The following is a 139,972-nucleotide window of genomic DNA, read 5'->3' on the forward strand; positions in this document are numbered from 1 at the left end:
TTCATACATACGAGAGTGTTTCATATGTAATGTTATACGTACGAATGTTGTTTCATATTTAATGTAATGCATACATTGAGTGTTTCTTATGAAATTTCATACATACGAGACGTGTTTCTTATGTAATGCCATACATACAAGGAGTGTTTCGTATGTAATGTCATACATACGAGGATTGTTTCTTATGTAATTTTATACATACGAAAAGTGTTTCTTACGTTATGTCACACATACGAAGAGTGTTTCGTATGTCATGTCATACATACGAGGAGTGTTTCATATGTGATGTCATCCATACGAGGGTTGTTTCATATGTAATGTCATACATACGAGGAGTGTTTCATGTGTAATGTCATACATATGAGGGTTGTTTCATATGTAATGTTTTACATACAGGGGGTGTTTCATATGAAATGTTATATATACGAGGGTTGTTTCATATGTAATTTAATGCATACGAATGATGTTTCATATGCAATGTAATGCATACAAATGGTGATTCATATGTAATGTAATGCATACGAATGATGTTTGATATGTAATGTAATGCATGCGAATGGTGTTTCATAAGTAATGTAATGCATACGAATGGTGTTTCATATGTAATGTAATACATACGAATGATGTTTGATATTTAATGTAATGCATGCGAATGGTGTTTTATATGTCATGTCATACATACGATGAGTGTTTCAGATGTCATGTCATACATACGATGAGTGTTTTATATGCCATGTCATACATACGATGAGTGTTTCATATGTCATGTCATACATACCAGGAGTGTTCCATATGTCATGTCATACATACAATGAGTGTTTCATATGTAATGTCATAAATACGATGAGTGTTTCATATGTCATGTCATACATACGATGAGTGTTTCATATTTAATGTCATACATACGATGAGTGTTTCATATTTAATGTTATACATACGATGAGTGTTTCATATGCCATGTCATACATACGAGAAGTGTTTCATATGCCATGTCATACATACGAGGGTTTTTTCAGATGTCATGTCATACATACGAGATGTGTTTCATTTTAGTGTCATACATACGAGGAGTGTTTGATATGTCATGTCATGCATACGAGGAGTGTTTCATATGTCATGTCATACATACGAGGGGTGTTTCATATGTCATATCATACATACGAGAAGTGTTTCATATGTAATGTCATAAATACGAGGAGTGTTTTATATGTCATGTCATACATACGATGAGTGTTTCATATGTCATGTCATACATACGAGGAGTGTTCAGATGTCATTTCATAAATACGAGATGTGTTTCATTTGTAATGTTTTACATACGAGGGGTGTTTCATATGAAATGTTATACATACGAATGATGTTTCATATGCAATGTAATGCATACGAATGGTGTTTTATATGTAATGTCATACATTCGAGGAGTGATTCATATTTAATGTTATACATACGAATGGTGTTTCATATGTAATATAATGCATACGAATGGTGTTTTATATGTAATATAATGCATACGAGGGATGTTTCATATGTAATGTTATACATGCGAGGGGTGATCCATATGTAACATTATACATACGAGCGGTATTTCATATCAATTTTTAGATAAGAGGGATGATTCATGTGTTATGTTCTCAGAACCAGCATATCCGGAGAATTCACAAAATTACCATACGTTTCAGTTCATGTGTTTTAGCGTTTCCCTTATTAATAGTATTGAATAATTTTAGTTTTAATATGTAATTTTAAACCTTATTTTCAAACTCAGAATTAGGTATAACAAATACACACTGGGAATCACCAAATCAGGCTCCTTTTTGTATGTAATACGTTCTTTTAGATAAATTCATTTCAAATGCAAATACATAACATGTCAAAAAGGTATTAGTTCTTAAACAGGGAAGCATTTGGTTCGCATCATTCATTTAAAAATTCATCGAAGACAAGTTTTTTGTAGATTTAGGTGTTAAAATGCAAAATACATAAATGGGTCGATTGTTCAGGACTTAATGTTAACCGCATGATAAACGACTCTTGACTTTTAAACGTGACATATTCCATGAAATGCTCACATAATAAAAAATAAACAATACAGCTGAAGGAGTTTTCTTGCTAGATATCACAAGTATGTCCATTAAACCTTCAGAGCAGTAACGATTTGAAAGTTTCCAAGAACAGACACTTGACATTTCAAAATAAGCGGTAAGACAAGTTCCGGCGCTTTTTAGTATTGAAAATAATGAAAAATCATGTCAATATCTATTTTAAGGACATTAAATGAAGTATGACATTTCTTGTGTTTTAGTTCATAATGGAATGCAAGAAACAGGATATTGATAATGGGAACACCAGCAGCGACGCCACTGATTCCACATTATCGTAATGATTTCATATTGTTTGCTGTTGTACCATCTGCTCCTTGATATTGATAACAATAACACTGTATATGTAAATTATAATAATACACGTTCTGCGTTCACATACACATAACAATTGGCCATTCTTTGACGATGTTAAACCCATATTATTATTCCTTTCATTATGCTTCATTTAACATAATTGAAGCCACATTACATTAATATGAAAAGAAATTGCACTCTGCCCCTTTGAAGCTAAGGAGCACAAACGTCTTGTATGGGCATCGCTTTGTAAACAAGCGTATTAGAGAAAATGTACATGAAAAAATATATTCATTCCCTGTTAGAAATGGCCAGTTTTTTAGCAAACCTTATACTTAAAAACGCCGCATGTTTATAAGAAATACCTCTCTGTATTACAGTTACATTAATTTGCCATTTAATTGGGAAAATCTTCTTATCATCATCTAACGTTTTGACATTAGTTTGGCAAGTTCGTATAATAATCAGGGTGGCATTCAATATGCAACTTAAGTAAATTCTTTGGTCATACATTATTGACTTCATTCATTCTTTTGGTAAGTTAATAATAACAAGTAATCCGATCCGACATCGTTCTTAGATCCAATTAAGAACTATAATGAATACCAGCCCAGTTCCGCTTTTCCGCTAGTATATTTCCGTATTAAATATTTCACAACTGTGATTGTCCTGCTCGTTTCATTGCAATATATGTAAACCCATGTTTGTAAGGTTCTTGCAGGTCATTTTTGCAGAAGTATCAATTATTAGTTATGCTTGCAGTCAGAATTTTTATTAATAAAATTCACATATACATGAGAGGTTGTTACTAATATGGGACTAATGCTTCGATTTTCATGAGACTGTTTGTAAAAATTACATCAAATACAATAGGTTCATACAATTACATTTGAAACAACACTCGTACCTGCTATTTCATTCTTTATAAACGTTTTTGTTATGAACGTCCAGGTCGGACGATGTAATTGTAGTGCTCTAGAACTGATCACGTAACGATAAGCTATTATATCTAATAACATGTCATTTAGACATAATATCATGCCAGTAAGACATAATAGCATAAGCTGTCACAACAAAAGACAGTTGTGGTTCCATATGGTCGCGTTAGTTTTTTGTTATGTAAGTCTTGACAACTAGTTTAAACCCCCATTAAATTTACATTTTACTGACCGTTCCCAGGAGGTACCTAATAATCCTTGATAAACACCCCTAGCTTTAAATATTATACATGTAGTGTAGGATTTGTTGAGTTTTGTAGAGTTGTTCCATGTTTCTGGTTTGTGATTGTTTTTTTATTGTGTTCTATGAAATTGGCGTTGACCCTGTGCCATTAAACGGGATTTATGTTTGAAGTTTCGACTACTGGACTTGTTCATATAAATATTGACCTAAATCACCAAGAAATACAATTTCAGCACATTAGGTTGACAGTCGAATGTTTTCTATATGATTCTATACTTTGAACAGAAAGTCCGTTTTTCCTGAAGAAGATTCAACTCCTATAAATTTTCTCTTAATATCGGTTACACATAATTATCTAGAAAGCACTTCCGAAATAATGTTATCCGGAGTCTATCAGCTACAGATATATCGCGGAACATGAAAACACACTCAAGATGACGCCATGTTTGTCATTAATTAGTTTAAAAGCAATCACCTTTTCATAACATTGCATGTAAACTTGTGCTTTTGTTGAGATTCTTTGCCCAGATAACAATTTAAGGAGTATGGAGTGTATCTATATGTAACCGTTTTAAATAGCTAAATTAACCATGTAAACAATGAAAATGATGCTTATCAAATTTGATAGATTGACAGCGTTATGTTTTATATCGCCAGTGCTGTTAAGCATGTTCTGCTGCTTCATGAACTGTCAGTATCTTCTAACTGATTTCTAATGTCATCGTCAAAGTATGTCTGATATACCCCCTGAAATCCGACCGCACTTCATACATTGACCGGCCAATTACGCTAAAAATATCGTTTAAGGAACTATTAACTATTATGTCAATAACAATAGAAACCCATAAATACTTGTTATTTTATTATATTGACAGGGAGAAGAAAGGAAGTCTTCAGGTACGTTACAAATCACTTTTAAATATATCTATGATGATAATATATTGCATTTCTTGTTTTCCCGATTTCAAAAAGGTCTAATATGACGTCAAAGGAACATCACGAGTTGCTGTATATGGTTTTGTAATGGCTGATTCATGGTTGTGTTGATATGTATGGGAGTATTGTACTCACTGGCACCGGATTTTCAAACTCAATTATTTAAAAAAAAAATCAAATCAAATCTTATAATTCCAAACTAAAAATTATAATACCCAAAATGTGAAAAAATCGGTATTATAATATAGGGAGTGTAATGTTGTATGTTAAAATACTTCTTATCAAATAAGTGTGTATACGAATATATATACTCGTACATACATAGTATGTTTTGAGTTATTGCTTTACTGAGGACATACCTAATTAATTATATGTTAAGCGCCACGTTCTCTTAGAAAAGCAAACAAAAACGAATTGAAATGCAATCTACACACTCCATGGTATATAAAGTTGTTTAATTATATGATAAATAATATTGTTCTTAGCATAAAGCATCAACAAGTTCTTAACATATTTCTTTTTTTTACCCGAAAAATGAATAAATCTTCATGTTTGGTTACAATTATGTAATACAAAGTTTATTTAATAATCTATTAGTTGAGTTAAAATAAAATGACATGAAGAAATATATTTATGATTAAGAATGTGCGGAGTAAGTGTTGCGAAGAGCCATCGCGATCCCGAACCTCGCCATTTTAAAATGTCCAAGAAAAAAAGCGATATTTGTTTGCTAAAAAGTCACATTTTTTCATTATTACAATACTTAGATAGTTAAATCTCTAAATGTCAAATCTCGCATCACTTTTTATCGAATTTCAAATGGGGACACAATATTGTCCTAAACACAGTTCTTCAGAATTGAAAGAAATCCTATGTCGCGTTTTTTTTTGTTTTTTGTTATTTATTAAGACGAGTTGGGGGAAGCTATTATCCGAATAGTATTCGTAGTTTGACGAGATGACAGACCAGAAACGCATGTAGTTGTATAAATCTGGCAAATGATTCAGAATTGTGTTGCTGTTTGCTTAACACTTTGTAGAGCTAGATCGGTGGACTGATCTTGAGAAAACATCACATTAAACTCCTTCATCATGATGATGAAACCCACCAGATCAAGACATGTACCTTCATTACTAAGTATCACTGCGTGGTATTGCTGGTAAATGAGTAAGGCAGAAAAATGTTATCAGATTACCGGTAACGAATGAAAACAAACAAACAGAATCACGCGAACTACTAGTAGACATGATTGAAAAATGTCGTAAAGATAAAACATAGACAAACTAATCAAGCTTCTTCGACAAAATATAGCATACATTCAGTAAGGATATACCACGTGATAAATTGCGTCATAAATGCTACATCGGAAGGCAATATTTTGCTTCGAGTGAAGATTTTAAACAAAGATAACTTTTAACTGATATCAGTATGTTGTTGGTATATAACGATGTCATCTGCGCTAAGTTTGTCCATATGGCCTGAAAAGCACTTTGTCGTGCCTTCAAACCAACTTAATTAAATAAAATGTGTAGGCAAAACAAATATCAAATGTATTCGCCAGGACTTGCAACAGAGTCGCTTGAAATATGTATTTTTAATGCGTGAAAGAAGGGATTGCATGCCCATATTAAGACTGAACGTTTTGTACGTTGACGGTATTTAAACCGAACTAGGGTAATTTGAAGATATCTTGTGCACACCACTGAATCACGAAAGACTTGGAAACCCCCAGCGAGATGACTAGTGTCCAAATGGTTTGAATGTTACACATATAATAGAGAATGGTTTACGTTTATTTCTTGTGATATACATCCTGAGTCAGTGCAGCTTTTAAGTAAGCCAGTTTGCTTGTGGTTTGCAAATAAACGCTCTTATAGACTATAAACATATCAAACTTTAATAAAATCTAATAGTTTGATAAAATTAATACTTAACACACTAATATTACATAATGAAACAGACATAACTCTTCAAACTACTTTCTTTTCACTATTAAGAATTTCCTGTTTTTTCTCCTAACTCAGATAAGTAGATCCAATTATTTAACCATGCTAGAAATTCTTATCTTGCCTACGGGCGAAGATAAAATGCCCGTATGGAACTCCTTTTAATGGTCACCACATTGTAATTACCCCCTTGTTGAAGACTGTCGTCTGTAGCATCTTGGAAACCTTGTCTTGTGGCAATATTTAGGACGCTAATTAATTATTTCTCGCTTCAAATGTCACCATAAAACTGTTTGCACGCACCTTTCAAGAAATAATGCTTCACTCTCCTTAGAACTATTTGAAGACCGATTTGACTATTAACATGATCTGAATCACTGCGCGCATATCCATGACAACACGAATTATCGCATATCCATACGCAAATATTTTCACTAAGCGACAAAGAGTTCCAGCAAAAAATTCATTTTTACTTAATTTTGTTCAACTGAGGTGGGAGAAAAAGCATCTACAATAGCCGCTCGTGTAAGATAGGTTCATCCCGACCCTCGCCCAGGGTGTTTTGCGGACACTCGGTTAACCTCGTTTCCGCAAAACACCCTACGCTCGGGTCGGAATGAACCTGTCTTACACTCTCGGCCATGGAAGATACTTATAATCTATACGTTAAGTAATTGGTCTGCAGTATCCCTCTATTTTTATATCGTCAGCTAATTGGTCAGCACTTTAGCACGGCCCGAAGTTGGTCTCAACGCAAGGAAGGATAACATAGCAGGACCGTATATCACCACAAACGATAATGTCCAGAAACAATGTTATTACTAATTTACACTCATTGTGTTGACCCTAAAAAGATGATCTGTTTTACATTGTTTGGAAAATCGTTCGAGGGGAAAAACTACAACTTTTAAACAATCAGGGATCTAAAAAGGTCGCTTCCAATCCTTTTTATGTTGTTTGTCAAAGACCAATTGGATTTCTAGTTTAAGTGTGTAATGACCAATGAAAATCTTTCAGTTCATTAGGAGGTCAGCGTGATTTCAAACGGCCTGATCAGCGCACATATTAACTTGTAAACAATGAAGAATAACGCAAAAATAACATATAAACTTATAAATTAATTTCAAGTATTCAATGTCCGGATACCAACATCACCTGTAGAGAAGAGAAGAGAACAGTACCAGACAACTATCATCAATAGCTCGCCTTACCAAGGTCTAAAATTAAGTCTTCATTGAGTCTACTGGTAAAAGTATATTTGCACAAACTAGGTGGAAAACACATTGAAAATATAATATAAAAATGAAAACAATATATGTTGTGTAATATTCTTCTAGATGGCAAAACGAAATGAATAAACAAATACGAACAGTCTTCTATATATTAGGCAGACGTGTCAGCAAAAAACGTCAGCCAAAATGGTCTTAAAGATAACTTTTGAACAATCGTCGAGACAACCATTCACGGACTACAACGCTCACCAAAAAGTAAAGGAAGTAAAGGTTCCACCTAATGATTGCTTAAGAGTAAGATAAAGGAACTATATTACAGTATCTTGGGACAACAAAATGATTAAGTTAAATATTTCGAATCCAAGTTGGTATTGGAAAACTGTTCAAATGTTTGTAAAAGAGAATGAAAGCAGTGACAGTAGTATACCTACGTTTCCCAACCCTAATAATTCGTATTCGTGAACGATTATTTTGTTTATATCTCTAATGCGGACGACCATAAAGTTAATTGGCCGATGTTAAATAAAAAGACACAGAGAGAACCAGGAAATATATTCGTCACCGAAACCAAAGTCAAAGACGTTATTGATAACCTCTATGCTTGCAAAGCTTGTGGTCCACATGAAATAAGTCACACATTGTTAAAAGCTACTACATCTTCAGTATGCACTCCTCTTTGCATTCTCTTCAACATATCTCTGATTAAATGCACTTAACAACAAATGCAATTACAATGTATCAAATAAAACAGAGCAGCCAATTACTAAATGATACAGAAATATGGGGATACGGCAACAAAGATGTTAGACAGAGTCCGACTTATTTTAAATGTACATTTTTAAAATTCAGTCTTATAATAATGCATAACATTCAATAATTTTTTTTTTCGTCGTCTCGTTATATTTAGTGATTTTTATTAAAAAATGTATTCTTTTATAAATACTGCAAGAAAAGAGACTATGTGTGGTATAAAATGGGGTTGTACTTAAAACTTTTAGAGATTAAACATATACACATGCGTAGAAAAGATATAAACTTGCGCATGGTGCTATCAAGGGTGTCCGGTAAGCGCAGTTGTTAGCGCATTTGCTTTTCACCTAGGCGACCGGAGTTCGATTCCGGGCCGTTTGGTTTGTCGACAACCCAAGTTGGTTTCCTACGGGTACTCCGGTTTCCCCGACAACACAAGACAACGCTCTCACTTAAAATTGTGCCCACATTTATGTTGTAGCAGCTTGTTGTAAAATAAATCAGTTTAATCTAATGCTATCCAACTTTGTGACTGAATGCACTAATGTATTATTGATAAAATTATTGATAAAACAGAAAAGTAATTAACTTATCTGAAAGCAAGCTTTAATTGATTGAGTGGGTTAGAGCAATTGTTTATGTCTAAATGTGCACGGCACAGCAATTTTTACTAATTTTCGTATTTTTTAAGAGCTCTATAACCACATATAAGTGCAGCATAATTTTATAGGCATCCACAAATGTATTATCTTAAAAACAAATAATACGATTAATAAAACGAACTCTTTGGATCTATGTTAAATTGCTGATGTTATTATCACATGATGTAAGCGACTGCACTGCACAAAAAGGCAATCAATGTGCTTTTATGTGAACGCCTGAGATGAAACATATGATTTACACATTTTACTGTAAGCTGGGGAATTATATTTCTTATAAGTAATTTAAAACTTATTTCCGTAACAAAATATTCGGAAAAGATTTTCAAGATAATGAGGAGTATGCCGATCTGTTGGTCTGATTGACGCTGAATCGGAAGGCAATGTTCGGTCAATCTAATAAAGAATGTTATAGTTCACAAGACAGATGGAAGGTTGGGAAATAATGATAAATGGTTTTATTATACCTAGAAAGTAGAAAGCGTTAATTCAACTATCAATGTTCTTGTTCTATTGTGGATGTTTTTTATCCATATCTTTTACCTCTATGATGGCTTTGATTCGTCATAATAAAGTTCGTATGTATATCATGTTAAATATCTTTGACACCTACGTGTTATATATCATATTATGTTTCGGCATTTTTTATTATTTTTTTTATTCGTAGGTGTCGCGGTACTCGGGGAACAAGGGTTCACACCCAGGCGTGCTAAATAAAAGTCACGCAAAGAATAAGTTTATGGAAGAAAACAAAACACGTCTGTACTGTTCAGATTTTAATTAACGAGTGCCTGGGTACAAAAACACACTAAATGACATATAAATGAAGGGAACCTGAATAAAATCCACCCAAATAATAAGTTTTTCGAAGGAAACAAAACACGCCTGTACTGTTCAGATTTCAATTAACGAGTGCCTGGTTACAAATACACACTATATGACATAATACAAACATAAAATGGAATATAAATGAAGTTAACCTGAATAAAATCCACCCAAATAATAAGTGTTTCGAAGTTCATTTATTATTTATCAAGTAGACATCTTGACTTTATAAATAATAAGGCTCCAAACATTCAATCTGTCAACTTTGAAATGATGTGAACAGTTTTCAATATGTGGATTTAATAGTTATCAACAGTATGACAATTGACTATCGAAGAAGCTTTAACAAAATTACTTGTTATTTTATAACTTGATGCTTACAATGTTTAAATCAACATATGTGAATTGTTTTAATGTTTTATTTTCATTCTGTTAATGATATAGAACTATACTTAAGTGAAAATAACGATGCAGATTTAACATTAGACCAACTTTTAATTTATTTGTTATTGTTTGCAGATGATGCTGTAATATTTTCTGATACTGCTGAAGGTCTTCAAAGATCTTTCAATAATTCACAATCAGTTTGTGAAAAGTGGAAACTTAAGGGTAATGTTAAGAAAACAAAAATAATTATTTATAAAAACGGAGGTAATAACAATGAAAATGTAAATCTTTACTACAGTAATGAATTGATAGAAAAGGTTCAATCTTTTAACTATCTTGGTATTGTTTTGTCAAGCGGAGGATCATTTATGAACGCTGTGTACGCAGACATTAGCAGATAAAGGACTTAAGGCTATGGGAAATTTGTTTGGGATAACTAGGGGAAAGAAAATTCCTGTTAAAATGATGTTGGGTTTATTCGACTCATTTGTGTCATCAATTTTGTGATATTCTTTTGAAGTATGGGGCTTTTGTAGAGCTGAAATTATAGAAAGGGTTCATAGAAAATTTCTGAAAAGACTTCTTGGTGTAAAAATAAGCACTAATAACTATGCAATATATGGTGAACTAGGACGGTACCCTCTGTATGTTACTAGACAGGTACGAATCGTAAAATATTTCCTTAAACTGTATCAATTTTAAAGACACAATTGCATTTTATACAATACATTGCAAAGCCTTCGATACGATTCGGAAAATAACGAAAATTCAAACAATTGGTGTTCAAATGTACGCATTATATTACAAAATGCAGGATTCAATGAAGTATGGTTATATCCGGAATCGATTTATATTGATTATTTTATTCCAATTTTTAGAAGAAGAGTAATCGACTCATTTATTGGGAATTGGAAAATGATAAAGACTCATTAAGTTCACTAGTGTTATACAGAGAACTAAAATGTACTATTCATATGTCATCGTATATAGATAAATTGTATAGCTACAGACTTAAGAATATTATTGCTAGGTTAAGATTATCCTCTCATATGTTAAATGTTGAAAGAGGCAGGTATGTTAGTATTGAAAGAAATCAATGTAAATGTGTTTTATGTGTTCATAGTGATATTGAAGACGAATATCACTTTGTTTTGATTTGTCCGCAATATAATGATTTTAGGAAAAAATACATACCTAAATTTTACTATGCAAGTCCAAGCATGTTTGAATTTATTCAATTATTAAACTCGGAAAATGCCGCATGTCTACGAAAACTAGCTTTGTATTGCAAACATGCTTTTAAGCTACGATATAATGCTTTGAATAAAAATGCCTAACTTTATTGATTTTAGCATGTTGAAATCATTGATAATTTATATATGTATATATGTATAATGCACTCTCGCATTTATCAACTATTGCCATGCCATGTGTTCTGTTATTGTAATAACGATAAACTGTATATGTTCAAGTTAACAATAAATGTTCTGTTATGTTCTGTTCTATAACCTAAATTAAAGGTGTTATTAAGCCCATTAATCACTTGTATGACCATGTGACACTGTTTCCCATTAATGAATCTACGACCTTCATTCCATTCTTTAATTGCATAAAACAATTAAATGCTTAAAGCATTTTATTTTTACATATATACCACTTTATATTAGAATCTTCTGATTTTTTTTAATCTGAGAAAAGAAACATTAATAAAAGCTTATGTTACACTGAGTTATGTTTTTATCAACACATTTTAAAAGCATTTAGTACTTAGTGATAAAAACCATTAATTTTCCTCCGGAGATTTTTGATAACTTGCATAATGTTAATTATTCACTGATGAAAAATGTTTCATCTTGGCTTGTCATAATTATTATTTTATTTTATTCTATTTGTAATTTGACTGCATTTAAACTCAATGTATAATACATTTCGAACAACTTTGAACTCAATGTATACTTTTGTATTTCTTTAACTTTGTCTGCTAAATATAGATATTTTGAAATATTATGAATGTTATTTGAAGTTCAACTTATTTAAGTGTCTGTTTTATTGATAACAAAACATGTTTTAAAAAATGTTTATAGTTCTTTGTATTTTGGACAAACTAAAAGGAAAAGATATCAAGTTTCAATTAATTGTGGGAGCAGTGCCATGCACATCATCATGATATATATTGTGCGAGGATTTCCTCATGGAGAATGAATGAATGAATGAATGAATGAATGAATGAATGAAAGTCTTTATTTACAGAGGGTAACCCAATTAGTGTAAACTAATCTTCCTTGGGGCCCTCTAAAGCAATATTTACATACATACAAATACATAATTATATAGCAATATAACAATCAGCATAACAAATTCAAAGTTAGCATTATTCATAAACATGATCAACATGATAACAATGTTACACAACAACATAATACATACATATGGCGGCAGAGGTTTAACTTACAGACTTACATATGGCCATATTTACAATTTTAGCTTTATGACTGTTGATTCGAATTTATCCACTTAGTATAATTTACTGTAAAACTTTTAATACTTTCGCTCTGTCTTATTTCATTTGGAATGTTATTCCATACTTTTACCCCAGAGTACGACATACTCCCTTTAAAAAGTTCTATATTTGGTTTGGGTATTAAAAAATCCGATTTATTTGAAGAACGTAAATGATTTGGACGCCTGACATTGTAATTGAACATATTTTGAATATATGACGGGACTGCATTTTGCGATACCCTGTACATAAATTTGGCTTTATGAAGTGAAATCCTCTGTTCAATATTAAGAGAATTAATTATATTCAAAGCCTCGCTTAAAGTGGTATATTGTTCACCTAGAATGATACGACATGCTCTTCGTTGTAATCGCACTAAAACCTGGATATTTGATTGTTTTGTACTACCCCAAATGATACTACAATAGTCAAGATGTGGTTGGACATAGGCTTTGTAAAACATTATTCTATAATTAACAGGAATAAATACTTTAATTCTTGATAATAGCCACAAATTACTAGATATTTTCTTCCTAAGAAATTTTATATGCGTATCCCATTTAAGGTTTTCATTTATATATATGCCAAGAATTTTATCACCTGTTGTGATTTCCAGATTTAAGTCTTTATATTTCAAATTTAGAGGTTGATTAACTAATTTTGTCCGCTTCTGGGGTGTCGTTATCAATATTACTTTGGTTTTTGAAGCATTTAATACCATACCATTGTTTAGACACCATGTACTGACGTTATTCAAAGCAGCTTGTAAATTCATTTCAACTTCAAATTTAGATTTATTTGTGTCATATATTGTAGTATCATCTGCATACATATCAACGTTTGAAACATTATCCTGTACATACATAGGCAAGTCATTTATGAATAAAATAAATAAAAGAGGCCCTAGAATAGACCCTTGCGGGACCCCGCATGTCGTAATTTGCTTATCAGAGAGAACACCGTTTAAGTTCACCGCTTGAGTTCTATTTGTAAGATAAGACTTGAACCATTTAATAGTATTATCTCCACATTTGTAAATTTGTAATTTTTTTAATAGTATTTCGTGGGAACATAAATCGAATGCTTTAGAAAAATCTAACATAACAACGCCTACAAATTCTCCATCATTTAAAGCTGTTAACCATTTATCTATCATACATACTAATGCGGTTTCGCAGCTATGTTTTTTTCTAAATCCACTTTGGGATTTACATAATAATTTATAATGATTAAGGTAATTAACAAATGAATCATGCACATGTTTTTCAATCAATTTTGAAAGAGTAGGTAAAATTGATATTGGCCTATAGTTATTTACATCATTTGATGAACCTTTTTTAAATAAAGGATTAACTTTGGCGCATTTCCATTCATCTGGGAAAACACCTTGTTTTATACTACAATTTATAACATACGTAAGACTATTTGATATAACATCGGCTGATAATTTTAAAAGTGTTGGCCCTATTTGGTCAAGTCCTGTAGCTTTGGATACATCTAAATTATTTAACATTTTACGCGTTTGGGATTCCGTAATCAGAGGAATGTGAAAATATATATGATCAGGAACTTTTGTTTTTACAAAATCATTTACTTTATTAAAATTTGAAGTTGGAATAGGTTCTTTTAAGTTAGCTGCTACGTTTACAAAAAATTTATTAAAAGTATTTGCAATATCTTGGTTATCAGTAATATCTATTCCATCTTTATGAATGTTTTTTATTAAATTACAGTTGTTTGTCTTTTTTGTAGACGCACCATGTTCTTTAAATATTTTCCAAACTGTTTTAGGGTCTGATTTTCCTTCCTCAATTTTTCTTTTATAAGATTCTTTTTTAGAATTATCTATCAATGTACAAACTTTATTTCTTGAAACTCTGTAGTTATCCATATCATTTTTAGCCTTAAATTTATCACGTTTTTTAATTTCATCTAAAATATCAGGTGTAAACCAATCTGGTTGTTTTATGTGTTTAACTCTGTGAATTCTAATTGGGACGTGATTATCTACAACACTTGAAAAATTAGATACCCAAGTGTGAAGTACTTCATTAGTATCAGTGTTGTTTAGATTACCCCAGGGGATTCTGATAAGATCTGATAAAAATGACTCCTCTGAAAATGACCTAAATGATCTGTATTTTATAAAATTATGTGAATTGATTTTTTCTTTATAATTTAACTTTCTTGTACATAGGATCGGATAATGATCGCTAATTCCTATTTTGGGCACGCTTACATTACATATATTTTGATCACAATTAGTATAAATGTGGTCTATTAAAGTTTTTGAAGTTGAACATTCACGCGTCGGCTGCTTAATTAACTGTTTTAATCCTAGCGATAAAATATAGCTAGACCATTCATCACTTATTTTGGAAATTAATAAATCTCGATTTATATCGCCTAAAATTATTATTTCTTTTTCTTCAAGTTGAACATTTTCTATATGAGTGTCAAATATTTCTTTCCATGCAACTTTAGATTCTGGATGCCTGTAAAGTGAACCAATTAAAAACGATTTACATTTTGTTGGCATAATTTCTAACCAAATTATTTCTATATCATCTCCTTCTAAATCTAATCGTCGTATGCAATTTACGTTTTGTTTTACATATACTGCCAAACCTCCACCGCCATTGAATAAACGGTCGCGACGAAAAGGTACTTGATATCCATCTATATGAAATGTTTCAGTTTTATGGTTTTCATTGAATTTCGTTTCACTTATACCCATTATATCTATTTTGTTTTTCTTAGATGTTAGCATTAATTGTAATTCATCAAATTTAGAAGACAGTCCAGCTACGTTTAAATGACCGATGGTTAAACCTTTTTTATTATTTAATCCTAAATTAGTTAAATTTATGTGTTCCGAAATATTTAAGATAGTAGCGTTAGAGTTTTGAACGTCATTGTCATCGTTTATATTATATATACATGTATTCATATTATCTTTTAAACAGCTTTTACTCTGGGAAAATAAGTCACAGTTACAGTTAGTTCCATTGCATGTGTCACAAATGTTTTGCAGAGTTGCGAAATAATTTGCACTTTCTATGCCACAGGAAACGGCTTCTTTGCCGAATTCCTAATTCCAACATTTGTCAGATTTATGGCCAATCAGACCGCAATACCAGCACGTTATTGGTTGTTTGTGTCTACATTCGTGAGTCTGGTGGTTGCTTTCAAAACAATTTAAACATCGATCATCGTCCATTCTTGTACTGCCAGTTCGCCTAACATTTCGATTACCACGGTAGTTATTTGCCGCACGTGGTGGATATACACATTTCGTAAAGTCATAAACTATGTGAATGACTTCATTGATTGTTCCCAGAATCCGTTTGATCCCCGAATTTGACGGATGAATATGGTCAGTGAAATTATAGAAACGCATAATGAGTTGTCCGTTTCTATCGTAAAACGACCTAAAATTATCCACATATTCGATTCCATGATGTAATGTTAACCGTTCGATGATCATGTTGACAGCTGTAACGTCAACATCCCCTCGCGGTGCCAACTTTGAAAGAATAACTTTGATATTTGGATTTCGAGATTTAATCATGGCTATCAGTTGATCATACTGTTCTTCTAGAAGATCGTGATCCGCATTTCCAGAAATATCGTTTCCTCCGATGTAAATGAGAATGCATTCAAAGTTCATAATATCGAATAATTCAATATCTCTAAGTAATGTTTTCACAGTGGCTCCTGAAACAGAATGTTTGTGTACGTAGGAATGTAAACCCTTCATATTTATTCTGTTGAGAATTGAATCACCCATTAAAAGAATCTTTTTATTTGGTGATTGAGAGTGGTCTCGTGTCGGACTTCTGAATTGGTCGTGTCGTCTTGTAGGTGCGGTTTCATCACACACAGGCGGCAGGTCATGGTAACATGTTCCAGGGTCGGAGCTTGGTCTATTAATCACCACTTCAATTTTGCGTGCCTGATTGTGATTAGTGGCCATTTTTAAAGACGGTTTTTCCGCCGTTTGTATTTTCTGTGTCAATTTAACAGTTTTGCTTCCATTATTCTTTCGCTGAGTTGTGTTTTGCTGTTGGTTATTTTCCAAGCAGGTTTCGTTCCCTGTCAAGATCTGACTATAAGTTTTTGTTTTTTTTCCAAGTTCGGAGTTTTCACCTTCTGTCGTATCCGATATATTGTGAGCACATCCAATTTGAGGCATAGTAGCAGATTTCTCGATCAAAGAGTCTATTTTCAAGTTGCATTGTTCCACTTGACCCTGTAGGTTTAAACTCACTTGCTGCAACAAATGAATTTGACTTTTTATTTCCTTCAACAGCGTTGAGATAAGTGAGATATATGGCTAAGCGACTAAGCAGCTAAATGAACAAACATGCATTTTTGATATTCATTTCCATGTAAATATTTAATGAATTATTGTATTATGATGTGTTTCAAGTATGTATATTTTGTATGTATTATATATTTGTTATGTATTTTCTCTGAACTGTTTGTTATATTTCTATTCTTAATATATTCTTGATTTTTAAATTGATTTTCAAAATAAATTGTTTATTGTTGTAGTTATTATCTTAAAAATGTTAGAAATTACGGGGTTGGAAAGTCTTTGTTTATTAGGGGTTGAAAAGTCTTTGTTTTAGGTGGGGGGCAGTTTTAGCACTTTTAGGGGTTCAAATGACAAAGGGTTTGAAAGTCTTTGATTTCACAAATGACAAAGGGGTTGAAAAGTCTTGGGGTTGAAAAGTCTGACAGCCATATTTAGTGTGTTGTTTGTGGAGTTTTGTGTTGTTGTTTTCCTTGTTTCTGGTTTGTGATTGTTTGTTTTTGTGTTCTATGTGGCGTTGACCCTGTGCCATTCAACGGGGTTTATGATTAAACGTTTGACTGCTCTACTTGTTTCGGTAGGTTTTCATATAAATATTAAGTTGGCCTAATTATTTATTGAGGTCAATATTTATACGAAAATCGATACTAACCAATGAAATCATTTAAATGTGCAAACAAGCCTTAAGATAACATGTGGACAGTAGTGTAGAAATGGGGGGGGGGAAGCCACTTGGGGCCGAAAGCCACTTGGGGCCAAAAGCCACCTGGGGCCAAAAGCCACCTGGGGGCTAAAAGCCACCCGGGGCTAAAAGCCACCTGGGGGAAAGAGCCACTTAAACCATGGTATACATGTGACGTAGTCGAGCTAACCCTTACTGGAGTCCTTAACCTCGACCTTAACCCTAGAGGTGGGGTGTATATTGTCATACATTACGAGCGCTATACCAGGGTAGGCAACTGCATACTTCGATTTCGCTTAAAGCGCGATAGAGTCGCTTATCTTAGATCATATAGCTTATGAACTCGGTTAAATGTATTAGCGCAGTATAAACTTAAATATGTTTATAACTAAGTGTACTTAACCCATGAGTGTATGTTAACTGCTATTTCCAAAAAACGTTCTCACAGACAACTATTGAGAGGTCAGGAAGCGAGGCATGGCTTTCTATTGCCTGTCTCCTCATTGCCTCCTCATTGCCTCCTCATTGCCTCCTCATTGCCTCCTCATTGCATCCTCATTGCCTCCTCATCCCTCCTCATACCTCCTCATTGCCTCCTCATACCTCCTCCTTATCCCTCCTCATTGCCTCCTCATACCTCCTCATTGCCTCCTCATCCCTCCTCATTGCCTCCTCATCCATCCTCATTGCCTCCTCATTGTTTCATCATAACAATGAGATGGACTTTTGAGGGATAGAAAACGTCCGCAAAAATGGAACGAAATGTGCAAGAAAATAGCATATTTCAATGTCCCAAATGCGCCTACGTATTCTTCTTTTGGAGAAATCTTTTGCATCGTTTAAGAATATGGCATACTAGTGCGTATTATTCTAATAAATGTGTATGCTGCGATAAAACGTTTCAAGATAGGAGAACATTTTTCGATCATTTGAAACTTAGACTGGAAACTAAAATTTCGTGACACAATACTGGCGGATGTCGAGAGGTAAAGACGTGTATTTAAAAATGGATTTGTTCGATAAAAATAACAAGACGGCGAACAGGAAGTTTAAAAAGGGTGTTCGCAAAACAAATCAGATGCCTTATCCTAAAATGGTAATAAGAATGGTTTTACCAGCTGAGCAGACGACGGCTATCGCCAAGAGTATGATAGAACGTCAGTCAAAGCCTACCCGGACATTGATAGATCTGGAGTTACAGCGAATGGCGGAAGCCAGTAAAAGACGAAATCGCAAAAGTCCCGGGGCCAAGTCGGAAAGCCTTCGTAAGAAGAACAACAAGCGATCTAGAAAAGAGGCGTCCTCTAAGGAAGGAAAGCCCAGGCAGAACTCCAACAAGCTCGAGTCCATCACGACCAATGGAGAAATATTAAGCTGAATGCTGTCCCGACTCCTCCTCAGTATCGTTCGAGACGTTGAGGACAATGCACCAGTGCGATATTTGTTTCAAGTATTTTGGAAGGCAAGATAACATGTTACGACACAAAAAGTCTGCTCATTCCGACGTGGACTCTGGAGAAGACGCGATGTCGGATACTAGTGTTCAAGAGGATATTTTTGGACCTGTCCCCGAAACCGTTTCCGATAGCAGCGACGACGAAGACGATGACGTACCTGTTACCTCTGAGGACTCTGTCGATATTGATCCCTGGCATGACATTGTTGAGGAAGCGTTTGATAAGTGTCAGTCACAATACCAGGCTGATGTAAATGGACTTATGGAGGAGGATGCAAATATGAGTGAGCGTGAAACTAAGGAACATGTCTTTGTAGACATGAAAAACACTTTTCGAAAAGCTATGATGAATGTTTTTGGTAGCAAACTAGGCTGGTTCACCGTTATGAAAAAAGATCCGGTGTATAAAGCTGTGAAAAATACAGCGAATAAGCTCGTAGCGGAAGAAAACTATGAACCGGAGGAAGCTTTAAAGTACGCCATTCTGAAGCGGAGATTCCTCTTTGATAAAGTCTTGGATACTTACGATATTCCTCAGTTAGAAAACGACGAAGACATGGAACAAGAGTAAAAGTCCAGAGTGACTTTGATACGACTTATGTTATGCTGCCCTTTGAACATTTGTGAGTACTTTCTCTCGCAAAAGCGCCAAGAGGACTATAGTTATATATTTATACTCGATTAAAGTTGTGACTTAAATCTGAGACGACTATGTGTTCTATTACAAAATGTGGATGCTGCGTAAACGTTTTGATCATGTTGCATATATTTGGTTTACGTTGCATATATCGCATTATAACAAATGCACATGAAATAACATGTACATTTTGCTGCCAATGATATAACATGTAATGTTAGCAGCTATTATTATAATACTTATACTTGCGCGGTATGATTCGACTTATAATATCGAGAATAGAGCTATATTTTCTAAGTCTGACCTGTGCAGAGTTGCTTTCATGCTAAGAAACTGACGTTTATAGACAAATGAATATGATGAGTAAGTATCCAAGACTTTATCAAAGAGGAATCTCCGCTTCAGAATGGCGTACTTTAAAGCTTCCTCCGGTTCATAGTTTTCTTCCGCTACGAGCTTATTCGCTGTATTTTTCACAGCTTTATACACCGGATCTTTTTTCATAACGGTGAACCAGCCTAGTTTGCTACCAAAAACATTCATCATAGCTTTTCGAAAAGTGTTTTTCATGTCTACAAAGACATGTTCCTTAGCTTCACGCTCACTCATATTTGCATCCTCCTCCATAAGTCCATTTACATCAGCCTGGTATTGTGACTGACACTTATCAAACGCTTCCTCACCAATGTCTTGCCAGGGATCAATATCGACAGAGTCCTCAGAGGTAACAGATACGTCATCGTCTTCGTCGTCGCTGCTATCGGAAACGGTTTCGGGGACAGGTCCAAAAATATCCTCTTGAACACTAGTATCCGACATCGCGTCTTCTCCAGAGTCCACGTCGGAATGAGCAGACTTTTTGTGTCGTAACATATTATCTTGCCTTCCAAAATACTTGAAACAAATATCGCACTGGTGCATTGTCCTCAACGTCTCGAACGATACTGAGGAGGAGTCGGGACAGCATTCAGCTTAATATTTCTCCAATGGTCGTGATGGACTCGAGCTTGTTGGAGTTCTGCCTGGGCTTTCCTTCCTTAGAGGACGCCTCTTTTCTAGATCGCTTGTTGTTCTTCTTACAAAGGCTTTCCGACTTGGTTCCGGGACTTTTGCGATTTCGTTTTTTACTGGCTTCCGCCATTCGCTGTAACTCCAGATCTATCAATGTCCGAGTAGGCTTTGACTGACGTTCTATCATACTCTTGGCGATAGCCGTCGTCTGCTCAGCTGGTAAAACCATTCTTATTACCATTTTAGAATAAGGCATCTGATTTGTTTTGCGAACACCCTTTTTAAACTTCCTGTTCGCCGTCTTGTTATTTTTATCGAACAAATCCATTTTTAAATACACGTCTTTACCTCTCGACTTCCGCCAGTATTGTGTCACGAAATTTTAGTTTCCAGTCTAAGTTTCAAATGATCAAAAAATGTTCTCCTATCTTGAAACGTTTTATCGCAGCATACACATTTATTAGAATAATACGCACTAGTATGCCATATTCTTAAATGATGCAAAAGATTTCTCCAAAAGAAGAACACGTAGGCGCATTTGGGACATTGAAATATGCTATGTTCTTGCACATTTCGTTCCATTTTTGCGGACGTATGCTATCCCTCAAAAGTCCATCTCATTGTTATGATGAAACAATGAGGAGGCAATGAGGATGGATGAGGAGGCAATGAGAAGGCAATGAGGAGGGGTGAGGAGGGATGAGGAGGCAATGAGGAGGGATAAGGAGGAGGTATGAGGAGGCAATGAGGAGGTATGAGGAGGCAATGAGGAGGCAATGAGGAGGGATGAGGAGGCAATGAGGAGGTATGAGGAGGCAATGAGGAGGTACGAGGAGGCAATGAGGAGACAGGCAATAGAATCCATGCCTCGCTTCCTGACCTCTCAATAGTTGTATGTGAGAACGTTTTTGGAAATAACAGTTTACATACACTCATGGGTTAAGTACACTTAGTTATAAACATATTTAAGTTTATACTGCGCTAATACATTTAACCGAGTTCATAAGCTATATGATCTAAGATAAGCGACTCTATCGCGCTTTAAGCGAAATCGAAGTATGCAGTTGCCTACCCTGGTATAGCGCTCGTAATTTATGACAATATACACCCCACCTCTAGGGTTAAGGTCGAGGTTAAGGACTCCAGTAAGGGTTAGCTCGACTACGTCACACGTATACTAAGTGGCTCTTTCCCCTAGGTGGCTTTTAGCTCCGGGTGGCTTTTAGCCCCCAGGTGGCTTTTGGCCCCAGGTGGCTTTTGGCCCCAAGTGGCTTTTGGCCCCAAGTGGCTTTCGGCCCCAGGTGGCTTTACCCCCCATTTCTACACTACTGTGGACAACTTATTCAAGTGTTATTCATTCGGCTGATGTTCACGATATTGGAATTTCGCTAATCTATTTTTTATGGTACAGTTAATTCTAAACCACAATCTTGAATCAGCAGATTTTACAGATCATCATTAGGTTATTTGGTCTCTATGGATTTGTTTCAGAAAGCGAAGTTTAATGCAGCATGCAAGTAATGAGCAGGTAATGAAACAGATCATGGCTGATCTTTGTTTCTGAGCCTATTTCACACTGTGATTTCATTCGCCAGTTTTGCAATGATGATTTTGCGTGACTTTGACGTCATTAATTATAATGTGCCAATCCTGTAACGGCTCGTTTTGCAGGAATATAAAGCTATGTAGGGATAGTGATCAGGTTAGACTTAAGTTAGGTCGGATGTTTTTCCTTCCAAAGTATACACAGGATCACGAGGACTCACTCCGGTATTCTTTAAATTGAGTGGATATTGACCACAAAGCAGTGAAAATGAATGTAAATGGATGAATGTAACACAAAATGAATTCCACGATAGAGCAAAATGAAACTGAAGCATTGGCTGGCAATTTCTCAACAAGAAGTCAGGGTCATACAAGCTCATTGACTACATTCTACTTTTCAATATTTATTTTATGGACTCCAGGAATTATTGCTAACAGTTTGGCGCTAAATTTTATCGTAAGGGACATACGAAAAGCGGTGGTGCCCGCCATTATATTGCTCTGTCTACTTTGTAGCTGTGACTTACTGGCCACAATTTTCTCTTCTTTCAGACATGTGACGTTACGCTGGGTCACAAAGCATACATACGGTCTGTGTGCCGTCCTTGCCATATTGCACACATTCTTCCGCATCGCTTCTGGGGTTCTGAATACTTTAATGGCGGTTGATCGAATACTAGCTATTTGTTTACCATTTTACTACAAACGTCACGTTGACATCAGAACGTGGAAAATAGGAAGTGGTTTCGCAGGCCTCGGAATAGCTTGTTTGTGTTTGCTTCCGTTTATTGGCCTAGGTGACGTTGTTGCAAAAGGTCGAGGTGGGACTATTTTGTGTAGCTCTCTAAGTTACCGAGAAAAGGCAAATGAAAGAGTGTATGGTATGATTTTCGCTTTAACAGGCTTTATTTGCATGTTTGCGATCATCATTTGTAACAGCTTTGTCATCAAAGAGCTTATTAAGATTCGAAGACGTGTTGTTATCTTGAACGTCGAAAGATCGGAAACTACTGGAAACTCAGACGGAAGCGACTCCCCGGCTAAAGTGACGTCGTTCGAAGTTTTGTTTGCCAAGCTTATGGCCTGTCTGGCTGCGGTTTATCTCATAACAGGAGTACCGTACAATGTATTGATTTATTAAGTTTTTTTATATATTATATAGTATCTGATGTGCTCGGCGTAGATGTAAAACATTTAATTGAACCAATATTTTAGAGGGGTGTATTATCAATTTACGATGACTCTGGCCAATCCATATCCTTGATTGGGTTCTATTTATAGGCAACACATATGCGGGTGATTCTTCTTTATCAAGGTTTTTTTATAAACACTGAATGCTAGTTAAACATATTAGATATATGACATTTGTCAGTTTTGTAAGTTTATGTACTAAACCCTGAAATGATTTCATTATAAATTATCGTCAACCCGTTGCGTGCCATTTTTGCAAAATAAGACGAATGCGTTGATAGCCTATCGGAGCACATCAGTCTTCCAATGCTTGCCGGATAACGCTGAGTAGTTATGATTGGTATTGAAATTGGGTTTCTTTAAACTATACACAATTATACAGAAGATACTATACTCTATATTCACACATTCAATTAATAAACATCCTGCTGTGTTGTTATTAGATTTTTGTTTGTTTTAACGTTTCACTTTAAAGCCTTTATAAAAAATTATTTTTTGTTTGATTTTTGTTTAAATGTGAATTTACTATGTAGTGGAGTCGAGCTTGTTTTGTCTATTATAATGAAAAATATCTTCGTTGGTAAAAGTGGAATGGTTTTATCCGCTACTTTATTTGATTTTTTAACTTAAAACATTTTATCCCATGTGATTTTAAGAGTTCAGCTCTGCTGAAAAAACAACAACAGTTTTACAAGACAAGTCCCGTTTTTAAAATAAATGATAAACCGGTAATGTCCCAAATGTATCTACATATTCATATTGTCATTAGTATTATCATAGAATTATGGCGTATGCATTTAGACAATGATGTAACACCAGTATTAGTATCAAGGTGGGTCCTTACTGAAAGGGTTCATCCGCTTGATTGTGTTTACCATTTTTCAAAGCAAACGATTTAACCGTATTTCATTTACATTTTCAGACTATCACCTTACTACAACAGCTCGACATTAAGGTGAACCCCTACGTGACAGGATACATACACCTGCTGGCCGGCCTCACATACACGCTCGATCCAATCGTCTACATTCTAATAAGAAAGAAAAGCCGAAAACGATTCCTGGATTTCTTTTCTGGAAGATGTTGTAATGGTAGCGATTTGAACTGATTTTCACAGCGACCACTTTATTGACAAGTGCTAGTGAGAAGAGCCATTCAAAAAACGGTCATAGAAATTGTTGTAAGAGTGAGAGTTTTGGGATTGACGCTCTATTTTTCAAATGCACATCAGTCGAGGAAGACCAGCCGAAACCGCTTCATGAAGTTTTGATTAGTACCCGTACTTTATTGTTAATAATCTTGGAGAGCGAATTAATCAGACTTAACTTCTAATATGGTGTATATTGTTTTCACTGGAGAATGATGCTGAAAATATACTGTAAGACATACATTACCAACAACAATGCACCTATGAACACTTGTATCCGGTTATTATAAGACGTTGGCGTGATTAAGAAGGACAGTTATAAGGGACATTGAAATCCACTTTTAAAGGCATATGGTCTAAGGTCTTGGTGGTCCAAGATGACACAGAAGGAACACCATGGGTTGTATATTGTTTTGTAACTGTTGTTCATGTTTATGCCGCTATATTTGGTAATTATCTTATGTTATATGGTTTAAATACTTTTTCTTATGAAAATATTGTACACTCGTACATGCATATTATGTTAATTGAGACTTCTTGCCATAATAAGGCCATACCAAACTGGTAAGCTTCAGGTTCCAATTACAAAACCTACCTTAGTACTCGCAAGAAAAACAAGCAACTGTAGAGAAAAATACAAGCAAAAATGTACAGCAGGCACGCAAAATAGCAATCTGTCAATTTAGAACTTTAATACAAACCTCACAATTATAGGCTTATGAATTATTTCAGTTAAATAATTGTATTATGTATAGTATACTTCTAAAGGAAACGTTTGTTTGAGCTATATTCTTATTTTAAAACTTTTGTTGTTAATATGGTTTGAAGTCCAAAACCCAACTAGTTAGATTACATTAAACATACAATTAAATTGGCGTGGCCTAACATGTAATGGATAACTGTCATTCATTGTTATATCATACGGATGCCGACTGGTGCGTTCCAATTACTAATTGCTATTTGCTTATTGCTTATAAGTTGTTGCTGTTTGTCAACATTTATTTTACTCAAATGACGTTCTTTTTACCAACACATGTTGTCAATGTTCGTTCGAAGGCGGTTGCTGCAACATGTAATTTTAACGATAGTTTAATGTCACAAAAGTATGTTATCTGTGTTGGTTGCTGTGTGGCAAAAAAAGCTCCTCGTTTCAAGTGTCTGGTTTAAGGCACTGTGTTTTGTGTGTCTAAACAACGGCATGTTTACCTGTTTTGTAATATTTGCTTGTTCGTGTAGTTTACATTGTATACTTTCGACGTTAAAGGGAAAGTCAATCATAAGTTGTGTAAGTTTCATTTAAGGAATGAATTGCAGGGTTGATGTCATTATCGGGGTATGAACGCAATTGGGCTGGTCAAGGTGTACGTCGAGCAGCTCAATTGCGTTCATACCCCAACAATAACATCAACCCCGTAATTCATTCCTTATATTTACACCAATAGTTCATTATTTCATTCAAGAATTGTTAAAAAAAAACACTTCATTTCATTTAAAAAAACCTTTCAGTTATCCTTTCTTACCCATTTTGTAAATAGAACAACCCGACTGTAACCGGAAACATCTTTTCAAATGACGTCACAATAACGCTGGAAAAAATCAACCACTTGAAATCACTTATAAACGTAAAATTGAAACACCTATGGCAACGATACATTTAAAATATAATAAATTAACACTTTCTTAAATGATGATTTATATTTGATGGGACCTGCTGGCACAATACAAACAAAAACAAAATCAATAGTTTTCATGTATATTGTTATGCGATGAATTGCGATCCGAATATATCCGAAGATATTGAGTTCATCGATTGATAAACGCAATTGTCGAAAGGCAGTTCATTTAAGGAATGGAAGTTGAGGTGTAAATATTAATCTATGTATTAAATTATTTGTTGATATACGCATTAGATTATTCGTAAAGATCATGATATTCTAATAATTAAGATATGCTATTTATGTCTTTCATTTAAATGATGTTTTAATTGATCTTATATATTCATACATACTGATATTTGTATCTTCATACATAGTTTTGTAGATTATAGTTTGTAGCATACGTATCGCTGGATTTAAAAACAAACAGAAAAAACAAAAACAACACGAGATAAATCCATGTCGCCAGAAAAAAATGAAGCTAACCAAAATGTGCAGAATGTAAAAGCGATATATTTCAAAAAAATTCAAATACCTATGCTAGCCTGCTAATGCAGTATAACACATGGCCTTGATCGAAAGTGTAATTTTCCTTATAATACAATGAAAAGGAACAAACTCAATTTCATGAATGCCCTTTGCAGTCCATGTCATAAATGTATAATTGGATACACACTAATGTTTTTCTTGCACTAACGATGGCTATGTTTATATTAAAAAATGTCTTCTACATATTTAACACATCATTGTATTATTTAATGAAAGCAGAGTGTCTAAAACTATGCCAAGAATACACCAGAACGAAGCTTGTATGCAAATCAAGGAGAACATCTCTTAACAAAATATATACCTGTATAATGAATAGATATTGTGTTGTTGTATAACAGGTAAATCATAATATTTGAATCATACGCAAACGCGATAACTGGTTTGACACTTTTTTTCTTATCTCATAAAAGTCATATAAATCAAAGTACTGCAGGGATTTATATTGTTTTATGTTTAAACTTTTGGATACTGAGCTTGTTTCTGTAGTTTTTCACATAAGTATTAATACACACATTACGTATCATACAATCAAACATATGAGAATGATTTGCAACAAGCCAAATGTGTGTCATTTACTGTTCGATTGATTGGTTCGTATTTACTGCCGAGCTTTGACGCTTCGTACAATACAACTTTATTACCCAGAGATGTTGTGAACGTTTCGTACCAATCATACCAATCTATTTTGAATATTTCGCACATTGATCACACATTAACATTTATAATTGAACATTTCAATAGCATAGAGGCAACATCGTGCCAACAGTCCCCAGCAGTACTTACATTACTTTGAATAAGTTTGTAATTATTGACAAACATGTGCTAACGAAGTCAAACCCCTTAAAACTTATGTTTCGTTTACCTTTTCCAAGCTTTGTTCACATTGATTATCCATGTGTGTTCTGTCTGTTTGTTCGAATACTGTTTAATTTCTATTGTCGTAAGTCATGTTAGACATATTGTGTTTCTATGAGAGCAATTTACATACAAGTGGTGCTTGTAAATAATAATGTGACATTATACTTTCATATTGTGAATAAAAGTTAATTTATGGTCATGTGTATTTGATAAAAAAATATAATTGCCACAACATGAAACTAATTGACGGATTTAAATTCAAGAGTAATCCCTACTATTAACGCGCATACATTTCATAAGTTTTAACAAAACGAACCACATTGTACATATAGCATATGTTATAATAGAATATAGAGACAAGTCTAGTGTCTGCACCCTAAGCATACCGATTGCTTTGTGGGAGAGCGTTTGCTTCGGATGTGAACGGTCATGGGCTCAAACAACGACCGCGTCAAACCGAAAGATGTTACAATATGTTAGCGGTAGCTTTCGTTCCTCAGCATTTAAATGGTAGTACTTGGACATGGTGTAATGATTAAACCCACGAAAGGTGTATCCCCTATATCGGTGCTGTACATCGAGCACCTTAAATGACCAAGCGGGGTCTCTCAGAGAGCAAGGGTATCGCTACCGGATCTCTTGTATCTCACTCTGTTTCTATATCTGGATTTGACTGGGAATGGCAGTCACTACTTTCTCATGTCACTCATGGCATTTAAACGAAATCTTTGTCGTGATGGAGTCATGGTAGGGTCAAGCCATACTGCAGCCAATATATACGGGCATACATTGATAACATTGAATACGTTAAAAAACATTCACGGTATTACATTTTAATATGCACAGCGTTAGAGCACGTTCAACGAAACCACATACGTCCACCATAATGCTCAGTTTAATGAAATAGGAAGACACGTATATCCTTAATTCTCTCTTGATTATATCACTAATAAGTACGTTTATACTTATGTTTATCTTCATTCGAATTCAATTCTGATACAATATGATGAACATATATTATGAAACTTTGTATTAACACAACTCCTCGCCCGCCAGTGTGATAGCCGCCGACAGGAAAGATCCACCACTGGAAAAAAACTATACCGAGGTAATTAAACGAATTGACAAGTCAGTCCACTTACAGTTTTACCTATACGCCCACCTTTTCTAAACGGAATTGGCCGTCAAATTCCATTTGCTATAATAAGTACTTTTTGGAACACCTCCCTCGTCTCTGACAAAATAGCTGCGTCATCTGCATACAGCAATAAATCGCATAAATTGGGAGACCTGCATTCAGGTTATGTTTGTAAATGAAGTTCCATATCATGGATGAAGAGAGAGAAGCAAGTCGGGGAGGTTATTTACCCTTGAAACAAGCCAAAGTTACAGTCAAAGAAATCTAACAAAGACCCCAAGTGTTTTATTCACATTTTAACATAGCTATACATCGACCGCAACAGGGACCAGAACTTTCCATCAACATCAAGTTTGATAAACTTATACCAGAGATGAATCCTACCAATGCAATCATATATGGTAGTCAACAAAACAGCATACATTTTCCTTCTGTCCTTATTGCCTTTGTATGACAGAGTTGAGTATAAACACCGGATCAACCGTTCTGTAATTACCTTTAAGCCCGAATTCAGTATCATTCAGAATATCTTGAGCTTAAGCCTACAATTTAAGTCGGTCATTAAGTATAACCGTAAGTAATTTAGCAAAACAGCTTTAGATCGCGATACTACGATAGTTTTTAGGATCAGATGCATCTCCCTTTTTATAGATAGGAATTATGGACCCCGATGCTTATGATCTTGGAAATTATTGAGTATTTACTATATGGTTGAAAAATAATCTTAGTGGCTTAATTATAATAGGTATTTATGCCGTTAAATACTAATTCAGTATTTTGTCAAGAGAAAAGGCTTTATTGCTTCCTAATTTCTTAACTGCATTTATAATTTCCTAATCACTTAAAGGTTTATCTAAACTCTAAAACGTAGGACCATTAATTGGATTAGTAACGAAATCATTTACGTATTGTTTAGTTTCGTTGTCTGCCTGAACCTGTATATTTGACATTAACTTATGGAAATAGTCCACCTGTCTTCCTCTGAAATTTCGTCCAAATTTCACCAGGTGTCTTTTTTCGCATGTCATATTTATATTATATTTATAATCCTTCCTTTAATAAAAAAAGTGTTATTCTCTCCACATCCATGATATATTATACTAAGACAACGCGTTGTTATAAACCAAGTATTTTCGCCTGCATTCTTGGTCATACCATTCCTTCTTATTAGACTGTGCATCATCAAAATAAGCTGACCTTTATTACACAAAAGTCGTAAATTCGTTAGATTGTCTACATTTCCTTCCTCGGAAATTCCATCATGTAAAACCTTTCCAAATTGTGAATATCTGCAATTATCCGCTAAAATGTTGTCTTTAATTTTCGAGTCCATTTATAATATATCCTGAAATTTGTAACAGAATCATCGAGTTTAGTATGTATATTAAATGGAAAGAATAAAGGTACATAATGAGTAAAAGTATTAGTAATAATAACCAAAGACTCCATTTGAAGTTTCAACCAAACACAATACCATTGGTTAATGCCTAAAGCATTTGCTCATACATGCATGTGTATGTTTTGAACGTCAACTTGAGATGACCTTCAACGTCATGTTCTCAGCGTAATGAAGCCAAGCGAATGTAACGATATGAGTTTAAAGAGATCGACCATAATCCTAAATAAGAAGCATTTTACACATTATCATTAAATAGGCATTTGGACTCATTTAGTTATACAAATTACAGCAGCGTATTATCCCTTAATGATACACACCACAAATGAGCAGGTATATATATATATGTCGTTGTCACAGAGTCTCGTCTGCATCGTGATTCAATTGGCAGGTTTCAAGAAAAAGTACCCCGTGTTTTCGACGTCAATTACAAATGTACAAAAAAGTTTTGTAAAGGCTTGGCTTACTAGCATAAAAAGCTTTGAATTTATGGTGGTCATGTTGCATGTCAGAAGTAAGATCGGATGTGTTTCCCTTTAAAGCATACTCACTACGGTATGACTTAAATTGAGTGGATGTGGACAGCAAAACATTAAGGTTAGATACAGGAGAATCAAACCAAAATGAATACTACACTGGAAGAAAATGTAACTGAAGCGGTCGCTGGCAATTTGTCAACAGGCAGTCGGGGCCATGCAAGCACCATGACGACATTCTACATTTCTCTATTTATTTTATGGACTCCAGGAATTATTGCGAACAGTTTGGCGCTATATTTTATCGTGAGGGACATAAGGAAAGCAGTGATACCCGCCATCATTTTGATTTGTCTTCTTTGTAGCTGTGATTTACTGGCCACACTATTGTCTTTCATGAGTCACGTGATCACACGCTGGGTCACAAATCAAACATACGGTCTGTGTGCCGTCATATCCATAGTTCACACATTCTTCCTCGTCGCTTCTGGTGTACTGAACACTTTAATGGCAGTGGATCGAATTATGGCCATTTGTGCACCTTATTTTTACAGACGTCACGTTGACATCAGAACGTGGAAACTGGGATGTGGTATCGCAGGCCTCGGAATTGCTGTTTTGTGTATACTGCCGTTGATTGGCCTAGGTGACGTTGTAACGATACATCAATCCGGGACAATCTCGTGTAACTCTCTAAGTTACCGAGAAAAAACGCATGAAAAGGTGTTTGGTATGATATTCGCTTTAGCTGGCTTTATTTGCATGTTTGCGACCATCGTTTGCAATTTATTCGTCATCAAAGAGCTAAACAAGATCCGAAGGCGTGTTGTAATCTTGAATGTTGAATCTTCTGAGACCTCGTGCGGAGGCGACCCATCCGCACCAGTGACGTCATTTGAGGTTTTGTTCGGAAAACTTATGGCCTGTCTGGCTGTGGTATACCTCATAACAAGATCACCGTACAATGTATGTATTTCTCATTGTTTTTCTTTTCATTTACTTTACTTTGATCTAGGGGGTATTTATTTACGACTGTTTGCCTCCCCATTCGACATATATTTTAGACCACTTTAATGTTGTATATAAGGCACTGCGTTGAGAACAGCAAATAAGATATATTGATATGTGTATTTCAAAGTTAAAAGGCACCAAATAGGTTGGTCTTGAAAATAGTATTAACTTTTTATAAAGTCTTTATAACAATCAACGCAAGTAGAAAAGTATAAAACATATGATATTTGAAGTACTCGTACCATACACTAGACTGAGTTCTTTCTCGTCGAAAGTAACTTCTTACTGTGATGACGTTTATGACAAACACGGAAACCCAGAATAGGTCGAATACTTTGATAGCAAGTCGGAATTTGTCGACCTGCCTGAAACCGCTGAAAAGTCAGGCTTATTCGACTTCCATATTGTGGTTTATTTCGCAAGATCTTATTTACTTATAAATTAAACTTAAAATTTCCGATAAAATTGTAAATACACATATTGTTTGTTAATCAGTAACTTCTGCAGTTTTGCAACAATTACGCTGATTATTCTTTGTCCAACGATATTCATTGTATTAATTTGGATTAAATTTGACTTGGTAATATAGCGCAGTCTTGTTTTATTTATCTAACCTTATGAAGAATAACCCCTCAAATGGGTTAAAGATAAAAGGTTTAATTTGAAATTGATTTTCGTTCTCGTGCGACGTTTTCATTTAAACTCAGCCGTTTTATTTTAGACAATTATGTGTCATCAGCATTAGATATCAATGTAGGTTTCTAATGACAGGGAGCACCTACTTGATTTTTATTTTTTAGACAACGATGTAACCAATATTTTAATATCAAGGTTTGTCCTTAATTATACGGTATGCGAACTCGATGGTATACCATTTCTCCAAACGAACGATAAATATTCGTATATCATTTTCACCTTCAGACTATCACCCTACTACAGCAGCACGACATTAAGGTGAACCGCTACGTGATAGGGTACACGCATTTGCTGGCCGGCCTCACCTACACGCTCGATCCGATCGTCTACCTTCTCATAAGAAAGACCAGCCGTAAACGAATCGTGGATTTCTTTTATGTAAAATGTTGCAATGGTAGCAATGTCAATTAATTTTAACAGAAATCAAACTTGGTGAGCAAACTACTTCAAAAAACACTCTTTCGGGAGTATCAATGAGGATGGCGAATCTTTGGATAAGTTTACATCGACCACGATTTTATTGAGCCAACAACAAATGAAGAGAGGCTAAAGGCTCGCTTTTTAACATAGATTCTCTTATCTTGTTGAAAATAATTGTGACTCGTTACAGATCATATATATTAGTTCAGAAATAAGATCGGATGGCAGCTACTAAATCAGTGTTGTTGGTTATTTGTATGCGTATATGTGTATTTTGCTTGTACATGTATGTTCTATTTCCGTTTTACAAACATACTTTGCCTAATTAACCTCATTTCCCAAAATATTGAATTATAATGCTAGATTAGTTGCCTGTTGTTTAAACCTCGTAATTTTGTCTTTATACATCTAGTAGAGTTTTTATAGAATCTTGATTACAATGTATATATCTCATGTGTTGTTTACTTAGCTCTTTACTGTGTGTAATAAAACTTTGGACTTTATTCTTCTTATCCCGCATAAATGAAGAGACGCATATACAAAGTACAAACATGAAATACAACAAACTGATCAAACACCTTTAAACATGGACATATTTACAACGTACACAAACACATGTAATAAACACATAACTAAACTTCGAAATGGGAGGCTATTGCGGATAAAAGTTTTCTTCCCCACCTAGCGATCGGTAATCACAATAACGCGGCAGTTTGGGATATTTCTGAAGCTTTCAGAACATAAACAAACCACTTGTTTTGCATCAATTATATATTGTATGATATAATATTAATTTGTTATTGCCGTTAAAGCCTAAAGTGGTGTCAGAGCGTTCGAGATACTGACGTTGTTATAGGGTGAAAGTTTTACATCAATTAAGTTGTTGTCAAACTTTCATACGAATGTTTTACATATTGTTTTGTTTATGCCCACGGCGGACAGCAACTCGAGTGATTCCGATTTATACTATTCTGAACCGGAATTAATTTTTTTGATCTTCCATTTTGTATTCTACAATATTCCATCCCTTTTTTAAACTTTACGCGATGTTAGCACTGTCAGTCCTTTGATTTCACCTATCACTAGGAGTTCGTATAATTTTTAACTGTTTGTTTAACGAGCTGTTCGATTAGACCACTTGCGTATAATGATTCTTTGCGTTTTCTTTACCAATTAAATCTGGAATATTAGGGTCACATGGGTGTTTATTCAGAAGGCAGAAAACAGGTAATTCCGTCAAGGAAATGTATTGTTTCGAATTCGAAGTTATATTGGCGTGTGACATCTATTTGCATATACGTGAATGTTTAACGTTAACCTTGATATTCTTTCTATTTGTATGTATCTATATACGTGTATCCATTCAGTATGTTTAAAAAAAGAAGGTATTTGACTACTGATGACCAACTTGAATTACCTACCCTTAACATACGTTTCAAGGGAATATTATGAATAATTTTTGGAATAATTTGTTACTTTTGTTGGTGTATTTTTATGCATTATATGTATGTTATGCACACAGTTTGAGGAGTTCAACTGTCGATACACATAACTTTCAAAACATAACAACATCTTGTTTATGTTCATAAAGTCATTATAAATTAAATTAAGCCTTCGATTGGAGGTCGTGTTCACAATCCTTGAAATTTTGATTATTTTTTTTGTATTTTTTAAATTTCGCTTAATTTCGCTAAAGACAAAAATTTGATGAACCATTTAATATAAAGAGTAAAAACAATTCAGATAACTGAAAATAATTTATCATTTATTTACACCATTTAGTTGTCACAATGCAATGAACTAGCAAACCTTTCAAAAATATTCCTGGCATTCAATCCTTACATGTTTTGCTAATGTGTGCAATTTTCTGATATACAAATTCTAAATTGCGAAACTTTTGGGAAAATATCAGGACAGAAACGCACCTACAAACGACAATATTTTGAGCTTATAATATTGACGTTAATTATGACATGACTCTTATATTTTATCTCCTTGATCGCTGTACATAGTATTATATGAGACAAAATATAGGCAATATATTATAAACATGTTGGTTGAAAAACAATGTATTCATTTTTCGAATATAACTGTAAGTACTAGCCGTTATACGCTGGGATTTATCCCAGTTATAAGCAACTAAATGTTTTACTTGACACTGACATATCGAACGTTGTTACTCTTTTAATACACTAACATTGCCAATCCAACTTGTTGCTAATGAGTAACTGTGCTGAGCCATGCCATTACGATCTGGCAGAAAAATAAATGTCACAATTAGACTAGATACAGACAGCAATTACCACATTTAAGCTCAATTCAGAACTTCTTGTCTTCGCGTGCTGGTAGGTACAGAAAGGAAGGGCAAAATACTTAAGGTTTCCGATGAACAAATACGTTTTTCGTTTTATTTTGTCATCGACTGTAATGTTAATGTTGATATCCGGTTACTCTATATAATGTTTGCATCATTTGAACGGGCATTGCATTCTGATTTCTCAGATCTAAAACCAAAAGACAGATCAAATATTAGAGATGAAGTTATAGCTGTTTGTACTCTTATTTTTGTTCTACATTACCACAACAATGTACAGGACTCAACCGTAAATTTCATTTTAGTTGTGAATGACATTATCTCACTCACAACATAACTGAATCTATCTTTGCCAGTGCCATTCTGAACATACACCACTTAATTCTTAATGTCAACATGAATTAAACTCACAGAACATGTGGCGTTTGTTTACACAACCATGATCTTAAACCAAAACCTATAAATGAATAATTGTTCCATGATTGGATAATTATTTGGTGACTGTTCCACGAGCATGTACTTTTAAAAGATTTCTTTTCTTTTTTGATTGATACTGAACTGGTTTAAACATATTTATTTCATGAACATATACAAATTGCATCATATATTTCATTCTTAATATTTGGGTATTTGATCGGAAGCTTAAAGGTTATAAAGATCTTCTTCTTCTGTAAATATACTTAGTTGGTTGTCTTTTTAAGGAAAAGTGCATTTATAAATGTTTCAAAATACGTCATACATGTTTATGTCTTAATGGAATTAAGCAAATATATTATTGTTTTAATGGAAAAACTATATATGAAAATCCATAAAATTTATAATATTTATCATATAATCATGGATTGAAATAAAAAAAAAATGTGTCTGTGTCTTACAGAAAACAAATGCATTTTGAGTAACATGTAAATCATCAATTAAAATTGATCTCAATGGAACCTTTTGATAGAATCAATAAAGGAGTAACGAAAAAAATAGTTTTATTTCCAGGAACCAGCGATTGTATTATTGTTATTATATTTGTTCTATTGATGTTAAATAGGAAAAGTGAGCTTAAAGTGAAGAAAATATTAAAATTTCCCACAGAGGCATAAAGGGCCAGTAGTGAAATACATAAGGAATATCGCAAAGTAATCTTTTGAATTCTTGTACCGAAGCGGCAGGCTGTAATGTAGAGGCAAGTGAGTACATGCCCGGATGGAGGAAGATATATGAGAATTGTAATAAAACGAGGCTTTACCAAGTATTCGTGGAGTTTCTTAGATTGTATCTACAATCTTTTAAACGGGCAGGAATCAAATTTCGAAGGTATGGCGGACTTACATTGTTTTGTTTTTTTATTTTAAACATACAAATAAGTGTTTTACCTTCTTTCAAAGCGGGACTGCAAAAACAGGTCAATTTAAAGGTTTTTTTTTCTATTGAGACTTTGTTCGTTGCACCGGTGACGATTCCTGCTGCTTCGTGCTGTATCTGGTCTGGATCCTGTTTTTAGATAATAGTGCAGTTGCCAGATATAGTATCGTCATATTTAAGTAGTGGTCGGATAAAAGTCACTAAAATTATTTCTACAGTTCTAAGATTAACAGTATAATAATTAAGTGGGCGTTAAATAATGCGTCTTCGTCAAAGGCGGATGAACAGGTCGACGAAGTTTCTGTAAAACTATTAAAGACTTTGTCTTTTTGTGGATTGAATAAGACTAACCCGGTTCCCGCCCATTTACTATTTTTCAGAGGTCAGAATTAAGAATAGAAGCAGCACATCAGAAATATCTTCAACCATGGATAAACTAGTGTCGTCAGCAAAAAATACTGATCGAGACATCAATATCGCGAATCATGTCGTTAATATATACGATAAAGAGCAAGGGATCCACCATTTATCCTTGGGGTACACCTGTTTTAACAGGACGAAGGGAAGAGGAAGTGTTACTCGTTGTTTTCTATTCTATAGGAATCTACTAAGTCGAAGAAGCATATCTACACGGTACACCCTCGAATTCTCGCTTGAATTGAGGGCTGGTCGTTTTTAATTTTACAATAATGTCCCGTGGTGCTGTTTGGTTGGATTCACGCGGGCCTACACAATGACATCTGTCAATCCAATCAATGATCCGATCACTTGAGATTGAAAAAGCAAGGTCGGAAACAGTATTATCAGTATATGTTTGTCGTTTCAGCGACACGAGCAATGCGCAAGCAGTTGCGGCGACCGTATTGTTGTGCTCGGTGCGCTACATTTTCTGAAATCCGCATTGCTGTGTTCTCATTAGCAATAATGTCTCAACCAGGCCCGACATTTCAGATTGGAAAATATAGGTAAAGTCGATCAACCAAAACGGCTTTCTCAAACTTTTCACAGGTAATCAAAATAAAGCAGAGGATCGATGTTAGAAATCGGAGTGCATACAGTTTCCCAGATCCGTGAACATAGACAAAATAGTTAACTTTTCACAATTCAAACCTTTTCTACATGTTGTGACGTGTAATTCACACTGTTTTTTTTAAATCATTTCCAAGAGCGAAAAATTGTACAACCTTTCCCAACGGGAGACAACTCACGTTTTCCCGCCTTTATATATTGAATTATTAAAATGCAATTACTTTGAATATGAACGTATTAAATACATTTGAAAAGTTTTTAAAACTAATTTAGTCACATTTAAATACAGTTTTGGTAGTGTGCCAATGTAAATTGGGGAAAAACAGTTCAGTCGACTTTTTAAAGGTACTTGTTAATTTAATGGCATTTTTTGAGTCACAGGATAAATAGAATACAAGGGTATGAAGAAAGTTTATCTAACTCGTCTACCATGTGTATCGGGTCACCCGATAAACTTCTCCACCTTGCCATCCACTGGACTAACCTAGTATTCCATATCTATTTTCAGTTTATGTTTTACCTATTTTCCTCTGTGTATAAAACCCTTTTAAATGAAAATAAACTAATAAACGGTCATCTGCCATCCATGATTCACATAATTGTACCGTTGATACCTTAATTTATTGCCTTAAGAATATATCATCATCATCATCATCATCATCATCATCATCATCATCATCATCATCATCATCATCATCATTATCATCATCATCATCATCATCATCATCATCATCATCATCATCGTAAAAAACGCCATATTATTGAGCTTAAAACGAAAATGTTGTTTTAAGCTTGTGGTATAACTGAAGACCCACATCGAAGGGGTTTTATAGATGAAGGGCCCGATATCGTTTATAACGTTTTTTGACCAGAGTAACCCACTCTTTGGTCAAACATTAAATAAGTCAAACTTGACCTAGATTTGATGGAGGTACACATTCTGACAACTTTCATTAAGAGTGGGTACACACTATGGCTATTATTTCAATAACCTTTCAGTTTGCATGTATTGCGACCCTACAGACTTTATGGCCTGAAATGACACATAACCAAACATTAAACTCAGGTAAACTCAGGTGAACGCCTTTTTTCACTGACTATCTCCAATATACATAAAGACAAAAAGTAAGTTTTTGCTTTTTTTATGAAAACAATATTTAGTTAATTTGTACAGCAGATATAATAAGAAATTAATTTTCCCAAAGACATGCCACCGGAAATACAGTCTTATTTGCATGTTTACTAGATAAAGTGGTTACACATAACTAAAACGACAAAATAGCAATACAAAAATGAATATTGTAGTAAATCCGAGAAATGAAAATGATCTGTTGTTTATATGACATTTTTTGAGTGTACATTAAATTTGATCAATACAATCAATATATTTTTATTTCTGATATTGTTGTAAGTCACTTGTAAGTGCAAGAGTGCAAGTGTTCTATATTGCTTGCCTTAATGAATGAAAAGCTCCGTTTAAAAAACAATTAGACAAAAACATAATTACACTCGTTAATATTCTGCATAAAAAGAAAACTATGATCACAGAAACCTCAACAATTTCAAAAATGTTAGCAGCGTACTCTACTTAAATACTATTCAATAATTATTTTTTTATTATTATGCTTACGCAATATATTTGATATTTTTTGCAATGTATCGTTGATTGCCACACTCAGAACAGCTGGTAAACCACGTGCTTTTTATCGCATTATGTGTTGTGTTACAGCAGCATAAAATCCGACCCACAGATAAGCCAGTTCTCTTCTTAGTGTTCTGTTGATCCTATATAATGTTGGTATCATTTCAATGGAATTTGCTTACTAAAAAAGTAGGTAAAATCATTGATAATTATGTACATCATACATACAGTTACTACAGTTGAAGCATGTGCTCTTCATTTTACAGGGAATTGGACGTTAACATACGTTTTTTCGATCTTCGAGGGCACTAAAATCCCGTATTTTGGGTATATTTTTTGCATTTTCATCTTTTGCACACTACCTTATTTCAAATAATGTCAAAATATTATGGGGTCAGAAGGCAATCAAAATGCACTTATCTGGGCGGGATTTAGCATTTATGAAGGTGCGTTTCTTAGATGTTACCAAATTATATTGAACCAAAGGTCTATCAATGTATCATAAAATAAAACGCAAATAAATCGAGCGAATAAAATATATAACATTATATGCGACAACACATCTAAGACCAAAACACGGGCGTCAGTATATTTTAACATTTTACAATCTAGCAAGTACACATAACTACAGTTCTTAAAAGGATACACCCACAATCCGGGATATGTCAAAAATGGGTGGATTCTTCTGTTCCAAAGTAAAATTCACCAAATGTGGTTTCATGTTCAGAAAGTTTGTTGTTTGGAGACTGTATCTCGTCTATTTCTACTTCGCCATCTCCGTCTTCCGTATTCTGAATATTGTCCGGTTCTATTGCTTCATTATGGTCATCTTCAGTCGGCTCAGACACTTCATTTGCTTCATTTGTTTGTTCTTCAAATTTCTCATCGGACGCATCTACTTTCAAACGCGTGTTTTCATAATCGGGATTGACATTTCCACTTTCGATATTTTCACCGTCGGTTTCATCGGGTGGGGACGTTTTACTGTCTTTGTCCACTAATGGTTGTAGTTTGTTTTCATCAGCGTCAAGAACTTCGGTATTGAACCGAACCGCTTTAATTTCATAGTCTGGATTAGGTTCTTCGTCCTCAGGCTCACCTGCTGGTTCATCGGGCGTTTCAGTAATGTCGCTTTTATTACTATCACTTTCAAATGTAATAAGATCAACTTTAGATCTCGGAGAATCATTTTGTTCCATCTCTTTATTTGCATACACAACATTGTCAGTGGTGTTGGTCTCATGATTACCTTGCGCCATAGTATCCGTGAGTGGTTCGTTAACCAAAAAATGATCAGATTTACGATCACCGTCTTCTTCATCTAGTCTGTCAGAAAGTTGATCTAAACTGTCGAATGCCTCTTTAACTGATGTATTGTCGCCAGAATTACTTTCAACTTCGACGGTGGTCTCTATAACAGGTGTAGATCTATCTTCAACGAACAACGGGTTGATGGGGGAAAATCCCAACTTACTGTCGTTTTCTGATGGGATGATGTCCTGGTGAAAGGCAAACACATCGTCTTAATGATAATCTATATCAAATGACGTTCAAGACTAAGGACATAATTGCATATAAGGACGTTGAGCTCATTTACAAGTCACTATACATTTAATGAATGCTTAAGCAAACTATTTGCAATGTTAAATAATAAATGTTAATGATTTGGTATAAATAAAATGTATAAAATCTTACATTTAACACCAGTGATACTACATATTTTACGTAACGAACCTGTGTTTTAATGGACTCATCATCTAAATCCATCTTGATCTCCTGCGACTCATAAATGGAACTTTCCTTAGTCAAATTTTCAAACAGTTGCCTGTACCTTTTTTGTCTGCAATTAAAATAAGTTTACGTTTTCAAAATCTACTAGGAAATGTTAACCCATAAGGCTTATACAAGTTTTGATTTCCACAGCAGAATCGACAAATAAAATAAAATAATTCAAATAAGGTTTATTTCAAAGGTTTCTGCTTGACCGTTTATTATCCTCCACGAAACGACAGTATGAATATGAATCACTTTGTGGTGCAAAGTACAATTGCCTCTTTAGAACAAATCGAAATAACACGAATCTTCCCGTTTACATAAGTCATGGATACTGATGAAAGAATACCTGTTGAACTGCCTGTGTATAAGAAGAATAGCGATTGTTGTTCCAATAAGAATGACAGCTGCCATGACAATAAGGCCAATTTCAGGCGCACCAAATTTGTCCCTGTTCGAGTCCGTACCCTCCAATGGTTCAGCCATATAAAACAGGGATCGAATTTCTTCAAAGTGGTTATACACGTTGCTGTTGAGTACAAAATCAATGAAATTAAAAGCATTCGGTTTGGTTTGAATACAAAGCATTTATTGGTACTTTATCGAGAGAAAGAAGAAACGCATAATAATACGAGCTAAAGTTGCAGTTGGAGTGCAATATTGTTTGCGGATCTCTCTTTGTCATGTAAGTATGACACAAAAACACAAAATATCACGTTAACCTATTAGTTGTTTATATCCACAAACACTTCATTATAGTCCTAGTTAATTTTCAACACGAAATCGCCTGTTATTATCCGTCCAGAGCATACGCGACATAAATCACACCTGTATTATGCTCCCTCGATATCAGGTAGACGCATCAAACTTGCATAGTGTAATGTTTGTACCCATATCCTGATTGCACTCAAAAGTAGATTCAAGCAAAATGTAGTCACATACACGTACAAGTACTGTCTTTTAATCCCTCTTTTTAAGGTGCAATATACAAAGACTACTATCAAATATTACCTAATGAATTCGAATTTGTCGGCGCTTTCGTCTTGAAGGGACAGTTCGAATTGTGACCTGAAACAATCCGACCACATTGAAATGTAGTAAGTTAAATAAATAATTAGTTAGTTATTTAGTTTGTTATTTAGTTAGCTAGTTAGTTCGATGATGTGTAACTTTTACACTTATATCTGAATAAAGTGAAATACAGACACACAGTTTTAAGCATAAATATAACTTGCTTCTCGATCGAGGTTATTTCTACCGCAAGACAATGTGACACAGGTAGACTGGGCGGCTGTATTATTAAAACAAATTAATACTTCCCTCACACTAGAACTACATTGATAACTAAATAGCAACGTTGGTGAACATTGGAGCCACAACGTATTGTTGAACATGTTCCAACGTTCTTGTTTTTTCGTTGAGGTGCCAATAACTAGAAAATAGTTTTCCTTTCTATAATTGTGTACACGTGAAGTAACAAAATGGGCAAGGAATGACTATATGTTTTGGAATATGAAAAGGTTTTGAACAAAAATCATTGTGTGATCGTCAAATCATGCTAGATCTTAAGATTATCAAGGTCATCATATTTGTATTCAAGGGGCTGTCTCACGTAAAATAGCGAGAAAAAAAGAAAATTGTCGAAAACTGACATAAACTTCGCATCGATGTGTACAATGGATTGAAACTTACTAACTGAAGTACCACATAGTTTACAATTTATTTACGGTTAGCAGTTATTTCGTATTTTTCCATTAAAAAGATTACTGGGTATGTCTACCAGGTAGAATTCATTCCTTATGCGTGATTGGCTAGTCGGTGTTATCACGTGATATTACCGAGGTAGGTTTATAGCTTAATTGTGTCACCCGATTAGAATAAGCTTTTGTAGCGCAATGAGTAAGACGCTAGACAACAATGTTGGCGACGCGGGTTCGAACCCTGTCTCCGACACAATTTTTCTTTTACATTTTGGTACTTTTTTACAATTATGATATCAAAGCGTAACACATTCTATTATATAATTGTCCTGAGATTCGTTACAGAAAAAAACCTTTTTTGGTGCGAACATGTGACACAGTCCCTTTTAACTTATTTATTGCATGAAAGTCCAGAGTTTGAGCTTTAGCAAGTTATGCAAGGCATGAGTCCATTGTTGGAGCGATTTCAACGCATATCTAAACGTCATGACTTCAATCTTCATCAAACGTGTTAGAATAGGATAAGTCTATCGGTCTGTGAAGAAAGTGTGGGTTCGATTGTCATCAAGAGTTTTGTCTCTTGACTTTTCAAAACAAAAACCAGTATGCTTTTTAATCAAGGAAACAACTTTAGCGTGATCGTATTAGCTTTCAACTTTCGTCAAAAAGTAGCTAAAAGAAACGAGTATAAATCAAACTTAGAATGAATCTTTCTACAGTGCTTGTTAAATTTAACTCGAGTACTCTGATGATTTTCTTTAATGGAACCAGGTTTATCCGGCAAAGTCATTAATTAAGTTCTGTATTTTTCTTAGAATCTAACTAAATACTAATGACCAACTTGTGGAACTTGTCATTATGTAGCTCAATCATGTTGTTAACGTCCACCGGCAATCCTAATATCCGTGTAAATTGCCTGAAAAAAATCATAAAAACAGGTATTATCATTACAGATTTGTATGGTTCAAAGGCGGTCTGGATAATGACAAGTTGAATATAGCGGAATATTTGTGTAATTAAACAGGGTCTATCATTTAACTACGGAATCAAGCAAATGCTCTTTCCTTGAAGTTAGATGCAGAATGTTCGTTTTAATGACTGTTCGTGAAACAAAAATATTATTTAATTGATTGTGTGTAATATTGCTTACTCCTCAAAATAACTCTCTTGTTGTATAAGTTGTCCGACAGTTAATGGTGTTTTCATTGATAAGAAGCCATTGCTTACAAATACGACCTGAAAAAGTAAGACCCTATACATATACTTATATATCGTTTGCGGAATGAAGAAAATAAAACCAAACAGTAAAAAGGGTAGCAATGTATATAAATCGATCATGATATGACTAGATTTTTTAAATAAAAAGATACACTGTCTATGTATTATACATATATACCTGTCATTGAAATGCCATTGACTGATTATTTCCATTTAAAATATCTTATCGTAGAAAACTGTTCAAGGAAAGAAAACATTTATAAACGACATTTAAAAAACAACATACGTATGCAATCGCAGTTGATCGAAGGGATGGTGTACCCATGTCCATTGCTGTTAAGTACAACTGTGTAACATCCGCCAACGAATCTGGACTGTCCACATAGATGTCTCCCGTGTGATTGTCAATATGGAACAACGAACCCCTGCAATTAAAGTACTCTTTAATTAATTGAAGTGGTCGTTGTAGCAAAGTTCTTATATAAATTTGTCTTTTTAACTGAGTTTAGTGTTACACAAGTACAGCTATTTTGAGTCCGGTATGAGTATTATGTTATTATAACATTTACTAATTTATGGTTTAGATGTTTTTCTAATATGGTAAAGAAAGAACATTGCCTCGACACCAGTATAATATACATACCTATTATCATTTAACAAATAAATTATTTCTGCATTCTCCTCCCTATCATCGTCTTCTGCCTAAACGAGTAAAAACAGATTTATGTTTATGAAATATATAGCGCAGCCACGAGTAAAACTATGAACTTTGTGTGATTACGAGATGAAATAAAATTAATAACCAACTAACAAACAAGTTTTATTTTTATTGCATGCTTACAGTGAAGGTTTTGGCCATTTTCCCTATTTGATCAACATGATCTTTGACCTACGCACCCCTTGAGTGCCTCATATTTTGATCGCATACATAATAAGTGCCTGCCGGAATAAAATGAGCCTTAATTGCAATTAACAATTGTTCATAGCATTCCATTTCATTAACACACAAAAAACAAACAGTTATTACTGACATTATATTCCAATATTTATTCAACAATTCAATTGTTAATGTTGTTAATGCTATCCAGCTGCTCGAATTATTGTGAAAATTGGTGTTCATGTAGCAAAATCATTTACAGTGTATTTTACACTATTATACTAAAAGGGGAGCAACTACAATTGTAGTTTGATAAAGGAACAAGGAAGTCAAAACTTGAAAAAGTATTTACTATTTAATAACAGTGAAATATCAAAATATCGAACTTATTTAACTCATGAATCTCTATTGAACATCGGAAAGCATAAGAAATATGTATATAAGGAATAAATGTTTGTTTTAGAGAGATATTTATTTTATTTTATCAAGTGAGCACCACAAGTAACGAGGTCCAAAACTGATATCTCACTTAAGCAAACATTTTTGTTCGGTTTATTTTATGCTAGATACTAATACAATTTTATATTTTTTTAATATGCAAATGCAAAACTTGCTGCATTTTAAAAGTTATTGTGAAATGAAGTTTCTGTCAATGTTGAGTGTGCCCTAACGTTAGATTCTGACATAAAGCCGGACCAAAGTTTCAAAGCAATGAGTGATATCTAATTACTATATCACTGTTTTAAAATAAAAATAATGAGATAACCGAATGTTGTAACTTGGACAATATCTATATCAGAAACTACAAAAACAAGTCGAGTCTTGATAAACATGCCTAGTTTTTTTATATATATAGTATGTATGCACTGTGCTGCTTGTGGAGTTTTGTGCTGTTCTTCCATGTTTCTTGTTTGTGATTTTATGTTCTATGTCTTTGGCGTTTACCCAGTGGCATTAAACCGGGTTTTATGTTTAAACTTTTTGCTACTGAGCTTGTTTCTGTAGCTTTTCCCTAAATATGATAATCGAAAGTTTAAACATAAACCCCGTTTAATGGCACAGGGCCAACGCCAAAGACATAGAACACAAAAAACAAACAATCACAAACCAGAAACATGGAACAACAGCACAAACCTCCACAAACAACACACAACAGATATAATATATAAAACTAGGACTGTTGATCAAGGATTGTTAGGTACCGCCTTGCTACTTGCAACCGATAAACTAAGTTTTTAATATCAATATATATTAGAACAGTTTTCGAGTTATCGCCAGGGTTAATGCGTTTGTACGTCGTCGACAACGACGACAATAACACCAAGACAATCCTTTATTAATGTCATTTTAGTTCGACCAAGTCTATCCTTCATTAATGTCATTTTAGCTCGTTCGTTTTTTCGAAGAAAACGGTCGAGGTATTAGGAGCACAGCATGCAAAGAGAACACTTTCAATAATTCAAGACTGACTTACTTTAATGGTTTCAATTTTAGATCCATTAGCAGTAGTCGTGTTAATGTAGAAAACATAATGATCACGGGTAAACAGAGGAGCATTGTCGTTGACGTCTGTCACATTGATGGAAACATTGTATATGCACTTTATCTGAAAGAAATGCTATGAGAATGATTTACGAATGTACCCAACATGCATAGTAAACTTAAAAACGCTAATTAATCTAAAGTTACATTAATTTATTGTATCAGAGAACAATGATTATTCTTATATTATGAGTATTTAATATCATAGTAGTGACGAGAAAATACTCAAATACATAATATACAGTTTTATAATTTATGTTGGATATTGAAAAACATCATTTCTAGTTATAAAAATTGTTTTAAATAAAATCAGTTCAAATTTCTCATTTCATAACAGATGTAATTCAATTTTTGAGAAATCGCATGTTTATAAGATTCACGTAAATGTTCTGTTAGAATCAAAGTTGGAATATGTTTGAATAAATAAAGAACTTCATTACGAAATGTCTGGAATCTCATTCACCAGACTGCTTGCAAAATATATAGTACCTAAATAAAATTTTGAGACTCGCTTGATTTCGAATTAAGACCAGTAAAAAATGCTATACTACCATTGTCCACTTACTTAATTGTAACCATAAGCTAAACTATTTACCAAAAAGTGAAGGTGACAAAGTTTCACGATTATTTTCAATTTCCATTTTTGATTTAATATGTTTTTGCTAATAACAGTATTTGTTCCAACATTTATTATAAAAAGAGATAGAGACAAGAAGAATAGCTTCAGTGATTTCCTTAATTATTACTATGATACATGCATTATTAGTGTTATTCCAATGGATGTGTATGGATAAGATAATGCTTATATTACTTTCTACATAACGTTAGTAAACTTACATTACCACCCTGATGCACATCTATAGTAAAGTCGTACGAACTTATGTTTTCCCTGTCCAAAACTGCTGCTGTCCTTAACATGTCCCTTGAAATGACATATTTAGATGTATATTTCAGTTTCAGTTTAAATATTTATTGATATAGATAGTCAAGGAGACAATTGCTGCGTATAGTACATAGTGTAACAATATATTTCCATGGCAAATATTCAAAACAAGTATTTCATGATCCTTAGTCTTTCTCGGATATACCATTTAGTCTGTTAACCAATTCATTCTTATGGTTAACCAAATACACAGATTATACCCTTAAATTGAATTCCAACCTAAGTTTGTAATAGTATACAGTCACTGTTGTATTCTTACAGTATGATAAAAAGGTAATAATACTTCAAGACATTTTTCAATCTGACCGTTGATTGATTGATAAAGATCACAAGCACAATTAAGTATTTAATATGGATACACTATGAACATCTAAAATAATGCCCCTGTGTTAATTATTGTTGCCCAATGCATACTTTAATATTGTCATCTATCAATATCAAGTTTCACTGAATTCTTTCCACTGCTTCCGACTAGATATTTGTTTTATAAAAATGAAAGAACAAAGGAAATATAGCTTCACAACCATGTGCCCAAAAGTTTACATTTCTATGTTGTCCTTTCAGTAGTTTTTAAGTTATTTTTCAAATGTTTGAAGAAAGTCAAATACAAGGGTAGATAACCTTCTAAGAGTTACAAATATAGTGCTGTTCACAGCTTCACTATTTTATCTTTCAATATTCGTTTCATTCAATTTTATTAAGTAGTTACTACGTTATGCTTTGGACAACCCCTTTTTATGTTGTTTTTTTATACACAATAATACCTTATCTTGTACGGGTTAGGGAAAAGAAGCAGCCTAAAGTAATTGGACGGAAATCATTTTTTGTTTGTGTTACAATGACCTTGACCAAACCCCACACAAAAGCAATCCCAAGAAAGTTATTCACATAGGCTACTAACACACCAAGTTTCATCACTATCCATCAATTCCATCACAAATTGTTTGACGAACACCATCGTCCCGCCGATTTACATCCATATTCAAACGTCATTTTTTTCGTTGAAAGCATGTTTAAAAACAGAATGTCAACTTTCCATTTGCTACAAACCTGCAGAGAAATTATAACTAAAAATAAAGCTACATACCCATTGTCCGATATATTAAATGCCAGCTTCGCCAGTTCTGAAGTAATGTCATATTTCAAATTTTGGCCGTTGCACTGCAAGCAAAAAGAAGATAATTGTACATTTACAATATTCTGACAAATATTCTTAACTAAAATACCATCTTTGTTACAAAAACAACAAAACGCAGCATTAGACACGATGTGGTTATTTTGCGCCAAACTTATGGTTATTTGTTTGTACATATGCAAGTTAAAAACAATCAGCCTAGAATTACATGACAACATGAGTAGATGCAACGGTGTGACTGTACATAAGTAAAAGAAAGCAAAAACAATGATATCGGCAAAAGTCGTGTTAAAGAAGGTAGTGACAAAAGCAGTAGCCTTTATTTGTTACTATAACAAGTGGAAAATCAAAATGCCAAATACGAACATGTATATTTCCAATGTAGGTCCCAACTGGGTCGTTCTCCTTGACATCAAACGTCTTGACAAATTTCCGAGTACCGTTGGCTACAGAATGCGTAACATCTACGTTTGCGGTTCCACAACGTCTGTAAAATAAATTGTTGAATTAATGTAGAATTCCAATTACAAGACAAAGTGTACAAATAGTTAATCCCCTGAATACCAAGCGACAAATGAGTAAGTGTGCTTGTTTAACTTTTGTCAAAAAACTGATTAAGAAAGGACTCTCAATATGTACTTTCCATCGTTTCATTCCAAAATATAAGCTTTAATGATAAAAAATGTCTTTGCGAAGAAAAATCCTTTATAAACCATAATTTAACATAATATAACATACGTATCATTATGCGTTTCTTGTATAAAAGTATATTACCGAGCTGGAAAGCTAGTGTCGGGGTTATCGCAAGCTTCCACGATGAGCGAATAATGATCGCAATGCAAATCGCTCTCTGTCATAACAAATTCTCCAGATGTACTGTTCAACTCGAAGGGCAACGTACCGTGTTTGCACTCATAAACATTAACTGTACTTTTAAGAATTGTGTAGATAATGTCAGCGTTATCTCCCGTATCCTTGTCCTCCGCGGTAACCTGCAAATCGATTAGCGTAAATGTAGGAATAAACTCATACATGGTGTTTCGTATTAACTGCTACAATATCAAGACGTTTAAGTTCGAATAATATATACTCTATTAGCTTTGAGCAAAAGTGTATGAGTACATTGTTAAAAAAGAGAAACCGAGTTAAGCCTGAAAAGGCCAACAGGTATGCATGCATATGCAGAACGATGTGACTTTAGAGTACTTAAAAGCCTATTTTTAAGAACAATACGTTTTTTTCTGAAAAATATTCGTTGTGTCAATTATCAAACCCTTTGGGGTTGACTGATTCCTGTAGTTTGAACGGCATTATTTGGGGTGATATTTACACAAAACTCTTATTTTTTTATGATAGATGAGTACTACTTTGACATATTCTTTATATTCATAAACCAACGCATTTGGAATAAAGTATTTATATTAAATACTTAATCATGAAGTGGTTTCTGACGTCAGTTTTCTTAGCATTGGTATCAAATGTAACCGTGTACTAGAGGACGAAGGTAAGGGCGTAAATCTAAGTACGCCGCCATACAAGTGTTACGTGTTGTACTTGTACTGACACCAAATGCTGAACACACTAAGGAAACGTAATTAACTGCATGGGGAGAACAAGTTGAGTCTTCAATTCATCAAGAGAAACTTCCATCTCAAATCACAAAGAACGGAATATACACAAACATTGCAAAAAAACAAAAGAAAAAATGTTATATTTTAAGGCATTAAAGACAATATAAAGACACTATAAACAAATCCACAACAAATGAAAACAATGCCTACTTGACCGATTGTCATGGACAGACTGATGGTGTTATTGATGTTGAAATTGTAAGTGCCTAGGATGAAAACGGGACTGTTGTCATTGATGTCAGCAACCTCAATGTTTACTGTCAAGTTGTTCGTTCCCAAGTCGCCATTGACAGATCGAGGTATAACCTGAAAATGAATCAAATGTATGAAAGTAATTTATTGACATGTTCAGTATCTTCATTCAGTAAACCTCATCGTCCAGAGTATATTTATCATTATTTTAGCATCATCAATATTGTGCTTTTTTTATTTAATAAAATATTCAATAAAGCTGGAGTTGTCCATCTGTTCAGATGTTTGCTTCCCGTCAAGAGAAACGGGTTCAAGTGCCATCCAAAAACGATATCAATGCCCGTTCCTGCAAATAAAACAGACTCGAGCGGGATGTATCTGTTTTCAATATCGAGACTTTGGATAAAAAAAATTCATGAAACAATACTTACGCCATAGACCAGGAAATACATCTACGATGACTGAATAGTGCCCATTTGCTTAAAGGCTCAGTAAATAAGAATTTTAAATCTTACTTACTGTAAGTACAAAAGATGAGTTAGTTTCTCGATCCAGCTTTCCATTAACTTCCAACACTGCGGTGCGGTTGTCAACTGTCTTCAGTTGAAAAGGACCAACCCCAGTCAGGTTATATAATATGTACCCGTTCTCTCCCTATGAACGTATTAAAAACATGTTGACTACTACTAAAAAACAAGTTTGTGTTTTAACCATACATCAAGATAATAAAATATTGCATTTATACAAAGAACTCTAAGAAAACATGAAAATGTGAGGATTTAGAGCAAAGTACAAATTTATTACAAAGTTATTCAGTTTGAACAGAGCGTATGTATTGTTCTTATTAATATCTTAAACTTATCTGACTTGCAACCGAATGCAAAATCGCCAAAAGTTAAATGCATGCCCCCAGGAAAGTAATATATCCAACCTTATCTTTGTCTATAGCTTTAACTTCGTGGTAATACATAATAATATACATATTATACATCTAACCATATCAATGTCGATAGCTTTAACGTCTAGCACCCGAGTTCCGTTCAATTGATTTTCCAACATTGTAACGTCAACAACGTTCGGTTTGAAGAATGGCTCGTTGTCGTTAACGTCTATCACGTAAATATTCAACGTGGTCTGGGCGGTCCGTGTGCTAGATATGTCCTCTTGATAAGCCTGTTCGAAAAATAGAATAATAAGAGTTAAGTATTAAGAAAAAGAACAGGTTTTGTTAATAAATGATTTTGCTGCTAACGAATGTATTAGATCATAAGTCACAAAAAATATGAATCCCAAAAGAATTGGCGAATATAAATCAAAAGAGAACGATAAATAAAATTCAGAATGGAAAATTGTCCTGGATTTATGATGGTTGAATAAAATGATGTTACACAACGCACGCAATCAAAATAAAAGGTTACATGAAGAAGTTATCAATAGTAAAATAGAAACAGCAGGGACAAGACCAGTATTAAAACATAAAGAATAAACCCTATTAAGAGACAGAAAGAAAGGGTTCTAACGACTCTCAACGTGAGCCACAAATATGTTCAATAAATGATGTTATCGTATTTGTCAACAAAACAAGAGACTACTAGGGCTGTAAACTAGCTGACATGGCCATAACCATAATAACAAAACTAGAGCTTATATATAAACAGGTTAGGTTATACCAAGTACAATTTTATGTTCAAGTGTTCAATTAAATCATAATATAATATCAACGTCTTTGATTTGCAATCAATAATGATAAAATTTGAGAGTCCGATAAAACCCTACCTGACATCACAAGCATCTTACCTCAATCGTCACGATGTATTCAGAAATATGTTCATAATCAAGGAGTTCAGAAATGTTTATTTCAGCGGTACTTTGATCAATAGAGAACAGACCAGGAGCTGAAAAATCACCAAAACAACCTCTTTGATAAAAATAAACAAAGTAGCTTTAGAAATCCGTAACAAATACAGTTCTAATCAAACAAACAGACTATGGATCACAATTTGTTTTCAATTTAAGTAACTATCAGCTTACATTTGATCCTGTACTTGATTGTGGAATTAATTCCAAAATCGGGATCGTAGGCATGCAGTGGCGGTATTGTTGTTAACGAGACATTCACATCCGACGAACACTAGAAATATGTATTTATTTTATATGGTAAATCGTACTTAATGAGAACTACATTTCAATTTTGGTTTTCCAATTTGGAGGATTATGGTTTTTTTTATATTTTATCCACACTAAATGGATGTTTTTTGTTCACTGTGTTAAAAAACAGAGACACATCATTTATTATGTGTGAATGCATACTTGTTAAACATGTTGACGGACAATGCAAATTGTTACAACCGGTCATCTATAATATCTAAACGATGATATATATATATTGTTTATATATACGTTTTCCGGCACATCCAGCCTGTATGTATCACTGGCGAAGACAGGGTTTTGGTCGTCAACGTCTTCTACAGTCACTTTGATTTCGGCAGTGGCTGAACCCGGAAGACCTTGCTGAAATGTCATACCATAATGTGAATACTAAGGCAATATTGTGTAAAACAAATCGGGGTAATAATATGATAATATGCTATTTTGAAAGAATTAAAACGTATCTTAAATGTGATAAATGATACATTTAGTTACTGTTACAAGATCCTCAAGTAATCGGTCGTCTAAGTTATGAACATTGGCGTTAGAAACCACGGTAAATACCATGTTTTACTTTAATAATGACTCATAAAACTTAGTTTAAAATGTTCGTCCGTTCGGTATTTATAAAGCTATTAAACAGGTATATGTCACTTATATAACGTTTAGTGATGGTTGTTTTCTCTATAAACGTAACACTTTGAAAAATCAGAATTCATTATTGCATACGTCGTAAATTAGAGCATCTGTATGATACAAGCGACACGTTATGTTTATCAACTTAAAACAATCATATTGCAACAAAATAACTTATTACAATAAGTCGTCCCTGGATATGAATAGTGTATTCTTTCTGGCCATGGTCATAATCCAACTCTCCATTGAGATACAGAGAATTGGCATTAGTTGTAGCGCCCCATCGAAATGGAAGTCCGCTGGTGTTCTAAAATGAAGAATATTTGTTTTCAAGTGTATGCTAGAATCATTTTAATACCTTTCTATAAAATATCAATAAGCATAAAAATGCAATTAAAATATGTTAGTGAATAATTAGCTTTTTATTTGAATTAGATATTGGGAAGGACTTTCTTGAACAATCTTAATAATACAATGGAAACTAGAGGGATACGCGAAGTAGTTAAAAATAAAACAAAAAACCTTGTTAAGGGTCACATACATAAATGCAAACGCCACAAACATACCACACACGCAACAAAATAGTTTTACCGATAAATGCTTGGATCAACGCATTGGAGCGTTCAATGAAACACATTTTATCCTTTTATGAAAAACATACTAAAACTATGTTAAAAACAATGCTGAGATTAAGCACGGACTTCGCTTAACGTTAACGCCCAAAGGGTCACGCTGAGCAGTGGGTTTTAAAATATACATAACAACATTAGGGTCGGACGACATGCATGTCTGTAATAGTTAATACATTCGTTATAATGATGGAGGAAAACAAGTAAGCCTACTGTGATTTCGAAGCCCTTGTTCGAGTAGTTTTCTATCCCTCCAACCTTGCATTCCGTTAGGTTCAGCTCCAGTGGTGAGGTAAGCGAAATGTGAGTGTTATTTCTTTCATCCTGCAATCGTAGTTAAAAAAGTGAAATAGGTAATTTATCATATTCTCATATCTATCTACTTTTTGTACGTATATTTATAATCTGTTATAGCAGTGTTTTATGCAAGAAGAGCCATAAGAGGTATCGTGTACAGAATAGCAAGCATAAATGAAAAGCTAGCAACAAATATTTGCAAACAATATAAACACATCATATATCAACAATGATGGTTTTACCACCTTAATTATGGATAATGTCAAAGTGAATAAGAACTACAATCGGCGGTGTTTTTTTTTAATGGAAATCGATAAGACAATTATTATTAATTATGAGCTGTACTATTATTAATACAACAACATGATTCACTATCAAACTTCATGAATTAAGTTCAAAATATAATGTTATACGTATATGTAGAGATCGTCAAATTATTCAGGCAAGAAAGCAAAATTGCGCAATGAATTTTGCCCTTAAACATTTTTAAAATGTTTGAAAAGGATCTAGCTATCAATCGTGATCGTGATAGTTAATTATTGTAACGAAGTGTAAAAGTGTTTTGGATAATGCGCAAGTAAGATAGCCGTAAAAGTGATCGTGGTCATTTTTTAGAGCATCAAGGGCTATTACACATGAGCTGATGATGCAGCTGGCTGTTAATCGAATTTATTAATGCCAATAAAATATGTTACAAATTAAGGTAAAAAAAAAGCTGAAAATAGAGAGACTACAAACTAAATTTGACGTTTTTGACAATTTAATGGACAAACGTCCGGCTGTATATCGAACTCGGACGATATTTTATGAGAAAAAACCAACTCAGTCAAGTTTGATAAATATTGTTTAACGAATGCTTAAGTTTAAAAGTGAAAAAAACGTGCCAATGCGGACACGGGTGACGACGTCGACGATGGATAACATGATCACTGTTTAAAATATCTTTATCAACAACATACTACTTCAAGTCATCTAATTGACTTTGAATACAACCTCATTGGCTGACACATTGTCAACACAAAATCAGATAAAGGAAGTGTGTATCGGATGTGTGACAATATGCGGAACTTTTAAGACGCGTAACGGTTGCAATTCTTAATGATGAAGCCTTTAACTTAATAATTGCCTGGGTTGTTATATCATGAATCTAATGTGACAAATCTGTTAAAAATTGCTACTTCTCAAAAACCTGTTTTCACCTGAGCAATATGACATAGAATGAAATGGTGAAAATTTGTTCTACCTCTTTTATAGTTGCGTTGTAAACATCAGCAGTAAATTCCAATCCGTAAGTAACATTGTCGGTATAGATAAATTCAAGAGAAACTCTATATGTTTTTGACTGAAAAGATTAAGTTGTCATATTGTGAAATTACATATACATATATTTTGTCAACAATTCCTTAGAAAGTAAACTTTTTGGGGGAGAACAAAAGACAATACAGTTGTTTTAGCTATCACAAAAAACACATGTTTTAACAAATCTACGACAATAATACATTTAAGGTTGTGTTAGTTTGAAACAGTATGTTAAATATATATGAGCTTAAAGCAATGGATCAATCTTAATGGAATCTACTTGAGTAAGGTACATACCATTGTTTGATCCGTTAGGTCACATGTGAAAGACGACAATTCGATCTGCAAAGTATTCATAATTGATAATACGTTTTGCGTTTTATCTTTATATAGGATTGTTGGGATAAGAGTGAGGTTTGTGCACTTAAACCGGTTTAACCCCTCAGTAAATTTACCTTTGACTGACTGTTCCAAGGCGGTACCTAACAATCCTTGATAAACATACCTAGTTTTTTATATATAGTATGTACGTTCTGTGCTGCTTGTGGAGTTTTGTGCTGTTCTTCCATGTTTCTTGTTTGTGTTTTTATGTTCTATGTCTTTGGCGTTTACCCAGTGCCATTAAACCGGGTTTATGTTTAAAAAAAAATGCTACTGAGGTTGTTTCTGTAGTTTTTCGAATAAATACACGTGTTCGCATGATAACTGATGTTGTTTTGTATCTAAGTTTACCAATATTAACTGACCAACTCATAAGCCATTATAATCAATTGACTCGAGCAAGCAATTCACATTGATGGCATTTTGCAATCACAATATTCCTGATTAAACGAGTTTCATCCTTTGAAAAGCAAAAACTGTCCAAATTATGAATTAAAATATACGTGTGTGCTGTCATTTTTCCGTTCATTCAAACAAATGATCTGTTTTTAAATTAATTAATCAAACATATTCTTGAAAAACAGCCGAAACTGCATTACAAATGTGAAATGAATGTCTTACACAGTAGAACTTTGCTGGATAAAGCAACCGCATTCCTTGTTCAGAAGTATTAAATACTTGTGCACATGGAGGAGTTGGTGTGAATGTTTCATTTTCGGAAAACTGCAATAGTAAATCATCTGCAAAAGAAAGCACAAATGAAAATCTGAAAAACATGGACATATTTTTTTACTATTTTTTATTAACTGTAGATTGTCGTTATAAAGACTACCATATCTTACTTCTACTGCTACTGCTACTGCTGCTGCTGCTGCTGCTGCTGCTGCTGCTGCTACTACTACTACTACTACTACTACTACTACTACTAACTACTAACTACTAACTACTACTACTACTACTACTACTACTACTACTACTACTACTACTACTAATAATAATAATAATAATAAATAATATCCGCCACCGAACAGGACACACATCATAATAATTACCTGTTTCGAAGGTGTCGTTAATGCTCAATGTTATGATATTTCCAGCAATTAAGCAATATGTGCAGTTCAAGTTCTCCAGCGCATCTTCAGCTATAAAACAAATAAAAAACATTATGCATAGTGATTCAAAGAGAAGTTATAGCAAATGTTGACACGAACTGATAGATTAAAGATTTTTAAGATGATGTAACATCTGGGCCCATATTACAGAAGCATCTATTACAGTTAATATTTTACCTTTTCCTTAAATTCAACAATTTCCTTATCTTATTCATTTGACTGGAAGAAAGTGTTATGCTTAGTGTATATTCTGCAATCAAAATATGGACATTTAAGTTTTTAAAGATGAAAACTCCATTTTAAAGATTCGCTTTTCAAATATATCAACTCCAAATTTTACCCTTAAGTTAAAATACGTTAAACATTTCTTAACATGCTCTGTAATATGGACCCAGCGTTAACATTGTTAATATACACGATATTGAAAATAACAAAAAAACACCATTATCTTAAACAAACAAACCTGAACAGCAAATACATGCCAGGAGACAAAACAAAAATATTTGCCGTGTCATCGTTTGGACCTGAAACAAAGAAACCATTTGTCATAAAGGAAATAATGTAAACAGTATGTTTCAACCCGGCAAATATAATTTCAAGGCAAAGAAGACGACACACACAAGACAACACTAACAGTTTACAAAACGGCCCCACATGAACATTAATGAAAATCGTTGTTGTTGTTTTTCCACAATAAAATATCGAGACTACATTATAACATCATATGAAAGTATAACAATGGGGTAAACTGTCAAGGCACAATTCTGGATATTTATTTATGAAGAAAAAGTAGTTTAAGGTTATTGTGTTTTCCTACATATAAAGGCTCTGATCCTGTATTATGTTATACATATTAAGGGCCTGATCTTGCCGTTCTCGTATCTATGGTACAAATAAAGGCTCCGATATAGGCTGCAGTTTTCGTATTCTATTAAACATATATAGGCTCTGATTCCGCCGTTCTCCTATTCTAGTACACGTCTATAGGCACTGATCCTGCCTTTCTCGTATTCTATTACACGTCTATATGCTCTGATCCTGCCGTTCTCGTATTCTATTACACATATATAGGCTCTGATCCTGCCGTTCTCGTATTCTATTACACGTCTACAGGCTCTGATCCTGCCGTTCTTGTATTCTATTACACATATATATGCTCTTTGATACCACCGTTCTCGTATTCTATTTCACATATATAGGCTCTGATTCTGCCGTTTTCGTATTCTAGTACACGTCTATAGGCACTGATCCTGCCTTTCTCGTATTCTATTACACGTCTATATGCTCTGATCCTGCCGTTCTCGTATTTTATTACACATATATAGGTTCTGATCCTGCCGTTCTCGTATTCTATTACACGTCTATAGGCTCTGATCCTGCCGTTCTCGTATTCTATTACACATATATATGCTCTTTGATACCACCGTTCTCGTATTCTATTTCACATATATAGGCTCTGATACCGCCGTTCTCGTATTCTATGGCACATATATAGGCGCTGATACGACCGTTCTCGTTTTATATTACACATATATAGTCTCTGATCCTGCCGTTCTCGTATTCTATAACACATATATAGGCAATGATCCTGCCGTTCTCGTATTCTATTACACATATATAGGCAATGATCCTGTCGTTCTCGTATTATATTACACATATATAGGCTCTGATCCTGCCGTTCTCGTATTAAATTACACATATATAGGCACTGATCCTGTCGTTTTCGTATTCTATTACACATATATAGGCTCTGATCCTGGCGTTCTCGTATTCTATTACACGTCTATAGGCTCTGATCCTGCCGTTCTCGTATACTGTTACACGTATATAGGCACTGATCCTGCCGTTTTCGTATTCTATTACACATATATAGGCACTGATCCTGCCGTTTTCGTATTCTATTACACATATATAGTCTCTGATCCTGCCGTTCTCGTATTCTATTTATTGCACATATATAGTCTCTGATCCTGCCGTTCTCGTATTCTATCTATTGCACATATATAGGCTCTGATCCTGCCGTTCTCGTATTCTATCTATTGCACATATATAGGCATTGATCCTGCCGTTCTCGTATTCTATCTATTGCACATATATAGTCTCTGATCCTGCCGTTCTCGTATTCTATCTATTGCACATATATAGGCATTGATCCTGCCGTTCTCGTATTCTATCTATTGCACATATATAGGCATTGATCCTGCCGTCCTCGTATCCTATCTATTGCACATATATAGTCTCTGATCCTGCCGTTCTCATATTCTATCTATTGCACATATATAGGCATTGATACTGCCGTTCTCGTATTCTATCTATTGCACATATATTTGAACTGATCCTGCAGTTCTCGTATTCTATCTATTGCACATATATATGCACTGATCCTGCAGTTCTCGTATTTTATCTATTGCACATATATATGCACTGATCCTGCTGTTTTTGTATTCTATCTATTGCACATATATAGGCTCTGATCCTGCCGTTCTCGTATTTTAACTATTGCACATATATATGCACTGATCCTGCAGTTCTCGTATTCTATCTATTGCACATATATATGCACTGATCCTACCGTTCTCGTATTTTATTACACATCATTAGGCTCTGATCCTGCCGTTCTCGTATTCTATTGCACATATATAGTCTCTGATCCTGCCGTTCTCGTATTCTATTGCACATATTTAGGCTCTGATCCTGCCGTTCTCGTATTCTATAACACATATATAGGCTCTGATCCTGCCGTTCTCGTATTATATCTATTGCACATATATAGGCTCTGATCATGCCGTTCTCGTATTCTATAACACATCTATAGGCTCTGATCCTGCCGTTCTTGTATTCTATCTATTGCACATATATAGGCTCTGATCCTGCCGTTCTCGTATTTTAACTATTGCACATATATATGCACTGATCCTGCAGTTCTCGTATTCTATCTATTGCACATATATATGCACTGATCCTACCGTTCTCGTATTTTATTACACATCATTAGGCTCTGATCCTGCCGTTCTCATATTCTATAACACATATATAGGCTCTGATCCTGCCGTTCTCGTATTCTATTGCACATATTTAGGCTCTGATCCTGCCGTTCTCGTATTCTATAACACATATATAGGCTCTGATCCTGCCGTTCTCGTATTATATCTATTGCACATATATAGGCTCTGATCATGCCGTTCTCGTATTCTATAACACATCTATAGGCTCTGATCCTGCCGTTCTTGTATTCTATCTATTGCACATATATAGGCACTGATCCTGCCGTTCTCGTATTCTATCTATTGCACATATATAGGCACTGATCCTGCCGTTCTCGTATTCTATTACACATATATAGGCAATGATCCTGTCGTTCTCGTATTATATTACACATATATAGGCTCTGATCCTGCCGTTCTCGTATTCAATTACACATATATAGGCAATGATCCTGCCGTTCTCGTATTCTATTACACATATATAGGCTCTGATCCTGCCGTTCTCGTATTCTATTACACGTCTATAGGCTCTGATCCTGCCGTTCTCGTATTCTGTTACACGTATATAGGCACTGATCCTGCCGTTTTCGTATTCTATTACACATATATAGGCATTGATCCTGCCGTTTTCGTATTCTATTACACATATATAGGCACTGATCCTGCCGTTTTCGTATTCTATTACACATATATAAGCACTGATCCTGCCGTTCTCGTATTCTATCTATTGCACATATATAGTCTCTGATCCTGCCATTCTCGTATTCTATTTATTGCACATATATAGTCTCTGATCCTGCCGTTCTCGTATTCTATCTATTGCACATATATAGGCATTGATCCTGCAGTTCTCGTATTCTATCTATTGCACATATATAGTCTCTGATCCTGCCGTTCTCGTATTCTATCTATTGCACATATATAGGCATTGATCCTGCCGTTCTCGTATTCTATCTATTGCAAATATATAGGCATTGATCCTACCGTTCTCGTATTCTTTCTATTGCACATATATAGTCTCTGATCCTGCCGTTCTCATATTCTATCTATTGCACATATATAGGCATTGATCCTGCCATTCTCGTATTCTATCTTTTGCACATATATAGGCACTGATCCTGCCGTTCTCGTATTCTATCTATTGCCCATATATAGTCTCTGATCCTGCCGTTCTCGTATTCTATTACACATCTATAGGCACTGATCCTGCCGTTCTCGTATTCTATCTATTGCACATATATAGTCTCTGATCCTACCGTTCTCGTATTCTATTACACATATATAGGCACTGATCATGCCGTTCTCGTATTCTATCTATTGCACATATATAGTCTCTGATCCTGCCGTTCTCGTATTCTATCTATTGCACATATATAGGCTCTGATCCTGCCGTTCTTGTATTCTATTACATATCTATAGGCACTGATCATGCCGTTCTCGTATTCTGTCTATTGCACATATATAGGCTCTGATCCTGCCGTTCTCGTATTCTATCTATTGCACATATATAGGCTCTGATCCTGCCGTTCTCGTATTCTATCTATTGCACATATATAGGCTCTGATCCTGCCGTTCTCGTATTCTATCTATTGCACATATATAGGCTCTGATCCTGCCGTTCTCGTATTCTATCTATTGCACATCAATAGTCTCTGATCTTGCCGTTCTTGTATTCTATTACATATCTATAGGCACTGATCATGCCGTTCTCGTATTCTGTCTATTGCACATATATAGGCTCTGATCCTGCCGTTCTCGTATTCTATCTATTGCACATATATAGGCTCTGATCCTGCCGTTCTCGTATTCTATCTATTGCACATATATAGGCTCTGATCCTGCCGTTCTCGTATTCTATCTATTGCACAATATATAGGCTCTGATCCTGCCGTTCTCGTATTCTATCTATTGCACATATATAGGCTCTGATCCTGCCGTTCTCGTATTTTATCTATTGCACATATATAGGCACTGATCCTGCCGTTCTCGTATTTTATCTATTGCACATATATAGGCACTGATCCTGCCGTTCTCGTATTCTATCTATTGCACATATATAGGCTCTGATCCTGCCGTTCTTGTATTCTATCTATTGCACATATATAGTCTCTGATCCTGCCGTTCTCGTATTCTATCTATTGCACAAATATATGCATTGATCCTGCCGTTCTCCTATTCTATCTATTGAACATATATAGGCTCTGATCCTTCAGTTCCCGTATTCTATCTATTGCGCATATATAGGCTCTGGTCCTGACGTTCTCGTATTCTATTACACATCTATAAGCACTGATCCTGCCGTTCTCGTATTCTATCTATTGCACATATATAGGCTCTGATCCTGCCGTTCTCGTATTCTATCTATTGCACATATATAGGCTCTGATTCTGCCGTTCTCGTATTCTATCTATTGCACATATATAGGCTCTGATCCTGCCGTTCTCGTATTCTATCTATTGCACATATATAGGCATTGATCCTGCCGTTCTCGTATTCTATCTATTGCATATATATAGGCTCTGATCCTGCAGTTCTCGTATTCTATCTATTGCACATATATAGTCTCTGGTCCTGCCGTTCTCGTATTCTATTACACATCTATAAGCACTGATCTTGCCGTTTTCGTATTCTATCTATTGCACATATATAGGCTCTGATCATGCCGTTCTCGTATTCTATAACACATCTATAGGCTCTGATCCTGCCGTTCTCGTATTCTATAACACATATATAGTCTCTGATCCTGCTGTTCTTGTATTCTATCTATTGCACCTATATAGGCTCTGATCCTGCCGTTCTCGTATTCTGTCTATTGCACATATATAGGCTCTGATCCTGCCGTTCTCGTATTCTGTCTATTGCACATATATAGGCTCTGATCCTGCCGTTCTCGTATTCTATCTATTGCATATATATAGGCTCTGATCCTGCCGTTCTCGTATTCTGTCTATTGCACATATATAGGCTCTGATCCTGCCGTTCTCGTATTCTATCTATTGCACATATATTTGCACTGATCCTGCAGTTCTCGTATTCTATCTATTGCACATATATATGCACTGATCCTGCAGTTCTCGTATTATATCTATTGCGCATATATATGCACTGATCCTGCTGTTTTTGTATTCTATCTATTGCACATATATAGACTCTGATCCTGCCGTTCTCGTATTCTATCTATTGCACATATATATGCACTGATCCTGCAGTTCTCGTATTCTATCTATTGCACATATATATATATGCACTGATCCTGCCGTTCTCGTATTTTATTACAAAGCTATAAGCTCTGATCCTGCCGTTCTCATATTCTATTACACATATATAGGCTCTGATCCTGTCGTTCTCGTATTCTATTACACATGTTTAGGCTCTGATCCTGCCGTTCTTGTATTCTATTACACATCTAGAGGCTCTAATCCTGCCGTTCTCGTATTCTATTACACATGTTTAGGCTCTGATCCTGCCGTTCTCGTATTCTAGTATACATATATAGGCTCTGATCCTGCCGTGCTCGTATTCTATTATAAATGTTTAGACTCTGATCCTTCTGCCGTGTTCGTATTCTATTAAACATGTTTAGGCTTTTATCCTTCGGTTCTCGTATTATATTATATTTTGTTTAGGCTCTGATCATGTGATTCTCGTATTATATAGAACATTGTTTAGGCTCTGATCATGTGGTTTTCGTATTATATTATTCATTGTTTAGGCTTTTGCAGTTGTAGTACGTTGACATAGGCCAAATATTTCAAATTGCCCATTATGGCAAAGGCATGCAAATAGCTTTATTAATTTTTTGATTATGGATTCATTTTGCTTTATATATTTATTTTTTTAAAAACACTGTAACAAGGGTTTGCCAGGTATAAATGACAACTGAAATTTCGGATGAACTGATTTATACGGTAAAAATTATAGCTGTATATTTTACAGTTCTTTCGGTTTATTTGTACAAATATTTTCCTACTGCAGAATAAAATTTATAACTCCAGATCGATCTACTGTTTCACATATTTCAATAAAGTAAATCCCACAAAACAAATATTCTTATCTTACAAAGTTCATTTCAAGTACCTGTAAAATATGTTTCAAGATGTCACAGTGTTTGATATGTTGTCAGGATTAGTTTCAATAGACAGTTTAAATAGCAGGAATGCAATAAAAGAAGTATTTTAGTATTATTTTGCTGAGCTTTATTTAATCAAAGCTATTAAAACTATGACGCCAAGGGTGTACCCGTGTGTGAAGAACAAAGTCAAAATGGCTGGTTTAGTGAATCATACGAACACCTTGTTCTTTAAAAGCATGAATACTACTTTTGCTATATGTATATATATATATATATGTTTTAATGTGATTAAACATGTAAGTTAGTATTACCGTGATATGTGAATACACAGAAAACAAATTCTCAGGGTATAAAGAATCCAATTGGAACTCCTTGGCCATTTTACATCGAAAACAACCTTGGTTGTATGGACGGTTTACAGTGTCAGAATTCTTGACATTTGACTACGCTGCAAGTAGATCGCGTAGTAATTTCAATTTAGCAGTTAAACCTAAGGACGTAAATCTTATAGGAATATTAATCATTTATGCAATAACACACTTAACTGGAAATAAATTTGCACTAAGTTATACAAACTACACGTTAAAGCACTACAATTAATAAAATTATTGTTAATTTTACGAACTACTTTTATTGACGAACCGGTTTTTTCTGAGAATGTTTTGATGGAAAATGACTGAGGAGTTCCGATTGTAAAGAATCATGCAGAGAACAACGCCATGTCACCAATTAGAAGGGTTTACCATTATTAAGTGTAAGATGCAATTTATATCAACCAGACTTTAATTAAATTTCGAAATATCCGTTGTTTTAGTATGTCATGTGCTAATGACTTCATTAACTCTAGCGGTTAGCGTTACCTGGGTTACCATTTAAATACCGGCGTTAAACATCGTACTCCGATTGCCGATTAACGGCAAATGGCAAATATATCGAATCTGTGCATTGTTTTGCAAGAAATTGTTATCCCATGTGTCCCGCCTACGCCGCCTTACTCGGATAATAAATAACCATGACATAATTTGTATATGACACTCGAAGTCTGGTCCAATTATGCTACCGTATAATGACTGTTTGAGAATCAAGCCTCAAAACTGCAAATCTTTATTTCAAGGTTAATTCAATGTCTGAACAGAAATAATTTTAAACTTTCCTACACACGTTTAACATGAAACATTTTACAATTATTAACATATCATTTGCCAAAACTAATATTTCAGTTACTTTGTAGAATCACAATCTCAGACTTTAGGAAATGTAGGATCCTAGGACCATGTTTATGAACAGTCTCAAGTCTGAGTGCAGACTGAAGTGGTCAAACTGGAAATACTCATTTCATTGCAACTTTCTTTCTAGATAAGTTTGATGATGAAATTTGCTGTAGTTGTCACAATGCAGAATTGTTCAGTAATCAAATTCAATTTTGGAATAAAGATGTTTCTTTCGAAGTCAATACAAGCGTTATATTCTGAGTCTGATTTTTGCATCGGGCTACAGACTGTGTGTTATTATGATCCGTGCTTTCAGATCATACTTTTATACGTGATTTATAATTCGTGAATATATAAAATATCAGCCGGTGTAAAGGGCGTTGGCAGTGTGGCGCCGCTATTTCCATACTATTTTTTGTGCGTTCGAAGCGTAGAACAATGCCGGTGTCACGGGCGTTGATAGAGTAGCGCCGCTGTTTTCATTCTTTGATCTGTTTTGTGATTCCAAAAAAATCATTCACAATACTATGACCTTGTTCGAAACAATATATGGTCAAACTGAATAAACACTTCTTTAATAAACACACACTTGTTTGTTGTTAACGCTGCGCAGTGCATACGTTGTAAAAATCTTAGATTTGTTACATATGAAGAAAAATAAATTTTCAAAATGTAAACAAGAAAGTGTCTTTTCAATATAAAAACTATTATTTAACGTTAATGCAACTTTTACAGCACCTTCAAAGTATTTTGACAATAGCAACAATATGTGTTCTCCCTTTCGGATGTAACACCCGTACCTCGATTATAAATTGAAAAAATGACAAAAATAGAAAAGTCATGTTAATATTGATTTCGTATTTGGTAATGGTTTGGCTCAAAGATAAGATTCAATAACATGAGATAAATCTGAAAAACAAAATCTTTAACCTCCAAGCGTTTGACTTGATAAATTAGTTAACTCCTTCGCTACAATCTTGAAACAGCACTTGGTGGTTTCAAATTGTCAAATGATAGATTTGAATATTGAAGGAAATTCATATTTATACTTGACGTGAAAATTGGGGGGAAATAATGTATAGTCCCTATATGTTCTCACGAAACTTCTAAACATGTACATTAATAATATGTCTTGCCTATGAAAATACGTGCAAAATAAATAAGATACGTGTAACTTTCGACTACTGTGCCCTTTTCTGTAGATGTTCGTATAATTATTAATCATTTTCGAAGTTAATCGTATGTTCGCATTGATTTAGCTTATATATATATATATATATATATATATATATATATATATATATATACAAAACGATATCAGCTTTTCATGTCTGTAGATGAAAGGGTTTTATGATATACACGATTTAAGTCGTTATATGATCAAAGTTTCGTTTATTGTTAATGATATACAATTGTGCCATAGTTTTATTAGTGTGCTACGTAATTAAGTTATTATGTGAATTTTGGCCAGTATTAAAAATGAACGCAGAGTCGCGGAAATAAAAACAATGAATTTTTGCCCCTTATTTATGACACATATTTAGATTATTGAAGTTACGACAAAAAGCCTTTATTGACACGGGCAAGTGTGCTGTTATTCATAAAGCATCATAAGTCATTTATTTACTTTTTAATACAATAAAAACTACAGAGACAAGCCCAGGAGTCCAACATTCAGAAATAAACCTTGTTAAGAGGCACAAGTAAACAGCCCAAACGACAATAGACTAGAGGCACAAGTAAACAGCCCAAACGACAATGGACTAGAGGCACAAGTAAACAGCACAAACGACAATGGACTAGAGGCACAAGTAAACAGCCCAAACGACAATGGACTAGAGGCACAAGTAAACAGCCCAAACGACAATGGACTAGAGGCACAAGTAAACAGCCCAAACGACAATGGACTAGAGGCACAAGTAAACAGCCCAAACGACAATGGACTAGAGGCACAAGTAAACAGCCCAAACGACAATGGACTAGAGGCACAAGTAAACAGCCCAAACGACAATGGACTAGAGGCACAAGTAAACAGCCCAAACGACAATGAACTAGAGGCACAAGTAAACAGCCCAAACGACAATGGACTAGAGGCACAAGTAAACAGCCCAAACGACAATGGACTAGAGGCACAAGTAAACAGCCCAAACGACAATGGACTAGAGACACACGTATAAACACTATATACACAAATATAAACACCACATTGTCAACATAACAATAGCTTTACCGATAAAAATAAATGTATAACCGCTATTAAACGGTCAGTGAAACATTGGGACACGGGTTTACTGGGGGCTGAAACTAGCTTGTATGGCCATAGCCCCACACTTGGCCTAGCATTAATCAATAACTACAAAACTTTGAGCCTTATCAAAGCCATCAACTATAATAAAATAAAAATAGCATATAAACTGATAAAGTAATGTCAAGTTCTGATATAACGTTTCAAAATGAATGCTACTCCGCGGATTCATAAATAATGCCCTATAACTGATAACGAATATTACATTTGGTTTAATTGTGTTTGAAAAGTTTTAAGAGTGATTGTTTATGTTAATACTTGTACTCATGCAGATATAGATTGCGCCTACTTCAAACATTATATTCGTACAAAATTAATTATATAGGTTATTCCTTTTTGATGGTCTTTGTGGAAATTAAATGTTCAAGCCTTACGCAGCTGGGCGCATGTTAAGAGTTCAGCAAAACCTCCAAATAAATAATATTTTATTTAATAATTGAAATCATTTTAGTTCAATGACAGGACACGCCCCTTTGTTTTCTCGCCCCTAACACTGTTACACGCACGCGTTAGAAACTAGAGTACTATGAACACATGTAAATATTTTGTCATTTCAACATGTCTATTTTTGACATATTGTTTTCTTTGTTGTTTATTTAGCTTAAATGAGTTGTCAATGAACTAAACTTTGGATTAAAATTTGCTTTACCGCATTTCAGATTCTGTTACTGTTGGCATGGTGACCAATATGGCGATGTAGTCATTATCAAATGTTAAACAATCATTTACAACATAATGAGACTTCTTTCAAAACATAAATCGAATTTGACATTTTAGAATATTGTATATTCTAAGCAGAACCGCATTACAGCAAATAACCGCGTACTTCTTACAGCACTGTTATAAAAGTATGACGCTTACTTTACAGAACAAAGCAACATTCTCGAGAAAGACAACTATAAAGGCAGGAATTTAAAGTAGAATATTTTGAAAAATACCCCCAATTCATTTGTTCAAAACAATATTTCTGCCTTTCTAAATGAATCACAATTACTGTGTTTATGTTTAGTGACGTAAATTCAAAACGGCTAACGGACTAGACAACACACATTTTAAAGACATTCACATCCGACTAGATAGGCTAATAGTAAATTCGTATAATGTTCAAATACTTACCACCATAACCGAACGTGAACGTATAGGGCAGGTAAACTAACTGTTACATCTATTTATCAAAACCGGAAATTCTCTGTCACCATACACACATATTCCAACCTCTTCTTTCACTAAGCCAAACTTATTTTGTCACTAACGATGATAGTTTACCAACCCTTTTCTTCCTGTATAGACGAATTGACATTCATAAACGACAGCTAGCATACCAGATAACATGCACAGTTAAGCCCTCTTATCAGCTGGCTGAAAAATTCCCGAGTCTCCTTGAACATTGCCATTTGTCGTATTTGTCAGTGTGTGCTTCAGGTTTTAATCAAACAGTTTTATCAGAACGTATCTGTGTTGAGTGACGCCGAGGGATCATTGATTGTGTTAAGCCAGATTCGTGTCCATTATGGCTGTCTGAATTATAAACTAATTAACATCGGTGGTCAACGATACTTTCAGTGTGGCATTTGGACAAAATTTTCATATTGCGCTCTTAACATTTTCGTTCATTGTTTATGATACAATTTTGAGGAGAATAGTGATTAAATGAGTTGTTAAAAATTCAAAGATCGAAACTTTTGTGAACGATATATGACTTGATGTTAAAAGTAATTTTTCGTTGTTGTTGTTGTTTACGAGACAAAACATTAATAATAATTGTGTCTTTTAGGTCGTCGCTTTGTATTCTTAAACTGTAACCAAACTGTTTAAACTAATACTTTGTAGGCTAGATAACACAAATAGGCTCCCGACCATACGCAATCTAAACTTAATATATTCAACAGGCTTTCTTCTCAGATCTTCAGAGATTGAAACTAGTCTGACCTGGAACGTTTATCTGTTTTATCAGTCCAAGTATACTTCATCATCCAATGACATGCACAACCCTTCACATACTGCATTCCTCAACAACTTCCTTAATCATGTTTACTTTACCTTCCTCCATAGTTTTATCATTGTGATAATCACCATATAATTTATTGTTTTATTTCATTTCTCAAAGCCGTGTTTCAATAAACGAATATTGATGTTCTATATGAACAGAACAAACAGTGTGTTTAAAACATATTAAATAGTATAACATCTAAACACATGTTTTATAGACTACAGATAAATTACAAAATTATCATTAAACATTATAAATTACAAAAACGTTTTTGTTTTAACAAAGGCAGTGAGAAAAATCAATATAACTCTGTTATATTAAGTTGTTTTTAAACTTACATATAACAAATAATGTTTTTTTGTTGCAAATGCAAGAAGTTAAATAAAATTTAATTATATTTCATTTCAAATAATATACTTAAATAACACCAAGGGATTTTTTGTTTGTAATTACATTTTTATTTCAGGACATGTCCCAGCATCTCTCTGCATAACGAGAGCTATAATCGTGGCTTCATTATCTCCACTTAAAGGACAATGTCCTCGTCTTTAAATCAACTATATCAAATTTTCTAGCCAGTAAATTGATTCACCGGTTTGTAATAGTAATGAAACTATTCATTTAAATGTCTCCGAGCAAACCCTACTAGAGTTATACATATACATATTATATAATTTATAATTAATTGTTTAGGTAGGAGAGTGTGACTTTTGAATACATGAGCTATACTAGTTCTTATCACCAGCGATGGTATATCATGTTCTTTTGCAAATTCAAATAACGTGTATCTTACGTGAAGTATCGAACAATTTGTTTTCAAATCACTAATAATAACACAAGGAATTACCAATCATGCGATATTGCAACATCATGGCAACAGCATACTTCAAAGTATCATTTGCAAATTCAAATTATCTGTATCTTACGTAATAAATCGAACAATTTATTTCCATTTCTTCTATAATAACACATTTATTCCCAATAAACGTCATCGGTCATCAGGAGTTCTTGTGTGAAATACGAATGTTTGTTGAAACGGTGTTCGTAAAATAAAAATAAACAATAATTACCGAGATGACGAAATAACAATGTGTATTTGTGGTTTGTAAAGGGAAATTTAAATTGACGCATACAAGAACGTTTTGAAACATACATATAAATCATGCGAAGCTTTTCATACATATTTTTTTAATTAATGAACAGTTGTCTAATTGTTTACAATTTATAAACATCAATTGATTTAATGAGCCTTCGTTTAACTTCAAGTATTTGTATTACTTATAATGACACATTTTTATTTATGTAATCCTTAATCATAAAAAAAATGCCTTTACTCATTCACTTTTATTGGTAATTGTTTCAAGCGTTTCTTTTGTTGAAGTTCAGAAAAGTATTAGACTGTGTACTCGTGTGTTCGCAGTAGTACTGATTAAACATTAACATTGTTTGTAAAGGAATTCTAAAATAATTATTTTGAACATTTGTCAAACAGCAAATAACCTCTTCTTAAGAGCTGATATGATACATTTCATAACAAATAAAGGGATACTTTTTGATTGCGGAAAACGTATCGGTACACTTATCTACTTTAAAAACGCAATACTTCGAAAATGATTTTGATAAACGAAATATTTTTCAGCCCAGTAAATTCCCTGTCAGCGGTAACATGTTTATGTATTTTGAATAAAAAAACTATGATTTTTTAATAATCAAGTTTTTTTCCTCTATGAAATTTTGAGCATGTATTGATCAAAATATGATTGGAATGTTTTCTATTCATTTCATGTATAAACTTTTAGAATAAAAACGATTCTTATAACATTTGAGGGACAGTTCTTGATGATTGTTGTAGTAAGTTCTGGAACCGTCTTATTTAGTATATAGTTGTAAACATCTGTGACCACTCGACACTAGTACAATTTCAGTTTCTTTAAAAATGTAAGCTTTCATAAAAGGTTCACCACTGTGAGTGATAGAATATTTCTAAAACCTTTGATAAATACATTATTTAGTAGAGATTACTTTTAAACCTTTTTGGAAACTCTGAAAGTGTTTTTCTTGGCGTTAATGGAGCAACTATATTGTGTTATATCATTTACATCTTATAAACATATATTACTGTACAATCTGAGTCTTATTCAATATTTATCAAGAAAGTAGACAAACAGCCATTTGTCACTCATAAATATAAAATAAAACGCATACTTACAGAAGCAAAATGCCTAATTTACATCATGACTCTAACACAAATAGCATGTACACTATCTTCGCAAAATATGATATAAATGCTTAAACTATTTACTTACAATGGAACGAATACAAGGAACGTTTTCACTGTGTTATTACTCCCTGGAGTATGACTGTAAATATTAAGTAGGAAAGTAAATATGATTTAGAAGTCTTTACGATAAGAAAATAAATAAAAAATACACTGTCAAATCATTTAAAGGTTTGCCAGATTTATTTCAATGTTCAAGTCATAAGGTAACTGATAACGAACTCAAGCACAAAGAATGTGAATCAATACTCATACATCATTTGAAGGTACTGTCGTATTCTTAAATGACATTGAACAATCTGGCATGGCTATTTTCACAATGTTATCTCAACATCAGTGTTATCGTCCCGTGGATTACCGCAATGTTTGATGTAACGTTCTACAAACGTTCTCACAACTATTTTTACTTTTTGTCAATTATTTACTGTCTTCTGAATACGCTGCTTACTGAATTGTCAGGTCGCGTTCACAGAGAAAGTTGAAACTCGTTTTACACGAGTGTTTGGACCAGGATGTCAATGTCCATTGAAGGCAGAACTCCCTCTTCTCCCTGCTTCTCTTCTCTAGTTGCTCAGGTAATTCGATAGTTTGTCCCGAAATCCATCGCCATGTTCCGTCCGATGAGAAATCGTATCCTCCAATCCAGAAGGGCTGAGTTTGGAGAAAGTCGATTCCTGTCACTTCGTTATTGATCATAGTTTGAACAGCCAGTCTTTCTTCTTCGGAATCTAAGACAGCTAGATAACCTCCCAGGCGTTCGCAAGTTTCTTGAGCGTCTAACCAGCTTTGTTTCCAGTGCCGAGGAATTAGGTAACAAGTATCATTTCCGGATATCCAGGATTTCGGACAGCCTTTGCCCTCGTACATCAGGTCTTTAAGTTGTCTAAGTTCAAGTTTAACCTCATTTAGCTGTTCATTTAACTTTTCAAATAGTTCATACTGATATGTATATTCCCAAACTGGAGGATGAATTACTTTGTCAGCATTCAAAACATTGAATCGCAAAATAATTATGCATACTGTGTATGCCGAAAATTCTAAATTATAATGCATTTTAAGTATATTTTGCTTAAATATTGACAATTAATAGCACTGAGTTTTTCCTTATCCTGACGAAAATGGCATCTATTTATATGCGCAGGAATCATCAGTGAAGATACTAAAAAATAAGTTAAAAGGCCATATAAATTGAAATTCTGAACGGAAATCTGAAACAAGATATGTGCCTCCTTATCCGATTAAATTCATTACATTGCTAATTTTACGTTTTCCTTTACGTTTATGATATTTTGTATCTGAGCTCGGTAGAGATAATAACTCAAATTACAGCTAGTTAACAATAATTGCAAGGGAAAACACATAATATTTTTCATTTACCCTTAGTTACTTTGAAGTGTGAAAATTGTGACAGCTATCTATCATTAGAGACCTTTATAAACCATCAGGTCATGATACAAAATGCCAGATATAGAAATACAAATAGTAGACATGTTGCTGTTTCTGGTGGTTATCATGACTTGCCATTCTATATTTTCATTGTTTAAATGGATTGCAAATATTGTATATGAACATATCAACGAACAATGCCAGACGCCCAGACAGATCACACGAAAACCGTTTAGTAGCAAAATTCAATTTACAATGCATTTACAAAAAAAACCTATACCAATCCGGTATCCGCGTGTCATCATGAACACTCTGACATTTCATCACCATGTGTTTTTTATTTTCGAAGGTGGGATTATACAATCACGTTACTCTTATAACGTTTATTTATGATCTTAAAATGAAGTTTTGTATTTGTAGCATGACGAATGATAAATCGACAGATTTAAAACATCTCATAAAACTAAACCTCAACAAGAAGTGCTTAAAGTTACTGTTAGCAATTGCATCAGCAACTCTGTGAATTGCAACAACTATGTCAATGGCATTTTAACGTTCTACTAGATTATTTGCATAACAGCCTAGAATAAACATTTATTTTGTCACAATTGGAATCCTTAAAACTTTAGTCTGATATTGACATCAAATGTCATAACAATGTTTCAGGAACAAAGTTATTAATTTAATAAAAAAACAGAACATAAATTCTCATAGGCTTTTTCGTCAAAAAAAATAAAACAACTGCCATATAATACATATTGAGTTCCTTCAGTTATAAGCTCCTAAATGGTATAAGCGGTCACTGTCATATCGAACGTTGTTACTATTACTATTTTTATACACTTTCTCATAAACATCGCCTATCCGTTACTTCACTGAGCCATGCCATTACGGTCACATCAAACACAATTAGCAATTAGACTAGAAACAGACTGCAATAATCAGATTTGAGCTCAATTCAGGACTTCTAGTCTTCACGTGATGCCCGGTTAGATAGGAAGTGCAAATGTACACAAAAGTGTTTTGTTCTATTGATTGCCGTTATGTTAAATCTTCATTTTAAAACAGTGTTGCTTTCTTATTAAATACATCTAAATTAAAAGACGGATAATACACTATAATTAAAGTTAATGCAATTTGTATTTTTAATCTTTATTTCAACTGCAATCGGACATAGAGAGACATATCTTGCAAACTTTAAAGGCTAAAAAACGTGTTTGTAATGTTTTTTACAGTTTAGTTTTCACATGTTCTTTCTCTTTATATAAAACTCTTTCAAATGATACCAAAATAGCATGACCACCATATTAAATTCCATATCAGCATCTTCTCATATGGACCACTACCTTATTCAGCGAACAAGACAATGTGTTTTAATGCTGGACCTTGGTGATATTACTATACATGGATATAAATACAAAGATTCCCACATCATTACATTTGTCATCAAGATTAGATAGACACCGGGGCGCCATATAGCGTCAACCATATTTCTTTAATAATTTGACGCAGTAACCCACTATTTGATCAATCTTTAAATAAGTCGTTCGTGATCTTCTTGAAAAAATTTCACTTTCTGACCAAGATTCCAAGCTAAAATCACACCTATGTTGGACCTAACACGGACCATAAGAGAAATATTGATCAGGGGTGGTCAGGGTTGGTCCTGATTGAAACTGAATCGACGGTCCCTCGACGGTCGCAAAACATCGGACAGGCCCGAACAATCACGGCACCACAGCGGATTTACATCGTTCAACACGGATCCAACACCGCACGGCAGCGCCACGGACCGTCCCTGAACGAGCCTGACCATCCTCAACGAACATGGGGTAAACATGGATGACATCGGGAAACATTCGGGCCATCCCGAATCAGTTATGGAATGTTCCTGACCTAACATGGACCGCCCCGTATTGATCCGTGTACAACACGGTATGCCGAATCGCCTTGGATCAACACGGTGCCACAACGGACATTCCCGGAGCCAACATGGTACCTACAAAGACCATCCCGGACTACCCCGGATTATAAAATCATCCTGGATGGCCACGGACGGTTCCAGATGACCCCAGCAATTTTAGACAGTTTAAAATTGAGGGGTAGTGTCCTGGACCATCCAAGACCATCCAGGACTCTCCCGGATAACCCTGGACCCAACGTGGATTGGAAGTATTAGCTCACAGGGTCACAAGCAATAACTCATCTAAACACACAGGGACACAAACAGACACTCATATATACATACAGGGTCACGAATAGACACTCATCTATACATACAGGGTCACAAATAGACACTCATCTATACATACAGGGTCACAAACATACACTTATATGTAAACCCAGGGTCACAAGCAGACACTCATATGTAAACACAGGGTCACAAACAGACACTCATCTATACATACAGGGTCACGAACAGACACTCATCTATACATACAGGGTCACAAATAGACACTCATCTATACATACAGGGTCACAAACATACACTCATATGTAAACACAGGGTCACAAACAGAGACACTCATCTATACATACAGGGTTACAAACAGACACTTATATGTAAACACAGGGTCACAAACAGACACTCATCTATACATAAAGGGTCACAAACATACACTCATCTATATACATAGGGACACAAACAGATCTTATCGATACACACAAGGTCACAAACAGACACTCATCTATACACACAAGGTCACAAACAGACACTCATCTATAAACACAAGGTCACAAACAGACACTCATCTATACACACAAGGTCACAAACAGACACTCATCTATACACACAAGGTCACAAACAGACACTCATATGTAAACACAAGGTCACAAACAGACACTCATCTATACACACAAGGTGACAAACAGACACTCATCTATACACACAAGGTCACAAACAGACACTCATCTATATACATAGGGACACAAACAGACACTCATCTATACACACAAGGTCACAAACAGACACTCATCTATACACACAAGGTCACAAACAGACACTCATCTATACACACAAGGTCACAAACAGACACTCATCTATATACATAGGGACACAAACAGACACTCATCTATACACACAAGGTCACAAACAGACACTCATCTATATACATAGGGACACAAACAGACACTCATCTATACACACAAGGTCACAAACAGACACTCATCTATACACACAAGGTCACAAACAGACACTCATCTATACACACAAGGTCACAAACAGACACTCATATATAAACACAAGGTCACAAACAGACACTCATCTATACACACAAGGTCACAAACAGACACTCATCTATAAACACAAGGTCACAAACAGACACTCATCTATAAACACTAGGTCACAAGCAGAAACCCATCTATACACACAAGGTCACAGACAGACATTTATCTATACACACAAGGTAACGAACAGACACTCAGATATACACACAAAGTCACAAACAGACACTTATTTACACACACAGGATCACAAGCAGACACTCATCTTTACTAGCAGGATCACAAGCAGACACTCATCTTTACTAGCAGGATCACAAGCAGACACTTATCTTTACACACAAGGTCACAAACAGACACTCATCTATTCACACAAGGTCACAAACAGACATTTATCTATACACACAAGCTCACAAGCATACAATCATCTATACGCAAGAAGTCACAAACAGACACTTATCGATAAACATAGGGTCACAAATTTAAACTAATTGATGCACACAAGGTCACAAACAGACGCACATCGATACGCAGAATGTTACGAATAGACAATTATCGATACACACAATGTCAAAAGAAGACATTCATCGATACACACACGGTCACATAACAACATACATTAAGTACATAATTATTATCATAATTGATATCTTAATAGTTGCTGTGAACGGTCAGTAGAAATAATTTATTTCACCGGAGGTCTAAGCGGTGTTTTATATAAAACATTAACGAGGTTTATAATGCTTCAGACGAATGGACAATAAAAGAAAAGAAGTCAACTTTTTATTTTCTTTCTTTTATGAAAATTATACGTTTATCTTTACAGTAGAGAAAATATGGAATTAAGAAATCTATTTACGTTTCTCATAGACATATCACCATAAATTAATTATTATTTGCATGTTATGTAAAAAACATGCTTACAAATAAACTCAATAAAAATAAAAATTAATACTGTATTTAAACATGAGCAGTTCAGTCATATAACACTTTAACAATAAATCGAAACAGGCTTATTTTGATCGCTTTCAATCGACATGTCTTGATTTTTTTTGGTTTTTATCTCATGGTGTGTGGCTTCATAAAATAATTAAGGTATCCGACCCAGAAATAAGATATTTTTCATAAATGCTAAATGTTGATGCCACGTGACCCTTAATTATGTAAGTATCGTTTAAAATAAATTTTCTCACTTATTACAAAAATGTTAAATAATCTAACAAAAACACATTATACACAAACATTTTTTTTATATAATTTGTATATTATTTTAAGTGGAATCGGACGTAAACATTCCTATTTGGCAATCTTCAAAGGCCGAAAATAAGTTTCGTTACACTATTCTGAGAATATTTATTACAATTTTCTTTTTTGCACGCAATATTATTTTAAATGATATCCAATATAAAATGGGGACGCCAAGCACCCCAAATTTACATAAATACCTAAAGCATTTATGATGTGTGTTTTAAGTTATTACTAAATTCCTTTGCGCGTTATGTCTATCAAAAAATGAATGTATAACAAAGAACTGCAAATAGTTCGAGTGAATAAATTTATATAACCTTATATGCGATAACTCGTATAAATAAATATAAAAATATGCGCACCAGTATATTTTGACATTATCACTATCAAGGAAGCACATATCACAACAGTTATAAAAACAAACAATATGTACTCAATTCGGAAGCTGTCAAAAATGGGTTGATTATTCTGTTCCAAAGTAAAAATCACTAAATGTGGTTTAAGGTTCAGAAACGTTGTTGTATGGCGGCTGATTCTACTATACTTCTACTTCACAATCGCTGCTATCCGTAGTTTCGTTATTGTCTGAATCCATGTCCTCATTATGAGTATCTTCGATCGGTTTGGACACTTCATTTGTTTCCCCTGTTTTGCCAAATTTCTCATTGGATGCAACTTTTTTTAAATGCGTATGTTCGGTCTTGATTTCAAGCAACTCACAAATGTAACATTTCTTCGCCATTTTTTTGCTGAAATTTAAAGTTAATTTGAAATTTCCAAATTTACTGCGAAACGTCAGGCCTAAGGCTAAAACAAAATATACACATACATTAGTTCACATAAATGACAAAAATGGATCGACACACAAAATTAAATATTTGAAACTAGAGCTATCACTAATATTAAAACCCCCAAACGTCATCCTGATTGGAACTAGCAGTGAAATCCCACTAAAATGACAAAGCTGTCGATAGAGTTAAGGTTCATGCACGCTTCGCTTCCTCCCATAGTGCTTTACCTTAATACAATGCAATCCAAAAGTGTTAAATATAACATCTTCACATTATGTTATTTCATTGTTCGAAATTTAAATTCCATTCGGTTGTTTTTAAGAATGCTCCGGACAAGAGAAAATACAACAGACTGAACGACCGACACCAGGGTGACGCCAATAAACCCACTTCGATATTCGTTTGTCGTGGGTAAAATAATGGTTTATTTTTAACTGTTCCTATTTTAACGATTTTAGTCCTCAGCGAAACGTCATTATCAACATAGATTAATATGTAATGCAAACTGAAATTGCTTCATTAGAACAATTCGGAATAACTCAATAAGTAAAAAAAATCTTCCCGTTTACATAAGTAATGGATTCTGATAAATACATACCTTTTGAGCAGTCTGTGTATTATGAAAACAATTATTGTTGTTTCAATAATAATGAACGCTGACATGACAATAAAGCCAATTTGAGTCGCACTAAATTTGTCCCCGTTCGAATCCGTACTCCCCAATGGTTCAGTCGTATACATCAGGGACCGAATTTCTTCAAAGTGGCTATACACGTTGCTGTTGAGTACAAGTATAATAACATTAAAGTAACACTCTTATTCAAAATTAATACATACACATGTATAACAAACATAAATTTTGACTGATACACCTTAAACTACTTACTAAATAATGCATTTATGGAAAATACTAATTACTGACAACAAGATTGTAACCGTGTATTTAATAGCAGAAAGCGCAAAAATATTAAATAATTGGTGAATGCTAAAATATTTACTGTGGTTTACTATAGTTTGTTTAGGTAGAAATACCGTGTTTTATGCTCATTTCTTTCAAATTCAACTCGGTATCTTTTCATGAGAACCATTGTTCGACATTTATTCATCCATTTTGGAATTTTAAAACAAAAGTTTTAATTGTTGTAAATCTTACATGGGAATAAGAGTGCATCGTTAACGGCTATGGTTTTAAACATGCGGATTCAATGGGAACCATGTAGTGGTATGCAATCAAGAGAAAATAGTTTCATATAGATAGAACTAGAGTAATCACAAGCTTGTTCGTTCATGCATATGAAGCGATACGGGCTAAAGTTGCAGTTTGATTGCAAACATCGTTTGCAGAGATCTCTTGTACATGTAGATATGTCACAAAACATGCACAAAATCACGTTTACCTCGTGTTTTCATAAATCATCAAGCGCCTTGCAAGAGTCTTCTCAAACATATGTGACGTAGACTTCACATTTACCATTCCCCTCGATATCTATCAGCTAGACGCTTCACTTGTGCAGTATAATGTTTGTACACATATTTAGATGCTGATGCACTAAGAAGCCACAAAGAAATGGCAGCCACATACACGTACAAGTATCATCTATCAACCTCTATATTTACGAAGTGTCATAAACATATTACCTAATAAATACGAATTTGTCGATGCTTTCGTCTTTCGGCGACAATTTCATCTGTGACCTGAAATAATCCACTCACATTAAAACGTGGTTAGGTTGATAGTTAGCTGCTTAGTTAGTCAGTTAGTATAAACTAAACTAAAAGTAAATCGCCCTAAAATAAACTTGAAATTCTCCTCAGGTACCAGGTTTATCATTGGAAATTTAATGGAATCAATTCTCTATTTTCTTAGAATCTAGCTAAAAAGTATTGACCAACTTGTGGAGCTTGTCATTTTGTAGTTCAATAATGTGGTTGACGTTCACCGGCAACCCTAAAGTCCGGGTAAATTGCCTGAAAAAAATGCATAAAACCGTTATTTTCATTACAGAAATGGTTATAGTTCAAGAAAGGTCTTGGTAATGACAAGTTTAAAAATAGTTGAAATATGGAATAATGCAAGTGGTGTGTTTTGGAAACTTAATGTCGATTTTTTTATGAGTTATTCTTTGTAGATAAACAAAGATCGATTGTATTTGATTATTTATATAACTGCTTACTGCTCAAAATAAGTATCTTGATTTGTAAGTTGTCCGACAGTTAACGGCGTTTCGATTGAAACCCAGCCATCGTCTCCATGTACGACCTAACAATGTAAGATAGTCTGTTCTCTCATTTCCTTCTATAAGAACGTATCGTTTGTGGAAAAAAGTAAAACAAAGCCAAACAGTAGAAATGTATATGAAAAACGTGTTTTTCATTATAGCATGTTTCTTATCACTGCAATATTATAATACACTGTGTATGCATTGTATAACACTGTTATGCCATTGGCTGGTAACTACCATTTAGGAGATCCCTAATCATAGCAAAATATGTTCAAGGAAGGAGGTAATTCGCAAGTTATATTGAATTGCATCTTACGTATGCAAGCGCTGTTGATCGAAGTGATGGGGTACCCATGTCCATTGCCGTAAAGTACAACTTTGTAATATCCGCCAACGAACCTGGACTGTCCACGTAGATGTCTCCCGTGTGATTGTCAATATGGAACAACGAACCCCTGCAATTAAATCACTCGCTTTATTTTAAGACAGAATGTTCACTAATTCTTGGCGTTGGTCTTTCTAGAAATACATCTTTTCTATAGATTGTCTCCTTAAACAAAATAAATTTTACACAGATATAGATATATTTATTTCCGTGTATATATTTGTATAATTTTATTATAAAATTTACTTATGTTTTAGATATTTGAAATATCACGGATGAAAAATATTAATTGCCTTGCCATTTATATAATAAACATACCCATTATCCGTTAAGAAATAATTGATTTGTGCATTCTCCTCCGTATCAAGGTCCTCTGCCTGAACAATTCAAAACGGTTTTATATATATATATACAAGGTTATTGCTTGTTTCATTATATTTGTATTTAATGAATTCTTAAAACTTTATGCTATGTCAAATTTATGTTTATAAATATGCATTTGCAAAAGCGCACTGCATTTTTGATGGTGTCAAACTAATCTAGAAATGACGTCATTGATATTTTGTTCTGTTTGCGCTTACTTTGGATTTTGACTCGAAACAGGGCCAAAATTTCAAAAACAATCAGTGATATAGAAAAGATATTCACTGTTTTAGAACAGAAATTATAGCTCATTGATAAAATTATATAAATTAGAGTTCCAAGTATAATACAATGTGAGAGCAACAAAAGTCAAACGGTCAACTGTCTTTTTTTCGTCGAAAATGGGACATAATTCAACAGTTATTACAGTAAAAAGTAATTGACCTTGATATATGTATATATTTTGTATAATTTACATATATATACAGACAACGACGACGAAAGCTGACACAATACCTCGACCTTATTTCCTTGAAAAAAAAAACCCGGACGAGCTTGAAAATAACATTAATGAAGAAAGACTACATGAAAAGAAACAAAATCGACAAAAGCAAGGGTGACTTACTTTAACGGTTCCAATTTTAGACCCATTAGCTGTAGAAGGGGTAATGTAGAATACATACTTTTCACTGGTAAACAGAGGAGGATTGTCGTTGACGTCTATCACATTAACTGAGATATTGTATACACACTTTAACTGAAAAAAGTCGAGGGTTAAATGACTCGATAACGAAGTGATTCCGAAAAATACACCTGACAACCTTTAATTTGCTAGTTAAACTATGTGTAACCCATTATTCTTCCATGCTTATGATGCTATGTCAAAGTTTTTAGGATGTATGAAATTTGCAAGTAAAGCTTTCTAATCCAGTATTTATGCGAATAGGCCTTAAGTGATGTATTGTATGAAAATCACAATCATAGTATGTGTATGTCGTGTTATAAATCATTTCACATGATTTGCATAGATTTTCCGTTTGGAACAAAGTTTGAACGTTTTGGAATAAATAAAGAACATCATCACTCAATGTTCGTATTCTGACTCACTTTGTCGCAACGGAATGATTGCAAGGTATATACGTAAATCAATTGTTCGGGATTTGAGTAATTCCCAATAAGTATGTATAATATTTATTTTTATTTTTTATTTTTTTTTATCAATTAGATAATGCTTAACATAATCATACTTTCAAAATGAACGTTAGTTTACTTACAACACTACCCTGTTTCACATCTATAATAAGGTCATACGAGCTGATGTTTTCCCTATCTAACACCGCTGTTGTCATTAACATGTCTCTGGAAAGGACATATACATGTTGTTTTCAAAACGCCGTTCTATCGATTAATATTGTGAAAGTGAATCGGACAATAACATGGGAATATAACTAAAAAACACTAATATTTAAGACAAGATTTATTTCAAGAAGAAAAAAGTATAAGGGGAAGTTCCTTTAAATAATCGAAGAGTTGTAAATTGCACAGTTAGCACTGTAATATTGACATCCCAAGTTTCATTCATTTCCTTTCCATAGATTCCGAGTTAGGCTGTGAATAATTTTTGTTTGATGAACATCAAAGAACTAGGGCGGATGGTTTCACAACAATGTGTCCAAAGGTAAGCATAGCTTCACACTGCTATTCGTCAATACTAAATGTTCAATTTTGCCCATTCTAGGAGCTTTTGAGTCATCAAATGTTTGAAGAAAATCAAAACCAATAGGAGATAGCGTTTCAAGGAAGTGTCCAAGAGATACAATTTCTGTGCAAAGCACAACTTTACTATAATAACTTACAATCAATGTTCGAAGTTTCATTCAAATGTTTTTGATAGATATCAAGCAATGCTTCGGACAAACCTTTTTCAAAAACATTCTATGTACAAGGGGTAATACTTTGCAAGAACTAGACCAAGAGTATTAATTCTTCAACTTTTAACATTGTAACGTTGTGATATATAAAGTTTCAATAAATTCCTCAAAATATGTTTCCTCGCCTTAAAAGAAAAAGAAAAAGAATAAGTCTAAAAAATAAAAAGGTGAATAATAATAATAAAAAATGTCCTTTCCTTTAAGACAAACTACATTTATCTATAACATTTAGCTCAATTATACAAAATTACATACCCATTGTAAGATATATTAAATGCCAGCCTGGCCTTTTCTGGAATAACGTTATAAATTAAACCTTGGCCGTCGCACTGAAAAGTATCAATAAGATCAATGCAAAAACGATTTCAACTACAATCCCATCTCTTTTACAACATTAATCAGTTATGCTGTTGTTTTTGTGCCGAACAAATGGTGGTTTCATTAGACATATCCAAATATCAGTCTATGAAAACATGACACAATAAAAAGTAATAACCATAGATTAACAGAAATAAGAAGACTTTAGACATCGGCAATTGTCGTGTTAAGCTTTTTAACAACACAAAGTGAAAGATCTGAAGCCAAAATGCCAACAATTTACATATATTGGTCCAATGTAGGTCCCAACTGGGTCATTTTCCTTCACGTCAAACGTCTTGTCATAATTCCGAATACCGTCAGCAACAAAACGCCTAATATCTACGTTTACGGTTTCACAACGTCTGTAAAATATATTGTAGAATTCTTAAATTCCAATTACAAAACAAATTGTACATGTGATTATTTTTGCAACTGTCACGGCAGTTCGTCCTTTTTTATAAGTATTGTCAAAATGCTTGTTCTGATAGGACCTCATTTGATCCAAGATAACAATATTACACAAACTTGAAATCCGTTGTTTCAATCGTATCATTGCACAACATAGGCCATCATGTTCCAAAATTGACTTTGCAAGAACAACCATCCTTTATAAACATTAGTTCAACATAATTTCATTGTGCATTACTATGTAAAACGATAAAGAATTCGCAAAGTTCTTGTATACAAGTATATTACCGAGCAGGAAAGCTGGGGTCGGGGTTATCGCAAGCTTCCACGAAAAGCGAATAATGATCGCAATGCAAATCGCTCTCTGTCATAACAAATTTTCCAGTTGTAGCGATCAAATCGAAGGGCAGCGTATACTGCTGGCAGTCATGAACATTCACTGCATTTTGAAGAATTGTGTAGACTATGTCAGCGTTATCTCCCGTATCCTTGTCTTCCGCGATAATCTGTACATATATACGAAAATTAAGAAATAGAGAGATACATGGTTCTTCATATTTACTGTTGCCATTTCATGAGGTTTATGTTCGCGTTTACGTTTACCAAAAACATAAGTGCTTGGTTAAACAAAGAAGAACATACATATGCCTAAAAAGACCGAGATGACTGGATATCTATGCCGAAAAATGATAATACTAATGTGTTATATATTCATAGCACAAAGTATGCTTTTCCAAATAAACCTCTATCAGAGGACGTAGTTAAGGGCGTATTGTCTAGCACGCCGCCGGACGATGGCTACTTTTTGTACTTGAATTGACAGTAATAGCTGAGAGTAGTAGGGAACCGCTTGTTTTTAACATACATCAACTGCTTAAGGAGTACAAGTCGAGTCTTCAGCCCCACAAGGTGAGCTTTTACCACAATAACATAAAAGGGGAATCTACACAGACAAGTAAACTTAGAGGTGCAAAAACAAAAGTAAACTTGTTATCTTTAAGACATTAAATACAATATAAAGACACTTTTAAGAAATAGCTAGCAAATGAAAACAATGCTTACTTGTCCGATAGTCATCCCATAGGACAGAGAGATGTTGTCGTTGATGTTGAAATGGTAAGGGCCTTGGATGAAAACGGGACTGTTGTCATTGATGTCAGCAACCTGAATGTTTACTGTTAAGTTGTTCTTTCCCACCTTGTCTAGGACAGACCGAGGTATAACCTGAAAATACATTTAATGTTTGAAAGTGATTTATTGACATGTTCTGTATTTGCATTCACTTTACTTACTAGTTCAGGGTATTACGACTACTTATAACTAAAGTATAACATAATTATGGTCGTGTGTTGATCCAGCTTAATAGATGCTCGCCTCCCACCTAAATGTCCTCGGTTTGGGTGTCATTCAAAACGTTTCTGTGAATGAATCAGACTCCTGTTGCGCGCATCCCAATCCAACTGTCTTCAAAAGAATTTAAATATTAGAAACTTCAGGAAGAAATACTAACGCCAGTTACGCCACAGCAATGAAAGACCATAAGACATAATAAGGATGACATATAGGTCGATGTTTGAATAAATTAGACCGGCTTTATTTCTGTAAAAGTAGTCCTTACAGTAAGTACAAACGATGATTTAGTTTCTCGGTCCAGCTTCCCATTAACTTCCAATACTGCGGTTCGGTTGTCAATTTTCTTCAGTTGAAAAGGACCATCACCATCCAATTTATAGAATATATAGCCGTTTTCTCCCTATAACAATATTGATAGCATTTTGACAATTTAACACAGTCAAATTGGTGTTCATAAACCATACTCCTAAACATCTCTAAGGGTTATCAATAATGCGCGATTTCCTTTACACAAAACAACGCAAAGGTGCACATTTTCAAAACGCATGTTCTTTAGTTTAAACGAACGTATCTATTGTTTTATGACTTGCAACAACATGTATCACGAACAGACAAATACATGCAATCTAGATAATAATGCATAATTATACATATAATACATCTAACCGTATCTATATCTACAGCTTGAACGTCTTGTAGCCGAATTCCGTTCAATTGGTTTTCCAACACTGTGACGTTAACAACGTTCGGTTTGAAGTATGGTTCGTTGTCGTCAACGTCTATTACGTTAACTTTTAATGTGGTCTGGGCGGTCCCTGTGCTTGGTCTGTCCTCTTGATAAGCCTGTCCGAAACGTTATTTAACGTATTTGTTTGATCATGAGTTACAATAAATATAGTTCACAAATAATGATTAATATAAACTGAAAGAGGACGATTAATGCAATACACAACTGTTAAATCTACTGCACAAATGATGCTTGAAAAATAAAATTTAATACGTAGCATGCAGCACAGAAAGGGTGTAAACTTCACTGAACGAGTGACACAAACGTTTAAACATCACAAACAGGCAAAGAACGCATAAAAATAGTTTTACTGATTCATAATCGCATTTGATCCGTTAAGAAATCACGAGAGTATTAGGGCTGTAAACCAGCTCATGTGGCCATTACCTCACACTCGCCCCGACATTTGATAACAAATACAATTAACTTTCAAATAAACTGATAAAGAAATTTCAAGTACAACCTTTTGTTAAGGTTTTCAATGGTACCATTATGCCATACCAATGTCTTTGATTAGAAGTAAATAATTTGAAGTAAATTCTGATAAAACCCTACCTGATATCACAAGCATCTTACCTCAATCGTGACGCTGTATTCAGAAGTTTGTTCATAATCAAGGAGTTTAGAAATGTATACTTCAGCGGTACTTTGATCAATAGAGAACAAACCAGGAGCTGAAAAATCACCAAAACAACCTCTTCGATAAATAGTAACAGGGCCTTCATAAATCCGGGCACAATACAGTCCTAATATAACCAACACAATGTGAACATAATTCGTTTTATCATCTTACATTTGATCCTGTACTTGATTGTGGAATTAATTCCAAAATCTGGATCGTAGGCATGCAGTGGCGGTATTGTTGCTAACGAGAAGTTTACAGCCGATGCATTCTGGAAATATGTATGAAATATCGTACCTTTTGATAATTAACATTCAATATAGTTTAAAATGTTGACGATTAGGAATTGCTTTTGACATTTTATCCATATTAAATGAATTTGTTATCATATATTTGTAAATAAAAATCAGAGACACATTTCATTTTGTGTTAATGCATACTTATTAAACATGTTAAAGGATAGGATATATATATATATATACGTTTTCCGCCACATCAAGCCTGTACGTATCACTGGCGAAGACAGGGTTTTGGTCGTCAACGTCTTCTACAGTCACTTTAATTTCGGCAGTGGCTGAACCCGGAAGACTTTGCTGAAATGTCATACAATAATGTAAATACTTATGCAATAATGCTTAAAGCAAATTCGAGTACTAATATGGTAATATGCTGATTTTGACCCGACAGGAATAAACATTCAAGAAGATAAATTATGAGCTAATTTACATTAACAAGAACCTCAAGGCAGCCGGTCTTCTACATTATGAACCTCGCGTTATATACATGACTCAAAACACTTAGTTTAAAATGTTCGTCCGCTCGGTATTTTATAAGATAGTAAACAGTTATTTGCCATGTTGACACGTTGAGTGGTGTTGTTGTTTCTATATATATTACCGTACCAATCAGAATTCAGTATTGCATACGTCGTTTATGAGAGCATATGTATGAGTAACAAGTAATCTTTATAAACTTTAAACAATCGTGTTGCAATAAAATAACTTTTTACAATAAGTTCTCCCTTGATATGAATAATGAATTCTTTCTGGCCATGGTCATAATCCAACTGTCCATTGAGATACAGAGCGTTGGGATTAGTTTGAGCGCCCCATCGAAATGGAAGTCCGCTGGTGTTCTAAAATCAAGTTGTTTACAAATTAGTTTAACCGATAAATTATTGGATAACCGACTTCGAACTGTCAGTAAAAAGGTATAATATGTTTTATTAAAAGCAAACTCAACCTATGTTAATAACAATGCTGATATGAAGCATGGAGTCTGCTTAGTTTTTACGACAAAAAGGGACACGGTGAGCTGTGGGTTTTAAAATATACTTAACAATATTCGGGTCGGTTGGCATGCATTTCTTTCATAGTTGATATGTTCGTTATAATGAAGGACAGAAACAAGTATGCCTACGGTGATTTCAAAATCCCTGTTCGGGTAGTTTACCATCCCTCCAACCTTGCAATCCGTTAAGTTTAGCGCCAGTGGTGGAAAGATAGAAATTTTAGTGTTATTTCTTGCATCCTGCAATCGTAGTAAAAATCGCTTTATGTTATGTTATGTTCTCATATTTTAGTATTTATATTCATGATGCATTACAACAGAGTCGAGGCATAAGAGCTCGTATCATGTGCATAATGACATGCACAGATAAGATGCTAGCGATCAGCTGAAAATGTTTTCAAATACGTATGAACACATCATATATCTACAAAGATGTTTTATCACTTTGAACAATATATCATAGATACTGTTTTAAAGGGACTCGCTCATTTGCACTTTTTGTCATTTTAATATGACGAAATAAAGAGTGGCAAATCACTAGGAGTGTTAACACTAAGATACCGACGGCTGGAACCCTTCAACAAATGTTTATATATGCTCAAATAGTGTCGTTGAAGTCCACGATTTTGAACAGCGTTTGTATTTTTCAAAGGTTAAATATTATCACTGAGTTTATACTGAGTCCTTGTAGGTGAGCAGTTTTTTTAACTTTTTTAGTGTACCGGCGTTGACTTGTTCCCCACTCAAACCATTTTGTATATACTTTAAAACAAATTCTGCAATTTCCTTAGTAATATAGGATTTATACACCGTTTTGAAGCCAGACAAGATTATCTTTGTTTAAAAAAATTACATGTATGTCATGCTATGCAGGCAGCATACAACTGTAATATGTAATGTAAAACGTGTTTTCTGCTCTGCTTCAATTTATATATAAAATGTAGTAGAAAATAATCTTAACTTTTTTGTATTTGAGACGTTTTACGTAGTCTTCACATCACGAACCCTCAGTGTTAAAGTTGAATGTAATAAACTCATTAAAAAGAAGCTACTCTTCAAAGCAATATGCATCAGAAATGCGGGAAATATGTTATACTTCTTTTATAGTTGCATTGTATATATCACCAGTAAATTCCAATTTGTGCTCTACTTTCCCGGTAACGCTGATTTCAAGAAAAAACTGAATTTTGACATATGCATTAGAAATCGTTAGTTTTCAAAGAATGTGCGACATAAATAAAATACGGAGACATTGTTATACCTCTTTTATAGTTGCGTTGTAAACATCATCAGTAAATTCCAACTTGTAGTCATTTTTTCCGGTTACGTTGATTACAAGAGAGATTTCATATTTCTTTGACTGAAAAAATTGAAATGCTAGATTGTTAATTACAAAGACGGAATAATGATGTCAAGAACACCTAGGAAGGTGAATATTTTTGAAATAAACTTTGTATGACAAATGAAAATTGTTGAAACAATCACATAAACACGTATGGAAAATTTACGACAATTATAAAGTAAACATTACAAATAAATACATAGTTTACAATAAATACCTATCAGCTATATGCAATGAAAGAGTCATAATTCAACCTTAATGAATAAGGTACAAACCGTTGTTTCACCCGTGATTTCACATCCATAAGACGACGATGTGATCTGCAAAATAATCATGAATTAGAATACTCATAATGATACCCGATGTAGTTTTGTATCTATGTTTGTCAACATTAACTGACCAAATCATAAACCATCATGGACAATTGAGTCAAGGAAACAATGGACATGTTCCCAATGCTAATGATTGAACGAGTGTTATCCTTCGAAAACCAAGAACTGTTCAAGACATGAATTAGAAATATACCTGTGTGTTGTTTATTTTTCCGTTCACTCAAACAATAATTAATGTTAATCAAACATATTCTTGCGTCCACAAAGGTGAATTGAATTTCTTACACAGTAATACTTTGCTGGATAAAGCAACCGCATCTCTTTTTTAGAAGTATTAAAAAAAATGTTCACATGCAGCAGTTGGTGTGAATGTTTCATTTTCGGAAAACTGCAATAGTATATCATCTGCAAAAAAAAATAAGCAAAAATGAAAATCTGAAACATGTCGACATTATTATTTTATTTTAAACTTCAGATTGTCGTTTTAAAGACCACCATACCTGAATAAATCCATTAATAATAATAATAATAATAATAATAATAATAATAATAATAATAATAATAATAATAATAATAATAATTACAATCAAAATAATGATAATAATTATAATAATTTTAAACGCTAACAAACAAAAACACACAAAAATAACCTGTTTGGAAGGTGTCGTTTATTGTCAATATTATCAAATTATTATCCTCCTCAATTGAGCAATATGAGCAATTCCACTGCTGCAGAGCATCTACAAGCATAAAACAAACAAAAAACATATGGGCATTAAACGCGAAGAGAAATTATAACAACTCTTGACACGAACTCATCGTACAACTATTTTAATGAAATAAGATTTCAAAAAAATGCAAGTGCAGCACAAATATGTATATACCATATTAAAAATAAGCCAAAATTTATTATCAAAAACAAACAATAGCACATTATTGAAACAAACAAACCTGAACAGCAAGAATATGCCAGGAGACAAAACAAAATTATTTGCCTTGTCATCGTTAGGACCTGAAAAAAAGAAACCATTTGTCAATTGACTTCCTGATGTCAGAAATGTAATGGCAATGTAAGTTTCAACCCAGCAAATATAACAACAGAGCAAAGCAGATGACACACACTATACAGCATTTACAGTGTACAAAAACGGCCCTAAATAAACATTATTTGTTGATACTTTTCACAATAACATGTCGATGTTACATTTTTACATTCATATGAACAGCCAGTAAAACCAATGAGGTAAACTGTCAAAGGAGAAACCTGGATATTTATTAATCACATTGCATTGTTGTTTAAGGTAATGTGCTGTCCTACATATATAGGCTCTGATCCTGCCGTCCTGGTATTCTGCTTCACATAATTATATAGTTTATGTTTTGCAACCGAACATCTCCAATGCATCTATGTCCAATAGTTTGTAAGTTAACCCTGAATGCTAATTACTAGTATTTTACCAGAGTTAAAATAGTTTTAAACACACTGTTACAAGGGATTGCAAGTTATAATGACAACTGAAAGAAAGGTTGAATTAATATATACGGTAAAAACCAAGCTGTATATTTTACTGTTCTTTCGTTTTCATTGTACACATATTTTCCTACCGCAATATTTTGGTTGTATAATAAAACAGCATGCCAATGAAACGTGTTATCTCGATGCGTTTGTTCATTGATCCTTGCTCGAACATTCTATGTGTCCAAACCATAATGGCAACTGTTCATTACATCAGTTTCATGTTTGATTAATCTGCGAAACGCCCGGTGGCGGTCAATAACAAGTTGGCTCGAGACATTGCTACGAAAGAAGTATTGCGCGAGTTCCATACCGTACATGAAACGCGATGGTCCAGTCATGCGGACGCACTTAGAATATTCAAAAATGCATTACCTGTAGTAATCCACATTATGGAGACTTACTTATTTAAATGCATACTCTTCAATTGAGTTTTATTCCAAACTTACAAGAAAGCAGAGAAGCAGACGTATTTTTAATCATAATAGTAAATCAAACGTATACTTACAAAAGAAAAGAAAATGCCTATTCCACAATAAGAATTTAAAACAAAAGATATGGTGTACAATTTATTCGCGAAATATGATTTCAATGCTAAATCTATTTACTTTTAATGCGACGAATACAATTGAAGTTTTCTCTGTGTTATGAATACATTGGGAATGACTATAGATACTGACTAGGAAAGTGAACATGACTGAGGAGATAAAAACAACAATAATAAACACATTGTGAAGACATTTTAAATGATGTCAGATTCATTTCAATGTTCGAGGCATTGCGTAAGGCAACTGATAACAAACTCAAGAACAAACAACGTGAATCAAAAGTCATACATCGTTTAAAAATATTGTCGTATTCTTAAATGATATTGAACAATCTGACATGGATATCTTTCACAATGTTATCACAACATATTGTTATCGTCCTTATAACAAAGAGCTGTATTACTGCATTGTTAGATTACGGTTGTATACATGCTTTCACAATAAGGTAATGACATTGTCTTTGTCAATAATCAATTGTTTTTTGTTTTTGTGTTTAATTTGGTGATTACAGAATTATATGAAGAAGTGAAGAAGTGTTCACCACATCCATTTGTTTGTATACCTTTTCAAAAATTTCCTACTTATGTGCGTATTCCGCAACTGGAGGATCAATGACTTGTCAGCAATCAAACGTTGAATCGCAAAATTATTATACATTCTGTGTATGCAAAAAGTTAAATTATAAATTATTTTATGGATATTTAACCTAAATATTGACAGCTATTAAACAGAGTTTTTTGCTTATTCTGGTGAAAATGGCATATTTTTATATACGCAGGAATCATAAGTGAAGATGCTTAGGCCAAATAAAATACTGAACAGAAAACATCTTTTTTACAAGAACTGTTAAAACTATTCTACATTAACCTTGAATTTGTTTAGAATAATGTAAAGCGCAAAAGTAATATGTCACACACACACAGGCCGAGGAAGAGCGATCGATACATTAATAAGGGTCGAATGTTTGGCGTCAAAACGCTTTGATACTGCAATTAATCTCTGGATTGTTAAAAACACTCCTAAATTGGCATCTGGGGTAAGGCGATCGTTACCGAAAAGAAGACTTTCTAAAGTAGGCACACACGGTAAATCATGGATATAACTATCTGGATATCTTGGAAATTAATTGAGATAATGCGACACAGTTTCAACGGCACTGCAAGCACAGTTGTGGGAAGGGATATAATAATTCTTTAATGAATGTCATAATTTCATGAGCTACATCCTAATCGCACATGAGCGTGATTAACTTAATGATGTCTGCTTCCAACAGTTTGCAGGAACCGTGGTTTCTTTGATTTTATATTAAGTCGGGATTTCAATTTGCTGCAAGTATGTGTGTGTTTACGAAATATTCAGGAAGTGAATTCAACTGGCGAATATTGAGTGGCAAAAATGAAGTAGCATAGGCTTGAGTAAAACAAGGGATAACTGCAGCATCTTCTTGATTACGTAGGGCATTTGGTTGAGCTTTTGGTTGGGAATTCAGATTTGTAAGAAGCTCGGAAGAAAGACCATTTTATATCTTAAAGAACATAATTAGGCGATGTTTGCGTCTTCTTTCCGCCAGCTTATCCTTGTTAAGGTCAGACATAAGTCGGTCATACAACAAAGTTTTGTAGCACCGGTTACAATTCTAGCTGGCTCATGTGGACAGCGTCGATTTCATTTTTTAGTTCATTACTGCAATTGTCCCAGAAAACATTGGCATACCCGAGTAGAGGTTCGATAACAGTAACATACTGTTTATCTAAGGCTGCAAAAGAAATTATAAATAGTGTCCTAAGAAAACCACTTCTCTGGCATGCCTTTTTGATGCTTGAAGATATGTAAGATTGCCATTTGCCCTCTGAAGAGAAGGTTACCCCAAGATATTATGGGTGCTGACTTGAGGTATGTGAACGTTGTCGAGATAAAGGGATGGTTGATTTTGTTTCTGATTTTACGATAGAAAAGAAAAGATTCTTATTTGTCTCATATGTTGTTTTACCTCTTTGTTTATCCGTGTGACCGGGGTGAATAGTATCGTTTTTATTCGAATGCTCTCGGAGGCTGATTTTAAGAATGAGTATGAGAGTGTGGCTGCAGTAACATTTACATTTCATTTGTTTTCGATAAATGGCCAGTCGGTGAGCTGAGTTTATCATTATATTTTTCATAGTCGCCTTTGTCATGTCACCATGTTTGGCGCTTAAAGTAAGTCTGCGTAGGTTTTGTGAATTTCAATACAGCAACAGTCAAGTAGTAAAACCGGACAAGATTTTGAACAAAAGGGTCTGCGACGAATCTTGAAAGAACTTGATTGGAGTGTATAATGAACATTAGGTCAATAAGTGAACTAGAAGTGAGTCGGTTAGTTAATGAGCTGTTTATAATTTAAGCGGTCTATCAATCTACACATTTTACTAGACGGATTTAAATTGATGTTGATGTTCAAATCGTCTGCTACACGTATGTTTTCAATATGCTGGTTGAATGTTCATGCTAAGCCACTGTGTGTTGTATGATTTAAAAGGTTAATGTTATTCACAGTATAGTTTTCACATATTATTTCCCTTTATATACAACCATTTCAAAAGGATACCAAAATAACATGACCACCATCATAAATTCACGATCAGTATCTTGCCATATGAGCCACCACCTTATTGAGCGAAAGAGACAATGTGTTTCAATGCTAGACCTTGGTGATATTTCTATGCATGAACATCCACACACAGATACCCACATCATTACGTTTATCATCAAGGTTAGATAGACACTGGGGCTCTTTAGTGTCAACATTTTTTTTTTAAATGTTGACGCATTTAGCCACGCTTTGACCAAACATTAAATAAGTCGAACTTGACCTTGTTCATAAAGATTTACATTATGACCCAGTTTCATATATATTGGGTACACACTGTGACTATTATGTCAATCACCTTTCTATGACATTTTGAATACAAAGCCATCTACTTTATGGCTCGAAATTACTCATTATCAAATGTTTAACTCAATGAACGCCTGTTTTTACCGATCGTTATTAACATTAATTGATAAGGGTATGCACTGCTTATGATCTTTATATATATATATATATATATATATGTGTGTGTGTGTGTGTGTTTTTGACATTGTGCCTCTCTCGTTGAGCGTCTGTCTGTGAAGCTAGAGTCACACCTAACACAGACCATCACGAATTAACACGGAACACCCGGATCTAGGGATATCTTGATTTGAGGTAGACCGGGTTGGTCCTGGTTGAAATTGAATCGACAGTCGCAAAACACCTGACATGCCTAATCACGGCACCATATATATATATAACGAATTAACATTGACCATCACGGATCCAACACGGATAAATAAAGATAACCTTGATATCACCACAGCAGCGCCACGGATCGTCCAGGAATAACTCGGACCAACACGGTGTCAACATTGATGACATCTGGTGCCATCTCGGACCATTTCACAGATTAGCTACGGACCTAACACGGAACGCCCCGGCAGTTTAAAAATTGCAATTGCGGTATACCGAACAATACAGGACTATCCTGGACTCACCCGGATAAGCCTGGACCCTACGCAAATCCAACATTCTAACCGGCAAATATAGTTCATTTATTTTACCGAGACAGACAAACATAGCAATAGGGCAATATCTTGTTTCATTAGCCTATCCCCTTTTTAATCCCGTAGCACCATTGTGTTTTTGAGAAACTGTAACCTATATCTGTGTCTTGCCCAAGGTGTCGAAGGTCCAAACGGCATGTTAACCCTTACTCTCTACAAGTCAGTGGTAATTATATCATCTTGTGAACGACTTAATATTTTTACAAAACAAAGAGGATTCATGGCTGTTTGTCTTTGGCACATAAGTTTTATTAGGTTTTGTAAAACTGCACCAACAATACCATTCCGAGATAAAAATGAATAGAGATCGCTCATGGCTGTTTTCATGAAGTAAGAAAAACGAATAAACGATTCATTTGGATAAAATTCTGCACGAGAGAACAAATCATTCCGTAGCTTTCAGCTGTCAATTTTAATCGTAAGCTTGATTAAAGGCACACGATTAAAGACATAAAGACACTCATCGATACATACATGGTCCTAAGCACACATTCATCGATAAACACAAGGAGACAAACAGACACTATACACATAATTTATTTCACCGGAGGTTTAAGCGGTGTATGATATAACAAGTTTGCGTGGTTTATAATTATTATTATTTCAACTGGTGCCGGACGTAAAAATACCTGTTTTGCAATCTTCAAAGTTGGAAAAAAGTTTTGTTACACTACTGTGAGTATATTTCTTACATTTTCCATTTTACACGCGAAATTATTTCACAAGATACCAATATAATATGGGGTCACAGAACATCCAAAATTCACATACATACAAAACGTTTATGGTATGTGTTTTTATGTATTACTAAATTCTTTTTCACTATATGTCTATCAATGTATCATACAATATTGCAAATAGTTCGAGTGAATATATAACTTTATATGCGACAACTCGTCTATGTTCAAAACACGCACGCCAGTTTCTTTTGACATTATAAGTTTCAATAAAGAACACATTATAACAGTAATAAAACAATATACACTCAAAAATGAGTTTGATTATTCTGTTCCAATGAAAAATCACCAAATGTGGTTTAATGTTCAGGAACTTTGTTGTTGGGACGCTGTATCTACTCTACTTGTTCTTCATTATATCTGCTGGACGTAGTTTGATTATTGTCCGGGTCCATTTCTTCATTATGTTCATCTTCGGTCAGCTCGGTGCTGATTTCCTGCACCTCAAAACTGGGACTTACCTGTGTCAATTTTTTGCTGGAAATAGAAGTAAGTTTACAATTTTAAAGTTTATTTCGAAACGTTAGACCTTAGGCTTATACAAGTAATACTGATACCTAACCTCGTATAAATGACAAAATTGGATCGATATATAAAACAAAGTATTTGAAACCAGAGGTATCACTGAATTTGATTAAAAAACTCGAATGCGGACCATATAAAAAATAGCAGTAAAATCCAACTAAAATGACGATGTTACAAAAGTAGTGGATATACTCATGGTTCTTATACGCTGTACTTCCTCTAATTGTGCTTGAGATTTGCATAAAGTTCAATTAAAATACATCCAGTAGTTTTCAAGTAAGGTATCGGACAAAAGAAAGTAACAAAGGGCATGCAATCTATAATTAGCTAAAAAAATAGTAATTGTACCTATGTATTGCACTTCCTAGCATAATGTTTAAAATTCAGATTCTATCCCATAGTTTTTAAGATATGCTCTTGACAAAGAAAATTGCATCGGACCGACCTGCCGACACCAGGGTGACTCTAATAACCCATAAACACCTCATTTGTGGGGAGTACACTAATGGTTTGTTTTAAAGGTTACTATTTCAAGATTTTTAGTCCTCCACGAAACTTCATTATCAAAATGGATCAATATGTAATGCAAAGTGCAATTGCTTCTTTAGAACAATTTGGGAATTATTTTTTTATCAATGTGTCTTCCCGTTTATATTAAAAATGGATACTGTTAAATACATACCCAAACAGTCTGTGTATAATAACTGCTGTTTCAATAAGAATGACCACTGCCATGACAATAAGGCCAATTTCAGGCGCACCAAAATTGGTACCTCCCAATAGTTCAGTAGTATACATCAGGGACCGAATTTCTTCAAAGTGGTTATACACGTAGCTGTTGAGTACAAAAACAACTTAACAGCTATGAATTAAAACATGCGGATTGAATGGGAACCTTGTGGTAGTATGCAATCAAGAGATAACAACAACAGTTAAAAATAGAGCAGTCGCGAACTTGTGTGACCATGTATATGAAGCGATCCGTACGAGATCGAATTGCGGTTTGACTGCAACAGTCACTTGCAGATATCTTGTACGTGTAGCCAAGTTACAGAACACACACACAAACTCACTTTTACAATGCAGTTTCATAAATCATAAAAAGCGCCTTCCATGTGCCTGCTCAAACATGTGTGACATAGATGATCCCTCGATATCAGCTCGACGCACTAGTACAGTTTAATGTTTGTACACATATCTAGATTGTGTTGCACTCAAAAGTAGATAAAAACAAAACGTAGTCACATACACGTTCAAGTACCGTCGTTGAACCTCTCTATTTACATTGAATTATACACAGGGTCGTATCAAATCTTACCTAATGAATAAAAAATTGTCGATGCTTTCGTCTTTAGGCGACAGTTTCATCTGTGACCTGAAAAAAACACGCAAATTTATACATAGTAAGTAAGTCGCTTAGTTAATTAGTTTAGCTAGTTAGTTAGTTAGTTAGTTAGTTAGTTAGTTAGTTAGTTAGTTAGTTAGTTAGTTAGTTAGTTAGTTAGTTATTAATATGAAGTTGATTCCCATCAGGAGAATTATCCCATTGTCTTTCAAAATGGACACCAGTATGTTGTTCAACCAAAGCGATAAACTCGAGCCTTGTTCTATAAGTTATCAGCTTTCGTCACATTGGAGCTAAAAGAAACTATTATAAACTAAGCTAGGAATGAATCTCCCTAAGTGCTCATAAAATAAACTCGATATTTCCTTTCACAGAACCAGGTTTATCTGAGGAAATTAATTGAAAATCTTTCTGTATTTTTCTTAGGATCTAGCTAAAAAGTATTGACCAACTTGTGGAGCTTGTCATTTTGTAGCTCAATAATGTTGTTTACGTTCACCGGCAACCCTAAAATCCGGCTAAGTTGGCTGAAAAATAACATAATGCCAGTTATATTAATTACAGAATTGATCATTGTTCAAAACAGGCCTGGATAATGACAATACAAACCATTATTTTCATAACAGAATTGGTCATAGTTCAAGAAAGTTTTTGATAATAAAATTTTGAAGAAAGTGGAAACTAAGGAGTAATGCAAGTGATTCTAAAAAATAGATGGCGAATCGATTTATAAGTAATTGTTTGTAGATAAACAAGGATCCAGTTTATTTGTTAGTTTTATAACTGCTTACTGCTCAAAATAACTGTGTTGTTGTGTAAGTTGTTCGACAGTTAAAGGTGTTTTGATTGAAACGAAGCCATCATCTCCATGTGCGACCTAAAAAGTAAGACATTCTTTCCTCCGTTATCCTTCCATGTGTATGTATCGTTTGCGGAACAAAGTAAAACAAATCCAAACAACAGGAACAGTATGTATGTGGAACAATACGTCTTTATCATTATTATAGCATATCTGATAACACTGCAATGTAAAGATATACACTGTGTATGCAGTGTATAAAACTGTCATATAAATGCCATTGACTGATTACTACCTCTTAAAATAATCCTTATCATAGTAAAATATGTTCAAGGAAGGAGATAATTCGCAAGTGACACTTTATTGCAACTTACGTATGCAAGGGCTGTTGATCGAAGAGATGGTGTACCCATGTCCATTGCCGTAAAGTACAACTTTGTTATATCCGCTAACGAACTTGGACTGTCCACGTAAATGTCTCCCGTGTGATTGTCAATATGGAACAATGAAGCCCTGCAATTATAGCACTCGTTTTATTTCATAATTGGATATTCATTAATTATTGGCGGTGGTTATTCTAAAAAAAGTACATCCATTCAATAGATTGTCTCCCTAAACAAAGTAAATTTACACAGATATAGCTATTTTAACTTCCGATATTTGTAAAATGGTTAAAAATAAAATTAACTTATTAATGGTCTAGATGTTTTGTAATAGCACGGATAGAAAGAATAAATTACCTTGCCACCAGTATAATAAACATACCCATTATCAGTTAAGAAATAATTGATTCGTGCATTCTCCTCCGTATCATGGTCCTCTGCCTAAACAAATCAAAACGGTGTGTCATATATATATATTTATTTTTTTGGATAAAATCTTGTTTTAAATGACAACTCGTGTTTATTACATTTTATTAAACGAGTTCATGAAATTTGTTAGTAAGCGAGCCTCTAGACGATTAAATGACAACGAGTGTCAGATCTTTTTTATCACATGCTTAAAACGGTGTTTTTATTACCAATTAAGTTCCACTTTCTGAACCGATTGTTTGACAGCCAAAGTACTCAGAGTAGAATGTCAACGATACACCATATAAATAGTTCCAAATTAAAATGACAAAAGTAACTAGCAGTTATCAAGTTTTAATTCTGATAAAGCGCTTAACAAGTCACAAATATTAAAATGAGTAGTAGAATATCCAACAACATGAATAACGAACGATTTTAACCAATAAAACCCAATAAGTACACAATTTGATGACGTCACACTCAGAGTACATGCATTTACGCGGTTTATGTGACCTACATAGGTCTGTCAAGTTTTACTGGGTGCACGGATTTAAAAGTTATTCGCTTTCGCTTTCTACGATGATTTTGCAGCGTTTTCTTAGTGTACATGGAGTTTCACAACATGCAGATGATTACGGCGAAGCCTGACTCTGTACTGCATGAATGTTAATGTTGAAAAAATCCACCAAGAATGTTTCCAGAGAACATGATGTTCTAGCAGCCATGGAATTCGTATTTGTGTTGCAAGCAATTGGCATTGATTGCACATTGCTTGTGTTGGTTAAGATGGAAATGTTTGAAATGTTCTTGTGGTGTTGTCATTAGTGTGGCTGTATTTGTTGACTGACTGGATATTTTTGTGACTAATAATCTGCATTATCTGGGTGGCGGAATATTGTTATCAGAAAGTTTTTGTACAAGATGCTTTCTGGCACTATGATTCGTTAGCCATTTGTCTCCCGGAAGTCTTACAGCTCCATTATTACGGTAAGTATTTGTTGGCATTTAAACCATTTTGACCATTTTGTTTACAAACAATGCGGAGGTATATCTAGGTTGCGTGTGAGTAGTCTGGCAAATAGAAATGTCTGATAGGTTATCTTACACATGTGTAAATATTCGCAATGGGTATATTACACGGAGAACAAGGGTAAGCATGTGATATATATATATATATATATATATATATATATATATATATATATATATATATATATATATATATATATATATATATATATATATATATATATATATATATATATATAGGGTAATTGCTTGTTTAAGTAAGATATGTATTTTATGTATGCTTAACACTTAATGCTATGTCAAATTTATTTTTATAAATATTCTGTTGCAAAAGCGCAGCTACACCAGAATGACGTCATTAAATTTTATTCTGTTTGTTACTCGTATAAGTACAATATAATGTGAGCGCCACAGAGTAAAAGTGAAACGCCAATTGTGGCCAATGTTTATGCTTTGTATGTCGCGGACAACGACGGAGACGACACAAAGACTATCACAATACCTCGACATGTCTTCTTCGGATAAAACGGACGACCTTAATATAAAATTAATGAAACATAAAAAACAAACAAACTCGACAAAAGCAAGGGTGACTTACCTTTACGGTTCCAATTTTAGACCCATCAGCTGTAGAAGGGGTAATGTAGAATACATTCTTTTCACTTGTAAACAGAGGAGGATTATCGTTGACGTCTATCACATTGACAGAGATATTGTATACGCACTTTAACTGAAATTGTAGAGGGTTAATTAAGTCGAATACGAAATAAAATACAAAAACAAACTTGACAACATCTTATTTGCTAAGCATAACATGTGTAATCCATAATACCCTCTTGTTTGTGATGCTATATCGATGATTTTCGAACGAAGGAAATGTGCCTAGTACAGCATACTAATCCTGGCCCAAGTGATTAACGTATGAAAAACATAACCATAGTACAATATGTGTATTTCATAAATAATTTCACAGAAGCCGCGTTTTAGTACAACTGTATAAGACATAGTGACGAGAAGAATATAATGCACAATTTGTTTCGGATATTATAAAATTCGTTATCAGTTGAAATTATTTTAAAAGGCTTGTTTTCAAATAAAATCATTTTGTAAGTTCATGCATCTCGTTTCATAACAGGAATCATCTAAATTTGAAGAAAACCTATGTTGTTAAGATTCGCATAAATTTTCCGTTAGGATCAAAGTTTGAACATTTTGGAATGAACTCTTTCTTAATGTTCGTATTTTCACTCACTCTGTTGCAACATAATGCTTGCAATGTATATACTAAAATCAAAATGATTCCCTTCATTTTGATTAAAGAGTCCATAAACTTATACTATCATTTTACTTCTTTTATCCATACCCACTAACATATTCTGAACTTTCTTTTTTCTCCCTCCTGTCTTCCAAACAACATCGAAACCGAATGAATCAGTCTTTTTAATTCATTTCATAATTACCAAAAATGGAGAATTAGCAGTAATAATCAAATATAACGTAATTACACAATAATTGCAAAGTCATTTTCAGTTTGATAGGTTGGTTATCGCACCATATTAGAAATAGAGAGAATTACAAATTTCAGCTTTAGCTATCCCCTCAATTCTTACACTAATGTATGTATAATATTGTTTCAATGTATTTTTATCAATTCAATAATGCTTAAAATAATCATACTTTCAACCTAAACGTTAGTTTACTTACATCACCACCCTGTTTCACATCTATAATGAGGGCGTACGAGCTGATATTTTCCCTATCTAACACCGCTGCTGTCAATAACATGTCTCTGGAAAAAACATATACATGTTGTTTTCAAAACGCCGTACAAATGAAGAATATTGTAAAAGGTAACGATACAATAAGATGGGGGTCTAACAAAAAAAACCTTCCAGTAGTTTAAAATTGATATTTAAGACAAGATTTATACGAAGAAAAGGGTCAATGTATAAGGGCAAAAGATTCATTCAGATGATTTTGGTAGATTCCAAGTTATGCTTTAGACACACTTTTTTAAAGCACAAACGGATATTACGCTGTGATATATAAAGTTTCAATTAATTGGTTTCGAGAAATGCCTTGGACATTAAATAGTACTAAGAAAAAAATAAGTCTTATAATAAGAAAGGAAAAACGTAGGTTTTCTTTCCTCAAAGACAAACTACATATCTTCCAATAAACTTCAATCAATAAATAACATACCCATTGTCGGATATATTAAATGCCAGCCTCGCCTTTTCTGGAATAATGTCATATATCAAACCTTGGCCGTTGCACTGAAATAATTAATTAAATCAAGATTCTAAATTTATTTTCTAACTATAATTCCATACCTTTTACAAAATTAATTGACTCAGTATTAGAAACGCTGTTGTTTTGTGCCGAAATAATGGTGAAGGGATTAAACATATCCAAGTTAAATTACAATCAGTCAATGGTCACAAACCATGACGCAATGAAAAGTGATACTGTAACACATAAATTAACAGAAATAAAAGAAATTCTTTAAATATAGGCAGTTGTCGTGTTAAGAAAATAAATAAACAACAATTAAGCTTTAATTTTTTTACAACAACAAATGAAAAATCAGAAGCCAAAATGACAATCTTTACATATATATTTCCAATATAGGTCCCAACTGGGTCGTTCTCCTTGACATCAAACGTCTTGACATACTTCCGAATACCGTCGGCTACAAAACGCTTAATATCTACGCTTGTGGTTTCACAACGTCTGTAAAATAGATTGTTGAAAATCTTCAATTCCTATTACAAGACAAATTGTACATGTGATTCTTTTTGCAACTGTCACGGCAGTTCGTCCTCTTAATGGTTAGTCGACAAATAAGTGGTGTTTTTATATTTATTGTCAAAATACTTGTTCTGACATCCGTTGTTTCCATCGTATCATTGCATAATATAGTCCATAGTGACTTAATTGTCTTTGAGAAAACATTCATCCTTTATAAACACTAATTTACCATGATACAAGCAAAAAGTATCAGTATGCATTACTATGTAAAATGACAAAGAATTCGCAAAATGTTTCTTGTATAAAAGTATATTACCGAGCTGGAAAGCTAGGGACGGGGTTATCGCAAGCTTCCACGATGAGCGAATAATATTCGCAATGCAAATCGCTCACTGTCATAACAAATTTTCCAGTTGTAGAGTCCAAATCGAAGGGCAGCGTAAACTGCTGGCAGTCATGAACATTCACTGCATTCTTAAGAATTGTGTAGATAATATCAGCGTTATCTCCCGTATCCTTGTCTTCCGCGGTAACCTGCACGTCACACAAAAGTAGAAAAATATTCATGCATGGTGTTTTGAAATAACTATTTCCATTTCATGACGTTTATGTTCGCGTTTACTTTAAGCAAATGTACACGAGTGCATGGTTTAAAAAGAACCGATATATGCCTAAAGGACCGAAGGTATGCATGTCTATGCCGAAAATAGTCACTTAGGAGAATTTTAAAGCCCATATTTACTGACAATACATTTTTACTGAATTATAATAATTATTGTCGAGTACCAAAACCATAGGTATTCGACTGCTTGGCTAAGAGGAATACTTCTCTGTTATATTCATGACACAATGCATTTGAAATAAATTATTCAGACTAAATACTTCAGTCACCCAGCGGTGTCTGATGTCATATCTTTTCCCATAAACCTGTATAAGAGGACGTAGTAAATGGCGTATTTTCCAGCACGCCGCCAGACGATGGCTACGTGTTGTTCTACAACTTACACAAACAGCTGAGCTAGTAGGCATTTGTAATAATGTATTCACTCTAAATACTATAGTCATTCAGCGGTCTCCATGTCATATCCTTTTCCCATAAACCTCTATTAGATGACGTAGTTAAGGGCGTATTTTTAGCTAGCCGCCGGATGAGGGCTACTTGTTGTACTTGCATTGACACCAACAGCTGAGCATTCATTATAGGGAACCATTTGTTTATAACATTCCTCAATTGCCTGAGGAGAACGAATTAAGTCTTCAACTCCACAAGGGAAGCTTTTTCCACATTAACATAAAAGAAATTTGCACAGATAAATAAACTAAATGGTGCCAAAACAAACGTGAACATGCTGTCTTTACGACATTAAAGAAAATATAAAGACACTATAAACAAATCCACAACAAATGAAAACAATGCCTACTTCTCCGATTGTCATTCCTTTGGACAGACTGATGGTGTTGTTAATGTTGAAATGGTAAAGACCTTGGATGAACACGGGACTGTTGTCATTGATGTCAGCAACCTCGATGTTTACTGTTAATTTGTTCTTTCCCACCTCGTTCAGAACAGACCGAGGTATAACCTGAAATCCATTAAATGCATGAGAGTGATATATTGAGATATTCAGTATTTTCATTATGTTTACTTATTCGTCCACTTTTTCGTTACTTATTGCTTCTATAGTACCACACAATTATTGTTGTGTGTTGATGTTGTTTTAGACAAAGCTGGGCTTTTTCAGTTCTTTAGATGATCGCTTTACACCAAAAAATCCATGGTTTGAGTGTCACTCGAAAAGGATATAAATACTGGTTTCTGCCAACGAATCCGACTAAAGCGGGATGCATCCTCATACAACTGTCTTTAAAAATTAAATATTTGAAACTTCAGGAAAAAATCTATCGCCACAGAATAAAAGACCAAGGTGAAGACAGAAGGATGCCAAAAAGGTCGAAATTTTAATAATTTTTGTATATTTGAAAGTAGTCCTTACAGTAAGTACAAACGATGATTTAGTTTCTCGGTCTAGCTTTCCATTAACTTCCAATACTGCGGTTCGGTTGTCAATTGTCTTCAGTTCAAAAGGACCATCACCAGCCAGAGTGTAGAATATGTATCCTTTTTCTTCCTATAAAGATATTAATTGCATTTTGACGACTTAACATACCAAAATTGGTGTTTATTAATCATACGTGCATGTGTCTTCAATTTTATCCATAATAAGCGAGTTCATTTATACGAACAGCTCAACATATGGTAACAATACAAAGCAAAGGTACATATTTTGAAAAGAAATGTTTTTGAGTTTAAACAAAACGTATGTTTTGTATTCATTACATGCAACAAAATGTCAAAGCAAAAGTCAAATACAAGCACTCAAGATAGTATATCTTACCGTATCTATATCTAAAGCTTTAACTTCGTGAAGCCGAGTTCCGTTCAATTGGTTTTCCAACACTGTGACGTTTACAACGTTCGGTTTGAAGTATGGCCCGTTGTCGTCAACGTCTATCACGTAAATATTCAACGTGGTCTGGGCGGTCCGTGTACTAGGTCTGTCCTCTTGATAAGCCTGTTCGTAAATAATGATTTTGTTTCTTACGTATTTGTTTGATCGTGAATAACAAGAATTTTATCTCATGAAAATGCTAATGAATATAATTTTATAGATACACAATTGATAATTATCCTGGACAAATAATGCTTATATATAAAATATATCATTTAATACATAAGCATGCATATACAATAAGCGGTTACATACAGAAGTAATCAATACTACAATTTTTGAAAATTGAAAATTTCCGGGATAAGTTCAGTAGTTAACATTTTAAATACAATCCAAGTTGACAGGCGCACTGAAAGGGCCAAAACGAAACTGAACGAGAGATACAACGGTTTAAACATAACAAACAGACAAAGAACGCATCAAAATCGATTTACTAATGCATGCTCGCATTTTATCTGTCAATGAAACACGAGACTACTAGGGCTGTAAACTAACCTCACACTCGCCCAAACATTTATTAAAAACTACGAAAGTCGAACTTACATATTAAATGATAAAGTATTTTCAAGTACAGCTTTTTATGTTAGTTTTCAATTGAACCATCATGTCATACCAACGTCTTTAATTAGCAATAAAAAAATGGTAAAATTTGAACAATCACAATCATCCTACCTCAATCGTGACGGTGTATTCAGAGGTTTGTTCATAATCAAGGAGTTTAGAAATGTGTATTTCAGCGGTACTTTCATCAATCGAGAACAAATCAGGAGCTGAAAAGAATCACACAACAACATTTTCGATAATTACAAATATGAGCTTCCAGGAAAAATACAGTTCTAATTCAACAAACAAAGAAGTAAACACAATTTCTTTTCACTTTTCAATTCCACTGACTATCAGCTTACATTTTTTGATCGAGTACTTGATTGTGGAATTAATTCCAAAATCGGGATCGTAGGCATGCAGTGGCGGTATTGTTTCTAACGAGACGTTTATAGCCGACGCATTCTGCAAATATGTGTGAGATACTTTCGTACTTTTGATAAATAATATTTAATATGGTTTACAAACGTGGAGGATTATGAATTGATTTTGATATATTTTCCACATATAATGAATGTGATCTTCGATTTGTCAAAAAAATGAAACTCATTTCTTTTTTTATAAATGCATACTTATTAAACATGTTGATGGACAATGCATATTGTTTAAATATATATACGTTTTCAGCCACATCCAGCCTATACGTAACACTGGTGAAGACAGGGTTTTGGTCGTCAACGTCGTCTACAGTCACTTTTATTTCGGCAGTGGCTGAACCCGGAAGACCTTGCTGCAACGGCATACAATAATGTAAATACTAAGACAATATTGTTTAAAGCAAAGTCGGGAAATAATATCGTAATATGCTGATTTTGACAGGATTAAAACATATCTTAAATGTGATAAATAATACATGTATTTACTGTTACAAGATCCTCAAGTAGTCGGTCGTCTGCGTTATGAACCTTGGCGTTAGATATCACGGTAAAACAACGTTATACTTTAATAATGACTCATAAAACTTAGTTTAAAATGTTCGTCCGTTCGGTATTTATAAAGATATTAAACAGTTATATGTCACTCATACAACGCTTAGTGGTGTGTTTTTTTCTATAAACTTTACACTTTGAAACATCAGAATTCATTATTGCATTCGTCGTTAATTAGAGCATCTGTAGGATACAAGCGACACGTTATCTTTATCAACTGAAAACAATCATATAGCCACAAAATAACTTATTACATAAAGTTCTCCCTTGATATGAATAGTGTATTCTTTCTGGCCACGGTCATAATCCAACTGTCCAACGAGAAAAAGATAGTTGGGATTTGTTATGGCGCCCCATCGAAATGGAAGTCCGCTGGTGTTCTAAAGTCAAGAACAAAATACAATCAGTACTGTTTTAATATATTCCATGAACAAGCATTAAAATGGATTCGGAATAATTTAATCAACGACTACGTCAGTAATTTGGCTAACTGTGGAATATGATACTTCAGCTTTATACTATTTCGACAGAATAGGCCCAGATATGGCCTTAAAATCATCAAGTTGCTTTGGTTTTTCAGGATAAAAACTTATGCAATAAAACTAAACCTTTGCTAAACATCTGGAAAACCACGAATGGATGTTGGTCATGATCGAATATTTAATTCTTACAGATTTGTCATTTACATAAAAATCGAAGATCCAACAACTATATATATATATATAGATACAGCTATTTGCTTGATGGTCTACGTGTGTAATTTAACAATATATCTCCTAATGTTTGTAAACAATTTAATTTGGAACAATTTTTGCCTAGATGGTTATATTCCAGCAAATATAATCTTTATTTTATATTATCTCAATATTCATTCAACTTATTAACGGAAATACAAAAATATGATATATAGTTTGTTTAAAATTTCTGCAATGGATGTAGCGCGGAATATTGGCAATACTTCGTCAGTTTGTATATTTTTGCTTATCATCAGCACAGATCTGACACTCGTCATCATATAATTAACAATTTTACTTGTCCATGTTAGTTAACAATGCTGGGATGAGGAACGGACTTCGCTGAGTTTATAAGGCCAAAGGTTTATGTCGAGCCGAGTGTTGAAAAATATAATACAGAACAGGATTCGGGTCGGCCGACATGCATGTATGTCTTAGTCGTTACATTGGATATAAGATGGAGGGTAAAAAGTAAGCCTACTGTGATTTCGAAGAGCCTGTTCGGGTAGTTTTCTATCCCTCCAACCTTGCACTCCGTTAAGTTCAGCGCAAGTGGTGAGGTGAGCAAAATGCGTGTGTTATTACTTTCATCCTGCAATCGGAAAGGGTGAGTGTAAATTGGTATGACAATATATATTTTAATGTTCATCAAAACAAATTTTAGTACGTATATTCATGATAAGAGCCTGTATTATTACAATATGGCATGCACATTTAGCAATCGGCTGAAAATGTTTTCAAATATGTATGAACGCACTGTATATCAACAATGGTGTTTTATCACTGCTAACAGTATATCATACATACTGTCTTAAAGGGACACGCTCGTGTTTGTAGAATGGACTTTTTATTTTATGACGGAGTAAAGAGTGGTGAATCGTTTTGATATACCTAAATTATATTTTTCTGCAAGTTCGGCAATAAAGAGTAAAACAAATATAATATAAGCGTTTTGAGATGCATTACTGAACAAAAAGTTGGTCCAATAACATGAGCGATCCCCTTTTAAGTGGTAAAAACTAGAATTATCAAAACTTTGGAAAGGAAAATAAATGGCTGTTTATAGATCATGATCGCGATTCTATCTCCCAAGTGTAGTAATTTAATGGAGAATGTTTAAGTAAGAGAGCCGAAAAAATGAATATGATCAATTTTAACAAGCCAAGGGACATACCACCAGAGCTGTTAATCAAACTCAGGGTATACCCCAAATCCGTGCAAACAAGTTTGGTAAAGATAAAATAAGAAATGTTGAAAATAAAGAGCCGACATATGCAATTTGACATTTTTTAAAGTTCAAGGGGAAAAGTTCGCTGTAAATCGAACTCAGTCGACGTTTTATGTCAATAAACAGCGCAATGAAATTTGATAAAAATTGCATCACAGATGCCTAAGAAGTTATATTTAAAATGTAGTAGAAATAAACTTTTTTTTGTATTGGAGACGTTTTACGTAGTCCCCACATCGCGAACGCTCGGTGTTTGAATTGAATGTGACGCATGCATTAGAAAAAGCTACTTTTCAAAGCAATATTCAACAGAAATAAAATGCGGGAAATGTGTAATACCTCTTTTACAGTTGCGTTGTATACATCATCAGTAAATTCCAATTTGTAATCAACTTTCCCGGTAACGCTGATTTCAAGAGAAATTCGATATGTCTGAAAAGATGTTGCTAAATTGTTAATTACATAAACGTTTTTTTTTTGTCAATTATCTTAGAGAGTCAAGTGTTTTGGAATATACGTTATCATATTAAAGGAAAATAACTTGTTTTAGCTATCATAAAAACAAGTTTCAACAAATTTACGACTATGACAAAGTAGACATTACAAATGATTACTGAGTACACCGTAATGGCTCAGTAAACTGTGGTTTGTGGTATGCTATCAGCTATAAGCAATGGAAGAGTCTTAATACAACCTTCTTAAGTAAGGTACAAACCATTGTTCCATCCGTTATTTCACATCCGTTAAACGACGATGTCATCTGCAAAAAATAAAAATACTCATATGTGTCATAATGATACCCAAATGTAGTTTTGTATTTAAGTTTGTCAATATTAACTGACCTAATCAAAAGCCAGCATAGACAATTGAGTCAAGCAAGCAATTCAAATTAATGGCGACTCAAGTTAGTAATTCAATTGCTGCCGACGGTTTTTCAATCACATTGTTTATAATAGCTGACCAAATCATAAACCATCATAGACAATTGAGTCAAGGAAACAATGGATTTTACCCAGTCAATGATTTTGGAAGCTTGTTAATCATTATTATTCTTAAATAAAACGGCCATGCGTTTACAATGGTGAATTGAATGTCTTACACAGTAATACTTTGCTGGATAGAGCAACCGCATTCCTGTTTTAGAAGTATTAAATAGCTGTTCACATGCTGCAGTTGGTATGAATGCTTCAGTTTCGGAAAACTGTAAGAGTATATCATCTGCAAAAGAAAACAAAACAGAAAATCTGAAACAGATTGGCGTTTTAAAGACAACCATACATGAATGGATTTATCACTATAATAATAATTAAATAATATTTAAAATAATAATAAAATTATTATTATTATTATTAGTAGTAGTAGTAGTAGTAGTAGTAGTAGTAGTAGTAGTAGTAGTAGTAGTAGGAGTAGTAGTAGTAGTAGAAGTAGTAGTAGTAGTAGTAATAATAATAATAATAATAATAATAAAAATAATAATAATAATATCCGCCACCAAACAGGAAACACAGCATAATTACCTGTTTCGAAGGTGTCGTTAATGCTCATCACTATTATGAAATTTCCAACAATTGAGCAATATGAGCAATTAAACTGGCCGAGAACATCTTCAAGTATAAAACAAACAAACACATGATGCATAGTAATGCAAAGATAATTACCACAACTCGACACAAACTAATCGTAAAAATATGTTTAATCAAACTTTAAAAAAGAATATCAACATCAATATAATAAATATTTTCATTTACCAAAATACCATTATCAAAGACAAACGACAACAATAAACTATTAAAAACAAACAAACCTGAACAGCAAGAGTATGCCAGGAGACAAAACAAAATTATGTGCCGCGTCATCGTTGGGATCTGTAACATAGGAACCATTTCTTAATTGACTTCCAGATATCAGAAAATAAATATATTACACCAAAGCAAAGCAGGCGACACGCACACGGCAATATTTGCAGTTGACAAAACACGGCCCTTCATAAACATTAATGAATCGATATTGATGTTTTCCATAATACAATTTCGATGTACATTTTTACATTATATCAAAAACCTGTATATTTATTAATCATGTTGTTTAAGGCAAACGGCTGTCCTACATCTCAAAGCGACACGACCGACGCTAGGGTTGTTCTGAGTGTTATTAATCCCTCAAAACGCCTATTCTAGTCTTAAAAGTACTTCCGTGTCTTTTGACCTCTATAACGATCCTCTTTTTAGTTTTCCGAATCGCTTGATCTGCTGTAAAAACAGATCCCATCGCTGCCATCTTTCTGTTTAGCTCCATACACTTATGTTGACACGATTGCCCCTTGAGACATCAGTATCCGCCGTGAACGTGACCGGAACTTAGTTTACACATCCCCTTTTATACACACATCTCCAAGACGGCCCTCTTCACGGTCCTCTCCCTGTCCACTGGTATCCCTTCACCTACATAAGTTCAACTATGGCATCTAGGCCTGCCCTATTAACAGGACCTTTCCTAGGCTTTTCGGATCGGTATTTGGTCGTTTAAATGGTTTTCCTTTCGACCTGTATTTGCATCTCGATCCGTCCGCTTTTCCTTCCGGTCTTGACATTCCCGCGAGTAGTGCCCGAGATTTAGGCAATACTAACAATCCACCAACTTAACACCATCTACGTTCTTTAATTTGTTTCCTCCAGTCACCAGTCCTTCTAACCGCTCGAATCTGATCTTCAGGCCTTTAAACAATCAGTCTGCTTCTCTACTTGCTTCTGTTCAACACGGTTAGTGGCGTCACTTTTCTCGCCTTTGAACTGTGTATACGTGTTACATCGTTCATATCCGTTAACGTGAAAGTTACCTTTGCTCCAGTCTAGTTTTTTTTGCTCCCACGGCGTAATGGTGCGCGCTTTTACCGTTTCTGTCTCTTTAATTAATCTGAATCCAGTTAAAAATTACACAAACAGCTTCATCTTTGGTTCGTGGTACCTTGTTAAAATCGAGTTCAGACCTTATCTGTTCGCCTTCTAGTCCTTCAAAGAATCGAGGTCGTCGTCGCGCGTCCTCCGGTCCCTAAACCCGTGCGCTTTATCGCAGTCTCTTGATGTTTATTGAATATTCTTCAACGGTCTCCCCCTGCTTTTGGTTTCACCTGCTTAACTGGACTGCATACGACCTGGATGTTTTATTTGTAGGGAACCTGCTCAACTCAACTCAACTCAAAACTCGTTTTATTTACTAATTCAGGTTACAATGTATGCAACAACATGAATAGGATATATAAAAAACGCATGTTAAAATATTGGTAATCGGGTACAGGAATTCGAAATAACTGATTAATAGTACGAAATACAATAATCATATATACATGTACATGACGTATAAAAGCTTAGCAGGGCCACTGTTGTTTTATCCCGTCTACAAAATGGGGCATAATCACACCGTGTCAACTACGTTGTTTAGACCGCGGTATAAAACAACAGGGGCTCTGTCTGGCTATATAATTTTTCGTGAAAACATATCATTGGCAAGTACAATGTTATACAGAGTGATAGTAGTATCAGATTTGCATGTTACACAAGTGAAGGTAATCATATATTTGGTAATATCAATCATTCTACAGATATAGTCAATTTATACATATCATAACGACACTGAAATTCAATATGGAGACAAATACGTTTCAAGGTTAAGTATCAATTAATATTTAATAAAATGTAATAGATATCTACTTGTATTGGCATGCTATTAAGCTTGCTGAATAAGTCCTGATAGTTGTTTACTGTAGTTGACTTTAACTGCGAGGAGACAAACTGTGCTCCAAACCCATTAAGCCTTGGCGGTAACTAGTCAATCAACTTCTCTTCAAATTGTGCCAATCTACCTCACTTAATATTCCTTCCCTGTAAGTGTTGGCAACTTTATTGGGGGCAGCATTGGAGTATGGTCTCGAAAGAATGGGTTACCGTAAGTCCTGCTGCACTTGTAGACCGTGGTACGCTCTGTTCCGTGTTTACTTGTCCTGTATGCCCCTCGCCATAGTATGTTGTCCCCCAACGAACATATGAAGATGCGCCTGCATTGAACGCTTGACCTGTAACGTACTGGTTATCAACATTACTGGCGTTTTTCTCATTACAAGACCTATACTCACGTTGCCTGATACTGTTATTCATACCACCTGTTGTTGTAATTAAGGTACCGCCTGTCGCTGTAGCAGATGCTGGAGCCTCGTCAATCCTGCTTACCATACCCATATTTAACAACTGGATCTTTTTGACAAGAAATTTTAAAGCCCCGTGACCCCTGCAATCATTTCACAAAGCTTCCCCTTGCAGATCATCCAGTGTGATGTGGTCCGTGGACCCGGCCTCGGATACAGAATCCAAAGATGCATATTCGTCTATACCATCTGTTTCCCTTTGTGTATTGATTATCACCTCGCTGTCGACCTCTCTTGGTTCTGCCATGCTGCTAGTTATTATTCGCCAAAACGCCTTTAAAGGAATGACGTCACCATTACGTCATATGTACTTCCGTTGTGTGGAAAATTCTCAATAAAAAAAAAGTTCTTATGATTGATAGACATGTTTTCACATGCTCAATTCACTGTAAATCAAAACTATCATTATTCATGAAACTTTTATACCTTAAGTATCTATTCTTGCTTGATTTATCATTTAGAGTAGAGATTAAAGCATAAACCGCTGCCCTATTGTTGAAAGGTCATTTTGGAAGAACTGTCATGGCGGACGGTGCAATTTTCAGAGTTTGTTTTTCAAGTGGAGTGATTTTTCTTAGGAATAACTTGACCCCCCTTTTTTTACTTAAAAGGTAATTTAAAGCTTGTACTTTAAGTGTTGTCTAAAAATTATAATTTTACATTGAATTATATAGGGAATAACAATGGTGGTGTGTAACCTTTATAGTCTTAAAAGTACTTTCGTGTCTTTCGGCCTCTATAAAAATCTTTTTGGTTGTTCGAATCGCTAGATCTGCTTTCAAGACATATCCCATAGACCGCTCCCAAAATAAAATGCTACGACCCCGACCGACGCTATGGTTGTTCTTAGATAGGGATTTCCTATGCACTATGCCCAGCCTTCACTTGAAAGAGAAGTTTAGTATCCTTTCGTATCATTTCGGTAATTAGTGCACCCCGCAATTTCTAAATAGGCTAAATTATAGTTATGCTTTTGCATGGAAAATGGCGAAATAATTACACGAAGTAATCAGCAATGGACGGCAAAATGTGTCAAAGTAGCGGTGACAGCAATAACCGTACAGTAATTGTTGTTAAAATACTGACAACTGGCACAGCAGGTGAACATGTGTAGAAATAGCAGCCTAAATATAGTATCAGGTAAGCAGAGTGTTTGTTTTGCTTGATTTAATCGTTTATCTTGGTAAAAATGGGTACTTAAATAATTATATGCAATCTGCAATATGTTTATTCTTATATTTTGCATGTATATAAATGCTTATAAATTCTTAATTTTCACTTTCATGTAAATGGCATAAAATGGCATGAAATGGCCTTTCAGTTAAAATTCTGAAAAAACGAATGAATCGTATAAGAAAAATCCGGCCCTTATATACCGATTCCAAATGGGGCGTATTTGGGTTAAAGAAAGTGAGGCAATGTTGGGCGTCTGGCCGAAATGTTGGGCTTTAATGACCAAAAATGCTGCACGAAATTGGAAAGCAGCCATTCTAAATCCAAGATGGCTGGGTTTTGAACCAAAAACATTGGAAAATAGAAATGGGATATATACCACGTGAAACAGTATAAAGGCGAAATCTTTCTCCAGTTATGATAATTTTTTCTAGAAAAATGAAAAAGATCATCACCTGCCGTGAAAACATAGCTATTCAAGGATTAATCCCAAAACGAAAATGCGTTAACTAGAGCGTAAAAGGTCATCAGCAAGATTGGAACGCCTTACCCATTTGAGTAAAATGGCGATCCAAATGAGGAATACCAGTGTTATAGTGCATGCCTAAAAGGAATATGCACACGGTCGGAGAAAAGCTCAACTAGGGCTAGCACGCCTTAATTTTCGGGGCGGAGCTATATCTGTATTGTGGTCGCTACTGACTAAGACGACTCGAGTTGAAACATGGATATTTATTAATATATCAGACGCCAACAGCTAAGATAAACTTTTTTAAACTTGAACGTTAGCAAATATGACGATATGCCGGCGTATATAATATATAGGCTCTGATCCTGCGGTTCTGGTTTTCTGTTTCACATATTTGTTTATGTTTTGGAAGCGAACATCTTGAACCAAGTTCGATACTGCCTGTGCTGTTATGCATCTATGTCCATTATATTGTTAATCCACCTTGAATGCTAATTACTAGTATTTTGCCATAGGAAGACCCATTTGGCAAAGGCAGACGAATAGTTAAACAAATAGTTTGATCATGGTATTATTTTGCCTTCTTAAATAGTTTAAAATACACTGTTACAAGGGGTTGCCAGGTATTAATGATAACTGAATGAATTAATTAATTTATAGGGTTAAACCATAGCTGTACGTTTACAGTTTATTTTCTAACCGCTGAATAAAATTTATATCTCCAGATAGTCTCATCTTACAAAGTTCAATTCAAGTGCCATCCTAACATGTCACAGTGTTTGATATGTAGTCTGCATTGGTTTGAATAGACATTTTAAGTAGCAAGAATGCAATAAAAGTTGGATAGTGAATCAAACGCCTCGTTTGTTATGTCAACAGTAAGGCGGGTTTTAGAATGATCTAGATTATGATAAATATCTAAATGAACAAGTCATGAAATTCTGATTTATTATCATGAACAAGACGTTAATCCTTTGGGTAAGTGTGGCATGTGCTATGGAAAGGGCTCCATTCACTATCAGGGCCGTTAGATCCTATAGGCCGTGCAGGCCGCGGCTTACACTATTCCCGCAAAATCGAAAAGATAATCATGCCAAAACTGCAATAAAATCGGAGGTCTAGGAGTGTAAGGTGCTTAATAATACAATCATAAATAAGATATAAGCTTAAATATGATCCATATATAACCGACATTTAAACTATTTTGCTTATTCTTAGGCGCAGTGGTTTAAACATTTTCAATTACATAAGTATCATTTGGAGCACCTCCGCTCGTCGTTTAGCGGAGAGAGCTGATGTGTTCCAAATGCCCAATTATTTTTAAATTTGTCTGAGATATTTGTATTTTTATAAATGTTCCATGCTAACTGAAGGCTATTTCTGAAACCAATTACTGTTGGAACACACTTTTTTCTTTTACACAGAAAAATAAATTTCTTATATTCTAATAAAAGTATATCAAATTTAAAGCTATTATTCCCAGAACCTAACAATACAAACATACTTTTTATGACAATACTTGAGTCGTTTGTATTCAACTTTTGTAGCATATCCTGCAATACCGGCTGTATTTTATTGCAATCCCAAAATAGATGTAAAAGAGTTTCTTTACAGCATTCACAAAAGACGCAATTATCATTTTCAACTAGCTTCATTTTATATAATAATGAGTTTGTTGGTAATATTCTATGAAGAACTCTTAATTGTAACCATTGAATATAAGAATCCTTTGTACACTTAAATACACAGCTATAGACATTTTCCCAATTAATACAGACATTTTCATATTGTAACAGCCATTTGTGTTGACTTGTAGGAATTTCATTATTATCAATAAAGATTTTGTAAAGAAATCTATTAACATTTTCTTTTGTCAAAATTGGGTTAATAAAAGTGTTCATACATGGGTTACTACATTCTAAAAAGTTAAAGTCATTGAACTCAAGATTACAATGCCTTATATAGGCCTTAATTGCAGAAGTCAATCAATTATAGTGTAAAAAGTTGATTTTCTTATCAATTATTGCTTCAATTTCCAATAGGCTATACATATTTCCATTGGCATCAAAAACATCTTTCATACAACGAAATCCCTTATTGTATAGGGTATGAATAAATACATAGTTTCCATTAACAAATTTGTGGTTATAAAATAATGGCATATGCATAAATTGATTAACATTGTCTATGCAAAACCTATCTATATACTTGAAAATACTTGAAAATAAGCTAAAAGGCCAAATACATTGAAATACCGAACGGGAAACAAAGTTTCATCATTTCTTACTCTGAAACAAACTTTATTGCTATCTTTTTCGAAAATATTATTTATAGAATCCTATATTATATAGGCCTAAACAACTAAAACACCTAATTGAAGAACCTGATAAAAAAAACGGAGGAAAACACATTATATTGTTGTATTTACCTTTATTTACTTTGAAGTGTGAACATTGTGACGTCCATCTATCATCAGAGACTTTTAAAAATCATCAGGTCATGATACTAAATACCAGATATAGAAACACAAAAAATACAAACTACAAAACTTGTAACAGGTTATAAGTAATTAACGATGTACAAATTGATTTGAAAAGCTACGTGTATTATAAACGATTGAAATTCGTTTTGTGGACATTTTAGTAATTATGAATAAAGCGTATTAGCTCTCGCTGGATGGATTTGCTGTCTATACGCCACTGACAACTTAAAGCTGCACTCTCACAGATTGAACGTTTTCACAACGATTTTATTTGTTGTCTTGGAACGAGCCAATTTTTGCAAAAATCCATGATGTTTAATGCATTTTTCTTAAACCGTTAGTAAACCATAAAACATTAATTATCGAACGGAAATAAGAAAATCTACGATCTGATTTTTTGTCAGAATTCTCATATGATTAGTTTGCAGATATTTACGCAAAAATTTGCTCTTTCCAAGATAAAAAAAAGTTGTAAAAATGGTATTTCTGTGAGAGTGCAGCTTTTAATCCTTATATTTAATTTTTCCTTTGTTTTAGTAACGAATACATTCATGAAAAGTATAGGAATAATGGAAAAAAATACGTTACCGACTGGCATGGAATGGAACAACCTTAGATACGCCTTTAAGTAAGTGTTATTTGGTTTCTGTCTTCGCTGATAAAATAGTTCGCTGCCTTTCTTTTTTCCGATATTATCAAACATCGATGAAGGTAACAGAGAAAAACAGACAATAATCTAAATTATCGCTTGTTTTGGTGGTAAATATAAATCCCCTTTCTGTTATTTCATGCTTTGAATGGATCATGGCAAACGCTTACAGACGACCAGATAGACGGGAGGCGATAAACCAAAACCGTTCAATAGTAAAAACAAAGCACAATTTACAATGCAATAACATAAACCAACGGCAGCTTTGTCCCTCAACAAAGACACTGTTGATGTTAACCATGATTATATAGATCAATGTTATAAAAGTAACTTTTTTCAATAATTCAAAACATAAAACGTATGACAGCGTTTGATTTGTCTTTGTTTTGATTTGTATATTGCAAAGAAACTCAAAGCAGTAAAGTCAAACGAATGTAGAGATTGATATGTAACCAGGAACTCTCATATCGGGTATCCGCGGGCCATGGTGTCTTAGCTTATATAAACTCGCTATCGGGTAAGGCCCTTTCCGCGAGTGCTCCTATAAGATTGTTAGTCATATGAGGTTTTTGGAGCAAAGTGCACAGACAGAATGTAAACCTGGATAGAGCTACCATGGTTCTTTAACGTGCACCAATGTATGCCACTGTCACACGGGACCCCCATTTAACGTCCCTCCCGGAAGACGATTAGTATGTTTCTAAGTGGTGCGAGGGGAATCGAACCTGCGACCCCTGGATTGACAGTCAAGTGTGTTACCACTAGACCACGGATCCGCCAAGGGTCATCATGAACACCTTATTCATATATAAGCCCCAAACGTTAACTGTCATCGAAGCTTGAAGGTGAGTTAAAACATTTTCACAATCACGTTACTCTTAATGTGTTTGTTTATGATCGTGAATGTTACTTCGTACTTGTTGCATGTAAGAAATAAATGACCTCAACACGTAGTGCTAACAGTCACTGTTAGTAATTGCATCAAAGCTATGTCAATGGTGGAAACTATGTCAATGGCAGAAACTATGTCAATGGCAGAAACACTGTCAATGGTGGAAACTATGTCAATGGTGGAAACTATGTCAATGGCTGAAACACTGTCAATGGCGGAAACTATGTCAATGGCAAACACTATGTCAATGGGGAAACTATGTCAATGGGAGAAACTATGACAATGGCGGGAACTATGTCAATGGCGGAAACTATGTAAATGGCGGAAACTATGTCAATGGCGGTAACACTGTCAATGGCGGAAACTATGTCAATGGCAAACACTATGTCAATGGCAAACACTATGTCAATGGGGAAACTATATAAATGGGGGAAACTATGTCAATGCCTGAAACTATGTCAATGCGGAAACTAAGTCAATGCCGGAAACTATGTCAATGGCATTTGAACGTTCTACTAGAGTATTTGAATTATGGCCAAGAATAAACATGGACTAGTACGCCCACCATTTTGGTACTTTGAGCTTTATCATACCAATGTATCGATAACGAAATTTCAAATTTAATAATTTACAAGATTTAAAATCAGGTAGATTAACAGATATGAACAACCGTCACCAGTTGTCCGACTCATATAGTACAGATTCAACTCCTTTCAAGGAGTTGAGGACATGTGACTGTACAACTAAGTGACCCTGTCATATTCTTTAATAAACAAGCTTTTTCTTTCTTAAAGAGACACTCTTATTCAAAATCAATACATACACATGTTTAACATAATTTTCGAGTGATAAATCTTTAACTACCTACTACATAATGCATTTATGGAAAATATTAATTACTGATAACGAGATTGTAACCGTGTATTTAATAACAGAAAGCGCAAAAATATTAAATGATTGGTGAATGCTTAAAGTTTTACTGTGTTCTACAATAGTCTCATAAGGTAGTAATACCGTGCTTTAAGCTTATTTCTTTGCAATTAAACTCGGTATCCTTCACACAAACCAATGTTTTCGACATTTTATCATTCATTTTGGAATATTTAAACAATATTATTAATTTTGGTGAATCTTATTTTGGAGTTAGAGTGCATCTTTAAAAAAAGCTCTTAAACCGTTACCGTTGCACCACTACTGCTAAATTGCGCCAAAAAGCAATTACATTTCCCTTGATATATGAACAGACCAAGAGGAGGAATTAAAATAAACACTATTACATATTTGATATTTAAGATTAAGTTTAAAAACATAAGATAACCAAAATACATACTGAGATAAAATTTAAAAAGAACAACAAGTTAAGAGTTAAGATTCTTACGGAAAACGTGGGCGACATGCTATTTACTATTTGTTTTATGTTATTTGCTTAATGCGTTTGCTATTTGTTCAGTGCTTCACACAATTGTAAAATCGTTACGTGAAGGATCTGCAGTGGCGTCATAAATTTGTTATAGTTTCATCTTAGTATCAGTGAAAGGATACAATGTTTAAACGCCTATAGATATGTTTTAAGACAATAGCGCGAACTTATCAATTTGTTTAAAGATTTATAGTACAGAAAAATGAGCAAAATAGGAATTTCAGAAATGAAACTCTTTATCTATTGTTTTAAAAACACATGTTATGGTTGAGTACCTGAATCAGGCCGGTTCTTAAATTCCACTCACCCTCTTCTAGTGCGCTTCTGCAGTCTTAATTCAGATATCACCACAAAGAGTTTGTCGAATAACGTTTAACATATACATATATTAATTCAAACAATATTTATCTGTGTTCATTTTTATATTTAACACAAATGACGCTTTATTTACATGCTGTCAAAAGTATAGAATATCGTCATCATTCCCTTATACCAGAATAAGAAGTATCTAAGTGTTGATTTATATATGGTCTATAGGACCAACTGTTCGTTTTTCAATGTCACCGTTGTTAACATCTCCGGATGTTTCATGGACACGATTGCGATTCGCAATATTTCTCAAAATGTTAAGAAAAATATTAATTCCATGCTTGTATTATGTACCAAGGAATATTTCACCTTTAAGTTAACAATTTTGTCATTGATAACTTTTAAATAGATCTGACAAAACAAGAGTAAAGAACAAAAGATTGCGTGTGCCTTTTTCATTTTTAAAAATAATAAAGATATTGAAGAAAAACGCCCCAAAACTAGCCGGAGTAAGGTTTTCGGACGGACTGATGTAATGATGTATGTTCTACAAATACACATCGAGTTAAACAATATAACATACATGAAGTATAAACTGTACAATGATGGTATTAAACCGAAATCTTAACAAAGTATGTCTACTATAAGTGGTTTAGTCCAAGATACTATTTCTTCACTTTTCCCCCACATTTTTTCCGTTTTTCCAACGGCATGAAGCGGTGTCCTGCTGTCATTCATCGCGATGGTGTTGAGAACGTTCAAAATAATCCTCTGATGCAAGAACCGCCCTGAAACAGCCATTGCATGGGTTTGGGCAGGCACCAGACTTGTTCTGAAATGCTGGTGCCTGTAGCAAGGACCTTAGATGGTGTTGACGTCGTGGAGTCATTTGCCTGTCGTAGGTGCTAATTTTTCTTTGCGTTTCAGTTTTATCGTTTGTGAAAGAGCGCTCCTCAAACATACTGCTTTCCCTTGTTCTCCAGAACATTGGTAGCGGTCTAGAGCGTATAGATGGGGTGTTTCTCGGTATACTGTGTGATTGTACTGGTGGAGCTGATTTCGCACGAGCACACTTTGACTGGAAACTTATTTTTTCTGTCAATTTAGAGTCAATCAATTCCGCATTTATACCAATAGTTTCATTTGGAACATTTCGGTCATTTATAGAAATATTTCCCCGCACTTCGTCATCTTCATGTGACGTAATCGCTAATCTTGACAAGGACATTATTTTCATAGACTGCTCTACAAAAACAACATTTTCGTGTTTTTTACTTCTTGAATAATACGGAACCGTTTTAGGTCTAAAATCGGAGGACTCGTTAGTGCATATTGGTTTCGGTAAAGGATATGTCCTTTCCTCGACAGGAAGAATCGCATGTATGGATGAATTGGTCCTCAAATCGAGTATGTCAGACTTATAGTGGTCTTGCAACCCTCCTTTTGCCGAATGAAGTGACCAAATCTTCATGCCTCTAATAACTTCATTGTTGACGTCTTGTTTTCCTTTCTCAAAATGACGCCTTCCAAGGAAGGCAGAGGCTGTGTGCGCTCTTTCTCTAACTGTCACAAGACACTCGTCGGGTATTGTACATGCTATTGCTGATTTTTTCTTGTTGTAGCATTGGTTTGTTGGTGGATGCACCCACTGATTTATATTTACTTTTTGCATGATTGTACACAAAAGAAATCCAACGATATTAAAACAAAATATGTTTTATTAAAGCTTAATCTTCACCACCTTTAGTGGCAATACATTTCGCACTAGTAGCTTTATAAATCATAGTTTTATTTGTGACAGTAAATAACACTTCTTAAAACTTCCTTACAGCTCCTGAATAATAATTTCCTCCGAAACTAAACACATTTCTGGGCAAATTTCCGACATGCGCGATCAGCGATAAGCCAATTATAAACGATTTAATTGTTGACAGCTATGTTTGTTAATTGATCGAATGCTCGTTCCATAGAAATAAAGCACTCCTGTATCAATTATGTTTCAAAGAAAGACGCTGGGATCAATACTGAACATGAGAATCATATTCTAGAATCTGAAACTCGCACAAATTTATATTTTATAACGAAAGGAAGGGGAAAACGTATAAAGGATATACATGACGTATCCATACCTCATTCTACATGCAATTCGTTGGTTTTGTGAACATTTTGTCAGATGCATCATGAGCAAAGGCATGTCTCCAAACATATTATTCAATATTTAAACAACGTACTATAAACATCAGGCAACATCTAAACAACGTATCATCGACATCAGGTATCCTAACACTGATGTGAGCCGCAACAAGGACTCCATATTAAAGCAATACGTCTCGTAATAAACAAAATGACATCGTTCCCTATGACTTATAACGGCGGTTATGTGACATGTCTTGAAGGTCATGTGTACTTTTAAGATAGTTGTCATTGTATCTAACTTCGCCAATACCATTATATCCATTGTGTATCCCAATCGCAGGGTTCATTTGGTTTTGTTTTAAAATTATTGTCAATTATTTACGATGAAATCATCACCATTACTTAATAATGTATTAGCACAGTTAAGAAAACTTAAAAAAGTTGAAATAACGTCTTGTGGCGCTGTGTTTCCCGTTGAGGTTCTGTTTAATTGTGGCGTTTTGTGTCTCGTTGCGTGTATGCTGTCTTGTGTAGCTCGTTGAGTGTATGTTTAATTGTGGCGGTGTGTGTCTCGTTGCGTTCTTGTTTTCTTGTGACGGTGTGTGTCTCGTTGCGTACTTGTTGTCTTGTGGCGTCGTGTGTCTCGTTGCGTACTTGTTGTCTTGTGGCGTCGTGTGTCTCGTTGCGTACTTGTTGTCTTGTGGCGTCGTGTGTCTCGTTGGGGTTCTGTTGTCTTGTGGCGTCGTGTGTCTCGTTGCGTACTTGTTGTCTTGTGGCGTCGTGTGTCTCGTTGCGTACTTGTTGTCTTGTGGCGTCGTGTGTCTCGTTACGTACTTGTTGTCTTGTGGTGTCGTGTGTCTCGTTGCGTACTTGTTGTCTTGTGGCGTCGTGTGTCTCGTTGCGTACTTGTTGTCTTGTGGCGTCGTGTGTCTCGTTGCGTACTTGTTGTCTTGTGGCGTCGTGTGTCTCGTTGCGTACTTGTTGTCTTGTGGCGTTGTGTGTCTCGTTGGGGTTCTGTTGTCTTGTGGCGTCGTGTGTCTCGTTGGGGTTCTGTTGTCTTGTGGCGTCGTGTGTCTCGTTGCGTACTTGTTGTCTTGTGGCGTCGTGTGTCTCGTTGCGTACTTGTTGTCTTGTGGCGTCGTGTGTCTCGTTGCGTACTTGTTGTCTTGTGGCGTCGTGTGTCTCGTTGCGTACTTGTTGTCTTGTGGCGTCGTGTGTCTCGTTGCGTACTTGTTGTCTTGTGGCGTCGTGTGTCTCGTTGCGTACTTGTTGTCTTGTGGCGTCGTGTGTCTCGTTGCGTACTTGTTGTCTTGTGGCGTTGTGTGTCTCGTTGGGGTTCTGTTGTCTTGTGGCGTCGTGTGTCTCGTTGCGTACTTGTTGTCTTGTGGCGTCGTGTGTCTCGTTGCGTACTTGTTGTCTTGTGACGGTGTGTGTCTCGTTGCGTACTTGTTGTCTTGTGGCGTCGTGTGTCTCGTTGCGTACTTGTTGTCTTGTGGCGTCGTGTGTCTCGTTGCGTACTTGTTGTCTTGTGGCGTCGTGTGTCTCGTTGCGTACTTGTTGTCTTGTGGCGTCGTGTGTCTCGTTGCGTACTTGTTGTCTTGTGGCGTTGTGTGTCTCGTTGGGGTTCTGTTGTCTTGTAGCGTTGCGTATCTCGTTAGGTGTTTTTTTAATTGCTGCGGTGTGTGTCTCGTTGCGTATTTGTTGTCTTGTGCCGTTGTGTTTCTCCTTGAGTGTTTGTTTATTTGTTGCGTTGTGTGTGACTCGTTGGATGCTTACTGTCTTGTGGTGTTGGGTGTTTCGTTGAATGTTTGTTATCTTGTGGCGTTGTGTGTCTCGTTGAGTGTCTGTTTAATTGAGGAATTGTGTGTCTCGTTGAGTTTATTTTTTTCTAATGACTTTGTGTGTCTCGTTGAGTGTTGTTTTGTGGCGGTGTGGATCCTTAAGTTCATGGCGTACATGTATGTGGCGTTGTGTAGCTCGTTGAGAGTCTTTCGTCTTCAGGCGTTATGTTTTGTTAATTTTTTGTTGTCTAGTGACGTTGTGTTTAATTTGTGAAGTTTTTGTTGTCTTATGCCGTTGCGTGGTTTATAACGTTCCCGTTGTCTTATAACGTTGTGTGTTTTGTTAAGTGTCTGTTGTCTTATTACGTTGTATGTTTTGTTAAGTTTCTGTTATCTTATGACGTTGTGGGTTTTGTTAAGTTTCTGTTGTCTTATTACGTTGTATGTTTTGTTAAGTTTCTGTTATCTTTGTTATCTTATGACGTTGTGTGTTTTGTTAAGTGTCTGTTGTCTTATTACGTTGTATGTTTTGTTAAGTTTCTGTTATCTTATGACGTTGTATGTTTTGTTAAGTGTCTGTTGTCTTATTACGTTGTATGTTTTGTTAAGTTTCTGTTGTCTTATTACGTTGTATGTTTTGTTAAGTTTCTGTTGTCTTATTACGTTGTATGTTTTGTTAAGTGTCTGTTGTCTTATTACGTTGTATGTTTTGTTAAGTGTCTGTTGTCTTATTACGTTGTATGTTTTGTTAAGTGTCTGTTGTCTTATTACGTTGTATGTTTTGTTAAGTTTCTGTTATCTTATGACGTTGTGGGTTTTGTTAAGTTTCTGCTGTCTTATGACGTTCCGTGTTTTGTTTAGTTCATGTTGTCTTATTTATACGTTGTGTGCTTTGTAATGTTTCTGTTGTATCATGACGTTGTGTCTTTCGCGTTAACTGTCCTGTGGTGCTGTGTTTCCTGTTGAGTTTATGTTGTCTTTTAGCCTGTGTGTTTCGTGTTGATTATCAGTAGTCTTGGGGCGCTGTGTGTTTTGTTAAATGTATGTTGTCTTGTGGCGCTGGGTGTTTTGTTAAGTGTATGCTTTCTTGTGGGGTTGTGTGTTTTGTTGAGTCTTGTGGGGCTGTACGTTTTGTTGAGTGTCTATATTCTTGTGGCGCTGGGTGTTTTGTTATGTATATGCTTTCTTGTGGCGCTGGGTGTTTTGTTAAGTGTATGCTTTCTTGTGGCGCTGGGTGTTTTGTTGAGTATTGTGGGGCTGTACGTTTTGTTGAGTGTCTATAGTCTTGTGGCGCTGTACGTTTTGTTGAGTGTATATAGTCTTGTGGCGCTGTACGTTTTGTTGAGTGTAAATAGTCTTGTGGCGCTGTACGTTTTGTTGAGTGTATATAGTCTTGTGGCGCTGTGCGTTTTGTTGAGTGTCTATAGTCTTGTGGCGCTGTACGTTTTGTTGAGTGTCTATAGTCTTGTGGCGCTGTACGTTTTGTTGAGTGTCTATAGTCTTGTGGCGCTGTACGTTTTGTTGAGTGTCTATAGTCTTGTGGCGCTGTACGTTTTGTTGAGTGTCTATAGTCTTGTGGCGCTGTACGTTTTGTTGAGTGTCTATAGTCTTGTGGCGCTGTACGTTTTGTTGAGTGTCTATAGTCTTGTGGCGCTGCACGTTTTGTTGAGTGTCTATAGTTTTATGGCGCTGTACGTTTTGTTGAGTGTCTATAGTCTTGTGGCGCTGCACGTTTTGTTGAGTGTCTATACTCTTGTGGCGCTGCACGTTTTGTTGAGTGTCTATAGTCTTGTGGCGCTGCACGTTTTGTTGAGTGTCTATAGTCTTGTGGCGCTGTACGTTTTGTTAAATGTCTATAGTCTTGATGCGCTGTACGTTTTGTTGAGTGTATATAGTCTTGTGGCGCTGTACGTTTTGTTGAGTGTCTATAGTCTTGTGGCGCTGTACGTTTTGTTGAGTGTCTATAGTCTTGTGGCGCTGTTCGTTTTGTTGAGTGTCTATAGTCTTGTGGCGCTGTACGTTTTGTTGAGTGTCTATAGTCTTGTGGCGCTGTACGTTTTGTTGAGTGTCTATAGTCTTGTGGCGCTGTACGTTTTGTTGAGTGTCTAAAGTCTTGTGGCGCTGTTCGTTTTGTTGAGTGTCTATAGTCTTGTGGCGCTGTACGTTTTGTTGAGTGTCTATAGTCTTGTGGCGCTGGGTATTTTGTCAAATGTATGTTGTCTTGTGGCGCTGTGTATTTTGTTAAATGTATGTTGTCTTGTGGCGCTGTGTGTTTTGTTGAGTGTTCGTTTTCTTGTAGGTATTTTGTTAAATGTATGTTGTCTTGTGGAGCTATGTGTTTCTTTTTGAGAATATGTTTTCTTGTGACGCTGTGTTTCTTGTTGAGTGAATGTTGTCTTGTAGCGTTGTGTGTCTCGTTGAGTGTTTGTTTTCTTGTGGCTTTGTGTGTACCGTTTAGTGTCTGCTGTCGTGTGGCGCTGTGGGTTTCGTTGAGTGTTCGTTTCCTTGTGGCGCTGTGTTTCTCGTTGAGTGTCTGTTGTATTGTCGCGGTGTGTGTATGTTGTCATGTGGCGTTGTGGGCTTCGTTGGGTGTATGCTGTCTTGTGGCGCTTTGCGTATTGTTGAGTGTATGTTGTCATGTGGCGCTGTGTGTATCGTTGAGTTTATATTGTCATGTGGCGCTGTGTGTATCGTTGGGTTTATGTTGTCATGTGGCGTTGTGGGTTTCGTTGAGTGTACATGTATGTTGTCTTGTGGCGCTGTGTGTATCGTTGAGTGTATGCTGTCTTGTGGTGCTGTGTGTATCGTTGAGTGTATGTTGTCTTGTGGCGCTGTGTTTATCGTTGAGTGTATGTTGTCTTGTGGTGCTGTGTGTATCGTTGAGTGTATATTGTCTTGTGGTGTTGTGGGTTTCGTTGGGTATATGTTGTCATGTGGCGCTGTGTGTATCGTTTAGTGTATGCTGTATTGAGGCGCTGTGTGTATCGCTGAGTGTATTTTGTCTTGTGGCGCTGTGTGTATCGTTGAATGTATGTTGTCTTGGGGCGCTGTGTGTATCGTTGAGTGCATGTTGTCTTGTGGCGCTGTGCGTCTCGTTGAGTGTATGTTGTTTTGTGGCACTGTGTGTATCGTTGTGTGTATGTTGTCTTGTGGCGCTATGTGTTTTGCTGAGTTAATGTTGCCTTGTTGGCTTGTGTGTCTCATTGAGTATATTTGGACTTTGATCCTCGTGTCTTTAAAGAGGCTCGTAATTATGTTAATAGTAAGTTATATAGGGAAAAGAAGTTATCTGCTTGTAATTTTAACACTACTAATAACTTTCAAAATTATGACATCATTCAAGAGCTGAATGGTAGACTTTTGCGACATAAAGATCAGGGTCCGTATTACAGAAGTATCTTAAGATTTTTTTAACATATTTTAATTTAAGTGTAAAATTTGGAATTGTAATATTTCTTTAAAAAAAAACTAGTTCTTTAAAATTCAGTTTTCATTTTCAAAATCTTCAGTGTCCATATTTTAATTGCAGAATATACAATTAGCATAACACTTTCTTCTAATGAAATAAATCAGTTAAGGAAATTGTTGAATTTAAGGAAATGGTAAAATTTTAACTTAAGATGCTTCTGTAATATGGCCCCGGTTTTAATTCCTAAAGGATCGTATGTCAGTATTCTATATACAAAACGATAATAAATGCGCATTTTTAACAATTTCTAAAATGCTCGTATATAATATTCTTATTCTGACCGGGGGTTGCAAATATATGATGTTTTAATTCCAACTCTCTGTAAAATAACACCCTATGCAAATCAACTGTTTGTCCGTAACGATCCCTGTTACATAATCGACTCTGCTGCTATTTCTGTTGCTGACTCAATCAAAATGTAATCAGTACACGAGTATGACTGTACATCGTAAATTGAGACATAACTTCCTAGTATGATTAGCGAAATTGTAGAGGTAATTTATGACAGTCAGTATGGGCTTGTAATAAACATCCTCGGCACCCCAGCGTATCATAACCTATATGTTATATATATAACCATAACGCTGGGGTGCCGAGGATAGTAATAAATCTTGGGGGGAAATCTTACACAGGTGTGAATTTCTTTTCTTTTATTTTAAACGAAAATGTAATGGCGATCCATATCAGATTACCAGGTACGACACACTTTGAAATATGATAACTTGCACTATGTATGCAATTAGGCTTGTCGAATTTTAGTTGACTTCCTATGTTGATGATGCATACAGTTTTCGAACACACACATAGAGGCAGGGTGGAAATCTCTTTCATTTTCTAACGAAATAAGTGTTGGAACATCATTAAGTCTATCTCTAAACTCTTTATCATCATGTAACCCTGATTTTACCCTAGTAAATAGTTTTCTTTTCTTTCTTGACTGTTTCTTTTTGTTTTTACTATGATCGTCTTCTGGGGACTTTCGTTCCATTGAATCGTCTATGCGAGGTAACTCACATTTAGCGCTAAATTTCTTAGTTGGTGTATCGGGAGTTGCGCCCCTTGAGCCTTCTTCGATATGTGGAAGAAATAAATGAAGCTCAGAATGCGAGTCCAATTTCTTAAAGTCCACTTTAAACTCACGTTGAACCTTTCTTTGAGGTTTCCTAGGTATCGGGATGGGTGGTGGTGGTGTTGGATCTCTTGGAGAAGGTGACAATATGAATGAGTCGTCGTCATCTTCATCTTCTTCAATAAATAAATCATCCTTGCGGAAAGTTGGCTCTATTGTCCGAATATCTGGCTGAAAATCGAACCGACCATTCGGATATTTATCGGCAGCCGCGGGTAGAGAGCTAGTTCGAGTAGCAGGCTCAGATCTGGGTACACGACTAGACGCCCGACTGAATGCACTTGGGTGAATCTCGCTTTGGGTTTCAAAGAAATCAGTTTTAGCACTAGATAAAGTATCATCGGGATTTTCCCTACTGGATAACAAATGCAGTTTCTCTGTCGCGTCAATAAGTCTCTGAAACGTCGGCGACTGACTGCGCGGATGGAAACCATGTTTTGATGGTTGCATAGTTTTTAACTTGTCCTTCTGAAATTTCCATCTATACTGTACTGGCTTGACAAGCTCCGAGAAGAACTTTATGTCTGTGTGGTTGTCCACATCTTCATGGATGCCTAACCGGTTTCTTCGAGCCACCATTGAGGAAGTCGCAATGGTAGGATATCCGGATTTTAACTGGCTCTCGGCATCGAGAAGAACAGCGTTCGCCGCCTTGTTGTCAAAGACTGCGATGTCCGCTGGAGCCAACTGTCCATTCACGGCAATCGGCTTTGTTGGCCCGTCAATGGGTACAACCGCTTGCCTGAAAATACATATGACAAATTGAAAGTTCTATTTAACATTGTTTTGGTAATCTCCTGTAAAGTGTGATGTACCGATATCAACACAGATAACAGCAACAGCAATGTTCGATTGATGCTTTGAATCCAGAAACCCTGTAAGCTTTTTATTTTTATTCATTCAATGATGTGAAACTGTATTGTATGTACAGCGGTAAGTTGTTTTGTGCATATCCTTAAAATGTATAATTAAAATGAAAATATTAAAACGTATCTTTGAAAGCAAGAGCTACTTGTTTAAATCTTGTAGCAGTAAATACACCACTCGGTGATTGAGAATCATAGCTACTAGAAGTACTAGTGCAACAACAATTCACATTTTTCATGATTAAGGCGGCATTAAACGACTTACGAGTATATTGCATATTTATAAAAGCATACTGACGTAACGTCAAAAGATCATGCACACTCTAGAATCCTTACACATTGTTCATGTATTTATCTTGAAATTTCTGTATTTGCATGTGTACCTCAGATGCATGTACATGGAATGGTCATTTGACGTTACGTCGTTTTAGTGAGTGTTTTCCATCAATAAATGAAGATTACGCTTGCAACGATGAAAGCTCAAAGTAGTATTCACAAGCAATTGAAGCACAGTTCGGGGAAGAATATCATTCTAAAGAGCATATGTCCACGATTATAATCATCGTCGGCAACCATGGTATTTTCTTCCGTTACACTTTATACATACAGTTTGTTAATTGCCTGACATAATCTCGTTTATAGGAGTATGCATAAGACAGGGGAGACAAATCTTCGTCCAATAAAAACACATGTTTCAATCAAATACCCTTCAATGACCCTGTATTGTCAGTTGTCTCTGAAAGCCTGTGGTTCCATTCAATGTTTCAATATGTGTAGTGAACCGGCAGACTGAGTTCAACTCCAGCTTTCTCTATTGGCAAATAATAGTTCGAGTGTCTGGGCATATTTTCGCTTTGCTTCTTTGAAAACAAATGAAACTGGCTCATTAATCATTAATCATTCATGATAACAAGACTTTCCTAGCCAAATCGCAGTAGCGTATCTGGGGTATCCGACGATGGATTATAATGCACAACAATTGCATATATGTTTCTTCATGTCACTGCTTTATTTCACGATGTTTTTATTTCTCCACTTTCGTATAAAATATCTAACTATTCAAGTAAATTGTGTTATCGAAAATATGAATATGGTTAGGAAAGTCATTTTAGATAGTTTCTCAAAATAAAAATCAGCATGATCTTTAATTGTGTTTCTTCTGTTTTCGGCATTATCATTTACAAATTTAATTGAGTAAAAAGTACAGTTTTTATCTTGAAATGTATATTTGTTGCATGTATGATATGAAAAATTACACCAATACAGATGTGACTTCTTTGTAAAACATGCCTTTCTTCGTTTTATAAAACAACATGACCGTGAATGAAAGCACGGTTATATCATGTCAGGTTATATGTTACTTTCCATATTCATAGGATTATAAGCTGAATAGTTTGTGATGGACATGCTGGATCTACTTTTTTTACATTTTCACTGCAGTATTGGTACTTCTACACCGGGTGTGGTAAATCTATCTAATACATAGAGATTACGAGTATTTATTTTTCTTATAAGAAACGTGACGTTATTTGATATATTTATTGCCCAAGTGGAACTTTCTTCCCATATATGGTTTTGGAGGTCGTGAAAGTCTAGAAATCATTGTTATTTAGTGATCACTAACTTTATAGGATTAAAAGTGTCTATAACTTTATAGCCTTCCTTGCCAATGAATGCACAGTTAATGTGTTCATAATAATCTACGACGACTCTGGAGAAAAGATACTGTTAAAATGGTTTCGATATTTCCATTCACTCTACTTATTACTGCACTGAACAAACGAAATCTCCGTTCGCGTCAAATACGCTATTTGAGCGTTTCCCTTGTTACTGGCCTTTTGACGCTACGTCACTAGTATATTAGGATGAAGTAGTTAATGAAAACATAACGGACAAGCGGTAATGCGATGTTTGGACCCGGGAAACCGGTTTAAATCCCAAAAATCTCACTACGTTTTCTCTGACCATGCTAGTGCGGGATTCCTAACATTTTACCAGTAAAGATACACAGTGTGTGTATACGGTATACACACGCTGCGTATCGTTACCGGTAAAATGTAAGGGATAATACCACGTGATTAATTGCGTCAAAAATGCTACGTCGGAAGACAATATTTTGCTTTGAATGAAAACTTTAAACGAAGATAGCTTAACTTTTTCACCATTTTAAATGAAACAAAGCGCAGCCTACGCCGCCCACAGAGCCCCGCCATCGATCTTTTACCAGAGTTTGATTGAGAGTTTAGTTTCGGAAAAAAACTTCGACAAACCTTTTCACAAAACCGCCGCCTAATGGAGCACTATTAAAACATTAGTTTGGAAACAGGTTTGTCGAAGTGTTTGAGGAAAGTAGCCACCTTATCAAACATCGGCAATAAAACGAAGGCGAGGCTCTCCAAGCCTTTTTTGTTTTAAGTCTTCATTTTCAGCAAAATGTAACCTTTCGACGTAGCATATATGACGTAATTTATCACGTGGTATACACACACTGGATACGTGTAGCGTTGTGTTTCTTGTTTGGTATTTGCTAGGCCATGATCATTGTGTCTTAAAACAAGATCCTGGTAAAATATAAGGCTTCGGGATTGTCCCTCTTCTCTCAGCTGTCTTGTTAAATGTAATGAATGGTTCGCATATCAAACCTGTCCTTTTTTGTCTGGTTGTAGTTAATGACTTTTAAATTACTTCAAACTTTCTTAATCAATATTTTCTTAATACGTATTTGTTTGTCATGCTATTTAATTGAAAAGTGCACCATTAAATATTTACATTCTTAGGGCAATTTATGTGTTTTGTTAGCCGATGTCTCAAGTGTGTGTATGTTTTAGTTGCACTTCATATATACCCATGCCGACATGCTTTAACTGGGGTAATTATGCAGACAAGTCATTAAAACACTACATGCAGTTCACCTTGTGTTTACATAACACTCACAAACTCAACATCTGAACCATAGTCTATAACAGGGAAAGAAACTGATGACAAAACATTTATCTATAATGCAGAGGTCGCACCAATCACCTGGAGAATAACATGAAGAAAGAAAAGTTCCTTGTACGGTATGAAAAGTATATTAAAGATATATGTACCGGAATTTATAATAATCTAATCGATGTAAAACTTGGAATGAGTTCTCCCCCCCCCCTTTTTACAATAATAATAATAATAATAATAATAATAATAATAATAATAATAATAATAATAATAATAATAATAATAATGATAATAATCATCATCATGATCATCATCATCATCATTATCATCATTATCATAATCATAATAATAAAATAATAAAATAATAACAATATAACGTTCTCGGTATGGTGTAAAGAAGGGGCCATCTAAGTCGAGATACGGTAAACTGCACGCAACATGCATGACTTACGTTCCCGGTATGGTGAAAAGAAGGGACCATTTAAGTCGAAATACGATTGATAGCACACTACATGCAGCATTTAACCCTGGTGTAAATCATTGTCCATTCAAGTATTGCTATATAAACAAAAAGCACATATAAGCATCACTAACGTATCGGTAAAGTGTAAGGAAGAGTCCTTTAAGTCGTGTTGTCATAAACAGCACAAACAATGCATCACTAACGTATCGGTAAAGTGTAAGGAAGAGTCCTTTAAGTCGTGTTGTCATAAACAGCACAAACAATGCATCACTAACGTATCGGTATAGTGTAAGGAAGAGTCCTTTAAGTCGTGTTGTCATAAACAGCACAAACAATGCATCACTAACGTATCGGTATAGTGTAAGGAAGAGTCCTGTAAGTCGTGTTGTCATAAACAGCACAAACAATGCATCACTAACGTATCGGTATAGTGTAAGGAAGAGTCCTGTAAGTCGTGTTGTCATAAACAGCACAAACAATGCATCACTAACTTATCGGTATAGTGTAAGGAAGAGTCCTTTAAGTCGTGTTGTCATAAACAGCACAAACAATGCATCACTAACGTATCGGTATAGTGTAAGGAAGAGTCCTTTAAGTCGTGTTGTCATAAACAGCACAAACAATGCATCACTAACGTATCGGTATAGTGTAAGGAAGAGTCCTTTAAGTCGTGTTGTCATAAACAGCACAAACAATGCATCACTAACGTATCGGTATAGTGTAAGGAAGAGTCCTGTAAGTCGTGTTGTCATAAACAGCACAAACAATGCATCACTAACGTATCGGTATAGTGTAAGGAAGAGTCCTTTAAGTCGTGTTGTCATAAACAGCACAAACAATGCATCACTAACGTATCGGTATAGTGTAAGGAAGAGTCCTGTAAGTCGTGTTGTCATAAACAGCACAAACAATGCATCACTAACGTATCGGTATAGTGTAAGGAAGAGTCCTTTAAGTCGTGTTGTCATAAACAGCACAAACAATGCATCACTAACGTATCGGTATAGTGTAAGGAAGAGTCCTGTAAGTCGTGTTGTCATAAACAGCACAAACAATGCATCACTAACGTATCGGTATAGTGTAAGGAAGAGTCCTTTAAGTCGTGTTGTCATAAACAGCACAAACAATGCATCACTAACGTATCGGTATAGTGTAAGGAAGAGTCCTTTAAGTCGTGTTGTCATAAACAGCACAAACAATGCATCACTAACGTATCGGTATAGTGTAAGGAAGAGTCCTTTAAGTCGTGTTGTCATAAACAGCACAAACAATGCATCACTAACGTATCGGTATAGTGTAAGGAAGAGTCCTGTAAGTCGTGTTGTCATAAACAGCACAAACAATGCATCACTAACGTATCGGTATAGTGTAAGGAAGAGTCCTGTAAGTCGTGTTGTCATAAACAGCACAAACAATGCATCACTAACGTATCGGTATAGTGTAAGGAAGAGTCCTTTAAGTCGTGTTGTCATAAACAGCACAAACAATGCATCACTAACGTATCGGTATAGTGTAAGGAAGAGTCCTTTAAGTCGTGTTGTCATAAACAGCACAAACAATGCATCACTAACGTATCGGTATAGTGTAAGGAAGAGTCCTTTAAGTCGTGTTGTCATAAACAGCACAAACAATGCATCACTAACGTATCGGTATAGTGTAAGGAAGAGTCCTTTAAGTCGTGTTGTCATAAACAGCACAAACAATGCATCACTAACGTATCGGTATAGTGTAAGGAAGAGTCCTGTAAGTCGTGTTGTCATAAACAGCACAAACAATGCATCACTAACGTATCGGTATAGTGTAAGGAAGAGTCCTGTAAGTCGTGTTGTCATAAACAGCACAAACAATGCATCACTAACGTATCGGTATAGTGTAAGGAAGAGTCCTGTAAGTCGTGTTGTCATAAACAGCACAAACAATGCATCACTAACGTATCGGTATAGTGTAAGGAAGAGTCCTTTAAGTCGTGTTGTCATAAACAGCACAAACAATGCATCACTAACGTATCGGTATAGTGTAAGGAAGAGTCCTTTAAGTCGTGTTGTCATAAACAGCACAAACAATGCATCACTAACGTATCGGTATAGTGTAAGGAAGAGTCCTTTAAGTCGTGTTGTCATAAACAGCACAAACAATGCATCACTAACGTATCGGTATAGTGTAAGGAAGAGTCCTTTAAGTCGTGTTGTCATAAACAGCACAAACAATGCATCACTAACGTATCGGTATAGTGTAAGGAAGAGTCCTTTAAGTCGTGTTGTCATAAACAGCACAAACAATGCATCACTTACGTTTCGGGTATGGTGTAAAGTAGGGGTCATTTAAGCATTATTATGATAAACAACACACAACATACGGCACTTACGTTTCTGGTATGGTCTAAAGTAGGGGTCATTTAAGCATTATTATGATAAACAACACACAACATACGGCACTTACGTTTCTGGTATGGTCTAAAGTAGGGGTCATTTAAGCATTATTATGATAAACAACACACAACATACGGCACTTACGTTTCTGGTATGGTCTAAAGTAGGGGTCATTTAAGCATTATTATGATAAACAACACACAACATACGGCACTTACGTTTCTGGTATGGTCTAAAGTAGGGGTCATTTAAGCATTATTATGATAAACAACACACAACATACGGCACTTACGTTTCTGGTATGGTCTAAAGTAGGGGTCATTTAAGCATTATTATGATAAACAACACACAACATACGGCACTTACGTTTCTGGTATGGTCTAAAGTAGGGGTCATTTAAGCATTATTATGATAAACAACACACAACATACGGCACTTACGTTTCTGGTATGGTCTAAAGTAGGGGTCATTTAAGCATTATTATGATAAACAACACACAACATACGGCACTTACGTTTCTGGTATGGTCTAAAGTAGGGGTCATTTAAGCATTATTATGATAAACAACACACAACATACTGCACTTACGTTTCTGGTATGGTCTAAAGTAGGGGTCATTTAAGCATTATTATGATAAACAACACACAACATACGGCACTTACGTTTCTGGTATGGTCTAAAGTAGGGGTCATTTAAGCATTATTATGATAAACAACACACAACATACTGCACTTACGTTTCTGGTATGGTGTAAAGTAGGGGCCATTTGAGTCGAGAGAGTCGCGGAGACCTCATGTTGATCACCTCAAAATTCAACATAGTGCGTGCCTCAAACACTCTCTTATTTAATGGTGGTAGGTTTAACAGCTTAAGTCCGAAAGTCTTAATATCAGAAAGGTTACATATTTTTAAAACCTTCCATTGTCAACATTTTGTAATTCACTTAACGAACGCCTTCATTGCGTACTCATTTGACCTATCTTTTATCCAGTCCCTTTGCTTAAAATTCCCGATGATGATGTTACCGATGGACTTGTTTATTTCTTAAAATACCACTTAACCGTGTCCATTTATGTTCAATTTGTTTCCATATTACTTTCACCCCCCTCTATGATACAATTTGCGTAATGTTTCATCACATCAAACATGTCAGTGTACAGGCAACATTTCTTTTGTGCTCCTTTACTTATGTCAGTTATTGGACAAAACCGATAGTAGCACTATAGACTGCGTGTGATTTCAAGACATTAAAGGTTTCAATGGTATGTCCACATGTTGCCAGACTGGGTACGAGACATCTAACGCGTATATTCACAGCGTAATTTCCGACGATTGCGGTTTGTTTAACAAGATTATCGTTTAAGTGTTTCTCACGAACTTCTTTTGGTCGAATTCTATATAAAGTACTTATGCATATTTAAGTAGACCTAGTCCATTTAGGTTCTAATAAAACACGAATTATGGTTTCCTAATACAACAAAAGCTTTGCGGTATCTTTGAAATCCCTTTTTTCGTAAAGACTGTCCTCTCTTTTAAGCTTTTTAACTTAATATGTATTTAAATGTCAGTGTTTTTTTCTTTAACAAGTTTCACATAAGTGCAAAGTCTTGACGTCAGGTTGCTTAACAATAAACTTCTATGTGTAATTTATTGCCATCCTTTGCCTGCGCATTTCCCCGTTTCTCGCATGGCAATAAATGTTTTTTATGTTGTTGCAAATAATAACACAAAACGTTTAAATCGATGCGTTATACTTTATGTTTATGTTTTTGTTAACTGGCATCGTGTTTTGAAGTAAAAAATATTATTTTGGCACAACAAGAAATAATTTATATCCAAATATGTCGTCTAGTTGTATCAATTTATCATTGCAAAAAAAAAACAGAAAAGAAGTAACTAAACATCGAAAATGATTAATTCCAAAAAAAACAGTCCTCCAAGACCAAAAGAAATCCTGTTTTGGAATAACGATCTGCACTGTTGTGGCAATGCAAAAGCAATAAACAACGAACGTAAAACGATAGTCCAAACCTTTGAGTAATAAAGTGTCACACCAGTTATCTTATTGCATAATCTGTCATATTGATAATTGCTTGGAGAATGTTAAACACTTCAATCAACGTCTCTTTTGTTTTATAGTGATTTGAAGTGTATTATCATGATCCGCTTCAAAGGATCTCAAAGAAAACTTGCGGTCAATCTGAAACTGTAACTATCTTTCTTTAATCACTGTCACCGAGCAAGCCTAAAGTTGTATTTCCAATGTGAACATAGTATAAAAATTATAAAAGTACTGGGACAATCCCAGTTGACAAACATTTAACATTGAACCTGTCCTGAGGCACGTGCCCTTTCATTTCACATTGAACCTGTCTAGAGGCACACGGCCTAACAATTAACATAGAACCGGTTTAGGGGCACACGGCTTAACAATTTACATTGAACCGGTATAGAGGCACACGGCCTAACAATTAACATTGAACCTGTATAGAGGCACACGGCCTAACAATTAACATAGAACCGGTTTAGTTGCACACGGCCTTACAATTAGTATTGAACCATTATAAAGGCACACGGCCTTACAATTGATATTGAACCGGTTTAGAGGCACATGGCCAAACAATTAATATTGAACCTGTATAGAAGCACACGGCCTAACAATTAACTTAAGGTAAAACCTGTATATAGGCACACGGCCTAACAATTAACGTCGAACCTGTTTAGAGGCACACGGCCTAACAATTGATATTGAATTGGTTTAGAGGCACATGGCCAAACAATTAATATTGAACCTGTTTAGAGGCACACGGCCTGACAATTAACATTGAACCGGTTTAGAGGCACACGGCCTGACAATTAACATTGAACCGGTTTAGAGGCACACGGCCTGACAATTAACATTGAACAGGTTTAGAGACACACGGCCTAACAATTAACTTAAGGTAAAACCTGTATATAGGCACACGGCCTAACAATTAACGTCGAACCTGTTTAGAGGCACACGGCCTAACAATTGATATTGAATTGGTTTAGAGGCACATGGCCAAACAATTAATATTGAACCTGTTTAGAGGCACACGGCCTGACAATTAACATTGAACCGGTTTAGAGACACACGGCCTAACAATTAACTTAAGGTAAAACCTGTATATAGGCACACGGCTTACAATTAACGTCGAACCTGTTTAGAGGCACACGGCCTAACATTTCACGTAGAACCTGTTTAGAGGCACACGGCCTAACAATTAACGTCGAACCTGTTTAGAGGCACACGGCCTAATAATTAACGTCGAACCTGTATAGAGGCACACGGCCTAACATTTTACGTAGAACCTGTTTAGAGGCACACGGCCTAATAATTAACGTAGAACCTGTATAGAGGCACACGGCCTAACATTTTACGTAGAACCTGTATAGAGGCACACAGCCTAAAATCAACATTGAACCTGTTTAGAGGCACACGGCCTAAAAATTAACATTGAACCTGTATAGAGGCACACGGCCTAAAATTAACATTGAATCTGTTTAGAGGCACACAGCCTAAAATTAACATTGAACCTGTATAGAGGCACACAGCCTAAAATTAACATTGAACCTGTATAGAGGCACATAGCCTAAAATTAACATTGAACCTGTTTAGTGGCACACGGCCTTACAATTGATATTGAACCAGTTTAGTTGCACACGACCTTACAATTAGTATTGAACCATTATAGAGGCACATGGCCAAACAATTAACATTGAACCTGTTTAGAGGCACACGGCCTGACAATTAACATTGAACCGGTTTAGAGACACACGGCCTAACAATTAACTTAAGGTAAAACCTGTGTATAGGCAC

At 34.8% G+C, this 139,972-nt stretch overlaps 4 protein-coding genes and 2 long non-coding RNA genes across 9 annotated transcripts in view; all 6 read right to left on the bottom strand.

Annotated features, from left to right (window-relative positions):
- Positions 1 to 38,821: 38,821 nt before the first annotated feature.
- Positions 38,822 to 72,134, bottom strand: LOC128239303 (cadherin-23-like). 3 transcript variants are annotated; one of them, XM_052955896.1, is made up of 27 exons: positions 71,622 to 72,134; positions 57,314 to 57,374; positions 56,791 to 56,880; positions 56,360 to 56,478; positions 55,655 to 55,699; positions 55,302 to 55,400; positions 53,975 to 54,085; positions 53,314 to 53,439; positions 52,749 to 52,859; positions 52,380 to 52,479; positions 52,146 to 52,243; positions 51,345 to 51,521; positions 50,868 to 51,002; positions 50,307 to 50,462; positions 49,300 to 49,517; positions 48,892 to 49,012; positions 48,478 to 48,551; positions 47,285 to 47,369; positions 46,380 to 46,511; positions 44,672 to 44,730; positions 44,315 to 44,453; positions 43,961 to 44,046; positions 43,652 to 43,726; positions 42,122 to 42,178; positions 41,460 to 41,639; positions 41,072 to 41,177; positions 38,822 to 40,836 (listed from the first exon to the last, which is right to left on the bottom strand). In XM_052955896.1, exons 2-27 carry the CDS (start codon positions 57,363 to 57,365, stop codon positions 40,003 to 40,005), a joined length of 3,585 nt encoding a protein of 1,194 aa, XP_052811856.1. In that variant the 5' UTR covers positions 57,366 to 57,374; positions 71,622 to 72,134; the 3' UTR covers positions 38,822 to 40,002. The 3 variants fall into 3 exon arrangements, with proteins under 3 accessions (XP_052811856.1, XP_052811855.1, XP_052811857.1); XM_052955895.1 differs by lacking the exon at positions 71,622 to 72,134 and adding an exon at positions 68,539 to 68,707; XM_052955897.1 differs by lacking the exons at positions 55,302 to 55,400; positions 71,622 to 72,134 and adding an exon at positions 68,539 to 68,707.
- Positions 72,135 to 77,908: 5,774 nt separating this feature from the next.
- LOC128239304 (uncharacterized) lies at positions 77,909 to 80,022 on the bottom strand. Its single transcript, XR_008261859.1, has 3 exons — positions 79,973 to 80,022; positions 78,933 to 79,112; positions 77,909 to 78,292 (listed from the first exon to the last, which is right to left on the bottom strand). It is a non-coding gene; the product is annotated as an uncharacterized LOC128239304 (long non-coding RNA).
- A 502-nt stretch (positions 80,023 to 80,524) lies between these two features.
- Positions 80,525 to 81,416, bottom strand: LOC128239305 (uncharacterized). The gene is made up of 3 exons (XR_008261860.1): positions 81,260 to 81,416; positions 80,873 to 81,011; positions 80,525 to 80,594 (listed from the first exon to the last, which is right to left on the bottom strand). It is a non-coding gene; the product is annotated as an uncharacterized LOC128239305 (long non-coding RNA).
- Positions 81,417 to 81,827: 411 nt separating this feature from the next.
- LOC128238018 (cadherin EGF LAG seven-pass G-type receptor fmi-1-like) lies at positions 81,828 to 88,274 on the bottom strand. Its single transcript, XM_052953587.1, has 13 exons — positions 88,185 to 88,274; positions 87,775 to 87,900; positions 87,248 to 87,358; positions 86,937 to 87,036; positions 86,720 to 86,817; positions 86,023 to 86,199; positions 85,622 to 85,756; positions 85,066 to 85,227; positions 84,292 to 84,509; positions 83,837 to 83,957; positions 83,491 to 83,564; positions 82,579 to 82,663; positions 81,828 to 82,061 (listed from the first exon to the last, which is right to left on the bottom strand). The coding sequence occupies exons 1-13, from the start codon at positions 88,218 to 88,220 to the stop codon at positions 81,828 to 81,830; spliced, it is 1,677 nt and encodes a 558-aa protein (XP_052809547.1). The 5' UTR covers positions 88,221 to 88,274.
- A 7,637-nt stretch (positions 88,275 to 95,911) lies between these two features.
- Positions 95,912 to 113,837, bottom strand: LOC128238019 (protein dachsous-like). Its single transcript, XM_052953588.1, has 22 exons — positions 113,689 to 113,837; positions 112,134 to 112,305; positions 110,108 to 110,152; positions 108,646 to 108,756; positions 107,121 to 107,231; positions 106,804 to 106,906; positions 106,571 to 106,668; positions 105,785 to 105,961; positions 105,383 to 105,517; positions 104,810 to 104,971; positions 103,705 to 103,922; positions 103,277 to 103,370; positions 102,840 to 102,913; positions 102,342 to 102,426; positions 101,236 to 101,367; positions 99,583 to 99,641; positions 99,192 to 99,330; positions 98,810 to 98,895; positions 98,471 to 98,545; positions 97,992 to 98,048; positions 97,356 to 97,508; positions 95,912 to 96,625 (listed from the first exon to the last, which is right to left on the bottom strand). Exons 1-22 carry the CDS (start codon positions 113,835 to 113,837, stop codon positions 96,484 to 96,486), a joined length of 2,577 nt encoding a protein of 858 aa, XP_052809548.1. The 3' UTR covers positions 95,912 to 96,483.
- Positions 113,838 to 129,005: 15,168 nt separating this feature from the next.
- LOC128237102 (uncharacterized) overlaps positions 129,006 to 139,972 on the bottom strand; it is a 17,198-nt gene continuing 6,231 nt past the window's right edge. The window contains exons 1-2 of one of the 2 annotated variants that reach the window (XM_052952320.1): positions 136,868 to 137,821; positions 129,006 to 130,241 (exon numbers count right to left, since the gene is read on the bottom strand). In XM_052952320.1, coding sequence (XP_052808280.1) covers positions 129,110 to 130,241; positions 136,868 to 136,950 — 1,215 coding nt within the window. In that variant the 5' untranslated portion in view covers positions 136,951 to 137,821 and the 3' untranslated portion in view covers positions 129,006 to 129,109. Of the gene's footprint in view, positions 130,242 to 136,867; positions 137,822 to 139,972 lie in introns of those variants that run through there. The other variant, XM_052952319.1, reaches the window with a different exon arrangement.

This window comes from Mya arenaria, chromosome 6, assembly GCF_026914265.1.
Source record: "Mya arenaria isolate MELC-2E11 chromosome 6, ASM2691426v1".
Taxonomy (NCBI): domain Eukaryota; kingdom Metazoa; phylum Mollusca; class Bivalvia; order Myida; family Myidae; genus Mya; species Mya arenaria.

Bases quoted from the DNA above. Each gene is read 5' to 3' on its own strand.
- LOC128239303 (XM_052955895.1), bottom strand. The intron at 56,881-57,313 runs GTTTGTTTGTTT...TTTGTTTTATAG, and splicing joins GGCATGTATTTGCTGTTCAG to CTGAAGATGCGCTGGAGAAC. The intron at 44,731-46,379 runs GTAAGTCAGTCT...TTACTCGTTTAG, and splicing joins CTAAAATTGAAACCATTAAA to GCAGAAGACGATGATAGGGA.
- LOC128238018 (XM_052953587.1), bottom strand. From the start codon at position 88,220: ATGGTAAACTACCCGAACAGGGATTTTGAAATCACC. The intron at 86,818-86,936 runs GTAAGATGATAA...GTGATTTTTCAG, and splicing joins AATCAAGTACAGGATCAAAT to CTCCTGGTTTGTTCTCTATT. The intron at 85,757-86,022 runs GTTAGATGTATT...ATATTGTTATAG, and splicing joins AAGCTGTAGATATAGATACG to GGAGAAAACGGCTATATATT.
- LOC128238019 (XM_052953588.1), bottom strand. From the start codon at position 113,837: ATGGCAGAACCAAGAGAGGTCGACAGCGAGGTGATAATCAATACACAA. The intron at 107,232-108,645 runs GTAGGCTTACTT...ATGCCGTTGCAG, and splicing joins ACAGGCTCTTCGAAATCACA to CAAGGTCTTCCGGGTTCAGC. The intron at 104,972-105,382 runs GTAAGGACTACT...AATGGATTTCAG, and splicing joins AATCATCGTTTGTACTTACT to GTTATACCTCGGTCTGTTCT.